The sequence below is a fragment of the Eulemur rufifrons genome, chromosome 27, assembly GCF_041146395.1.
Source record: "Eulemur rufifrons isolate Redbay chromosome 27, OSU_ERuf_1, whole genome shotgun sequence".
NCBI classification, from domain to species: Eukaryota; Metazoa; Chordata; class Mammalia; order Primates; family Lemuridae; genus Eulemur; species Eulemur rufifrons.
The window spans coordinates 31,875,293-32,019,471 of record NC_091009.1 but is presented as its reverse complement, the minus strand read 5'-3'; the positions used below and the strand labels follow the sequence as shown (position 1 = coordinate 32,019,471).

Sequence of the window (144,179 nt, the reverse complement as noted above, 5' to 3'; positions counted from 1 at the left end):
AAATAATTTTAATGGAAAAGTGATGTAATGAGGGTTTTTTTGTTTGTTTTTTAAGTAACTCGAGTAGCAATGAGGGAGGTGGGTTGAAGTGGCGCAGGTTAGAAGCAGGGTAACCAGTTAGGAAGCTACGGTCAGGGTAAGAGAAACAGGACTGAGGACGTGGCTGTGAGGATTCAGGGGTGTTTAGAAGGCACATGTGATTGGACATGGACGCTGACTGGGCGTGGAGAGAACCGAGTTACAGATGATTCTCAGGTTTCCAGAGTTGGTGATGGGGTGAGTGGTGGTACCATTTCCTAAGGTGGAGAATTAAATGGGGGAAAAAAATGCATGTTTATTGGGGAAAATAAGAAATTTATTTTATATATGTTGAGTAAGAGTGTGGTCCAGTGAGCAGTTGGACACAGAAGTTTGAGCCTTGCAAAGGATATGTGGGATAGGGATATGGATTTGGGAATCATCAAAGTACAGGTGGAAATCAAAGCCATCAAGTAGCAAATGTGGAAAGCAAATAAAGGCAATGGCCTTGGATGGAGTTCTGGAAAATGTCAACATTTCAGGAAAGAACTAGTAAAGGGGGAGTCAGAAGTAAAAAGAGGGTGTTTTCATGGAAGCCAGTGGAAGAGTATTTCAAGGTGGGAGCAATGATTAGCAGCAAACATAGGTTAAAGGCATAGACCCTGGAACCAGACTGCCTAGGTTCCAGTCCTCACTCTCCCATTTACTAGCTGTGTGAGCTTGGGGAAATTACTAAACTTCTCTATTCCTCAGTTCCATTTTCTATAAAATGCATACAGTAATTGTACCTGTCTCGTAGGATTGTTATGGGAATTAAATGAGTTAATATGGCACGAGGTAATTGCTGTATGAGTGCTGATCAATTGTCACAGTAAGATCAAGTAAGAAAGGATCTGAAAATGCCATTAGATTAGGGAGTTACTAATTCATTAGCTTTATATTTGAATATCTACTGTATGTCAGGTACGAATGACACAGTCCTGAACAAAACATTGACCTTGCCCTTGATGGAGATTACATTCCGGTGAATAGCGTTTATCAACTGTGTACTCTATGCACTGCTCTAATCACCTGATAAGCATTACCTGACTCCACCTCACAATTGCCCTAGCAGACAGGTACCATCATTATCTCCATTTTACAGACAGGAAGAATGAGTAGCACAAAGAGGGTAAGCAAAGTCCCCAAACCAGAAGGTACAAAGGCGGGGTTTGAACTCAACTGGACCGGCTCTGGAAAATACCGCCCTAAACTTGAAACCCCATCGTCTGCAGGTGGCCGCTGGTGACCTTGGTAACAGCAGTGTTAGAAGTATGGGGGGGCAATATCCAGACTGCAGTAAACCCAGCATTGAATAGGAGCCAGTTAGTTAAGACAGAGATTGACAGCATTTCCACAGAGAACCAAACCAACACAGTCCAAGCATGTGGATGTGTGGTGATCTTAGTTTAAGTGTTAGAATAAGAAACATTAAAGGATTAAACAGTAAGCATGTTCTTTGGTCAAGTCTTTCTCAAATACTTCTTTCCACTTATTTTTGCAATTGCAATATTCCCTTGCAATGACCTGGGTGGCGGTCAGTTCAAGATTAAGATCTCTAGCAAATGTCTAAGGCGTATATATTTGGTATTATTTTTTGAAGCAAGGTAAGTATAATGTAAATATAAGTTGTACTTGTGGCAGAATCTCTTCCTAATATCAAAATCAAAGGAGAATAAATTGTATTCTCAACCAAATTTATGATCATTAAAGACTGTAGATGAGAGATCAGAATTTTTGTGAATGGAAAAAAAATCTAAAGAGTACTCAATCTTTTCTTCGCCTGGTTCTGAATTAGTTGGTGCCAGGAGTCTGCATTTTTAACAAACACTCCAGTTGTTCTGATGCATACCAAAGTTTAAGCATTAGTTCCAGCTCCATTATGTACTAACTGTGGCCTTGGGTAAATTATTTAATCTCTTTGTGCTTCAGTTTCCTTGTTGTAAATGGAGATAATAATAGCACCTTCCTCAGTGATTGGTTGAGAGTATCAAATGAGCTAGTTTGAGTAAAATGTTCAAAATACATGGCCAAGCGCAGTGGCTCATGCCTGTAATTTCAGTGCTTTGAGAGGCTGAGACAGAAGGATCACTTGAGGTTAGGAGTTTGAGGTTACAGTGAGCTATGCCACTCCGCTCCACTCCAAAAAAAAAAAAAAAGAAAGAAAGAAAAGAAAAGAAGAAGAAGAAATTGAGTAAATTAGCACAGTACCTGACTCAAAAAAAAGCATTCTTTAATGTATTTGTTATGTAAAATAAATCATTGTTTTAAGGGATAATCAACAAATAAAAGTCTGTAATTTTAGGGAGGTTGGAGTTTTCCTTCTCTGAAGAGGAAATAAATTATATTTCGAATCAATTTTTAGGTATTGTAACCAAAAGGATATAGAGAATAAAGAAATTAGAAAAAAAATCAGAACAGAATTTAAAGAGTTTTGGCAACAAAAATTTTCTTCTACAGCTTTTTTTTTTTTTTTAAGTTAAGGTGATTGGCCAGATATGATATGGGGCATACTAGATAGATATAGGGGTTACCATTTTACAGATTTATGCTATTAAATACAAGGATTTCAAAATATAGTTTAAATGTTACATGAATCAGGACCCTCTTGTTTGCAAATGCCAGAACCTGAGTCAAACCAGCTGAAACAAATAAAAAGGGAGGCGACTTACTGAAAGGATACTGGGGTAGCCATCAGAATTGAATAAATAATTGAACAATTAAATCTCAGAATGGCAAGAAGAGGACAGAGCAAGGGATTTTCTGTCTGCTTCTCTGCCATTCTCTCCGATTACTTTTCTTTGGAGGGAGACGTTGTGCCCAAAAGTTCAAAGCTCCCAGTCTTACAACTCCCAGTGGCTTTTCTTTCTCAACTGCGGAATAGATTTCTGGCCCAAATTAGGTCACATGTCCACCAGTGGACCAATCGTAAATGTGGTCTAGGGAGTGGGCTACTGTGATTGGCTCAGACTAATTTACAGGCCTGCCCCTTAACCAATCCAGTGGTTAGAAAGCAAGATGGCCACTTCCATTCGGCTCGCTTAGCTGGAGCCAGAGGAGGGGGAGGGGGAGGGCAGAAATCGCTACCTGGGATAATAGCTGCCCCAGGTGCTGTTTACCACAGACACGGTCTTTATCCTCAGGACTTGCAACTTCGCAGGAGTGCAACGCATATCAATTTGTGTATAAGAAATGAAAGGCACACTAATGTAGACTGTGGTATTTAGAAAATACAAAATTAAATATTAAAGAATCGTTGGAGAACTGGGATTCTGCGTCTCAAAGGAGGAGAGACCCGACCAATGAGAGCAGGTCTCGTGCCTGAGACACAAAGATAAAAACGTGAAATGAGAGTATGAGACATAAAACCTGTTTGGGTGGAAAATCCTGATTAGGATCTTTGTAGTGTTCCGTTAAGATCAAATTAGTCATTCACTCTGGAAAATGACAGCATTATTCAAGGAATTGTAAGGATTAAATCACCTTAGAAGCTATTGCTGTGAAGATACACAGGAATAATTAGGAGGAGGTTTGGAAAATAAAAAACAAAGAACCATGCGAGGAAGATTTTGGAGGATCCCAAATGACAGTTTACCAGAATGCAGGTAAGTCATTGTCAGTGAGAACAGAATACAGGTGAATGAAAAATCTGAATTTGCTTTTCAGAAAAAAATTTGCAGAGTTTAATTGGCTGGATGCAAGAAGCCAAAGAAAAATTAGAGCCAAAGAAATGTGAATATTTTAAATTCAGGAGTGACACTGTGAAGTGAGTATTTGCAATAATAATGTGGAAGATAGATAGGGCTTTTAGTAGAGATTCTGGAAGGAGAGCTTAGCTACACTATTTTGAGGAAGAAGAACACCACAAGCAGATGTAGGGAAACAAAGAAATCAAGACAGTTGGTTTTCAGACAAAACATACGACTAAAAGGACAACTCTTTGATGGAACAAATTTTGCAGAATACCTCACATTTTAGATATAAAAGTGAGTGCGAATACAAGAGATATTTCTATCATGTGCATATCCAGTCTTCTATGTAACACAATTACCGTTCCCATTGATGGTTGCTTCTCTGATACTTTGGCCAATTCAGTCCTATTAAAATTTTAACATTTCTTGATTCAAGATACTGCTTTTGACAAACATAATGCAATTTTACAGAGGGTGATGTTTGGTGTCTGCATTAACCTAAAAGTCACAAGATATCAAATGGGACAAGCTCAGTCACATCCCTTTTCATACCTCCATAGCTCTTCCACCATGTATTAAAACAAGCAGCTTACATGCTTGTCTTCCTACCAGGACCTGTGCTCCTTGAGGACTCAAGCTTCTCAGTAGCTTTTGTCACCCTAGTGCTTGGGTTTTTAAAAATGGCCATTAAATGACAGAAATAAAGGCCATAAGAGTAATTAGGTAACTTACCCAGTTTGTACCGCTGGTTAGTGGCAAATCCTAAACTGAAATCCAGTAACTCCTGTTTCCTAAGCTCGTACATAATGTACAACACCATGCCCTCATCTTGCATCCTTTCATGAGGATTTCTCTTAGGTCTCACTATCAGGTAAAGCTGCACTTCTGAGCTGAATTTGATTTTCATCATAAAGAACATGTGAATCATGCAATGAATTTGCTTTGGCTCCTGGATGCTTAGAATCAAATTTATGGCCTGTCATTAGTAGCTTTTTACTTTGTCCTGATTTCTGAGTATTTCTATGAACTATCTCAAATTGTCTTTGGAAAAGGTAAGAAGTAAATATACATGTAGCATATAATATTTACAGTCTAGCACAGTACCTATGGTCATGAATGACTATAACTTGACTTCATATTTGTAATGAACTATTTTTCTTTCATAGCTTATTGATGTGAATTTCTCAAGCTATCTTATTACTTATTGAAAATTAATCTAAAAGTTAAGTCTCCTGAATCATTCAAGGAAAGAATTAAACTGTTAGAAAAAGCCCTGACTGAGTAGAGAAAAAGTTAAGCAAGTTATGATATATCAATGTGATAACATTATGCAGACGTTAAAAATAATTTTCATGGAAAGTTTTAATCATATGAGAAATTGCTTAGGTAGATACATAAGTGAAGAAAACAGGATACAAAAAAGTATTATCTCAGCTACGTAAAAGAAAATGAATTTAAAGAGAATGGAAGGAAATGTGCCAAAGTGTTAATGATGCTTACCTTTGAGATGTAGGATTATGTATAATTTTTACTTTTCTTATACTACTCTATATATTTTCAAATTTTCTATTGCTTTTATAATCAGAAAAATATTTTATAAAAATAGATTTTAAAAGATGTTTTAAAACATAGGCAACAAATATTCTTAGCTGTTAAACGACAAAAAAGTAACATATAAATTTCTATCACAATATAATCACAAATACATAAAAATATACATATAAAAAATGGGCAGGCCAGGTGTGGTGACTCACTCCTGTAACCCTACCACTTTGGGAGGCCGAAGTGGGAGGATCACTTGAGACCAGGAGTTCAAGACCATCCTGAGCAACAGTGAGACCCTGTCTCTACAAATAATATTAATAGAAAAATATCCAGGAGTGGTAGCACATGCCTGTAGTCCCAGCTACTTGGAAGGCTTGAGCCTAGGAACTTGAGGTTACAGTGAGCTATGATGATGCCACTGTGCTCTAGCCCTGGCAACAGAGTGATCCTGATTAAAAAAAAGAAAAAAAGTACAAAAATATAACAATATTTACATGTTGCTACTACATGATAAAATTTCAGAAAATGTCTTTTTCCTATATTTTTATTCTCTTTCATTTCTCTAATGAGTTTGTATTTCTTTTATAATCAGAGCCGCCCCTTCAAATAATATAAAAAAAGACTCCATAAACATAAAAACCGAATAAATCTGGAACATCCAGAATAGCTGCTCTAATTATTTATGAACTACGCCTGTTATAAATCTAGACTTCCACTTTCATGTAAAAAGATGTCGCTACATATTTCCAGAAAAGAGTTTCAGAAAAGTATCTTAACATTTTAGCAGAAACTCACAATCTGTTGAGCTTCCTAGAATTTCCCAGAAGATCAGAACTAACAACTTCCACACTTACTGTTGCAGCTAGAAGGTAATTAGGTGGAGCAGACTGCCCAAGGAAAATAGATATGTTGTGCTGTTTTGTCATCTGGTGACAGAACATAGGGGGACAAGTTGATACAAACCAAAGAGGCTGCAGTAGCCTGCAAACTGCTGTGGAATTTGAGTAAATTGTTCTAGGCAAACAAATTCACTGGATAATTGCCATGGTCTGTTGAAAAATTCAAAAAACAACGAAAGCATAAAAACCTTGGCATGTTGAACCGAGTTCTCCCTTTTGCCACAGCCAACTATAATTCCTGGAACACATAAAATTTTGACATCAGAGTGTAGTTCCATGGAGTTCTCCTGTTAGGGTATTAAGCTGGCCTGACACCCGTTTCAGGTTGAACTTCATTAGGACCTACGTTCATTGAGCACATATCGTTGAGTCTTTACTATGAGCATATATTTTTGAGTATTTAAATGGCCTGGATATTCAACTTTCAGAATTCTAGTCTCCAGACTTTGCGTCAGCAAACCCAGAGCCTCCTCTATTAGGCATATGCCAATTAGTGTAAAATTTGGTGTACTGTAACTACACCCCCCAAAATATATTTTTGAAATAAAAAAATGTATGAAAATTTAAAAATCAGCATAAGGTCAAATATTTGGGAATCCCCCCTTAAGTCCAAACTTCATCATAGCGTTTATACAAGCCAGAACCTCTAAGGATAGCTTCCTGCAAGTTTCCTCTTCCAGTTTCTGACATTTAATTTGTTCATTTGTAAACATTTACGTGGGACTTTATACGTTGTAAGTTGCTTTTCTGGAGCATGATCTCATTTTAGCCCCACTACATCCCATTTTAAAAAGAAGAAAGATAAATGACTTGTCCGGGCCGGGTGCGATTACGCCTGTAATCCTAGCACTCTGGGAGGCCGAGGTAGGAGGATTGCTTGAGGTCAGGAGTTCGAGACCAGCCTGAGCAAGAGTGAGACCCCCGTCTCTAAAATAGAAAGAAATTATCTGGCCAACTAAAATATATATAGAAAATATTAGCCGGGCATGGTGGTGCATGCCTGTAGTCCCAGCTCCTCAGGAGGCTGAGGCAGAAGGATCGCTTGCGCCCAGGAGTTTGAGGTTGCTGTGAGCTAGGCTGATGCCACGGCACTCACTCTAGCCAGGGCAACAAAGCGACACTCTGTCTACAAAAAAAACAAAACAAAAAATAAATAAATGACTTGCCCGAGATTATAAAGTAAAGTAGGAGAGTGAAGATAGAACCTAGATTTTTGTGGCTCCTGGTTTGGCATTTATTCTACCATGTCACACTTCTGCTCAACAAATAAAATGGCTTATTTATGTTGGCTTCTCTTTCTTTTATACTTTATAGTTCTTATCTTTGCTCATTTCAGATAATAGACTAAAGATTAACTGGTGAATTTCTTACAGAAGATAGTATATAAACACAAATTCCTTGGATGGATTTAAAATGTTATCTAACCCATCTTTAAAATGTGAAACTGATTAAATATACTGTTTCCGACAAATACCTTGAATTTTCACTCAACAGATTTTTGAACTCAACCTAAAATCTCCGTGAAGATTAAGCAGCTTTCCAGAGCATGTGGGTCCCTCTCCGGCCCAGATTCTGTTTTATTTCACCGCGAGCCGTTGAGGATAACGTAGATCTTTGTAACATAACCAGACTTTCAGCTCTTAAGTCTGTAAACACTAACTAAATTGTCCCTAAATTCCAGGCTATTAGTCATTCTTTTTCAAAAATTGTGGTAGAGGAATTAAAGGTTACAGTAAGCTATGATCGCACCACTGCACTCCAGCCTGGGCGACAGAGCAAGACCCTGTCTTAAAAAAGAAAAAGAAAGAAAAAGGCCGGGTGTGGTGGCTCATGCCTGTAGTCCCCGCACTTTCAGTGGCCGAGGTGGAGGGAGCACTTGCGGCCAGGAGTTCACAGATCAGCCTGGGCAACATACCAAGACCCCTGTCTCTACAAAACGTTAAAAAAATCAAAAATTGTGGTATGGGCCGGGCGCGGTGGCTCACGCCTATAATCTTAGCACTCTGGGAGGCCAAGGCGGGAGGATCGCTTGAGGTCAGGAGTTTGAGACCAGCCTGAGCAAAAGCGAGACCCATCTTTACTAAAAATAGAAAAACTAGCCGGGCATGGTGGCGCGGGCCTGTAGTCCCAGCTACTTGGGAGGCTGGGGCAGGAGGATCACTTGAGCCCAGGAGTTTGAGGTTGCTGTGAGCTAGGCTGACGCCATGGCACTTTAGCCCGGGCAACAGAGTGAGACTCTGTCTCCAAAAAAAAAAACAAATTGTGGTATGGTATTACTGCTTAAATCAGGGAAAAGAACTTTCAATCCTAGAGTACAAAATAAGGCTTTTTTGTATGCTCTTCCTTATTTTAATTTATGGTTAAATTTATTTATTTTTTAGAGATAGGATCTTGCTCTGTCACCCAGGCTGGAGTGCAGTGGTGCAATCATAGCTCACTGCAGCCTGATATTCGTGGGCTCAAGGAATCTTCCCACGTCAGCCTCCTGAATAGCTAAAACTACAGGTACACACCACTATGCCTGGCTAATTTTCTTATTTTTTGTAGAGACGAGGGTCTCGCTATGTTGCCCAGGCTGGTCTCGAACTCCTGGCCTTAAGTGATCGTCTTGCCTCAGCCTCCCAAAGTGCTGGGATTACAGGCATGAGCCACCACGCCTGGCTATAGTTAAGTTAAATAACGGTTATTCTATGAACTGAATAAACATCAGCCTCTTAGCTGATCATATGGAGTTTTTCTCTTACCTGAGTGTTGACTTCTAAAGCACCTGATCTTATTTGCTAAGCAGAGTGAGAAGCTTCAAACATACTGACAGCAAGAGTGTTGTATTCAGTAGAACTTCTTGATCATTTAAATAGACACAAAGTAACTGTGCAACCAACATTCAGATACTTGGGTTTGTCTTTGCGGCTAACATAAAGAGTGCCCTATTAGAATGCATTACTGGGGTTTTTCTGTTGTTTATTTTTGTTGTTGTTTTTCTTTGTTTGTTTGAGACAAAGTCACTCTGTTGCCAGCCATAGCTCACAGCAACCTCAGACTCCTGGGCTCAAACAATCCTCCGGTATCAGCCTCCTGAGTAGCTGGGACTACAGGCATGCGCCACCATGCCTGGCTGATTTTTTATTTTTTGTAGAGACGGGGTCTCACTCTCACTCAGGCTCGTCTTGAACTCCTGGCCTCAAACTATCCTCCCAGCTCGGCCTCTCAGAGTGCTGGGATTACAGGCATGAGCCACCATGCCCGGCCCAAAATGATCTCTTCTGTGTTACTGCTCTGAGATTCCGGGGTTTTAGATAGTTCTAAAAATGTTCAAAACCATACTTACAAATCTCCCCACCTCCCACATGCATGCACAAGGGTGCTGACTCACAGTCTTTAAGAGTGCACAGTGGATTTTCTTATGGCACAAGAGGAAGATAGTTCTGCTTTATGTATCTGGCTTCCAAGGCTCACTGGAAACCCATCCATGGACAACACAGAATATGGGCTCTTGACAGGGTTTCAAGCATACATCGACCGCAACCCCATGCTTGCGAAAGGCTTGTTTGAAACTCCTGATATTTATGAGGGATGGTATCTACGCTATATGTCAACTAATCCTAGATTCTCTGCGTGCTATTTCTGTATAAAGTTAGGACACCAGAAAGCAATATATTTGGACCAGGCATGGTGGCTCACGCTTGTAATCCCAACACTTTGGGAGGCCAAGGCAGGAGAATTGCTTGAAGCCAGGAGTTCAAGACCAGCAACATAGCGAGACCCTGTCTCTACAAAGAGTAAAAAAAATTAGCGGGGCGTGGTGGCACATGCCTGTAGTCCCAGCCACTCAGGAGGCTGAGGTAGGAGGGTTGCTTGATCCCAGGAGCTCAAGGCTGCATGCAGTGAGGCATGATCACGCCACTGCGCTCCACCTGGGCAACAGAGCAAGCCCTCATCTCAAAAAAAAGCAAGACAGAAAAGAAAGAAAAGCAAGCAAGCAGGCAAGCAAGCAATCACATTAGCACGACTCCATTATAGAAATGGCTTCAGTGAGTGATGACATTATCTATGTTAACGTTTCAATTTAATTTTTATTCTTATCAAAGTTATACACACACATAGTTTAAAGAGTCCAGTAGTTCTGCAAGACCTGTGATAAAACAACTGACGATGTCCACCTCCAATTTCCCCTTCCTCGGAGGTAACTTTTTCACTCTTTTATTTGATTATTTTCATACTTACCTTAGTATCTCTAAATAATCATATTCCTGCTTTCTGATTTGCAGTTTTCGTTCCATCTTTCTACAGTGGGAGATATGAATTGGTTTCACTCTAACCCCAATCTATCTCACTGACCCCGTGCTTTTTCATGTCTCTGGGTTTACTGCTTTTTGGTGGAGCACAGCCTTCAGTAGCTTCCTGAGAGATGTAACCCAGGTCATTCTGTATGTGACCACAATTTCTGGTGTGAAGTATTCAGGAATTTGGAAAGCAGAATTTTAAACTTGTCTTTTTTTTTTTTTTTTAATCTTGTGTTGGTTTGGTTCGGTTTGGTTTTACATAATGCTCATTTCAGTGTCTCACCTGACACTGGAGAAGATGGGGGAGGAGATGGGGAAGACGGAAGAGGATCTAGAACGTATCAAGTGTCTGGATGTCTACTAGACAGGTTACATACTTCAGTACATTATTCCCCAAACAACCCTTTGCAGATAAGAAAAGAAGCTCAGAGAAGTCAACTGAACTGCTCAAGGTCACAAGTTAGTAAGTAAGAGAGCAAGCAATTCAAAACCAGGTCCCAGTGCATTTTCTTTTTCTGAGACCACACAGCTTCTCATGGAATTAGATGCAAGAACATTGTAGTATTGCCCATCTACTGACAGCCGCGGTGCAATTTTTTGAGTAGAGGATGTGCTTGACATTCAAGAAAATTATAGTTGGGGAGGAGATAGCAAGGCCCAGTGGCACTATGTCCCAGTTATTTGTGACAGTCCCAATTTCTGCCTCACCTTGCAAGTATTCCCCTAGGTAACTGAGCAGGAGCTCTAATTTTTGGTTTATATAATACAATCTTGCCCACATCAGTAGAGGTTATCACAATAACAGACTTAATGATAAATGATTGCTTTTTATAGCTCAGGACGTTAAATTAGGTTCAGAGGAGAGAATCCCTATGTGTGAAAACATGAAGATTCCATTCTGTGGTCGCCGGATGAAGGACAGACAGACGTATCTGGAAGTGACCAAGCTGCAGTTAGCTGTTCCCACAAAGAGCTCGTATTTGTAAACCAAAACTGAGAGCAGAAACAATGCTGAAATAAAAGAGAATGAAAATAACTTCCTTAAAGTAGAAAGGTTTCCTCTAAAGCTGTCTCCTATTGCAACTCTGCAAGTCTAAGAACCTTGATATCTACATAGTTTTGGAAAAGATAGCATCTGAAATGAGAAGTGTCCGGAAGTAGATTGCTATGCCAACAGCAGGCCACTAGACATGTTTCCTGGGCACCAACTCTGTGTCAGGCACCGTGCCAGGTACTGGGATACAGTCATGCTAAAAGGCAGTCCCTCCTTTCAAGAACTGAACTGTCTGGAAGAGGAGAGGTCAAGGTGAACAAAGTTACGGAGGTTGCCTAGGGGATGATTCCCCCATCTGCAGTACCAGGCAAGTCAGGGAAGGCTTACCGAGTAAGATGCCAGCCGTTATCCTACGTGTTTTTCATAAGTTTCAAAAGATGAGTAAGAGTTTTCCATACAGCTACTTTCTTTCTTTCTTTCTTTCTTTCCTTTTTTTTTTTTTTTTTTTTGAGACAGGGTATCGCTCTGTCACCCAGGCTGGAGTGCAGTGGCTTCATCATAGCTCACCACAACCTCCTGGGTTCCTGTGATCCTCCTGCCTTAGTCTCCCAAGTAGCTGGAACTACAGGTGCACACCACCAAGCCAGGCTAATTTTTCTATTTTTTGTAAAGACGGGTCTTGATCTTGCTCAGGCTGGTCTTGAACTCCTGGCCTCGAGTGATTTTCCCACCTCAGCTTCCCAGAGTGCTAGGATTACAGGCGTGAGCCACCGCGCCCAGGCAAGGGCCTCTTCTTAAAGACAGTAGTGACAGTGGCAAACCTGGGCTTTTTGAATGGGTAAAAGTCTTGCTCATCTCTTGGACACTATTCTGTCCTTGCGCTCCTTCTAACCAAAGGGATGATGCACGGAGAAGAGTTACGCACTGGTTGTGGTTCCTAGAGCGAGGCGATCTTTGGCCTTTTCCCCGTTTATGTCGTAGTTATTTCTGATGGAGGGAAGAGAAGTGTGCACAAACTCCACAAGCATCGCACAACACAATAACCTGAACTTCTGGAAATGCCGGTGAGCACCTGCTTACCAAATGATTGAACACTTGCCTTAAAAAAATTTATTTTTAGTTACTATGACTTGTTTACTTAACAGCGTTAAGATAACTAAGAAGAGATATGACACTTTTTCAAAAAAATTATTTCAGTTCACTGTGGTACTTGGGACCGCTGCTATTTTAACTGTTAAAGTCGACTCTAAGTTTTGAGCTGTTATTCTGTTGACTGAAATCAGTGTGACCATTTTATCTCTATCTTCAATACTGAGCAGTGCTTTAATCAAAAAATCTCAAAGCGCTCTGAACAGAATATATTTAAATCTTCAGGCCCTGTGAAAGAGTTCTGTTTTGAATCGCCAAAGTATGTGAATTCGTTCTTAATCATCAGATAATTACATTTTAGGGTCTTGCCAGAAAATGTATCCTTGAACTCTCTGCTACCTTGTTCTTACCAAAGCCCAGTTATGAGAAATGATACTGATGGGTGATTTCCAGAAAGATATCCAGCCTGTGTATTCCTAGTTATTCTCGATTTTGTCTGGGACCAAGCCAGACCGTTAGAGGACCATACATTTGATTGCAATATTTTTTCTTCTCCTAGAATTTTTTTAATAACACCTTTATTGAGATACAAACACTTCACTCATTTAAACTGTACAATTCAATGGTATTTAGAATATTCATAGAATTGTGCAACCATCACCATGATCAACTTTAGAAAATTTTTATCATGTCAAAAAAAAATCTGTACCCTTTAATTCCTCCCACCCCCCACCCCAACGCTTAGCAACCCTCATCTACATTCTGTCTCTCCACGTTTGCCTATTCTGGACATTGTATATAAAGGGAATCACATAATATGCGGTCTTTTGTGATTGACTTCTTCATTACTTAACATAGTATTTCCAAGGTTCATGCATGTTGTAGCATGTATCAGCACGTCATTCCTCCTTATGGCCAATTAATGCTCCGTTGTGTGGATAAACCACTTATTGTTTATTCATTCCCCAGTTGATAGGCATCCGAGTTGTTGCTATCCTTTGGATGTCATGAGCAATGTGGCTGTGAGCATTCATGTGCAGGTTTTGTGTGGATGGACATCTTCGCTTCTCTTGGGTATATACCCAAGAGTGGAATCTCTGGGTTAAATGGCATTTTTATGTTTAAATTTTTGAGGAATTGCCAGATTGTTTTCCACAGTAGCTGTACCTTCTCACTAGTGGTGTGTGAAGATTATGATTTCTCCACATCCTCTTTAGCACTTGTTATTATCTGACTTTTTGATGATACCCATCTTACTCAGAGCATTATGGTCATTGTGGTTTTGATTTGCATTTCCCTAATAACTAACGATATCGAGCATCTTTTTATGTACTTATTGGTCATTTGTGTATCTTGTTAGGAGAAATGTCTATTCAGATCACTTGTCCATTATTTAAATGGAGTTACTTGTTTTTTATTTATTATTGAGTTGTAAGAGTTCTCTATGTATTTTAGAAAGAGGTCCCTTATCAAATCTATGATTTGCAAATATTTTCTCCCGTTCTGTGGGTTATCTTTTACTTTCTGGATAGCGTCCTTTGAAGCACAAACGTTTTGTTGTTTTTTTTTTTGTAGAGACATGGTCTCACTCACTATGTTGCCCAGGTTGGTCTCCAAATCCTGGCCTCAAGTGATCCTCCTGCCTTGGCCTCCCTACTGGGGTTACAGGCATGAGCCACTGCACCTGGCAAAACAAAAGTTTTTAATGTTGATGAAGCTTAATTTATCTTTGTTGTTGTTAACACTTTTGGTGTCATATGTAAGAATCCATTGCCAAATCCAAGGTCACAAAGATCTATCCAAGTGTTTTCTTCTAAAAGTTTTCTAATGTTATTGCTTACATGTAAGTCTGATTTTTTAGTTAATTTCTGTATATGGTATGAGATAAGGTTTTAATTTCACTCTTTTGCATGTGGCTATCCTAGGATTGTTTTTCTCACAGACCATTTAGGCATGACAAGAAGCAGCTTGGTGGAACACAACTTTGTATTTTTTTAAGGGATGTGGTTGATAACAGTGCCCACTACATCACAGAAGTATCTTTATGAAGATCCGCAAAAGAAATTTTTATCAGGCCTTGGTTCCGGGAAACTTTATCTTACAGATAGAGTGAGTTTGTCACAGAGTGGACAATATTTTCTTTGGCAGCTAAGAAGCTCAGACCGAAACGTGCTGTGCATCTCTGCGAATACCTTCTGCTTCAGATGGTATACTACTTTGTGTATAGTACTGATTCTTATTTCACTTTATTTTCCTATCTTTATAATCCTCTGATTTTCTCATGTTTTATTTTTATTCTGTTGTATCATTTGCACCCCTGGAGCTGCCCCAAATCACTTTTTGGAACAAAAGGAGGTAGAAATCAGTAAACAAAAACCTCCAAGCCACTTTGGTATTTTTTGGTATTTCTTGAATTTTGTCTGGTACTGTGGTTCCTAATTAGTATGTCCAAATTCCATACTAGAATTTGTGGAAAAATAAAAGTCTTATTCACCTTTGGCTGTCTGGCCCGGCAGGTAACTCTCCTAAAGGGTGTTTAAGATGTATCTATTCAATGACTGAGGGAGGGAGGGAGGGAGAGAGGAAGGGAATGAATGAGTAATTTAGGGAATGAGCGAATCGCTGAGCGAATAGTTAGAAGAATAAATTTGGCCTAGCTGAGGGCAAATTAAGTGCTTCCTCCCTGATTCTATTTCAGGAGCCACAGGAAAAGGCCCAATATTCAATACAACAATCAACCACCCACCAGGTAGTGTTTATAATCCCACCCATCCGAGCTTCCTCCCATTATATGAGAGCATTTCTCTGTGTGGTTTTCTACCATCTGCGTCAGAATTACCTGAGGTACTTATTAATAATGTAGAATCCGGGGCCTCACCCAGGAGAAATTGTATTTTAACAAGGACCTCGGCAGACTCTTTTGTACCCTAAAGTTTGAGAAATATTACCTGGAAATGATAATATTTGAGAGGGGTAACATTTTAAGTGGTTATTGGTGCTTTATGATCTGGTGTGAATGATTTGCATGTAGAGAAAAGGAAAATTGTGTTAGGACCCCCCAAAACATCAATACAAGAATATCCAAAGACACATTTTGTCCTTGCCAAAAATGTGCCTAGGGCTAATTTTGTGCGGAAATGAACCCAATCTAGTTAAAATTCTATAAGCTTTAAGATTCAGGTGAGATGGCTTATGTTATGAATTTTGTTGGTTTATGATAAGGGATAGTTATATGGCAAGAAATATGACACAAAAACAATAACATTCATAAGCAAAGGGTAAGTTTAGCGATCCCTCTATATATAGATTTGAGATAGCCGGTTTGCTCTGAAAAGTGGGTGAAAGAGTTATTTTGGCAGCTTTGTGCTTTGGTACCGATTCTGAACGTATCTGCCTGGAGGCCCTTCCAAAGTGTGAAATTGAAGAGAAATACCAGGCAGATGGCCAAAGTTTTAGAGATTGGATGGAAAGTAATTCTTTTTTTCTTTTGACTTGGGACAGTGAAACCAAATTATCTCTTCTGCATTTGAAGATGTATTTTTAGCCCCCTTTTACGGTACTCATAAATAACACTTTTTAACTGGAAAACCCCCAAAACTCTCATATAGAAACCAAACCTGGTAATCTTTATTCTTTCCTTATGTCAGCATGGGTCATTCATGTTTTGAAAGCAGCTTCAGCAAAATCCCCTGGTTTCAGTTTTATTAAGATAACTGTTTCATTCATTCTTTCTGATAATATGCTCCTAAGGCAAACTTGTTACCCCAATCCCCCTCGTGTATCCAAAGAAAGCCATTGCTTTGGGTCCCAGCTGAACAGACATGCATGTCAGAATGCAAAATACTAAAAAGTACCTGAAATACTTATCTTTCAGAACTTCTGTGATGAAATTGCTTGACCTTTCTAAGAGCATAATAAAAAGATTGACTGACTTAGTAAAGTTTAGTTTTGAATAATAATAAAACAAAAGCACTGGGGTGTGGTGGCATGCACCCAGGGGACTCCGGAGGTGGAGGCAGTAAGCTACTATTATGCACCACTGGACTTCATCCTGAGTGGCAGAGCGAGACCTGGTCTCTAAAACAAAAAAACCCCAAAAGCTATATATGATATATTGAATATAATAGGAAAAAATGGAAACAACTTAAATGTCCAATGATGAAAACATGGTTACATAAATTAAGCTTCATCCAAATGATAAAGTATTACGCAGCCCTTAATTTTTCCAAGAATTTCTAGGGACTTGACAAATTATTTATGATAGATACAAGTCTAAGAGAAAAGAGTATAGTGTGACCCCAATTACATAAATATATTGAGATTTGCATACTGAAAAAGATCAAAAGGAAATAGCCAAAATGGTACTGGGGGTTTTCTGTGATTCTCATTGTCTTCTGTATATTTTACTAAATTTCCTAATTTTCTTTACTAAAAATAATCCCATTAAATTATAAGCAATTTTATTTCTGGTTTTGTTTATTATTTTTAGTATATATGTTAGCAGAGCAAGCAGCGTAAGTAAATTTTTGAAGTCTGAGCTAGGAACATGAAATTGCAGAATGTTTCCATTATGATTTCCTGCCACAGCACCCATCCCCACTCTCTGGGCTTGCACCCTAAATGAGAAGTCTTCCCACCACAGTGTGCACAGCGTCACCGGCGCGCCCCACCGCCACTCCTGGTCCAGGATTCGCAGAAGTCGGTCGGGGGCAGGCCTGGGAACCTGCATTCTAACAAGCTGCCTGATGATCTGACGCAGGTAGTAGGCGAACCACCCGACATGCACTGTCTAAATCTCCTAATCCCATCTCCTCGCTCAGTCTGCTCTCTACTTATTGTGCCAATCATACATTTTTTTTCTGGAGTGGGATATGGTTTATACCAGCCTCTCATCTCCGTCTGGCAATGGTTTCAGAAAACCGGGATGAGATTCTGGATCCTGGCAGCCACGTGAGAAAGTCATGTCAGGGGACCAATTTCCTGTCTATCTTCTCTGTCCAACCATATTTCTACCCCTTCCCATCACTCTCCACCCCATTTACTGAGGAGATCCCTCTTTGGAAATTATGTGTAAGGATTTCTTTTTAATAATTAAGCCACAGCCGGGCACAGTGGCTCACGCCTGTAATCCTAGCATTCTGGGAGGCCGTGGCGGGAGGATTGCTTGAGCTCAGGAGTTCGAGACCAGCCTGAGCAAGAGCGAGACCCCATCTGTACTAAAAAATAGAAAGAAATTAACCGGACAACTAAAAAATATAGAAAAAAATAGCCGGGCATGGTGGCACATGCCTGTAGTCCCAGCTACTTGGGAGGCTGAGGCAGAAGGATTGCTTGAACCCAGGAGTTTGAGGTTGCTGTGAGCTAGGCTGATGCCACGGCACTCTAGCCTGGGCAACAGAGTGAGACTCTGTCTCAAAAAAAAAAAAAAAAGCCACTAGTTCAAAGGCCAGGAGCAAGTTATCTAAATTTGCTAAGCCTCAATTTCCTCATCTGAAAAGCAGAAGACAGTAATCACCTTTCATAGATGCATGAGGATTAGAAATAAGTAAAATACTGCCATGAAATGAGCACTCGGTCAAAGACGATGATTATTATTATTCACAGGGATACAATTTATTGAGATGCAAAACAAATAAACCCAATCATAGCTTAATATTATTTTCTTGAGCCCACCAAAAAAAAAATACAATGTCTAAATGCGCAAATAAGAATAACTGTAGGTATTGGACTCCCCATATCAAAAAAAAACCATAATGATCACTTTACTTTTCTAAAATAAATGAACTCCATTGAGCTAAATCAAAATATATTTAAGAAATAACATTCATGGCAATGGAGTATAAAACATAATGAGCTGCTATTGCGGGTGATTAAACATCCAAGTGAAGACGAGACACATTGGATAACCACAAATGTAATGACCGTGAGTACCTGTCAATGCCAAAAGCATTATTATTAATGCATGACCAGGAAGAGTCAACAAACCACAACAGGAGATGGGGAAAATAGTGTTTTTTATCTCTATTACTGTAGGGATAGGACTGTGAATTTAACACACACACACACACACACACACACACGTAGACACACACACACACACACACACACACACGCTCTCTGAAGTTACCTCAGCTGACAGATTCTGAAGGACACTCAAGTGTTTCATTGTCATGTTGGGTCATCATTGTGCTGACTGTATTTTATTAATCATATTATTGGTACTGTGGGTCTTTACAACAGAAAGGCTACCTTACCTAATCTGTCCAGTACAGCAGAATATAAAGCACTAATACCAATTTATATTTGAAAAGGCAAATATAAAGGGACTAATACCAAAAAAAAACCGTGAAAAGGCAAGGGAAGAAAATTGGATCAACCTAAAGGGAGAAAAAAGCAGAAGACAAAAGAACCAAAATTAAGGAAAGAGGCTGGGCATGGTGGCTCACGCCTGTAGGCCCAGCATTTTGGGAGGCCAAGGCATGAGGATCACTTAAGGCCAGGAGTTCAAGACCAGCCTGAGCAACATGGCGAGACCTCATCTCTATTTAAAAAAAAAAAAATTTTTTTAATGAAGGAAAGAAAATGAATGAAAAGAGATACTACTAATAAAAGACAAACTTAGTACTAATTACAACTATGATATTATGCATTCATTCAACAAATATCTATGGTGTATTGACTGCATGCCTGGCAAAGGAATAGATTGAACGATTAGGTAGATGCAGCCCTCGCCCTACGTTGATCATTGAATGAGGGAGGGAAGGTCTATGACACTGAGATGTGTTACGGAGAAGCATTAGTTTGTTCAGTCAACAATCAGTGAGCACCTCTTACAACCCAGGCTTTGTGCCAAGCGTGGATGCGTGTGCATGACAACATGAGAATACAAAATTATCTGAGTTCAGAAGACACAGAGCACTTACGGGATTAGATGTTGGATAACAAATTAATATCAAGATAAATAAATGAGTGAATACTCTAATGATGTCATTCAATGCAGACTCAAACAAATACTGTATCTCTAATGCAAATGTATCATGTTAGATGCTTAACAGTATTAGGTTACTTTAAGCCTGAGTTAGATAAATTTTATTTAAAAAATAGAAAGGGAAACATACTTTCAACCTTCAGAAATCTGGTTTAATAAAGAAATTAGAAAATTTGCCAACTGATACTTGACCTTTTAACGATGCTTCAATGGTTTATGATAATGATTTACTTTTAAACCGAAAGTCACAATTCAGTGCTCTTTCCTCACGTGATGCAGTGGTGGCCTTTGTGGCCACTAGGCTTTTATTTGTTTTATATTACAAGTGTTCTAATGTGTAATTCTTCTTAATTTATGGATCTACCTTGAATACCATGATATACCTTGAATACCATGAAATAAGGTAAGTTTAGTGAGCAGCGCACATCTTCAGAGGATAGACAGTCTCCGGAGTCTGTAAAATGCAAACACCAATCTGGGGTTTTCTTAGAGCACTAACTTGAGCATTGAATCAGGCAAAGAGACAACTAAAATTAAATTTCACACTCAGGCAAGACACACATTTTTTAGTTCTACTTGATTAAAATAAAGATTTATAAATGACAATGTTGTTTATAAACATATCAACATCCATACATTTTAAAATATATCCACTCACTAGGCTAAGAAAGTTCAGTATATTTTATATGTTACATCATAATCGATAGCCCATTGGGTTGTACTTAGATGTTAATACTCATTAGAGATTTAAGAAATAGCAGGACTTTTATCAATTCAATTCAACATGCATTACTGACTGGTTTGGAGCAAGAATAATTAAGACAGAGTCCTTAACCCCAAGAGCTCACAATCCAGTGGAAGAGATTTTTCACCCAGGGTTTAGACCACTTTGATCCCTCCTTTTCCAGAATAAAGGATACGGTCCTTATTTCAAGAGCACCTGTGCAGACTTCAGGAACTCCTTTGTGCCTGCCCTCCTTCCTCCTACCCAAGGCCGGCTCCCTCTCCTCCCCACACCTTGGGTCTCATTCTCACCTCCTTTCTCAGGAATGTCACACTCTGTCCATGGTCTTCATGATCCCTTTTCTCTCTAGGAATATTCACCTCATTCAACTAGATCTTTCCCAAAAAGATTTAAACATGCTCAGGAGTCTCTCATCTCAATAAGAACAGAAGGCAAAAACCTTCCTTAGCCCTTATATCCTTCTTCATCCTTCCGTCTCTCTCCCTCTTTACGATCCAGTTTCTAAAGAGTTACCTGCTTTTCCTATTTCTCCGCCTCCCACTTGCTCCCCAGCTCACTTCAATACAGCTTCCACCCCTCCACCCCCGAGCAGCTCCCACTAAAAATGATCTCCCAACGTCATGGACACATTTGAGGCCGTATCTTTCTTGACCTCCTCCCTGATGCACCTCCTTTGGCTTCAGTGCCACCAAGTTCTGCTCCCGTTCTTTCCACCTACAGGTTGCGAGGCTGGAGCAAACCAACAGCCGTGGTCCTTCAGCGTCACCGCACAGCCTCGGAAGAAGCCAGCGGCAGCCACCACCCCCCTACCCTTCCTCCTCAGGTGCTCTTCCATCCTAGAGCCCAGAGCCCAGGCTTTCCTTGCGGTTCAGTCTCTCTCCAGGTGAGGTGATTGTTTCAATTTAGAGAATTATTGTATGGAAACCAGGGTCAGGCCCCAGAGGATGGGACAATATTAAAGAGATGGGAGCAGAGGGAAGAGAGGTTTTGAGGCTGGGAATTGGGCCTGGCATGTTTCCTCCTCTCTGTTCCTACCCCTAAATCCTAAGGTGGCTCCCACCTACCTATTTATGTAAGAAAAGGAAAAGGTGCTCAGCCTCTCTGTAACTCTGGGAGATGGGAATTAAAGGAGAAGTAAGGTAGATGGGAAGAGTTTTGGTTATTTATTTATTTATTTATAGACAGAGTCTCGCTCTGGTGCCCGGGCTAGAGTGCCGTGCCGTCAGCCTCACTCACAGCAACCTCAAGCTCCTGGGCTCAAGCATCCTCCTGCCTCAGCCTCCTGAGTAAGTGGGACTACAGGCACACACCACCACAGCCAGCTAATTTTTTCTATTTTTAGTCACCTGGCTAATTTTTTTTTTTTTTTTCTATTTTTAGTAGAGACGAGGTCTCACTCTTGCTCAGGCTGATCTCAAACTCCTGACCTCAAGCAATCCTCTGCCTCACTCTCCCAGAGTGTCAGGATTACAGGCGTGAGCCACCGCGCTCAGCCGATTGGAAGGTTTTTGAACAGAAGAGGGATTATGTGGTCTAAATGTTTTGTAAATCAACACATCCTTGGTCAGCTAAAAATTTTCGAGAGTGTATAACCATCTAGATTTTGTCTCAAGACATAAATGACTCAGATTTCAGAATTTTGCAATACGAGATAATGCTGAAGGTTGTTCCCCGCCCCCCATAAAGGGAAGTAGTGTGATATACCAGGATTCAGAAAGCTGGAGTTCTAACTCAGCCTCATTCTCCTCTTCCCAAACTAAAGGCTAGAATGTCCCAAGAGTAGTCCCAAACACGATACTTTTTTTCTCACATTAAACCTCCCTTAGCTGTGCCCATGGTCCAGTGATGCTCACATTTGTATCCCTAGCCCTGGTCACTCACTTGAGCTGCAGACATGAATGCCCACCTGCCTGCTCCACGTGTCCTCTTGCTTGTCTCAGAGGGACACCGGGTCTGCTGTCAGGGTTCCCTCTGTCAGGACATGACACCGTCCACACGGACCGGTGAACCAGAACCTTTCTGCCAGTCCTGACGACTTTACCTCCTGAACATATGCCAGGTCTGTCTGCTTCTCCCGTCTCCGCCACTGCCTAGCTCGAACCTCCGTGCTCGCGCCACCAGGCTGTGCAGTAGCCTCCCAATGGGCTTCCTGCGTCCATGCAACCCTCCAGAGCGTTCTCTGCAAGCAACAGTAATGATCCTTGCAAAACTCACGTCAGATTACACTGTATCACTCCTTACTTAAAGATCTTTAACAGAGTCCCATTGTTCTTAGGGCAAATATTCAAATGCTGAGCACAGTAATCGAAGCCCCGTCCAGCCTGATCCCTCTGAACCCTCCAGTCTGATCCAGCACACGCCTTCCTGCTGTTAGCTCCAGCCACACCAAGTGTCTTTTAGTTTCTGCACTACATCACACATTCAGCCACAGGGCCACTGCACAGAGCGTTCCCTGTCCCCGGAGCCCAGCCCCCGCTAGTGACCCCCCAGCCAGGCAGGAGAGGTGGGACCAGACAGGTTCTCCTTCTGCTCTCATCTCCTGCCTGCTTCTCAGGCTTAAGCAAATTACTGTACATATGTTAATCACCTCCTCAGTTTTCCCTCTTTGATATCCCACCAGATAGAAATCATATGGCGTCCACACCTAGCAGGGATCCTCGCAATGTCTTGTCTCCGTAGGGGGCTGTTCCCCCAGATCTGTGCTAATTCTGAGACAAGCGAGGCTCCAGGAAGCTATTTCGTCTTCCCCTTCCCTGGAGTCCTCTTCCCGACCCAGCACAGCACTGCCAACGTAGGAGACCGTTCAGACCAGAACTGACTACGTGGTGAAGTGCACAGAACAAAGAGTAGGTAGAATACTTAACATTTACTGCAAAGGAGAAAAACAAAATAAGGTTAGATTGCACTTGAAGTATAAAATTTGGTTATTTTTAACATTAATTTCATAAGAGAAAAATAAAACAAATACACCACTATTTTATAGTGCCTAAAATATTAATATGTTTATTAGCTCTTATTTTTAAGGTGGCCAACACAAAAAATCCTAATAGTTATATACCCCTATCACATAGTTTTTTTAAAAAGTGGTGGTAATTAAATTCAATGATCATTTGAGAGGCTTCTTGTGTAAGACATGGTACCATGTCTTTGACCATGAGTCAAAAGGAGCTCAAAGATGAAGATGATTTGTTATTGCCTTGAAAAACTTAAAGTATAATAAATAATGACATGGAAAGGATTGTAATATACAGCAAAATTTTAGACTTATAAAGGGAAAACTGTGTGATGGAATACCAGGGATAGTTGGGAAGATTTCATGGAGGTGGTAACCTTTCAACTAGACTCTAAAGAATTAGCAAGACTTTGAAAGACAAAGGGAGGTTGGTCCAGGAACTAGAAACTAAATAACATCCATGAGAAAGTCAATAAGGTCCATGCGTGTGTTGACATTTCTTTTCTCAACAGAATGGTCACTTCAGTTACCTGAAGACGGTCTCTCTTTCTCTGAGTTGGTAATCTAAGGTTGTGCTTCTGAGCACAGCTATTTTTATTTCCAGAAGTATCACCTCCCGAACTAGAGATCAGCCACTGTCAGCTACTTTAGAGGGACTAGCCTTAGGTGAGTTGAAGGTCTAGGAAGAATTTAAGGGTGTATAAATGCCCAGGAATTAAAAAATTTATAAAATCTAATCAATCACCCTGAAAGGCAGAGTGGGTGGCCTACAGCAGTGAGCGCAAAGGCTCTGGAAGAGACAATTGGGACTTGGCTATCTATTAACATTGAACCTATTAAACAGTTTCAATTCATTATCCTTTTAGAAACATTCATCAACTATTCTTAACGCAATAGGCTCTGTCATTGCCTGAAACACAGTAGGTGCTCAATAAATATTAATATTAGGTAAGTGACAGAACTTTTTTTCACATGGCTTTTCTACCTTCTTTGTAATAAAAGCTATTCAAGTATTATATAAAAAGTACCTGCTTTGAGCATTCAATTCTACATTTATTTAATGTCTTTTATGTCCAAAGAATTGATACTTTGTGTACCTCATCAGTTTGTAGGATGTTTTTTTCATATAATATCTTATTTGATCCTTATAACAATTAAGGGAGATTAGTAAGACAAATATCCTTACTCCTGTTTTACAGATGGAACTACTGAGATTCATGGAGGTCAGGACACTTGTCCAAGGTCAGAGAACTAAACCTAAACCTAGACTTAGACTCAGTCTACTTTTCACAGTGCCGCTGCTTCTGGAAATTAGCACCATTCTTTTACTAATCTTGCTTAATATTCCTTGCATCTGCTAGGCACGGTGCCTCACGCCTGTAATCCCAGCACTTTGGGAGGGTGAGGTGAGAGGATTACTTGAGGCCAGGAGTAACAGCCTGAGCAACACAGTGAGACCCTATCTCTACAAAAAAATTAAAAGTTAGCCAGGAGTGGTGGTGTATACCTGTAATCCCAGCTACTTGGGAGGCTGAGGCGGGAAGATGGCTTGAGCCTAAGAGTTCAAGGTTGCAGTGAGCTATGATTGCAACAGTGCATTTCTGCCCAGGCAACAGAGTGAGACTCTATCTCTAAAAAAATAAAATAAAAATAAATTCCTTGCATCAACCGTATTAACGTGACTGGTTTATATAACAACTAATTATATCTATCTATCCATCTTTATCTATTATCTATTTATCTACCTATTAAGAGAGAAATATATTTAAACAGAAAGTACAAAAGCAGTTACATTTATTCTTCAAGTGTAAAAACAAAAACTTTTTATAGAAAATTCTAATGCGGAAGCATTGGTTTAAGCTTACTATGGTAATGTTCATGACTATGTTACAAAACAGAAAAAATACCCAGCTAAATACCTTAACATTTTTCAGAAATCACTTCCAGTCATTGCTAGAATTGGATCAATGACTTAACTTCTGTGCATAAACGAGATGCAGTGTTAATTGCATTCATGACATAAAATGTTCTCAAGTTTTCTTTGGCCAATGGACTGAGAAAAAGGAGCCTGACGTGCATTTCACAGATCTAAATAATAATTTGATGGTTAGCTCATTACAGGGAATGTGGTAGTGTAAAACAGCCATAGTACATCTATCCTGGAATTTTAGGGTTCCTAGAGAATCCCTCCATGATTTGTTTATGATGTAGAGATGATTGACTCTGTCAGTTACTAATAAATGGTAAATAAAAAAGTAACCTATGGTATTAAAGTACTACATTAGCTACATTGTGATTAAATTACAGTAACACCACCAGCTATAAACCTTTATAGAATCTTCTCAACCATGCAGTAATTCTCCTAACTATACTATTATGTAGAGCACAAATATTTCTCTGTAAGTCCAAAGCAATACATCAGGGAAACGTTTACTGCTGAAGCTAGATTGAGAGTAAATGCATCTTGGGTTGCTATGAATAAAAGCTCTAGCTTCTCATTACTTTATGACAAGACACAGAAATTCACTTTACTTTTCATTTAAGCTTTTCGGCTCCCGTTTATAGATGTATGCCTTCACGCTTTTATTCTCTTCTTGCTTCAGCCGTACGTAATAAATGATTATAAATTTTCACATTTGACCACCTCTCTGCTAGTCTCATGCTTAATGCACAAAGTTAGGAAGCTGCAGGTAAAATTTCACAAACACTTTTATTTATGATGTTGTCCTTGGTAACGGAAATTTCAATGTACTGAAATGAAAAGTATGATTAAAGGGATACGACGTCCTGACAAGGATAGTAGAGGGCAGCCTTCTATTTCCTACTGAAAATATATAATACTTTTTTGACATCAATTTCATAGAGAATAGACATGGGTTAGTCATGGAAAAAAGACACAAACATGTTTCTAACTTCAGTACTCTTGAATTTTCACGCTTATAACTTATATTAGAAATATCTTGTCTGAACTGATGAGCTTCTGAATTGAAAACTATTTTATCTCAATTAAAATATAATACCAAAGGCTGCACAGACATTGAGGAAAAATATAATTTGGAACAAAAGAGTTCTTTCTCTGGAAAACAACATAAGTGGAAAAGAACTGATTTTCCCTGTTTTAATTATTTCGATAACTGGGCTTATTATTTTAAATCTCTATGTCGTGAGAGAGACAGGAAAATTAGAAAAGTTAGAAACAGTCGTAAAGAAATATATTTAGCTTCTTGTATATTTCCCCAAGATTGCCATTAAGCAAACAAAGTGCAATTCAGGTATGTTAACTGTTTATAAAGTAAAATGTCTTTGAATGTTTGAGGCTGTATGATTTCCCCTTTTAGCTACAATTTAGGGGGAAAAAATGAACAATTGGTTGAACTTCCCCTAGTAAAGTCACTCCTCAGATGAAATTCTGCGGCTACAAAGTACAGTTTCTGTGCCTGGAAATTAGAACTGCCTGAGACATACTAGTTTCACCCACAAGTCTTATTCTGGTTTCCAACCAGTTAATAAAATGTGTTATCAGGAGATTTGAGTTCAAGGATCATTATAACTCCTTCAGCCTTGTCCTGCCACAGCAGGGCATGAAAGCTATTTCCTCCTCAGTGGAAGGAGATATAACATCTTGATTTCAAATCTCTGGAAATAAGATATTGTGGACATTTAAAATTATATCTCCCCTTGATTTCATACCTGTGGAAATGAGAAACCGGAAACTGACTTTGAATACTTGCAGATTTAGCCAACACGTGGCCCATCCCTGGGCGTTAATAACTGGATTAGCTTTGGGATATTCTGTGTCTTTGGCTTCACTGTCACTAACTCACTCACGGTGTCTCTACCGAATGTCCAGTTTACCCAGAGCACCCCGCCGGGCCAGGAGGGAGGGAAGACAGGCAAAAAGCCTCAAGCACAGTGCCTGTCGTCGGGAGCTTACAGTCTGGCGAAGGAGATAAGACTCACACAAATAACATAAAACTGCGAGTCCGCAAATAATCAGAGCCAGATGAGGAAAGAGGCAAATTCTGCGAAATTACGCCGCTTGGGAAGGGCTGCGAGTAACTGCCGTCTGGTAGTTGCAGGGAGTTTGGGTGGTCTGCCCGTCGGTCTCAGTTCATGGCTCGGGCAGAGGTCAGTAAATTCAGATTCGAGCGCTGCCATTTAAGGACCAAGAGCTAAAGCCCCTGCAGTGTCCTTGGTGCCTCAGAGAGACCCAAAGCATAGACAGGACAGGAGGGGGAGCGAGGGAAAGGGCTGGGTCTAGAGAACAGGACGTAGGGCACAGCATCAAATGCTCAGTAACATTTCTGCAATGACACACAAGGCGTGTTGAAAAGATCCTCAAAAGACACCTTGCTGGTTTCGCATTAATGAAAATAAGAGAGTTTTAAAAGCCTAGACAGAGGGCTTGCTCTACACCACAAATCCGTAGTCATTACATTTTTAGCAAAGTATTCTACTCATATATAGGCCAGAAAAATTTAGTCTGTGGAGCATTTCAACAACCTCACAACTTTCTTCAATAACTGTTCCTGCAAATACTTTCTGACAGCTTCCATTTGTTACTCAGCTATTGCAGAACCCTGAAAAATATATTATGTCTCATGTCAGTTATAAAAATAACACCACAAATTATAACCAAAACAAAATTACCCAGTAATTATCATTTAGATGTCCATTTTAATCCTTTTCAGAGTTACTGTTACTTTAGTCTGCCTTTATGAGCCAGACAATTTAATACAAGGCACACCGGAGGGGTTTATTTAAATATTTCTCTTTTACCATGTGCTATGATAATATCTGAAATCTACCTTTCCGCGCACTCTGTGAGTGCCTTAATCTCCAGAGCACTTCTAAATACACTGAATACTAACAGCCTTAAATTTGATAAAAATAGGCAGAGTAAACATGTGGTGTCAATTATGGGAAAAACCGAACAAAGGTTAGAGGAATAAGAACAGAGCTCACACTTTCTTTTAACTTGTTAATGTCTCTGACCCTTTTGTGCAAAAATCACTTTAATCAACATTATATACATTTCATTGTGGCCTCACCATTTAACAGCCTGTAGCAAATGTTTGCCTATCAATTATACACATCAAGTTGATATGCTGCAGGACCGGGGGTCACTCCCGGTCGCAATTAAATTGGAGAGGGCTGGAGGAGACCCACATGGTTAACAAGCCTTCGCCTCTCCTCCCCACTCAGCCTTTTTGAAGCTTCGAGAGATGAGGAAGCTTCATTAAACTCAGCAGAGATCTCTTTTTTTCATCCTAGAAATCGAAGAGCCATGATTGTAGGTATAGAGAGGTTCAAACCTAGGGCCTTCTTTCCCCATCTTGTATTGTCACCTCTCCCATGTACTCACACAGCCATAGTGTGTGTGTGTCTCTCTCTCACACCCACCCACCCACACACACACACACACACACACACAGATTTTAGTCAAAACAGATTTGTTAAAAAATAGATTTTTGACTTGCTTTGGGTCTCATCAGAGGCCAAAACAGTCATCCAAGTCCAAGACTGTCATCCAAACCCAAGTCATCCAAGTTTGAGAATGGCCACCGGCGTCTACAGTGCTGGTGTCAGATATGGGTCAGTGCACATACGTGCTCCATTGACAATCACAACCCAGAGAATGATGCACCAGGGGCCACGGCACTGCTCACATCCTTTTAATCTCATATGAAAGTTGATGGGAGGCGCAATGTAAAATGACGAGAAGAGATTCTCAATTAAGTGGTCTTGAAACAGCGTGGCTTCAGACCCAACTCAACAACCCAAAGTCTTTAAAACTCCACACAGAGGAGGAAAACTATCTGATGTGCTGACAGGCATTTTAAGTGGTGTTCTGTGTACATCTGAAGACTATGAAGGTTAGGGCTTACAGGCAGGTAAATAGTTGGCTTCTTTTATTTTACTTCATGGATTCTTCCCTCTCCTTCTTTCCCTCCAGCCTCATACTTTCTGATAAGAGGACTCAGCCACTGGATTTCAAAGCAGATTTTAAAAGACCACTTCCCTCAACATTCACTCATTCAACAAATTTTTTAATGAGTGTCTACCATGTCTAAGACATTATGCTGGGTGCTGGCTTCAATTTACTACTAGCATTTTTTTGAGATATATATATATATATGTATATATATTAATATATGTTAGAGTCAAATTCATCTTTAAATGAAATAGTACTGAATCCCAAAAGAACCTCCCTTTTAGATTGGGCAGTCTTAAGAATTAGGAAAAAATAGCTCCAAATGCCAGTTAAGGGCAGCCATTCAATCTCCAACTTACAGGAGGTGGGGAGGCTGGGATTTTGATGTTCACAATCATATTAAGATACAACTTTCAGTCCTGGCTTGATTGATACACAGAATACTAAGAGTATTTTGAGACAGTCTGCTGTGTGCAAGAAGCAACTACTTTAATTGGTGCATTTTGACGGTAACAATGTTGTACTAGATGGCCTCTTCCTCATGTTTTTGTGTGTTATAATAAATAGTGGTGTTTATAGCAAGGGAAGGAGACCAAACATAGTCATACCTTTCTTAATACTGTACTATTTTATGATTTTAGCACCTTTTGGTTTTGCTCCTGAAAACATATTTTCTTCTTGTGCTTGTTTTTGAGGCAAGTGTTCAATATACTAAACTAATGAAGTAACCCTTTTTATTGGAAGACTTTGTATAGGTGAATTGGAAATATTATTTTCCATCTAAAAGTCTAATTATGTATATCCTGTGAAGGTAAATGCCCATATAGATCAATGGATCAATTTTCTATTAAACATGGATCTTTGGTTTGTTTTAAGGAAGCTTTCTTAAAAATAATTTCTTGTTGTAGACTCAACTGTTTTAAGCATTTCTAAAATGTCAACACAGAGGAATCTAACAGTCTCTAACAGTTATAGTCTCCTAATCGTACCTTCACGGGCTTAAAATAGGTCTACACCTCCCAAAAAGTATTGCAGCAAATGGGAGACACTAGCTGGCAGATAAATTATCACATCTGTACTCCAGTTTAATACTGATTATTTTTTGATATTTAGTAAAGTTCACACTCCATAAAAATTTGACTTTCAAACAAAGTGTAGTAATCCCATATTCATTGTTTAGATATTATTACAAAGAATACTCCATGGTTTCATGCAAATTGCCTACAAATAAACTTGGAATATTTTCCAAAAGGAAGAAAATCTAGATTAGCTTTAAAAATCTGAAAATATGCAGCCATAGAAACAAGGAGAAAAGGGAAGTTGCTTGGTTCTTTTCCCCACTTCAGGAGAGAGGAGGCATCGGCCTGAGTTATTACAGTGCATTGATCTGGCTCCAGTCTGAAAGTTACCAAGGTTTTATAAGGCTGCAATAAAGCTTTCTTTGCATTAACCAGCCAAGCACATAAACATTTTAATGAACTGTTTTTACATGGTTCATTGGGCAGCTACCAGGCTACTCTAATACAAATCACCGTCCTGCCACCACCAGCTTTCTCGTGATGGCTGTACTTTTTCAGTTTACCAAATGCAAATTGAATATCACAGCTATGAAGCTTAATCAAATACCTGACTATTCAAGCATGGGGAATTCTTAGCCTGGAATTTACTGTATTCTGGGATCGTCTGTTCAAAGGACTGAATCTCGGAGAATTTTGACTCTCAAGCTTCCAAACCCAAAGGGAAGCTTATCATGACAGTCATGGAGACCGCTAAAAAATAAGCCCCTCGAAGTCACCACTCTGTGTTGAAATGGTTTTAGGCAACGAATGGCAGTGTCACCAGGAGGAGCAAGTGGCTGAATCACCATTAATCTTGCAAGAGTTGGTGTCCCCACACTGATATTTCTCTTTCTGACCTGAAGGCTTGAATGAATTATTGAACTGGATACCAATGCAGATCAAATCTCCTTGGAATAATTAAGTGTCATTACTGACAAACATTTGTGTACGTTTCAGTCAACACTGAAAGTAACACTAAATTATAAAATACGTATTATGTATTCTGAGAGCTTTATGACACTGTATGTATGTTTAAGATTAAAGATTAGCCCAAGACATAATTTAATAATGAATGCAAATTATAAATGAATATTTAACAAACCATACCACATTTTATGTCTTAACATCCCTTCTGCCAGTGCTATGACTAAATGAAAAACGACTACGTGATGTGTTCTCGGGCTGCCTGACACTCCGGAGAAAACAAGGTGTTTTCACCTTGATGCGGCCTTTAAAATAAATTAATTTGTTAACATTTAAAAATGCAGTGTAACAGACAACATAAAACATTTATAATACAGTTTATGACCCAACCAACCATGTTCTAATCCAATAATATTTATTAAAAACATTTTATTTGGCTGACCATTTTGTGACCAACAGTTGGAAATGTTTGTTTCTGAAGTTGAGTCAAGGATTTAAATGGTACTAATGGTACCATAAAGATGTTATATGGTGTCAATATAACCTGAGTATTAAAAATATAATGAATTTACTGTTTATGAACCATTAAGTTTTACCTCACCCCCAGAATAAATTTTATATCATTACAGACCTATTAATACACCTGCTCTGCTTTCCCATCCTCCTCATTCCATCCACCTGCCCTAAGATATACAGTCAAAAGCCAAATTTATAAATATATGAAGATATATGAGAAGTTTTTTCTATTCTGGAAATTTTATTTGTGTTGAACACAAGATAGGAAATAGTGCTTTGTTCATTTTAAGCTTTCTTTATGGTCATCACCTTAGTGTTCCTGAATAAGCCAGGAACCACTTCGTGTATTAGTAAGATGTGGGTCAGATAAGTAAATTCCGTCCAGTGGATGTTTTAGCTCCTCTGCCAAACTAGAACCTTATAAGAAAGCTTTCTATTATTGAAAATTAAAGAACTTTCAATGTCTCCAACTCTGCACACCATTTAAACTCAGTTATTTTTGGACTATAACATAGAGGAAATTCTAGCTACTAACACATTTATTTATGCAAACATAGTTGCCAGTAAAATGTTGGAAAATAGTCTCAACTTCGAGCTATGGGGTAACTCTGGACCACCTGCTGGATGGAATATTATGTAGCCATTAAAAATCTTGTCTTTGAAAGTGAAATAAGCCAGGAACAGAAAGTAAAGCACTGCATGTTCTCACTCATATGTGGAAGCCAAAGAAAACTGGTCTCATAGAAGTGAAAAGTAGAACAGATACTAAAGGTTGGGAAGAAGGCTAGGGAGAAGGAGAGGATAGGGAAAGATTCTTTAAAGGATACAAAATTACGCTACATAGGAGGCATAAGTTCTAGTGTTCTATAGCATTGTAGGATGACTCTCCTCTACTTAACAATATAGTATATGATTTCAAACAGCTAGGAGGAGGATATTGAATGTTACCCACACAAAAAAATGATAAATGTTTGAAATGATGGATATGCTAATTACCCTGATCTGATCACTATATTACATATATTGCAACATCACTATGTGTACCATAAGCATGTGTCAATTAAAAAAATTTTTTTAAAGTCTTGTCTTTCAATCATATTTAAGACCATAGCAAATGCCATGCTTAAGATATAACACTAAGGAGAAAAAAAGAAGTAGGAAAGGAAACTGAATCTGGTCCTTGAGGAGAACTATGTCAAAATAAAACAAAGACCTAAAATAAGAAGATGACAATAAAAACAAAGTATGAGAAGTTACTGTCATTATCAATGAGATAATGTATGTTGTATATAAAATCATTTAAAACAAAATATTATTAAAGATAGGCTGGGCACAGTGGCTCACGCCTGTAATCCCAACACTTTAGAAAGCCAAGGCTGAAGGATCACTTTAGGCTAGGAGTTCGAGACCAGTATGGGCAACACAGCCAGACCCTGTCTCTGCAAAAAATGAGATAAAGAAATTAACCAGGTGTAGTGGTGCACATCTGTAGTCCCAGCTACTTGGGAGGCTGAGGCAGGAGGATTGCTTGAGCCCAGTAGTTTGATGCTGCAGTGAGCTATGATCACGCCACTGCACTCTAGCCTGGGCAACAAAGAGAGACCCTGTCTCAAAAAAAAAAAAAAAGTAAGATAAAGAATTTGAATTAGGCCGGGCGTGGTGGCTCACGCCTGTAATCCTAGCATTCTGGGAGGCCGAGGCGGGTGGATCGCTCAAGGTCAGGAGTTCGAGACCAGCCTGAGCAAGAGCGAGACCCCGTCTCTACTAAAAATAGAAAGAAATTATATGGACAACTAAAAATATATATAGAAAAATTAGCCGGGCATAGTGGCGCATGCCTGTAGTCCCAGCTACTCGGGAGGCTGAGGCAGTAGGATCGCTTAAGCCTAGGAGTCTGAGGTTGCTGTGAGCTAAGCTGACGCCACGGCACTCACTCTAGCCTGGGCAACAAAGTGAGACTCTGTCTCAAAAAAAAAAAAAAAAAAAAAGAATTTGAATTAATACTGCTAATTTAGAATATGCATTTTCTCTACCCTTCTGTCTTCCCCACAGTATTTGGAAATAGTCTGGCTTTATTCATGGTGTTTATACGTTATTGTTCTTAGAAGAACCCTTTCATTGTTATTATATGTAATTGTATCTGTCCCAAAATGAAAGTGGAAAAGTCTCTTAGTAATAAAGAGAATGATAGATTAGTTAGGGTGACATCACCAGACATCGTAGAAAGGATAATGTTAATTGTTTTGAAATTGTTCAAGACCACATTTTTCGCCCATTAGGTTTTTCCTTTTCTATGGTCTCTCTCTGCTGCCATTTCCCCTGCTCCAGGTATTTTTATGTCTTCTGCAAAGTTGTGGACTGAAACTGCAGTTTTAGGTGATGTTCAATCTGCATCATCTTTCTTCAAGGTTTCTATCAGGTCCATCCTTTATTTACACACAACAAAGTTTTCCTCAGTTTGTAAGAGGATGGACCACGTGGGGGCTGAAGGGAGGAAAGGGTCTGGGTATTTCTCAGATAGTCCTCAAACGGGAGAAGTAGACCCTGCTGTGCTGATGAACTTTTAGAACAACTGCACCCTTTCAGCTTGGAAAACAGGCCACAGAGACCTGTGGGATTCTTGTAAGAATCCAGGGAAGTCAGCACAGGTAAAGCACTTCCCACCAGGCTGGGCACCTAGCCAGTGCTCAGGAATATTAGCCAGCATCTTCTGCACAGCCACCACCATCAGCCATCGCTACTTTTTTTTCTTGCCTGCAAGGTCAAAAGGGAAATCATAGCCTGACCCCATAACGCTAGAATTTTTCACTTTTCTTTCTGTTATCAACTTCTTTTCTCTTTAAAGCTCAGACCACTTTAACAATGGAATTTGTGCTTTAAAAATTCAAGCTAATGACCAGGTTTTAACAATTCCTAAAAGTTGGATCCTTTTTCAGAAGTGGTTATAAAACGGGTAAGCAAAGGAGATAGATAAAATCAGAAGGAAAGACCCGTTCTTACGGCAGTTAGTAAGTTAGTAAGTGCTGGCTTTACTCATGACTTCAGTAGTCAAAAGTCTGGATACTATCCATCTCCCTTCCACCAGACTCTCACTGCATCCTGATCTTATTTCCTGTGCTTCAGTAACCATACCTGATCACTCGGAGGTCGTTACTGCTTGTGGTTACTCATTCAATACCTGTTTTTCACCTTGCCATAGATCCATACTAGGGACCAGGGCAAGGTTTGACAGGAGAGAATATTCTCTGTAAATGCCTGCCTTAGGGGAAGGGATACTTTTCAAGTACAAAGTCAGGGCAGAGTTTGGCAGAGGGAACCCATTTCTATCAAAGCTTATCAGCTACGGGCGTCTCAGCAGGATGGTGTCAACCCCAGGATATGAGGGCCTGGACTGAACCCAACTTTCTTTGCTGTCTCAGAAACCACCTAAACAGTATAAATGGGAAGTGAATTCACCATGTTCCCCTCGCCAGTTAGCAAACTTTCTAAATACTTTTTGTCTGCCCTTGAATTTGGACATCCCCTTTTATATAGTCAGCCTAGCACACTTACAAAGTGGAAGCCACTGCATTGGATAAAGGCCTTATGAGCATCTTTATAACTGCCTAGTTCCGTCCAACCGCCCCCCGACCCATCACCTTGGATGTGGGCCACACACTACTGTGAGGCAAAGGCCACACATTGTCCATTTGTGATTTTATGCCAAATCATAACCACAATCTAAAACACTGATGTATTCTGTTTCGTTCTAAAAGCCACCTAGTTCCCTTTAAACTATCCTCAACTATAGTTCCTTATTTATTTTGCAGAGTGGAGGAAGACAGGAATCAGCAGTCCCTCTGCACAGGAAACACACCGCACAGCTGCTCCGTGGAAGCAACAACGAGCCCTGTCTTTTCACGTGTAACTCCAGGAACGAGAGGAAACAAAACCAATTTCGCCCAGAGGAACAGACAAAGAAGAGCACCCTCCCAAAGGAGCCCGCATGATAAGTGGCCGCGGAGAACATCACTGTGATCAGTCAGAAAGGCAGGCGAGTTATTAGCTTAGCCCTGAACCTCCTACTTAATGTAGAACCAGTGGTGATGGTTAACAGACCCTGGCTGCGGTGACAAGCCTGGGACCTGCTCGAGGAAATCCAATTGAAAAGCAGCCAAGAGGAACAACAAGCTAGAAACAGATGTTCCGGCTACCAGGATGTGCACACATTTAACCTGAATATGTAGTTGGGGTGGGATGGGAGCATTCGTTTCCAAACAGCGATTTCACCTCTTACCCCACGTAGATATTGTCAAGTTCAATTACAGCCATCCACATTAGTTTTGTCAAATTTTCAGCAATTTCTTTAAAATAAGAAGATGTCAAAATGATAACAGCTATTAAGGGGATTCAGGGCATTTGATTTATCAACCCACTTTTACTAGAACATTTCAGTTAAACCATCCACTCCAACTCCAGTCTCATAGCAATTAAAAATTATCTTTAAAAACTTGCCCAAATAAAATCCAAATAGATTATGTAATTATTTGATGTGCTATTACCATGCTGGTAAAATATCTTTAAGCTAGTTATATTTTCATCAGTCCTTCCTTGGTCATGTCTATTTAGTAAATAGAAGCGTTTACGTTGATAGACGTGTTATGGCCATGCAAACAAGGACTAGAATACAAGCTTGACAAAATCAGTTAATTAGATTTGAAAGAGAGTTGAATCTTCTGACCCACAGCAATATGTCACGTACATTAGGAAACATTCTCCTTTACGTCAACACAATTCTGGTTCTCTCTAATGGGCTTTATAAGAGGAGAGAGACCATCTCACTGTGTTGATTTTCCTCAAGAAAAAAATCAATACTCCCAATGGATTTTAAGTAGATCTAATGTAGTACAACAATATGCTCAGAAGAAGATGAATATATGTAAAAGATTTCAAAATGTGAATGAACGCATGCCGCACTGAGATCAGAGCATGCCCCAAACTCACGTTGTTGTTATGTTTACCTAAAGCAAAGAACAGCTGCAGAGTGTTTTCTCTGGTACACTTCATTTTTTATTGGTGGGTTTTAATCCGATACATTTTTGGGGTCACTGAATTCTTATTTGCTTTAGAATGCCCGATTATATCATTCTGCAAAGGATAAAAGAGGTTGAGCCATCATGTTGCGTTGAAATTTATTGAAGGTATTTATGAAGAGAGTGATCTTGAGGAATGCAAGCTTTTAAAATCCAAGAACAGCAGCAAAAATAAATTAATCAGGAATCCATCACTAATTTATACATGAATCACTTACAAAGAAGGTAAAACGGTTCAGTAAATTATGGATTTACAAATAAACTTGATTCTAGGGCCTTGGAAAATGCTTTGATTAGGATATAGATCCATTTTTCCTCAAAACAATTTTCACTCCAGGTTCAGATAGAAGGGATATAAAACCAACCCCCTGTAGGAAAATTCAAGGGGGACTCTTTTCTGGTAACGTGAGGAATCAGCAGGGATGGTTCACGGGATTCATCTGCTCTGCACAAACTCAGAGGTGGGACCCGTCTATCGTTTTTCTAACTCATTCCCATGAATTCTAAATTGTCAACACCTAAGGTTAATGATACCTGTCTTTCTGCTGTCAGAAACAGTTAGGGCGGTTTAGCAAGAGATAAATCATCCTCACACAGAGGGTTGTGCTATTGTTCTCAGCAAACAAAGGACAAAGCTTATTTCTATATTCATTTTAAATATTATCATAAGGGAACAGGCTTATTTCTGCTAATGCACCGATGAAATTATTAATCTACAACATGTTTCTTTCTTGATTTGGAGCATCAATTCTTTAAAAGTTTGAAAAGAAATAACAGAGAGTTTCTATGCATGATGAATTGCTTTAATCTCAAAATATGCACTGATTTTTAAGAAATGCACAGTAGGAAAAGTTAACCATCCTTCTGATTATTGTATAACCAGATCATCCTTGATCTGAAACATACTGTACCTAATTGAGGATACTTTTAGGTACTAAGTAGGTACACAGTGACAAAGTAGGGCAGGGGTTTGGGATAACAACATTGCCAGGAATAACCAACACGTTCATCTTAAAACAACCACACATGAGCAAAAAGTTTTTCATAAAAAAAATTTTAGTAAAGAAAATAAAACTACATATTTTCACCCATCTAAACCTTAAATAACTTTTTCCTTTCCTCAAAATATTCTATATATCATTCAATAAGCATAATATTAATTTTAGAATGGAGGGTCATTAATGCTATAACATAAAGTTGGAAATTTTTGATATATGCTTTTGATACATACTAGGTACATAGTAAATAAAATATATGTATAATAGTTACACATATTAGATACTTCATTAGATTTACTTAAAATGAAATAAGGCCAAAGAACTTAGCAACAACATCGCGTAATGTGCTTAGGGATAATTTTATAATTTTAATAGAGAATGTGCTTGAGCTAGGAGCTATTGTGGGACAGTAGGAGATGGTGGCAATAGTCAGTCAATCATACTACAAATATGTTGCAATGGAAATTATATGGTACCCGAAGAAAATTACCAAAAGTAGCAAATGAAAATCTACCAATGATTCAATAAAAGGCTTTCCCCCGACCAGCCCTCCACTCTGCCCCCTGCCACACACACTTTCTGTTTATCATAATGGTGACACAAGTGCTTAACCAGCTCCCTGCACTTCCATGAGGCTCTTCGCCTCGGCGTAGCCCTGTGCCCACGCACAGACCACGCAGGCTTAGCCATGCACACAGCACAAATTATGCCATTCCACATTTTTACTTTCATATATTCAGACTGGCCAGACATTGTGACCAGAAGGTTATTTGCTGCCTACTCTTCGCCATCTCTTAGGGTGGCTGCCTAAGCCTGCATTGCTGGCTTCACACATGTCTGTATTTCAGGTCAGTGTAAATCAACAGCCCCAACTGCTATGGGAGCTCATGGCGTGTGGCACCAGCCCAGGCGAGGGTGCAGGGAGGCCCCCTGGAGGGCGGGCTCGACTGGCAGAGATCTGCAGGTGCATGGGAACAGCCACAGAGCAGTCGTGTAAATAACAGTGATGGTCTTTCATGTTTACCACCTCATTTTATTCTCATGATAATTCTGACTGGTAGGGAAGGCAGGCATTGATTTCACTTTTTAAATTTTTCTTTAAAAAAAAAAAAATCAGGGCCGGGCGCGGTGGCTCACGCCTGTAATCCTAGCACTCTGGGAGGCCAAGGTGGGTGGATCGCTCGAGGTCAGGAGTTTGAGACCAGCCTGAGCAAGAGCAAGACCCTGTCTCTACTAAAAATAGAAAGACATTATATGGACAACTAAAAATCTATATATAGAAAAAATTAGCCGGGCATAGTGGTGCATGCCTGTAGTCCCAGCTACTCGGGAGGCTGAGGCAGTAGGATCGCTTAAGCCGAGGAGTCTGAGGTTGCTGTGAGCTAAGCTGACGCCACGGCACTCACTCTAGCCTGGGCAACAAAGTGAGACTCTGTCTCAACAAAAAAAAAAAAAATCAGAGTTAACAGAATAATAGGCTCAAGGCTGGCCAGTATTAGAGCTGGGGTAGAACCCTGACGTTCTCTGGGCTCCCAGTGGAGTGGTCTTTGCATAAGACCATGTTCTCCCGAAATCCCGGAGAGCAGGAGCCACTCCTCACTGAGTGCCGCAGTGGCAGCTCCCACCCTCACCCCTCCCCCACCACTACCCCCACCCCCGGCCTCCTGGAGCCCCTTTGCCTTCCTCTCAGTCTGCTTGGATAACTATGGCCCTAGTTGGTGCCAACAATCTGTGATTCATGGCCGAGGTAGTCCTGCCAGGCCACCGAGAAGCCTACTCTGCCCCCAAGGATCCCCAGGCCGTATCTAGGCCCTCACTCCCTCCAAGGCACCCCGAGATGGCAGTCTCTCCCCAGCCCAGCACCCTGCATGGGGCCACTTCTGTCGCCTCCGTCTGCCTGCTCACCTCCTGTTCTTTTCCCCGTGGCCTGTGCCCTGAACGCTATGCAAGCCCCCCCCCCCCAACTCCTCAAGCACAGACACACTCTCGGCCTTCTCCTCCTCCCCTCCTTGTGAATTCTGAGCCACTCCAGGTCGTCCTCCCTGTCCAGAGTTAGCCCAGCATGTCTGGACACAAGACGGTACAGCCAGCACTGAGAGGCTGCGGATGTCACGCACTTCAGGCCTCAGGATATGTTTTTGTTTTCTTTGATTCTTTTACTTGGGATTTTCCATCCAGTCACCCTCATGTTTTTGATTTCTATGTTTGTTGTAGTGAAATACTGATTATCAAAAAGTCATTCTGGCCGGGTGTGGTGGCTCACGCCTGTAATCCTAGCACTCTGGGAGGCCGAGGCGGGAGAATAGCTCGAGGTCAGGAGTTCGAGACCAGCTTGAGCAAGAGTGAGACCCCGTCTCTACTAAAAATAGAAAGAAATTAGCTGGATAACTAAAAATAGAAAGAAATTAGCTGGATAACTAAAAATAGAAAATATTAGTGGGGCATCATGGCGCACACCTGCAGTCCCAGCTACTTGGGAGGCTGAGGCAGGAGGATCGCTTGAGCCCGGGAGGTGGAGGTTGCTGTGAGCTAGGCTGATGCCACGGCACTCTAGTCCGGATAACAGAGCCAGACTCTGTCTCAAAAAAAAAAAAAAAAAGTCATTCTGCATTAGGAGCTATTTCTCCTTCTGCTTTACAGTTTTCTGCATTTCTCAGAATTTCTACAATGAAGATGTATTGCTTTTATAACCATAAAAAAAAACCTTCAAAATTTTAAAGTCTTCCCATATAGGAATATAGAAATTATTAAAACTTTTCTCTAGGTGGTAGAATATGGGTGACCCTTTTTTCCTTGTTCTATGTATTTCCAAATTATCTAGAATTAACATATATTGCTTTTAGATTCATGTGAGAGGATCTTTTTAAAAAGAGAAAATACACCAAGGACAATCACAAACAAGTTTTGAGTGATGAGGAGCAACTCCGAAACAGTAAGGGGAATGAATGCTCATCGGGTGAGAGCATTTCAGAGAACCCTTTAAAAGCAAAGATGGAAGAAAATAGATTGAAACTGTGCCTACCTCTCCCACCAGCGTCCACCTTGCTGTGGGGTTTGTGACCCATGGACTCAAGCCACCGTGGGCCATGTCTTCGTGGTCCCACGCTATGGCCACTATATCTATGGACGCAAAGCTTACTATTACTTAAACGGTAGAAGAAATTTAGGAAACAAACACTATGCTATGTCAAAATGTATCTGTCTCTACTACCACTGTTCTGCTTCATGCTGTGTAGACCTGCCACAAAGCATTTTCCATAGTTGAGAGAGGCAGAGACAGAGAAAGAGAGAAATTACGGTCAAATTATGGCGCCATACGATTAACACGCGAGAGATGGGTGCTGCTAGTGTGTGATTACTACTTTTCATATGATTTTCACTTTTCATCTTCTTATAAAACACTGTGAATTTACTGCTGAGCCTGTGTACTGCTCCTCTCCTAAAGAGAAAATTACTTCTTTTAGAGGATCTGCTTGCACAAGCGTAAAATCTTTGCAGCCCTCTGAGCAACAAGAGAACCACATCAGACTTGATATGCTGATTTGGCTCTTTGGAGTTACCTGTTCAGAGAACTCTGGGCAGGGATTTTTCCAGCATGCGATTTTCTTTACGTTTTTATGCATTCACATCATCAGGTGCCTGAATTCCTCCTAAATGCAAGTGATCCTAGCAGATGCCGTGACAGATGCAGATTACTAGCACAGGGACCTTGCTCTAGAGAGGTTTGTAATCTCACAGGGGATATAGCAGAAAAAAGCACCCACTGACTATCTGGGGGGAAAACATTCCAAACAGGGGGAGCAGCAAGTGCCAAGGCCCTAAGGGAAAAACGAGCAAGAAGGCCTAGAGGGCTGGAAAGATGAGAGCAGAGAGCTGAGCTTGGAGAGGTGGGCAGGGTGAGGTCTCACGAGGTCTGAGGAGCTTGAACTGTATTCTGAATGTGATGAGAAGCCACTGGAGAGCTTTGAGCAAGGGAATGATGGCATCTGTCTCTGTTTTGTTTTGTGTTTTACGATCCCTCCAGCAGTGAGGTGAATAGGCCACAGGAGGCCAAGCGCAGAAGCGTGGAGGCCAGTCAGGAGGCAACTGCAGACATCCAGGCTGGAGATGTGACTCGGACTAGGGTGGCAGCATCAAGGTCACCGAGGCACATGGAGACTGGAAGTCACAGAGCCCAGAGGACTCGTCTCCTAACTCTGCAATTCTGCTCCAGGTGATAGCCAGCACCTAGACGGTGAATGTGTGGCTGAAGGAAGAGGACCTCCCCTAGAATCACTCCCAAACATGACATCAGAAAACTCATTCTAGGCTCACGGTCTCTGAGTGGACATGCTGATTTCAGGCTCCGCTGCTTCAGCTCCACCTGATACTCTTCCCTTCCAGAGCTGTCCACAGGTCCCCACAGATGTGCGCCATGATCTCAAATTAGAATGGCTTCTGGCCAAGAGAGAACACTAAGGCGGCCAACGAAGCCCTCAAGCAAAATCTCTCACGCACTAGCACTTTTGAGGAGCAGCAATAACTGGGACTCTCAGGCACTTCTGAAAAAGTTCTGTGATGCATCCAAAGATCATCCCAATAGTTTGTTCAAGAATGTTTGTTAAAACATAAAACCTGTATTTCCATGTAAGTTGTTTTCAACCCTGGCTGCATGTTGACAGTCCCTGGGGAGCCTTTAAACTAGACCAGCGCTCAAGCCCCCACCCCAGACAATTCCATCAGACTCTCTGGCATGCGGCCCTGGCGTTGGTAGTTTTTAAAAGCTCCCAGGTGATTCTCAGGTGCGTCAGGATGGAGAAGCCCTGCTTTACGTGAAGTGAGTCATTTTCCTATCTGCCCTTCACACCAGGACATGAGTAATCCCAAGAATAGGCTACAGCTGATGCCACAGTGTTCCACCCTCTACATGGAGTTCAGGCCCCTCAACACCAGCCCCTGCCTTTCACGCACCTGGGAGAATTACTGAGACTTATACTACAGACATATTCATACATTTCAGACTTAGGAGCTGGCAGCCCCTAAAAAGCAGATTAACCCACTAACACTCCTTCCCCCGTCTCCCACGTCTCCCAGTTCTTTTCTTTCTCTCTCCCCTGCTCTGTCTCTTCTCCTTGTCCTGCTGTCCTCCCTGACACCTGCCCTTGGCACCGTGGGCCACCTGTCCACCCTGGAGGTTCCAGGCTGCAGAGATCAGCTCTTAGGAGAAGGTCTGGATAAAAAGTAGAACTTGTTGAAAATCTGTAATATTTATAAAATTTCTTGCTTTGCTGCAAAAATGTATGCTTCACTGCTTTGGAAAAGTCTGGTAGTTCTTCAAAAGGTGAACCATGGAGTTATCATATGGCCTAGCAATTCTGCTCCTAGATATATACCCAAGAGGAATAAAAATACATATCCGCACAGAAAAGCGTATACACTAATGTGCACAGCAGCATTAGTCACAAAAGCCAAAAAAGTGGAAACAACCCAGAGTCCACTGGATGAACAAAATGCAGTGTATCCACACAATGGAATAGTATTCACCCATAAAAAGGAAGTCCTGATACACGCTACAAATTGGATGAACCTTATAAACATTATGCCTCGTGAAAGGAGTCAGTCATAAAACTTGACATGTCGCATAATTCCAACACGTCCAGACTAGGCGAACCTACAGGGACAGAAAGGAGATTAGGGATGGCCACGGGGCTGGGGACAGGGAGGAATGGGGGGTGACTGCTAATGCTACAGTTCATCTGAGGGGACGAAAACGTTCTCAAATTGACGGTGGTGACCCTCGCACAACTAAAATACACCAAATACCATTGACTCGTACACTTTAAACGGGCAAATTATATGGTAGGTGCATTGTATCTCCATAAAGCTGTTAAAATGCATGCTTTGACGGCAGCAAACTGTAAATGCTGAAATGATCATATTTTTAAAAAACTACGTAGATGCCAAGAGAGTGTGATGACTGGAATATTATAATCACAGCAGTCAGCATATAATACAAAGAGGCATGACCAATCACCTATAAAAAATATTTTTCTTAATTATGGAAAGTACAATCACTTTCTCGTGCATCCTTTGGGGTAAGTTCTTTCCCATCTTTCCCTTTTAATTGAATAACAACTTTTCCTTCTCAGTGATGGATAGTTTTCTGTACTCGTCTCACTGATTTTTCACAGCCTCCACTTCTAGGCACTCGTGGAACTTCTAGCCCTTCTTGGGAAGGAGATTCGTGTTTTGTGGTTTTTCCAATTTTTTATTTTTTATTTTTGAGATAGAGCGAGACTCTGTCGCCTCGGTCGAGTGCCGTGGCGTCAGCCTCGCTCACAGCAACCTCAACCTCCTGGCCTCGAGCGATCCTCCCGCCTCGGCCTCCCAAAGTGCTAGGATTACAGGCGTGAGCCACCGCGCCCAGCCTGTTTTGTGCTTGAAAGTCCCTGCTCTGCGGTACAAGGCCAGCTCCAGTCCCAAGTGACATCCCACCCAATGTCCACCCATCCCCGTTCACTTAGCCCCACACCAGGGCCACAGGGGGCTTCGTGGGTTTTAAATTAGACTTCACAGCTTTGCAAGATGTCCCCCTAAATGTGCCCACACGCAACCCCTCCGCGGCCTCTTTTCCAGGTCAGTCTTCTCAAAGCGGTTCCATGATCTGTGTCAGCCTCTCCTCCTCAGAGCCCTCCCGGAACCGAGCGCTTCTGGAACAGCCCTCAGTTTCCTCACAGGCGTGTCCCCCGCCGGCCCGGCCCGCCTTCCCCGCAGCCGGGCGGTGAGGGCGGCGGCGCCGGTGACCTCCGCGAAGCCTCGCCGCAGCCCTGGAACCGCTTCGTACCATCGTCGCCTCCATTTTATGAAGTGAAAGCTGAGGCACCTGGAAATGAAGTGACGTCCCCAGGTCCCAGCTCCCGGAAACACGGAGCAAGGACTCGGCCCCGAGCCGTGGGGCGCCGCACACACTTCAGCCGCGCGGAGAGTTTGTTTACCAGGACGCGCGTTTGCTCCTAACATTCGCCTCAGATGTTTCCGTCAGATACGGCGAGGCTGAAATGACGGACATTCTCGTAAAACCAACTCCATTGTGCTTGCCCAGGGGGACCTGGAAACACTCATTTCTTCAAAGAAATATTTACTAGGCCGGGCGCGGTGGCTCCCGCCTGTAATCCCGGCACGCTGGGAGGCCGAGGCGGGAGGATCGTTTGAGCTCAGGAGTTCGAGACCAGCCTGAGCAGGAGCGAGACCCCGTCTCTACTAAAAATAGAAAGAAACTAGCTGGACAACTAAAAATATATAGAAAAAATTAGCCCGGTGCGGTGGCTCCCGCCTGTAATCCTAGCACTCTCGGAGGTTGAGGTGGGTGGATCGTTTGAGCTCAGGAGTTCGAGACCAGCCTGAGCAGGAGTGAGACCCCATCTCTACTAAAAATAGAAAGAGATTAGCTGGACAACTAAAAATAGAAAAAAATTCGCCGGGCATGGTGGTGCATGCCTGTAGTCCCAGCTACTCGGGAGGCTGAGGCAGGAGGATCGCTCAAGCTCAGGAGTTGGAGGTTGCTGTGAGCTAGGCTGACGCCAGGGCACTCACTCTAGCCTGGGCAACAGAGTGAGACTCTGTCTCAAAAAAAAAAAAAAAAAAAAAACCTAACAGACACTGTTCCCTGCACCCCTCTGGGAACTGGGACTACATCAGCCAACACAACAAAGAAACATCCTTGCCCTCACAGAACTCGCCTCCTCGCGGGGCGAGACGGACGATCAGCACAGTAAGGACGTTATATACTAACAGCGCGTCAGAGCGAGGGTCCGGGGCTATTTGAAGGGGGAGGGGCGGCTCCGGCCAGTGCCCGGGCGGGGGCGGGGGGCGGGGCGGCAATCTGGGGGGTCTCGCGGGGAAGCGGGTGTTCGCGAGACCGGAAGCAGCAGAGCTGGGAGGGGCGTGGGGCACAGGCGCCGGGGGAGGGAACCGCCGGGCAAAGGCCGGCAGCGGGGCCGCCGGGGAGCAGGAGAGGAGGTGAGGCGGGAGGAGGCCGCGGGACGGGGGGTCCACTTTCACTTCCGGAGCCGGGAGCCGCTGGGGGGGCTGAGGCTGAAGAAAGCCAGTCCGCAAAGATCCCCCCGGCCCCTCTACTCCGCACAGGCTGCGTAACGGGGACCACAGATCCCCTGAGAACCTCGCTTTCAGTCATGCCAGCCTGCGGAGGGGCAGCAGCTGGGGAGCCGCGCCGCCGCCGCCGGCGCCCCCGTCTCCTCCGTCTGTCCGCGGGCGCCCCCTGGTGGAGGTCAGCGGCCGCGCCTGGGACGCAGGGAAGGGATTTGCGTGATGCCCGGACTGGGAAGGCCACGCCGGGACGCTGGAACGAGACTCATTCCTGAGCTTTTCTCCTCTTTCCTTGTCCAGATCCTCTTTTGAGCATCTAATTCATTTTTTAATCTCCCATGGTGCTGCGGACACCGCCGTTACGCCATAAATGTGGACGAGCGAATGAAAGGATGAAATGTTGGAGCAAATAGACGCACGAGGCACCGTGACGCCAGGGAGAGCAGGGCGTCCTTGTGTCAGGGAGCGCTGGGATGAGCAGCCCGTTAACCGGCCTGTTGAAGCTCAGGATGCTTTCCTGAAATGCTCGCTCCTGACCCAGGCGAAGTCTGATCGAATCGAGAATATTGTAACCCCATGGCCGATGGACAATATGTAGTAAAGCAAAAGAGTAAATGTGTTTTCAAATTTATATTCTTAGTAAGGAGTGGCAGTTAAAATTCATGTGAATGTATACTTTTATTACAGAAATTTAGGAAGGAGTGTGTTCTTTATTTTAAAAGTATGTGTTCAGGCCCGGCACAGTGGCTCACACCTATAATCCCAGCACTTTTGGAGGCTGAGGTGGGAGGACCACTTAAGGCCAGGAGTTCAAAATCAGCCTGGGCAATATAGCAAGACCCCATCTCTACAAGGAAATTTTAAAATTAGTTGGATGTGGTGGTACAGGCCTGTGGTCCCAGCTACTTGGGAGGCTGAGGCAGGAGGATCGCTTGAGGCCAGGTGCTGGAGGTTGCAGTGAGCTATCATGATGCCACTGCACTCCAGCCTGGGTGACAGAGCGAGACCTTGTGTCCAAAAAAGGTATCTGTTCACACTAGTACATATATTAGTCATTTATTAAACTTAATTCTATCATTTTCTAGACTTGTGCACTTTATATTTGAAGTTGCCACACGCAAACCAGGGGCAAATCACATATCCAGAAAATTACAGAAACATGTTTCTAATACAACACATGTACCTACCCACATACATACTCATCTTCAAGCACACATGTGCCCATAGGAAATCAGAATGCATTTTTCTTGCAAATTACAGGTATGTTTAAAGTTCAGAGTTGATTGACACATGCTTTCACTTAATGAAGCTAATTACAAAGAATAACAATTCCAAACAGATCTGTTCAGTGTAACAATCTTGTCCTGCCACGTAGATTACATCGAGCGCTGTCAGGGATGCAGTTTTGCCACCAATCATGCGTAAGCGCGTTTGTAAGACAAGAAACAGATTAATAAGCATCAACACTTTCCTCTAAACACTTGTTGAAAAGAATAAAAGCTGCAGGCACTGAAGGAAATGATACAACAGTGGAAGATTTCTCTCTCTAGCCTCCAAAAAATAACCCTGCAAGACTCACAGGAAGGACAGAAGTGCATGCTTAGCGCTCTTGTGGGGGCTCCTCTCTGTGCCGAAGACAAAATCACACAGAGCCGCCTTCACTAGTGTTGTTTTGCCCGACACATTGGACACGTGCAGCTGCTTTTGCTAACAATCTCTACTGAACCCTTCGGGCAAGTAACAGGCTGCAAAGGTTAGTTTCTCCTCCAGATACTTAGCACTTGTTGAGCAACTACTAGCTGGTAAAGACTAGTCTAGTTAAAAAGCCAGGTGGTATTGGGGCGATTGATTATATATTTAGATGCAGATTATTACCTGGGCCTCACTTGGGAAACCTGGATACATATGGAAAAGGTCTGTGATTACAATTACATTGCAAGGTGGGTTTAGTCCTAACTTCAAACACCAGGATTATAAAAAAGGTTTCCGCTATATTTAGTTTTATCCTGCCGAACATGTTGGGTAAACGAACGTTGTTCCTAAAATACCAAAGAGTGGATTTTCCACTTGACTTTTGACTAACACACATAAATAGCAGGCAAAATGAAAATGGATGGGCAAAGAGCATTGAAACAATCAAATTGTATACAACGTGAACTTTGTTACTATATCATAATTGTGGGGCCTTTTATTCAAAAGCTGGTTGGGATTTAAGGTCATGTTTTTTATAGCAAGGGGGCATAGAATTATAGCCAGTCAGTTACATGATCCCAGCCTAGTCATTAATGTAACGTGACTGTGTTTGCTTTTGTGTGACACAAGAAATTAGGAGACACTGCTGACATATCAGATAATGGCAAAATAAATAAACAGTAGAAGTTTAAGACAAACGCTTTCAGTCATGCTGCTTTCAGAAATATGCATTTTACATTTAAAAATAAAGGGTAATTTTTTCCCATGTTTAGAAGTAGAAAAAAATGTATATTTAAACATTAGCTTTCTCCCATAAAAATACATTTCTGTAATCTTATTTTCCTAAGGGAGTAGGCTTGTGGGTCTACCAACACCACTCAGAAAAATTACTTGCTAGTTTTGCGTAGAAGCCCCTCAGGAGCCCCTCAGGTGTGGAGGTTTGAGGGACCTTCAGGACCGTCCCGTTTTAACAGCATGAAACTGAAAGGACAAGAGTTTCTTCAAAAATGTTTTGATTTCTTAGTCTTGCTCGTAGCTCTGGCCCTGCTATAAAAAGGGTCATAAACCTAAACTTCTTTAAATACTCGTTTCATTATGCCTATTATTTACTTGGAGATTACTTATTAAGGCCTAATTGGATGCAATAAAAACAACTAATGCTAAATAATCTCATTCTGTTTCTGACTTCAAAGGCACGACTCACCTTCTCAGAAAATAAAGTCTGCATTTCAGGATACAGCCTTTGCAACAACGCTGACCAACGCGGTCGCCCAGGTCTGAAAAGCCAGTTTTCGTATTTCAGAATCAGAGACTTTCAAGGGCACAAGATGTAGTGGAAACAAAACAGCACGAGGACTCAAAAGATCTGCCTCTGGGTCTTGCTTCTAGCTCCGTCCTCTATCAACCTCTTTTAGCCTCAGTTTCTTCACATATAAAATGGGAATAGCAATACCTCTTCAGCCAACGGAATAAACAACTCATGTACTGCTGATGTCGATGTCTTTTTTTTTTTTTTTTTTTGCAACAGGGTCTTGCCATGTTGCCCAGGCTGGTCTCAAACTCCTGGCCTCCAGTGATCCTCCCGCCTCAGCTCCCCAGGTAGCTGGGACTACGGGCCAGCGCCGCTGTGCCCAGCCTGCTAATGTCTTTAGTGACCTTGAAACCCCATCCACACATTGCACGATGGGCTGAATTTGGAGCTGTGTTCATGTGGCTTGCCTTTGGCTCCCACCTCAGCCAGCATAAATCATCATTCAGGCGGGAATGGGTGACCCTTCTGAGACAGTTGGAAAAGCAAGTACGCCACTGAACCTGTGTCGAAGGTGATCTCAGTGCCTGTTACCATGTAACAGATCACTGTATATGTGGAAATGATGCTTTGCTGTGATGGGCAAGTTAACTCAGACGCCAAGTCGCACTTGGCAATCTATTCTATATGTAGACATCTACAAAACCACATGATGGCTCACCTGTCAGTCCCCTTTATAGAACATTTTAGGAAAAGAAACAGTGTACTACCTTCCCCTATTAACCATGCACTTGGCTTTGCAGCTTGGCTAGCTTGCTCTCTCTTTCCAAAGTTAGAGTGCATGTGTTCCCCTTCACTCCTGGGGAAGGCGGGGAGGGGGGATTGCTAAGGTAATGTTCTAAACCACAACAAATACGTGCATCTGACCGGATTCTCAGAGCCAGCTGCTTCTATGGCATCTTGGCGTCTGAGCAAATAATTTACAGAAATTCCACAGGAAAGGAGGTGCTTTAAAAGGCTGCAAGGGAGAAGAGGCACAGCTGTGACAGCTGGGAGCAGGAGCTGCCACTGCTCTGTTTCCCTGCTTATCACAACACCATTAATCAATCCCAATCTCCGCAGGGCCAACCAACCTCACTCCACTTCTCAGAACCTGCTTGTCAGCCTGGAATCTCCTTGAAATCATGCCCCGAGAAGGACATCTCATAGGTGCCTCACAAAATTCGCTGTATTAAAAATACTTAAATTGTGGGTGGGAAAATTTAAGGAGAGAAGAATAGGATGTTAGCAGACCTTCCCTAAATTCCCATGACACATCAGTTCTCTGCTGCTTTATGAGACATTGGAATGGGGTCTTTGCATGGGAAGCTCACTGTTGCCCGGTGAGACCTCCTGCTACTTGCTCCTTACTTTGGGTAAGCTGAACTGTACCACAATGGAGAGATGCAAACCTTCTTGAAATGTAAGAAAAAATTACCCACCAGAAACATATTATAAAATCTGTAGTTACTGAAGCTCATTGCCCACATCAGACCACATTTATCTTATGTAACAGGAGAACGATGTGCTGTCTCCGCTGCCGTTGCAGAGACAACAGCTTCTGATACTACACAGGGATTTGCTAAGCAATCACCCAACAGCAACAGAGTCACCATGTATTGTGTACTGTGTGCCAGACACTTTTTAGAAAGTCAGCTCATTTGGCCCGTACAATCACCCCATGAAGTATCACTGTTACTATTATTGTTTCTCTGTATAGATGACATTCTGTAGTGTGTATTTTTAAATGTAAGTTCAGGGTCCTGAAATTTCATGATTTGACTAAAGGCTTGAGCTCACAATTATAAATGCAAAAGCCATTGGAGGAGTAAGGACGTAAGTTATTTTATCTGACTGTACATGTGAGTTAATCAGATTCTTTTCCTATAGGGAAATGGAAAAGGGAGGCAGGGCTTACTCTAGAAAAAACAAGAAACAAGTGGGGGTCCAGAAATGGGGACAGCTGGGAAACAGTGGAGGGAGGGGAAGCCCCATGCATTTCATCCTGCAGCCCCCGCCAGCCCAGAGCTCCTGTCCACTCTCAGACCGAGGCAAGAATGGCGGGGGCAGCTCATGCTTCATGGAATCACCGCCCCCCAATGCAAGGACACCTTCCGGTGGTTTAGAATATTGCAAGCTATTTAATACTTCAGAAAATTTTTCAGAAGACTTTTGGAGCTAACATTGATCATAAAATAATCACCATAAATAAGTGGGGACATTGTCTAAAGAAAAATATTCACATATTTTAATAAAATCTTCATCTTCTAAAAGGTGAAAGAAGAGTGTTGCTTGATTTATTTACATTTGGTATACAGCATAGCCTCTGCTGGGTGAAAAATCAAGTGATCTCACAAACCTGCCATCTGAATCGTTTTGAGCAGTTATGGGAGCAAAAGGAAAATTCTGGAAAAGATCGTAGTCTGTGCTGCCTTGACACATTGATGGGACAATGAGAGCCATGTTTTTTTTAAGCATAGGATCAAAAATCTGCCATGATGGATTCAAAAAGCCATCTTGCAAGTTGGAGTAGCTTTTAGCATCAGATTGATGGGCCTGAAGAGAGAGATTATTAGCAAGTAGTTTGTAATTAAAACCTTACCAATACCATATTTCAACGAATCTAAGATGCCATGGTTAGACACCTCATGATTTTGTGATCCACTAAGAAGGAGTAAACCTGCAATGAAGCTGGGTGGTACAGCAACTGTTTGATGCATTCTGACTCCAGATATGCGAAAATGTTAAGACATATGCATCTAGAACCAACAAAATATGGTATCTCTAAACGTAAGCACAAATAATGATCACTCGTCTTAATTTGAAGTTTGACGTTATTTTGTGTGTCTATTTTACTTGCCCAACGGTTTTACGTCAACCCCGGGCATCCTTGCCTCTGAGTGTGTTTGTCTTCTGCCTTTTCAGCCCCCCTACCACAGACCCTCAGGACTTCCCAGCTGTCTATGATAAACAGCTAATTGTCTCCAGGCCCCGCAATTTGAGTCCCTGTGCGCATAACCCAGCCATCTGAGTGCATTATATTGACCTTCAGAAAGGGCTCCGTTCTCTAGCCCAGCCCTTCTCAGGATTCTCCTTACCCACAACCATCCTTCCCAAACTAAGGTAAGAAGACTTCCAGGAGTGTGTGGCGAGGTCCTCAAAAGCACTGATGAATATAGCACCTTTTCCTAAAACATTCATTTTGTGCAATGGCAAGCAATTTATGACATTTATTGTTTTTGCTAAAACAAACATTATGGAATAGAATGACAAATTAGTTTCTATGATAAAACTCTTTATAGAAATAGCATTGTTTGGGGGTATCATTTACCTCTGCTGTTTAAGTGGAACAGTTCCAAGGCTCTGGCCCACCGGATCAGCCTGTTATCCCAACGATCCCACTGTCTTTTCACTCTTCTCTCTCTCCTCCTATTGCTCAGTGCAAATTCTTTTCCCGCCAAATATCTTCTCACCATTTCTCCCATTACCCAGCTTTGCTTTGCTGCTTGGGCTGGTCATCAGACTTCAACATCTGCTTTTCCTCCTTCTGCTTTCCAAACCCGATCGCGCCCTCCACACCAGGGCAACTCCCACCTCCTACTGCAGCGCTGCCTGCCTGGCCACAGGAGCCCAGCTTTCTTCTTATCTAAAGAGACTTACTGAGATACCATGGACAGACGCTGGCAAACTATAGCCTGGGGCCGAATGCTGCCTGCTGTCTGCTGGGGACCAACAGAGTGGAATAGTTACAACAAAGACCACATGCTGCAAAGCCTGATACAGTTACTGTCTGGTCCTCTACAGAAGAAGTTTGCCGATATCTAGGCTAGATCCTTATTATATTTTCTAGCACTAAAATTCCCATCTTTTTATACAATGCCCTGTTAATTAACTTTTTATATATGGCATTTCCTAAGTGAGATCAGAAGCTCCTTACAGGGAGGAGCTGTCTTACTTATCCAGCCTCTTCCAGAACACCTAGGACAGTTCTGTCCCTGACGGACATGCTCCCCGGCTTCATCTGGTACATTACTAAATGACATTATCAAGCCACAGCTTTAATGAAATGCTAAACAAGCATGCTTTTCTAGTGATGATGTCACTGATTGGTACATGGTATGCTGTCGATCAATCAATCGTCAAATGCTTATTTAGCATTTTTGCTGTGCTGGGTCCCAAACAGTGAGAGAAGAGTCACAGCGTCACATAACAAAAACATAAGCTCTCCCTGACTCCACCGTCTCATTGAGACAAGACCAACACATGCAAGAGCAGCCAACAGAGGTGAACACACTTAGAGGTGAACCAGCTGTGTGATGCTAATGTCCAGAGAAAGCAGAAATCGGTGCAGGTCGAAGGTGAGCAGGAGCATTGAACGCATGTTCAGGGAACATATTCTACGGATCCATGAAATAAAAGGAACACAATTTGGTAGTGGGCGTGTAAGCAGTATAGAAAGCGGTTTCTACATTGGCAGAGACCTACTAATCGCAGTGCTTAGTTGCAATAGGCTAAATTCTTGGGTGTGTTCGCTACAGGTGAATAGGAGGAAAATGCTCACTAGTTTATGATTATGTTTGATATTTATACTGATTGATCTATAACTTACCTTACCTGTAGAACCAAAAAAAAAAAAATTGAAACAGCCTAAAACAAATGTATTCATTAATCATTCAACACATATTTGTTGAATGCCTATGCTATGATCTGAATGTTCGTGTCGCCTCGAAATCTATCTGTGGAAACCCTCACCCCCCACCCCACCCAGGTGATGGTATTAGGGAGTGGGGCCTCCAGAATGTGATTAGGTCCTGCGAGCAGAGCTCTCGTGAATGAGATTAGTACCCCTACAAAAAAGACCCCAGGGACCTGGCTGGGTCCTTCCAGCCTCTAGAACTGTGAGAAACAAATGTTTGCTGTTCAAGCCACCCAGTCTATGATATTCCGGCATCGCAACCCAAATGGATTAAGTCAGCCTACGACACGCCTCTTCTAAGCACGGAAGGAACACAGAGGTGAGGAAGACTGACCAGGTCCTGAACTCTTTCAGTGACGAGAGACACAATCTGTAAGTAAACGTGATCAATACAGACAGCGCTAAGTGCTCCGAAGGAAATGAACGTGGTGACCCGGGACAGAGTAACTGGTACTCAGTGGACAGAGGTCAAGGAAGGGCTCTCCAGGGCCTTCCCCCGAGACTCGAAGGAAGAGAGGGCACCAGCCAAGCAGAGAGCCGGAGGAGAGGCCCAGGAGCAGGCAGAGTGACCGCAAAGCTTGCAGCAGCTCTGTGCTTGCTGTGCGTCTGTGGAAAGCTGGTCACGAATGGCGTGGATGGCGGGACGTGAGGCTGGGGAGTTGGTCAGGAGCCCGGCAGGGCATTGTTAGGACTCCAGCTCGATTCTGCGGGCAAAAGACATGGCAGAATAATAGAAGCAAAATTTAAAAATTAGGAAAAAGATTATCCAGAGTCCACAGATCTGCCACCTCTAAGGGCTAACAGATGTAAAAATTGAGATTTGCTCGTGGGCTTTCTGACAACCCCACCCAAAAGGCTCACACAGGTTACAAGGTTCTGGCCATCTGAATGGAGAAAGTGCAGCAGCTTCTTGGGTGACCAGTTTTGTTCTGGCACTCGATTCTAGTAGGAATGTTTCCTTAGAATCTTAGACACAATACCTTGAGGAACATAACAGCCAGTTTTCTAGCAAACAGTTTTACAGAAAGTCAGAATTGGTTCTCCCGCGGCTGTCCCGGTTACCGCAGCTCAGCAGGGGGGTCTGGGCTCATTCACTGGGCCCTGTCTCTGGCCTGCTGGTGTTCAAATACGATGCAAAAATTTCTAGGGCAGTATCTTCATTTTTAATTGCACATAGATCCACCCTAGGCAAAACGTGAGAAAGGTATGTTTATCCCTTATGTCTCTGCCTCCAGTGTTGCTCCCGGGGGACTGAGAGTGCCCTGATATGACCCCAGATCCTCGCTTCTGCCTGGTGGGCTGTGTCCTCTGGATCCGACCGCCTGCGTGGCCACCGGTCAGCAACCAGAGGACTCGTGGTCTTGGAAACCAGACGAGTCTTACAACACGCAGCTGTGTGACTCAGTAGCAAGTTACTCAACTTCTGAAAGCTTCCCTTTCCCCAGCCAGTGAGATTCAATGAAAGAGCTCATGGAAAGCGAAGCGTACGTGAGGTGAAACGGCCTTCCACCTACCGTCAGTTCCAGCAGCCAGGAAATGAGTGCTCGTGAGGACTGGGATGCGTCTGCCCGGCTAACCTGCATATATTGCTAAAAGACGTTTAAAAAAATATTAAATGACTTTCGTTTTTAAAACTCACCTAAGTAGTATGTGATGATTGAAAACATTTCTACCAATATTAAAATGTATACAATAAAAAGTGAAAGTCTTCCCTCACGACCTCTTTGAGCTCCCATTCAACAGCTATAACTCAATGCTCTTCGCTGTTGTTATCACACTGGATTTCTGGGGTCTGATGAGTAGCTTTCCAGGCCTTTTGATAAGATGGCATGTCTGTATGTATTTTATGCCCTGTGTATTAATATTGTTCTCCAAGGCACTTTTCCATTTGCTAGTACAGTCATCCTTTTCTGTTCGTGCATACATATCTATCTCATTTATAATTGCCTTATAATAATCCATTTATCCAGGTGTTCATTTATTCATTTAACAAATATTTATCAAGAGCCTGCAATACACACTTAGATTATCTATACTTTTTACTGTTATAATAAATAAATACCTTTATACATATATTCTTATATACTACTGTGTGATTATTTATAGAGAATAGATTCCTAAAAAGGGAACTCTTGAGTCTAAATGTGCATGCATTTTACATTTTGACAGGCACTGACAAACTGCCCTCCAAAAAGGAGGCATCAGTTCCTGCTGGCACCAGCAGTTGATGACAGTGCCAGCGTCCCAGTCCTATAGGTAAAAATGTTCCCTCGTTCTGATTTGCCTTTCCCTGGTGAGCTTTGCTATATGTTTTGTAGCCAATTCTGTGAATTCCATGAATTTTCGCGTCCTTGACCCATTTTCTATAAGGAGTTTTAAGAGACCCCTGATCTTATCAATTTTAAGTTGGTTCAGAGGCGTATTGGTAGTCATGTGATCAGGGCCGGGCGCGGTGGCTCACGCCTGTAATCCCAGCACTCTAGGAGGCCGAGGAGGGAGGATCGTTTGAGCTCAGGAGTTCGAGACCAGCCTGAGCAAGAGCGAGACCCCGTCTCTACTAAAAATAGAAAGAAATTTTATGGACAGCTAAAAATATATACAGAAAAAATTAGCCGGGCGTGGTGGCGCATGCCTGTAGTCCCAGCTACTCGGGAGGCTGAGGCAGGAGGATCGCTTGAGCCCAGGAGTTTGAGGTTGGTGTGAGCTGGGCTGACACCACGGCACTCACTCTAGCCTGGGCAACAGAGTGAGACTCTGTCTCAAAAAAATAATAATAATAATGTGATCAGAACTCACAGTTATTGTGTCTCCTCAGTGATTCTCCTCTGATCACTCTATTTGGAAAATCACCCTCAGCCCCCCTCTCCCAGCCCCGCTCCCCCCAACCTGCTTTTTCTCTATGGCTCTTGCCCCCACGGGCATCTGTTCCTATTTTACTTGTTTCCTTGTTTATTTCTGCTTTTCCTGCTGCAGCGTGAGACGCAATGAAAATGTGCCAACTCAGCGAGCACAGCTCTACAGTCATGAAAGGGCTGCTGTGCACGTTTTCTCACCCAGCGTTCCCAGCAACCCAGCGGTGCAGGGACTGTGTTATGTTGGCCTCATTGTGCAGAAGTGGGGAACGAATTTAGAAGAAATGGAGGGACGTGCTCAGGGTTGTTTAGCTGATGCGGGGAGAGGCTGAGAGCTTTATGCTGTGATGCCGCTTCTTCCAAGGATAACATTGCAGGCTCCCCCACACCAAGTTTTAGTTCATGTAAATATAGCCATTTCCAAAATAGTCCTGAGGTGGCCCTAAATCTAGTACTGCATTTATTAATACTTTTCGGTTTCCAAATATCCATATACTGAACTCTGCATATTTAACTGCCTCCCAGAAATGGTGACTTAGGTAATAGTCTATATGGGAAAGAGAGGGCCACTCGACCCACTGTTGATGACCTGCCTTGCTAAATTACAGAGGGTAGAGAGACGTTTCATTCCTTTCTGAGATGTAGCTTCTAGAGCAATTAGCATTTTGTGGGCATTCAACAAATATTTATGGAAAGAAATTGAATTTCCAATGGAATTGGCTACCACAATTAAAACGTTAATTTCTAAATAGCAGAGGGCTCTACTGTGGTAAGTTGAACTTCCACAGTGGTGGCCACCCTTGTGGCACGCTGGAATCACCCAGGGAACTTTAAGAAGTACTAATGCCTGGGCCTAGATATTCTAATTTAGTGAGCCCAGAGTACAATCTGGCTATTGGGATTTTTAAAAGCTCCCTTGGTGATTCAAAAATACAGCCAGGGATGCGAAACACCAATTTATAGTTTCCTCAAATAAAGAGCTTTGTGTCCCTGTTGCAAAGTAACACTTAGGAAAAAAAATACTCACTGAACCACATTCTTCAAGGGGGCGCCCATCTACTCTGAAGAATCACTTGGAAAAAAGTTAGATGGGACCCACCTCAGAGCAGCCGTTGTGCAATGACACTCCCTGAAGATGAAAAAATTGCAAAGCCTTTCGGGGACTCACATGCTGAGAATTTATTTGTGAACAAAGAGGCATCATGTTGTTTTTCTAGAACAGGAGTCTACAAACTTTTTCTGTAAAGGGCCAGATGGTAAATATTTTAGGCTCTGCAAGCCACACATTCCCCGTGGCAACTACTCAACTCTGTGTAGCATAAAAGCAGCCACAGACAAGACAGAAACGAACAAGCATGGCTGTGTTCCAATCCAACTTAATTTTTTGACATTAAAATTTGATTTCACGTAATTTTCACATCAGGAAATATTATTCTTTTGGGTTTTCTTTTTCCAACCATTTAAAAATGTAAAAAACATTCTTAGCCTTGGAGCCATGCAAAAACAAGTAATGGGCCAGATCTGGCCCGCAGGCCATTGTTGGCTAAACCCTGTTCTAGAAGAATATATTAAGAAACAAATATAGGATCAAATAAGAACCGTTCACTAAAACATTGATACAGTAAAAGACACGCTGGGGTAGAGCTGATTTCACTCATCCCACACTTAATACCTCTCGTTCTTGCCCTCCCTGGAAACTCAGCCTAGAATTATTTCTCAAACTGCCGGTGCAGTGGAGAGTGCAGGGTGTTTCAGGATGGAGCCTGCTGGTCTTTTAGCCCTTTTCCTACGTGAGAAATTACAGGCTACAAGAGATGTGCAGTATGTCAGGACCGGGACAGGTCTAACAAGAACTTAATAACTCAATCACAAAACTTGCGGCTGCCCTGTGCAGAGGCTGCTTTTACTGTCCTTTGAGTCATAAAAAATACCAGCTCCCCTTTCCCAAGTGAGCGGTTTATAGGCCTTGATTTACACAAACACAGGTCTATTAAATAGGAGCCCAAAAGATTTGGGGAATTCAGAGACGTGAAAACTGGAGGTGGGAGGGAAATGAGTCTCCCACCAACAGGCAAGAGGGTGATTTCCCTCGAGGTGGCGCTGGGTGGGTCTGTGGCCACTGATGGCACGTCACCGCACAGCGGGGATGTGGACCAGAGGGCAGATGCTGTCACGTATGGAGCCGCACCCCTGCTTCCTAAGCAGGCCTGCCTCAGTTACCAACCAGCGCGCGAGGCCACGCTCACACATCACACAACCCTCAATAATGGGGACATTAAATGCATCATGAGAGTCTTTGGGTGAATTTTCCAGAAAAAAATGACTAGGGATCACAGAGAAGAGAGACTTGCGTTTGGTGGACCAAAAAAAAGAATTCATTTGGAGGTGGTTTCTTCTGGTCTTTGGTGAAGAGAAGACAAACGAGACAGAAGGAGGTGACGAGATGGGGCAGGAGAAAGACTCGCAGGCTGGCATTTGGGCGGCGGGACGTCCCTTTGGCGACACCAAGGCCCTCTGGGAGCTGCGAGGGTGGCTCAGGCGAGCACAGAACTGCCCCCGTTCCCGGATGTTGGGAGCAGACACAAGCTCTGCCACCCTGCGTGTCGTAAATGTGTTTTATGTGCCACACTCCGCGTCCTCATGGTCCCCAGGCTGCTGCCATTTCCTAATAGCACAGAACAAAGACCAATGTCCCAGCCGAGCCACGAGCGAAATTGCCCACCTGACCCTCACCTCTCTGATGGGCTTCACTTCCAGACGCCGGCCCAGGCCCACGGGCTGGATTGAGAGCCCACTTTTGCAGCGACATTGATGCTTTTTCCCAGTCTCACCGGGGAATTTTCCAATTACACACACAAAAATAAAACCCACAAACATGACAGCAGGAGGAGGCGGCTCCAGAACTATTGCCGAAACCCCGAAAGCTGCTTCTCGTTAAAGCTGAGATTTACTGCAAAAGTTGGAACGGGGAACTTGCGAGAGAAGGTCGGTGCTGCGAGCCCTGTCGTGCTCATTTCCACCGGAGACAAAGCAGAGGACCCGCCGCCCCACCGGGTGGGAGGAATGGACACGCCATCCCTGCTGACCTAGGAAACAGCACCCATCCTGGGCCCCCGCGTCCACCTGTCCTTCTGCCACCACCGAGACCTCCACTGACACTCTCTGTCCCCCACCCCCCAAGGCCCACCCTCTTCTCGGAACCCAGAGGTTTTTGGTTTCACTGTCCAGACCCACGGCCAGGCTGGCCATCTCCACGCCGCTGTGTGCCCACCTCCCGGCCAACAGCATCTCTTTCGGGGCAGCAGCCCTGTCTTCCCCACAGTTCTCATTTCCGCAATTTAAATTTTCTTGATTATGTTAATTTCTTAAGGGTAATAAAAAAATATGATAAAACATTTTACCGTTACATGACTTCATATAAATAAATCAACACATCAGGAAAAAAACTCCTTTTCTAGACCATGTGACCTTATTTTTGTTCTGAAAACATGATCACTATAAAGTCTGTTTGTTTGACAAATCATTCTCGAGCGCTTGCTGGGTACCAGGCAGGTCTGGAAGTGGTGAAAATAGACACATCATCACCGCCCTGATGTCCAGGCAGGGAGACAATCAGATGACAATACAAGTACGACACATTAAAAAAACAAGGGCTCGAGTTTTTAAATCGGCTTTGGAGTCAGATAAAGCTTTGTTCAAATCCTGAATCCACTATTAACTAGGTCTGAGACCTCCGACAAGTTACTTAACCTCTCTTTGCCTCTGTTTCCTCACTTGTTCATTAACAATGATAACAGTATCTTTCATACCTGGCTGGAGTGAGGATTAGATGAAATAATACATGTAAATCCCTTAGAACAGTGTCTCACATAGCAATATATCAGCAAATGACAGATTCTGTGATGACTATTAGTATCAAAGTTTTCTTTTAAAGCATCATCTTCCTCCATGTTTACTGAATTATCATTCAATATTTAGTTCCCTGAAAAAACCATCCAGATACGAATTAAAACTAAACAACAAACACAATATTACCTGACTTCCGTCCTAGGCTGGACGGTCTTATGATCACCTCAAAGATAGAAGCTGCCAGAAACGCCCCCATCAGCTTTCAATGTGTCTCGATGTTTCTGAATGAATGTCTCACTCAATTTTTTTTTAACCAGGAAAAAATAAGAATTTATATCAGCAGCCTCAATCAAGACCGGCTCCCAAAGATGCATGGAAAACCAAGACTAGAAATCAGCTCAAAGGGCACTCAGAAAATGATTCAGAAAACCCTACAAGTCTCGGGTAGACACAGTGTTTGTAAAATATAGTAACTGTATTATTTCTATTGGCCTCTAGGTATTATTAATAAAAAATGGATATAAACATCACAACAGAACATCTTGAGAGTGTTTAGAGATTTTTTTTCACAATATTAAGAACAAAAAAATGATATTTTTGTACTATTCCTTTCATCTCCCTTTAGTTGGTTTTGAAGTTAGGACTTGAGTCCAAGAGCAAATAGACCCATTAGTCGCCCCAGAGCGGGTCGTAGTCCTGTGAGACGCTGCCATCTAGTGGCCAATGTGAGCACAACAGTGGGTGACTGGACTTCTCTTTGTCCCTCAAATTCTATTTTTTATTCAGCAAACCTGGGAGGTTCATCTCACCAATACTCCCACTGATTAGGCTACCCATAGCTTCCAGGCCGTCAAATGGATATTTTCCTTTTCTCAATATTAAGAGTACAAATGGGCCATAATAAAAACCATAAACTACTTGGGTTGAAGAATTAAGTATTTTTTATATTCGGAAAAATAATATTTGAGTAGAAAGAAAATCCAGCTATTTAATTTGTAGGCAGTGACAGTAGGAGCAAAAATCCACTATTTTGGGATTTGAGGGGAAAACACTATTGTGAGAATTCTGTGTCTTAATAGTATAATAGAAAGCAAATAATATTTGAAGACATACTATGTGATGAATACATAATAAATAGGTCATTTACTACCTATGTGTAAAGCCTGCCGAGGGCTTCAGATATGTTGCCTCACGCAGTCCTCTCAACGCACTGCAAGCTCTGTTCATCCACACCTAGCGGCTCAAACAGCCGAAACGCCCACAGCTAGCAAGCGAGGATGCAAAACCAAGACCATGTTCTCCGGAGGGTAGACACCCTGCAATCCTGCGGGCTGTTGTCTTTTAAGCTACAGCTCGTATCTGGCACATAATAGCTGTTCAATAAGTACTCACGAATACATGAGGGCATGAATAAATGAATGAGCCCTGTGGCAGACGCTGCCAGCGTTCGCTAGTGTGTCTGCGCTTCTCTCTTCTTCCTGGACACACGGCTGGGCTGCAGTTTCCAGTCCCCTTTGCAGTTAGGTGTGACCATGGGACTGAGTCCTGGCCATCAGGAGCATTATGTCTGGCCCTGGCCTACTAAAACGTCCTATATGGGATCCTCCTTTTCTTTTCCCATTTGCTAGCTGAAGGGAGAGGATTCCAAGAATCTAAACGAGGGTAGAGCCGCAAGGTGCAAGGAGTTTGGATCCTGCATGACTGCGTGGAGCCGAGTCCCCCCACCCCCGCTGAGCTACGTTAGACCGAGACATGAGTGACAAGAAAAGTTTCATTGTATTAAAGCCACTCGGTGTGGGGGTTGTTTGTCACAGCAGTCAGCTCACCCAAACTACGACTACAAAACTCCAAAGCAGTCTCTTTGAAATTATAAATATACCCTTCTCTGTATCAGAAGGATGGCCAACATTGCTACCACTTTAACTTAAAACCCTGAACAAGTGAGTAAGGATCTTTAGATTTACTTTTATAATTAGTTCACACCATCATTGGATAGTCTTTATAAAATCAGGAGAAACTTAAAGGAAATTTACTCTCTCCCTCTTTCTTTCTTTCTCTCTTTCTTTTTTTTTTTTTTTTTTTTTTTTTTTTAGGTTTCCACTGAAGCTGACTTAGACTAAGGGAGAGAAAATTTTCACCCAATTTGTTTAAAATGCTTAGGTTTCCATCAGTGTTTGGTATGCAGCCTGTGAGACCATGTGCTTCAGGAAACAAAGCTAAATCTTCCCTCCAACACATCTATTTTTAAAATCCCCGGCGTCTGATCCTGACTCAGCTAAGTGAGTAACGCTCGCCTCCCCTGGTGACACACCAACCCACAGAAGGGGCGGGCTGGGGCACAAAACACAATGGCGCCCAGGTTTATTCTGATGCGAATTCTCCACCACCTGAAACAGAACGTTCCAGATTGCAGAAACACAGCTTGTGGCGGTTCTCTGGAGTATGTGCAACATATTTACAACATTTGACTCTTAACATACATGTGCATGTAACTTCTATTTCTGAAATCACCCACGTAACTCTCCAGTAGGTTTTAAGGCATCTACTGATTTTTTTTCTTTCTAATTGTTCTGACAAGGAAATATGTAATATTCATTACTAGTCACCCAAGAGAGCTATTATCTGCTTCTAATTTTCCTCTTTGTCATCTGCCAGGGACTTTTGGAGGCCTTCTCATGTTGGATTAGAATTAGCAACACATCTGAGAAAATTCATGGAAGAATACTTTATTTCAATTAATGCATAGGCTTATGAAATTCAAATATAATACTATTTTTTTAAATTTGACAAAATTATTTTAACATATGTCTGAAATAATAGACAGTTGAGAAGACTAATAGTTAGAAAATTTTGACAGAGAAGAATAGTGAAGGAGAATTTGCCCTATCAGATATTAAAACCAATTTAGGCTGGGCAAGGTGGCTCATGCCTGTAATCCTAGCACTTTGGGAGGCTGAGACAGGAGGATCACTTGAGGCCAGGAATTGGAGACCAGCCTGTGCAAGAGTAAGACCTCATCTCTATATAAAAAAATAGAAAAATTAGCTGGGTGTGGTGGCATGCACCTGTAGTCCCAGCTACTTGGGAGGCTGAGGCAGCAGGATTGCTTGAGCCCAGGAATTCAAGGTCGCAGTGAGTTGTGATTAGGCCACTACACTCCAGCCTGGGTCACAGAGCAAGATCCTGTCTCAAAAGAAAAAAAGTCCAAAATATCCACTTAAGTACACATTAATTTAAATAACATGGTAATGACATGAGAATAAATAAATAGATCAATGGAGTATAAAAGATGATTCCAGGCCGGGCGCGGTGGCTCACGCCTGTAATCCTAGCACTCTGGGAGGCCGAGGCGGGTGGATCGCTCAAGGTCAGGAGTTCGAGACCAGCCTGAGCGAGACCCCGTCTCTACTAAAAATAGAAAGACATTATATGGACAACTAAAAATCTATATAGAAAAAATTAGCCGGGCATGGTGGCTCATGCCTGTAGTCCCAGCTACTCGGGAGGCTGAGGCAGTAGGATCGCTTGAGCCCAGGAGTTTGAGGTTGCTGTGAGCTAGGCTGATGCCACGGCACTTACTCTAGCCTGGGCAACAAAGTGAGACTCTGTCTCAACAAAAAAAAAAAAAAAAAAAAAGATGATTCCAAAACAGACCCTAGAATGTATAAGGTATTAGGATATTTATTTGTCATTTATTTTTTAGTAGAGACGATGGCGGGGTCTCACTCTTGCTCAGGCTGGTCTCAAACTCCCGACCTCAAGCAAACCTCCTGCCTCGGCCTCCCAGAGTGCTAGGATTACAGGCGTGAGCCACCACATCTGACCAGGATATTATATTTATTTTTTAAAAATCACAAATCAATAAGGAAAGGATGGAGTCTGAGATGCATACTGGTTTTAAAAATTGTTACCTATTTGGGGAAAAATCCTCCTTACTTCTCATCATACATCAAAATAAGCTTCACATGCTTTAAAGAATTTAAAGTGAAAGCATTAAAAAGAGTAGAAGAATATAATGGTGAACACTGTATTCATACACTCTGAGGAAGGGGAAAGATTTTCTAGGCATAAAATTTATGGAAAGAAACAGTGGAATATGCCAATCAACTTTGACCCAATAAAATTTAAAATTATTGAATTTCAAAAATATAATAAAATTAAAAGGCAAACTTGAAGTGCAAATACATATGACAAAAATTTAATATCCTTAATATAAACAAAGCCATAAAAACAAACCAAAAATCCAAACTAAAATAAAAACCCACCGATGTCTTAATGGAAAAATGAGCAAAAGGCATAAACAATGTCTCCATAAAAGAAAAACCATAAGTGGTTAATAACACATGGAAAAAATGTTTGACTTCATTAATAACTGAAGCACTAAAGTAAACCAAAAGTAAGATGTCATTTTTTCACCTATTAAATGGCCTAAAAAAATTTTTTTTTAAATAGTAGTATTTATTGTTGATAAGGCTATGCTGAGACTGGTGTTTTCATATACTGGTGGTGGAAGTGTAAATTTGTTAATACATATCAAACTCCTTTACTAATTCCATACCCTTGGATATTATAATCCCACTTCTATGAATACATCCTAAAGAAATAATCAGAGGTGCAAGTATTTACGTACCAAAATGCTTGCCGATGCTTTTATCTGTAATAGTGAGAAATTGGAAACAACACAAATCTCCCAAGCTAGAAGAATGATAAATTATGGTGCATTCGTGAAATGGATTTATGCCATCATTAAAAATAATGGTTTAAAGAATATTGAATGCGATGAGAAAACGCTGATGGTAAGTAAAGCAGGGTGCTCATTACATGGATATGTACAAGTGTTTGCATGTATACATTACAGTCAACACCTAAACAAATATACAAAGATTCCCAAATGTTAACATAATTTCCCTGGGAAGTAGAATTGTGGATGAGTATCCTGTTCTTTTTACTTTTCTACATTTCCAAAATTTTCTACAGCAGTATTTAATTATTAAAACTAGAAAAAAATACATTAAAAAATTGGTATCTGTGTGGCTATTGTTCTTTCAATGTTAATTTGAAATGATCTTTAATATATTTGGGACGTTGACTTCAAACGTCTTGGGATTCTTTTTCAGATGATTCTTATTCAAAAATATTCAAATGGCATTTTCAGAAAAATCCTTTCCATTGTTTATGACGTGATATCTGTAGCACACATGGGAAAGTTTTTAAAGAGATTTCTTTTAGCTGACAAAGTGTATTAAGTCAACTTTTCAGAAAACGAAGATACTTAGCAATTTCAAAAATAATATTCGTCCTGTTTGGAAGAATCTGGCATTACGGGTAGAAGTCTGCCAGGCTGGTGGGACTTGAGAGGCTGCTAGAATGAAAGCCCGTGAGAAGTCTGGCTTCTCTCCCTTCCTCTCTCGTGGGTCCCCAACACCAACCCCTAAGGCCTTTGTGAGGATGAAACTGCACAGGAACGAAGAGTTGTGTGTTGCAATCAATATCTCTTTCCGGGAGAAGATAAACTTTAAATGCCATGATTTCTTCAATAGTAAAACAAAATACTAGAAGCCTAAGAGAGCAAGTAATTATTTTCTGGGGGCATTTCGTGGCACGCGAGGCTGTCCGCAACTGCAAGAGCGCGCGCCGGTTCCACGTGCGCCCCCGGCCGCGAGCCCCGTGGACAGGGCCCTGCTCTGGGCACCGCCTGTTCTAGCCACAGCAGGCGAGCTGGCCTGAGTGGACCAGACGGCACGTTAGAAGGGGTAAGTGCTGTGAAAAAGACGAAGCAGGACAGGGAGAGGGGATCGGGGTGCTGGGGGGGCGCGAGGGAGAGTTATTTTAATTTCGAATAGGGTGGTCCGGGAAAGCCTGAGAAAGCGATTCCGGGCGGAGGGACCGGCCAGGGGGCAGCGGGTGAGGGGCAGTGCGCCTGGTGTCCTTAGACACATGGGGGGCAGGGAAGGGGGCAGAGGGAGCCGCAGGAAGAGGGGAAGAGTGGTGGGGGGGGAGGGGCGGTGCGAGCCAGAGCAGGGCCCAGGAGGGAGAGCGCGGAGGCCCTGCCTGCCGCTGCAGGGATGTGGTGTCCTCTGCGTGGAGGGGGCCGCTGCGGGGATGCGAGCGGAGCACTGATGTCACCTGGCTTAGTAAGTTTCAAGAGGGTCCCCCTGCCCACGTGGCAGGGCAGGGCGCTAAGAAGAGAAGCAGGAAGCCGGGTTAGGAGGCCACTGCAGAGACCCAGGTGAGAGATGGCGGTGGTTGGGACCCAGGTGGGGGCGGGGGAGGTGGGAGGAAGTGACAGGACTCTGGATGTGTACTGAGTGAAGGCAGGACCCCAGGATTTGCTGGGGGATCAGACTGGGAGTTGGGGGAGGGGGGGAGTCGAGGGTGACTCCAAGGCTTTTGGCCTGAGACACAGCAAGGAAGGAACGGCCTTCACCTGGAAGGGCTATTTACTGAGCACCTACTATGTGCCAGACGCCCTTAGACACCATTGGATCTACACCGATACTCCCAACTTCGGGAGATGAGTATTATTTTCTCCCCATTTATACATGAGGCGGCTGAGTCATCACTAGTATTTTAACGTTAATATCAGCTCATTTAATCCTCACAACAACCTCCTCCCCTCCTGGTACAGAGAAGGAAGCTGGGGCACAGCGAGGCCAAGGCGCTGGCCAAAGGTCGTGCACACAGTGACCGGCGCTGGACCCGAACTCGAGCAGCCGGTCCGGAGCCCACACTCCCGCCCGTCCTCCTCCTCCTCCCCGGCCAGGTGTCCAGCTGCATCGCTGCCGCCCCCACCAGGACGTCCTCCGGCAAGTCCCGTTTAACCTGGGAAAATTCCATGCTTTACTTTTCTATCAGAAGTAACTTTTCTTGGTGACGTCCCTATTTCTATAAACAGCATCATCAGCTTCTCGGCCACCCTGGCTCAAAGCTTCCGCATGGTCATCACCAGGTCCCTCCGCCTGCTGCCCTCAAACCCTCTGCCAGCCGTCAGTGTGGGGGTTGCCCTGATCCCCGCCCTTCAGGCCCTTCTGGGTCCCCAGTCGGACCTCTGCGACGGCCCCCTAAGAGGCCAGCCTCCCTCCCCCCAGGCCCCACCAGCGGTGGATCTGCACAGCACCTCAGGGACTCAGGCCAGCTCTGACCTCTCCACTCCCCTGCTCACACAGGCCCTGACGCCCAGTTCCGGAAAACCCACAATCCGACACCAGCCACCCTCTCCCAGCACTGTGCCATGCTCTCTGTGGCTGGGGGCACCGTCCCACTCTGGGCCTCACTTGTTCTGGTCCTTCCACCCCCAGGGGACACTGCCTGCACCCCCTGACCTCAAGTCTGCCCTGAGTCTTCCTCTGGGCCCACGTCCCTCCGGGAAGTCTCTCCAAACTCCCCAACCACGATGACGGCCCTGGCTTCCTCTCCTGAGATTTGGGAGCAGGCCGTGCAGGCACTCAGGGAAGTCTGGCTGGTGGTGATCGATGGAAGAGAAAAAGGAAGAGCGGGAAGGAAGCAGGTGAGTGGGAAGAAGGAAGGAAAAGGAGGTAGAACTAACAGACAGTCGCAGGCTCGGTTTTCTGTTGGAGCTAAAGACAGAGGACGGGTCGCCTCAAATTCCAGTGTTTAGCGTGTTTGACACTTAGTCGTGATTCTTTAAATATACAAGAAAATGGGATCAAGTGAGGAGAGAGGATAAAAGAGAGTCTTGGAGAACGCAAGAACATAGAGTCGGCAGCATTTTAGCTCCCTAAGACGATCAGAGAGCAGACAGAGCTAAGCCTTGAAAATCAGTGATTTCCACAGTATACTACTGATATTTACCTTAGTAGATACTTACTTGGGCAGGTTAATTTTGAGTAGAAAAAGAGCTAGACATACTGACTTCCTACTCACGTCAACATGAAATTACATCTGCCTCAAACCATCCTGTCCCTTTCAAGTTGTCAGACCCACCTAGCGAGATGCCAGAGCATGTATCATTCCCTCCTGGGCATAACATGACGTGTCGTGCTGTTACTCACTGAAGTGCCGTTTGTGATGGTAAAACATTGAAAGACTTAAATATCAACTAATAACGAGGGGTTAACTATACCATAGCATAAACAAGAGAATACCATGCAGCTTTTGAATCGATTTCCAAGACATTAAGTGAAGCAAGCAAGGTAGAGAAGGGTGTATATAGAAGGCAAGATTTAATTTAAAAGGTGAAAAAGAAAAGTATCTATGTGTTTGCTTCTCAATGCATAAATGCCTATGGAAGGACCCTGAGAAACTGATAATACTGGGCAACTGCAGAGAGAGGAAGGCTTTTCTTGGCAACTCTTTTGTGCCTTTGGAATTTTGAAGCAGATGAATGCGTTACATCTCCCGCACACGAGTAAAGAGAATGAAAACCTCTTGTCAGGTAACGCCTGTGAGCGGGTTTTGGCTGGGGCTGCACAAAGTGCTTTGCACAGGGACGGCCCTGCCTGCTGGAGCTCAGGACAGAATCAGACCTCAGCGAGAGGCGAGAACGAAGCCAGAGCCCTGTTCCGAGCAGCCGGTGACAGAGCAGCCGCATGGGGTCAGCGTGGGGCCCCCAAACATTTGGCCTTCGCTCCCCAGAACCGACCTCTGCCCTGCCTAGCTTCTCCCTCTGGGCTCTCGCGTGTTCATGCCCTGTGAGATATTTCAGGTTTATTTTCTTTTCATTACAATGTGACCTGTTCTAATTTGTATTTCTAAAAAGAATGTAGTATGCGGGTTTGTAACCATGAACTTGATTAGTCTCGACAGGAGTAAGAATGAAGTCGTGAAGGAAACATGAATCTCTGGTCTGAGCCTTCATTGCTGATGTCTCCAGAATGCAGAGAGTACAGAATCAAGGGACCAAAGCTGGACGGTCGTGTGGGTCTATCACGGCCACTGACGGGCAGTGCCACGGTCTCAGTGAGTGCCACTGCCTGCTTCCTGCCCGGTGTGCTCTCCAACAACGGCTCCATCCTCAGCCCTCAAGAAACATGAACCAGGCTTTTCATGCTCCTCTAGTAACGGGGAAACCCCATGATGAGAAACGGTCTTTTAATCGGTGTATTAAATACACTCAGCCCTCAGTGTGCATCACGCTCACACTCCACTCCCAGCCCGGTCACCGAGCCTCTCACGTCCCCAAAGAAAATTAACATTCTGGATGAGGACTCTGAGACACTGCAGGCCTAAACTGCCAGAGGAAGTCCTGCTTGCGTACCTCCCTAGGAAGGCATTTCAATCATGTTCTGATTCAACACACGAAAGTGTCTAAGAAACATAAAATAGTAAATGAGAAAAGCGAAATGCAGCAAGATGGCAAATAATCCTTATGTGCATACGTAAGCAAGATAGGAAAGAAATAAAACTCTAAAGCAGTTATTTCTGTGCAAGAACTATTGGGGATACTTAATTGCTTCTTTAATTTTTCCTTTTTACATTTCTTACAAATGAGCTTTTTAAGATTTTCATCATCAGACACAAAATCCAATCTTTAGAAAGACATTTGCATTTAGCATACTCTACCAAGGTATGAGGTAGGAATGATAGATTTTAGCGAGATTTTCAGCCACTGTGAAGGGTTGAAACAAAAATAGGCAATTTGCTGGACCACTGCTCTCCCTCACTCACCATGGATTGGGGATCCCTGTGCTTTGAACGACATTTTTGTGCCTCTCAAGGTCTGGGGTATTTTCTTCATTCACCTTTAATAAGGGGCTTCACAAGCACCTGAGGTCAGCTGAGCACTTGGGGTGGGTCAAGCCTCTCACCACGAAAGGGGCCTAGTGGCATTTCTTGCAACCTGACACCTTCCAAGGGATGCAGGCTTGCTGGGGGAGACCATTAAGAGGATGCAGTTGATGAATAATAAATAGCGTGTTTACACGCTCCTACTATCCCCAGAGACTTGAAAGTGCTTCATAAACTAGCAGATAAATTCCATGTTGGGGACACATCCTCCACCACTGAAATGCAGCCTCTTCTGGGGTGAACAGTGACAGTTGTTTAACGCACAATCCAAAAGGACAGGAAGCTCAGAGCTTAATCTCGCCAGAGGAATGCAGGTGGAAAACAGGGAATCACTGGACAGTTAAGGGAAAAGGCAGAGGCGTGCAGCCCTGAGCCCACGGAAGGACTAGAAGGCACAAACGCACGTTCTTCCAGAAGGAACCAGAATCCCACCCCACGCAGCTCTACGGTCTACTCAGAGCCTTGGTCATGGAATGCACCTTCTCGGCCCGTTGGCATTACCACTGTTGGGAAGCCGCCTGAGCCCGAGCCTCAGTTTGTCCACCTGTAAGACGAGGATGGCACTGCAGTGACTAGGGCTGCAGGTGTGCACTAAGGACTAAATGAGCTAAAATGGGAAGGATCTCTCCCTAGGGGAGGGGGCAGCAAGGGACAGAGTCCTTCCTCCTGCACCCACAGCAGATTCTTCCCTGCCTCTTGGGTTCAGGGTAAATATGGAACTTTCTTTAAAAAAAAAATGTATGAAAAGAGAATGAAGAAAATACCTCATACCTCGAGAGACCTCAAGAGACAGGATTCTGCACGTATTTATTATTCTACGTCAGACTACAAGAAGCCACATCTCCGAGAGCAATGTTGACCAGACTATGGAAATCTAGAGAAGCTCTTGTAGAACATTAGCATTTTCTCCTCTCTCAGATCTCCCAGTGCATAACTGGTATAACTTGGTAAACTCTGGAGTGCCCTCTGGAGGTGGTGTAGGATTTAGTCCGAGCTTTTTGGGCCTCCCAGGAAACTAGATAGGGCACATCTTAACCCATTCAGAGAACAGAGATAATGGAAAAGTGATAAATAAAAACCTTCAAGAAACATAATCATGAAAGTACTCACTGGCACGCGGCTGTGAAGAGGAGGTTCTTCAGGAAAAGTGGCTCATGCTATATGGTTTTCTTCAGGGCTGCAAACTATTTAATAATCCAGATTAGCGCTGGAGGTGGGAGGTTAGTACGAAAGCAATTCTCTAGACCGAAATAAGAGCAAAGCTAATCTGAATATTGCTGCTAATAATAGCTGCCACCTCGAGAGCACTTACTCTGTGCCTGGCCTGTGATGAGCCCCTGACATACGGTCCTGGCGTCTCATGGCCTGATCTGTAGGCCAACGTTGCCATCACCTGGGAGCTTGTTAGAAATGCAGGCTCAGGCCCTGCCCAGACCGGCTGAGTTTACCAAGCGCCCCCGCGGATGCGCGCACGCGCCGCAGCGTGAGAGGCACCGAACTGCGGATGCACGGAGCCCCTCGTCTCAGGTGGTCCTTACGACGTCGCTGCGACGTGAAGTTTGGGGTAACCAAGGGGTGCTATTTGCTCAAGATGGCCCAGAAAGATACAGAGCTGGAACCAACGCTCAGGTCCCTGCCTCCCTGTCTGATGCCGTTTTTAGACTAAAGTTGTTCTAACCTGTTGTCCTCATTGCCCAGCAAACACGGCGTGGAGGGCGGAAAGGGCACGAGGGAGACCTCAGGGGACCCAGCGTCCCCAGCAGGGCGTTTCACTGTCTCCCGGGCAGGCCTCGAACGATCTGCTTCCCTGACTGATGCCAGCGACTTTAGCCCGGACTCGCCGTTCCCGGAGCTGCGGTTTCTGCTCAGCCCGTGTCCCTCTGCCCCTCCAGGTTGCAACTGTAGCTGAGCAACACCTGCTGGTTCACAGACTCCCCGCCCCCGCTCGCCCCTCTGCGCCCTGCCGCGCTGCTAACAGCAGGGGGCGCTGCAGGTCCCCGGGGAAGCGCCGCGAACGCACCGCACTGGCTACCAGGGGAGTGGGAAGAGGACACGACTGCAAAAGCTTTGACTTTTCTCCAGACCTTGCCGTCTGCTTATTTACCCTTTAATTTTGTACAAAACTCCAGAATTCGGAAAGGTCTTTGATCCTGAAAAACTAAGCTAAAATAAAAACAAAATAAAACCCCCGCCTGCACGCAGGAGTCTTTCCCCTTGAGTCCACCTGGCCGCGGCCTCTGCGGCGGACCTAAGTGTTGACCCAAAGTCATAACTAACGGTGCAAATGCCAGCGGCAGGGAGACCCCGGCGACCACACCGCATGGGAAACAGCCTCTCTTTACACGCCAGCACCCAGCTGCGATAGGACAAGTCAGCCGAGAACCCGTCACCTTTGAACCTGGGGAGCGGAGGTGAGGAGTTTTGAAGAGCACCTTCAGGGGCAGGGAGGTGAGTCCAGGAGGGACAAAGGACCTTTGACACGCAGGAGAGTGAGCACGCCAGGTCTCCCCAAGAACAGCACTGGCTGTCTATAAATCAGGCCTCGTTCACTAGGGCCCTGCCTTTTCTCTGCACAGATCTGTTCTGAAGTTAGCTGTGTAGACGGAAAAAGAAAGGCAAAGCGTTGGAGTTCTCTGGTTCCCATTGTGTGCTCTTTTGAGGAGAGGCTTCTCTGCGTTGCCAACAATCCCTGCAGAGATGACTTCCCCAGACTCCTTCCCCAAATGCCTTTTTAATGCTGTGTGATTACTGCTCGGGGGACAGCCAGGAGCCAAGTCGCTTTGCATAAATCACGAAGAACTTTAAAGGAGACCCAGGCTTGCTCTGAGGATTTAGAAAATACCTAGGGAGCAAAAAATCTATTACGTCACAATGTGTACATTTTCCAACAATTACTGCCAGGATTATATTTTGGAGCTGGTAGATTAAAAAGTGTCACCCTCAATACTTCAATTTCTTCTCAAGAATAAGGCAAGGAAACCAGGCACTGAGAAGTCAGCGTTCTAACTGCTGAGTCAACCTCGTTAATGTTATCGTGCTTGCTCTAAATCCTTCTGCGACTCGATGCAAAGCCAACAGAGAAAGGAAGCGAAAAAGAACCACAGAAACATGAACTATTAGCGTTCTAGAAACCAATGAACTTTCTGATAATTGCATGTCTACTTCAGAGGCAAAGAGGATAAACTAGAAAATTCTAGGCGTATGTAAAATAGGGCATGAACCTTCGGGAAGCACTCGTGTATCTGTGACTATCACAGTCAACTGATCACATGACCAGCAAGGTCCAAATTTGTCTAGGTGTCCCCAGAAACATGGTAGCTCACTCACTGACAGTGCTTTTTGAAAATATCAATGGGAACTTTGATTCAATTTGACTTTTTGCATGTATTTCCCAGCATTGTTTTCTGAGTATTGGGCCATGGCTATAAAACATGAAATTTTGATACCGCTTCAACCCCAAAGTAGCAATTTTCAAAGTAGCATTTTCAAGAGTCATCTGATCAATGTTTTAGACCTGCAAAGAGGTAATTCCTATAAATATCAAAAGATCCTGATGGGAGTGGGGGTTTGGTTTCGGGATGATTGAAGCACGTTACATTTATTGTGCAGTCAAACCTCTCTACTAGGCCGGGCGTGGTGGCTCACGCCTGTAATCCTAGCACTCTGGGAGGCCGAGGTGGGCGGATTATTTGAGCTCAGGAGTTCGAGACCAGCCTGAGCAAGAGCGAGACCCCGTCTCTACTAAAAATAGAAAGAAATTATATGGACAGCTAAAAATATATATAGAAAAAATTAGCTGGGCATGGTGGCGCATGCCTGGAGTCCCAGCTACTTGGGAGGCTGAGGCAGGAGGATCGCTTGAGCCCAGGAGTCTGAGGTTGCTGTGAGCTAGGCTGATGCCACGGCACTCTAGCCCAGGCAACAGAGTGAGACTCTGTCTCAAAAAAAATAAAATAAAATAAAAAATAAAAGTTAAGTATGAAAATCTTCCTTTTTTATATTATCTGCATCAGATCATTTCTAAGGTTACGAAAGCTCCCAATAAGAGGACAGGATTTATTTTGAAAGTGGTTACCGTCTTAACCAGTGACAAAAACTGGCAGAAACTAAAAAATGACTAATAAGAATTAAACATAATTCGAAGCACTTGTGTTTTACTGAAGTGTAGTTATTTCCTGCAAATCTTGCCAAGCGGCCGTCTCCGGCAGTGAGGTGGGACCGTGGGTGGCGGAGAGGGAGCCTTCCCACCAGAGGGCACTGCGTTCAAACCCCAGCCCCGGCACCTGTTCACTGTGTGACTTTCAATCCTCCTCCGTGGATGTCATGGTGAAACGAAGGGGCTCTTGTGAAGACTAACGAACAGTGACCAGCCGTTCGTATGTGGTCGTCTCCGTAAACACGCTTAGCAATGTCGTGGGAGGTTAAACAACATACCGTCATTTGCGAAGCTGCGTTGCTGGCCCTGTGCTTTCTGCCACCTCCTGGACAGGGGCCTTTGGCATTTGCAACAGGAATTTCAGTTCAGGCTTCTTGACTTGATAGCGGGAAAAAGCAGAGGCTGCAGGGCCGCCCTGTAAGCCCAGCACCATTAGGTGACTGCAAACCTTGCAGAAACAAATTAACATGTCAGCGCTGGTTTGTGTGAGACGAGGTGTGTTCCCTGACCTGTCAGCACGCCGTATTTTACTGGGATAAAGACCCTGAAACCCAGCACCTCTGCAGGCGGTCGCCGCCGCGCCCACCCTGCCCCACCGGGCAGCTGCATCGCCCTCGCCCTATGTGCCGCGGTAGCCCCGGCCGAGCTCACGTCCAGGCAGCTCAGAGCACCCAGGCCCGTCCCCACCGCATCCTCCTCGGTCCTTAGAGGCGAAGTGGAACTGAGTCTGCATTGAGCCAAAACCCCCAAAGAAGAGAAAGTTTGCATTTTGCCATAGCTAGGAGGATGGGCTTTCCTGCTGCCGTACCACGCCCCATCCCAGGGAGAGCCCAGAGAGGGCACTGAAGTCCCCCACACCTGGACTCAGGTGAGAGTAGTCTTGTAGCCGAAGACAGGCAACTGCAGTAGAACCTGCTCGTGTGTGTGCATGGGGTGTGTGCATGGGGGGTGTGTGCATGGGGTGTGTGCATGGGGGGTGTGTGCATGGGGGGTGTGTGCATGGGGTGTGTGCATGGGGGATGTGTGCATGGGGTGTGTGCATGGGGTGTGCGCATGGGGGGTGTGTGCATGGGGGGTGTGTGCATGGGGGGTGTGTGCATGGGGTGTGTGCATGGGGGGTGTGTGCATGGGGTGTGCGCATGGGGGGTGTGTGCATGGGGTGTGTGCATGGGGTGTGCGCATGGGGTGTGCGCATGGGGGGTGTGTGCATGGGGTGTGTGCATGGGGGGTGTGTGCATGGGGGGTGTGTGCATGGGGGGTGTGTGCATGGGGGGTGTGTGCATGGGGTGTGTGCATGGGGGGTGTGTGCATGGGGGGTGTGCATGGGGGGTGTGTGCATGGGGGGTGTGTGCATGGGGGGTGTGTGCATGGGGTGTGTGCATGGGGGGTGTGTGCATGGGGTGTGTGCATGGGGGGTGTGTGCATGGGGTGTGTGCATGGGGGGTGTGTGCATGGGGTGTGTGCATGGGGGTGTGTGCATGGGGGGTGTGTGCATGGGGTGTGTGCATGGGGGTGTGTGCATGGGGGGTGTGTGCATGGGGTGTGTGCATGGGGGGTGTGTGCATGGGGTGTGCGCATGGGGGGTGTGTGCATGGGGTGTGTGCATGGGGTGTGCGCATGGGGTGTGCGCATGGGGGGTGTGTGCATGGGGTGTGTGCATGGGGTGTGTGCATGGGGGGTGTGTGCATGGGGTGTGTGCATGGGGGTGTGTGCATGGGGGGTGTGTGCATGGGGTGTGTGCATGGGGGGTGTGTGCATGGGGTGTGTGCATGGGGGTGTGTGCATGGGGTGTGCGCATGGGGTGTGCGCATGGGGTGTGCGCATGGGGTGTGCGCATGGGGGGTGTGTGCATGGGGTGTGTGCATGGGGGGTGTGTGCATGGGGGGTGTGCATGGGGTGTGTGCATGGGGTGTGTGCATGGGGTGTGTGCATGGGGTGTGCGCATGGGGTGTGCGCATGGGGGGTGTGCGCATGGGGGGTGTGCATGGGGTGTGTGCATGGGGGGTGTGTGCATGGGGTGTGTGCATGGGGTGTGTGCATGGGGGGTGTGTGCATGGGGTGTGTGCATGGGGGGTGTGCGCATGGGGGGGTGCGCATGGGGGGGGTGCGCATGGGGGGTGTGTGCATGGGGGGTGTGTGCATGGGGGGTGTGTGCATGGGGGGTGTGTGCATGGGGGGTGTGTGCATGGGGGGTGTGTGCATGGGGGGTGTGTGCATGGGGGGTGTGTGCATGGGGTGTGTGCATGGGGGGTGTGTGCATGGGGTGTGTGCATGGGGGGTGTGTGCATGGGGTGTGTGCATGGGGGGTGTGTGCATGGGGTGTGTGCATGGGGGGTGTGTGCATGGGGTGTGTGCATGGGGGTGTGTGCATGGGGGGTGTGTGCATGGGGTGTGTGCATGGGGGTGTGTGCATGGGGGGTGTGTGCATGGGGTGTGTGCATGGGGGGTGTGTGCATGGGGTGTGCGCATGGGGGGTGTGTGCATGGGGTGTGTGCATGGGGTGTGCGCATGGGGTGTGCGCATGGGGGGTGTGCATGGGGTGTGCGCATGGGGGGTGTGTGTGAGAGAGGGAGGGAGAGGGAGAGGGAGGGAGAGGGAGAGAGTCAGTAGGAAGCAAGCCGAAGTAGCCACAGTGACCACTTACTTGGTGCTAACCTTGTGTCTGGGCACAGCGCCCAGTCGCTTTCACGCATCGTCTCCGCCGGCAACCAGACTAAAGGCCTTGGCCTCCACGCCCTCTCTTTCCCCAGGCCCGTCTCCTCCCACTCTCTGCAGACCCTGCTCCCCCTGGAAGCCGACAGGTTTCAAGCATCTTCATCCCTGAGGATTTTCACAGCCTGCGGGAGGAGGGACCCGGCTTCCAGGACCCAGAGGCGGAGAGGGAGGGACAGGAAGGGTGTGGGGTGACTCCTTTTCTCTTCGCTGCCGGTTTGGTAGATTTTTCCCCACCCGTTTGTTTTCCTTTGATTATCCCTTGAAACTACAAAAGTCAAGCCTATTAATAGCCCTCAATTCCACATTCACGATCCGTCCCTCCATTAACATGACTTTGACTTTATTATGTTAATAGAACATTTGTCTCCTTTTCCACCTACAGTTCCTTACAAAGCACTTTGCCACTAATTTGACGCTGGAAGGCCCCCTGCCCCGTCCCTCTGTCCTAACTCTTGAATCCTCCTTCTGATGGGGAAGGAGATTCACAGAGGGAGGAGGAGGGAGGAGGAGGGACGGGCATTTCCTCCACACTCCCGACAACCCCAGGAGGTCGGCTGCCTTTCTGGGTCTAAGTCCCCTTTCACTGTGCTCCACGCTGGCGAAGCTGACCCCATGTGAACGACACCAAGGGCCTCCCCTGCCCTCTGCCTCCTTGTGGGCTTGGCCCGTGGGGAGCCTCAGCCAGAGACCGCAGGGAGGCAGAAGAGAGAGGATGTGGCCGGCGTCTCCCCAGCTCCCTCACTGTGGCGTCACATCAGGCCAGCGGGGTCCTTGACCAAACGGACTCCTATCAGGTCGTCCCCTTCACGCAGTCTTATTACAAAAAAAAAAAAGTCTAAGTACAAGATATAATCAATTCTTTCTATACCTAAACCTTTTTTTTGAAGTGATGAAAATTTCATAATAATCTTAAGGCTTTAGAATCTGCCCAGTTTCCAAGGTGTGACTGGGATGGTCACGTTGACCCCAACGTAGATTACTTGTCCCTGTTTTACAAGGCAAAGCTCCTTGTCCCAGACTTTGTGGATCCCAAGCTGCTCCCCAGCTGGGTCCTGGTGCCGCACGGTTGTTGAATAAGCTTAGCCCGAACAGAGCCTCCGGGGAAGAGTTCCTGACCCCCAAAGATGTATGCGGACCACTTCGAGTGCTGGGGTAGCATCCCTGCCCGAGTTTTCATTTGTATTCACTCTTTGAGCTCGGTCCTGTCTGACTGGAGAAGAGTCCATTCAGCTTTGTGGAAGGACAGCTCCTGAGGACGACCCCCGTCTCTGCCCTTGGCTGTCCCCATGGCCCCATCCCCCAACAGGCTATTCCCCACACAGCAGAAAGAGTGAACTTTCCAAAACGTAAATCAGATCACAGAATTCCTCTACGTAAAACCCTGCAGTGGTTCTCTACCCAGATTTAAATCCCGAGTCCTAAGGCCAAGGCCCTCCATGCTCTGCCCTCTCACCTCACTGACGGACTCTGACCTGCCACCGCTCCCTGCTGCCCGGCCCGAGGCCCGCAGGACTCCGGCTGCCCCAGGGCTTGCCATTTGCTGTCTGCTCGGCCCCCAGTTCTCTGCCCCAGGCATCTGCAGAGCTGACGTCATCATTTCTTGAAGGTCTCTGCTCTTACATCACCGAGTCCGTGAGGTCTTCCTTGACCACCCTACACAAAATAGCGACACCTACTCTGACCACCCTAGCACCTTCTATCCCCCCGGAATCCCGATTTTCTCCGTAGCACGGATCATTATCAGATACAGTATAGCTGTTATATATAATACGTAACAGAGCTGTTATGAAATTAAGATTTCATGAACATTCAACTGAATGTAAGACATTCAATTATATTTTTAAAAGCTTATACATTTCAGTTTCCGAAATTAAACATGTGTATTTTATAGCCCCAGTCAGCGTTTCGATGTTAATAGGGTCAAAAGCTTTGTGCTAAAATCGATTGTTGCTCAGAAAGATAGGCACTGTGTATTAGAGTTGAAATTTAACAGTTTCAAGTTATTTCACAGGCTTATGCTGCATTAGAAACATTAATACATTGTTGAAAAGCTTTGCAATGTTAGGATGTTAATTTTTATCTACCTTCTGCCCTCATTAAATAGAAAACCCTTGGAAGAATGACCATGTTTCCTGATCTTTGTTGCAAATGCCAAATGGATGTGTGAATGAGTTGATTTTGTGCCATTTTTCATTTGGCCTGTGCTGTCGCCTGGAGCTCTTAGCCAGCGAGAACTAGAACAAAGGCAGCATTCAGCTTCCCTGCCCGGGCGGGTGGCACAGCAGAGGGCAGGGAACCCTCCCACAAACAGCACCCGGCTCTGTCTCAGCTGCCTGAAGTGACAGAACACAAGCTCTGTTTGTCACGACTGGTGTGAACTACGAAAGGAATCTCAGTTGGAACAAAACACTCATTGCCTTTGAGATAAGGAGAAATTTTTTAAATCCTTCTAAAAATTGGTGTTAGGTTTAAGAGTAATCACCTTCTACTTTAAAAGGGACCCATGACTTGTATTAGGGCCGGGTGGCAGTTGGCACGCTGAGGTCTTAAACTAGGCAGCGTGTGACAATGTTAGGCGGTTCTGCAAGAACCTCGGCGGTTGTCAGTTGCCTTCCTTGCCTGTAGGTGTCGCAATTGAGCCAATGAGTGACCCACTACCCAGGGGGCGCTCTGCTCTGTTGCTACCCGAAAAGTGACTTCTGCATTTGCATTAAAATATTATAATAGGCCGGGCGCGGTGGCTCACGCCTGTAATCCTAGCACTCTGGGAGGCCGAGGTGGGCGGATCCTTTGAGCTCAGGAGTTCGAGACCAGCCTGAGCAAGAGCGAGACCCCATCTCTACTAAAAATAGAAAGAAATTATATGGACAGCTAAAAATATATATAGAAAAAATTAGCCGGGCATGGTGGTGCATGCCTGTAGTCCCAGCTACTCGGGAGGCTGAGACAGGAGGATCGCTTGAGCTCAGGAGTTTGAGGTTGCTGTGAGCTAGGCTGACGCCACGGCACTCACTCTAGCCTGGGCAACAGAGTGAGACTCTGTCTCAAAAAAAAAAAAAAAATATTATAATAAAAGTAAGTACCATTTATCAACACGTACTGAGTTAATTCTCATCTTTGCACAACAGAAAATATTTAGGAATCTGAAAAAACATTTATGGGCCATCCTCACCCCAGACCAAATGAATCAAACATTTCTGGGAGTCAGGGATCAGGTGTTGGTATTTTCAAAAAGCTACTTGGGTGATAACCGCTGTGCAGCCAGGTTTAGGACCCTGCTCTTAGTGACCAAGGGCAGAATGTCTGGATCCAGATCATCTGGGTTCATCTCATCTTCATTATTTACTTTTCCCAGCTGTGTGACAATGGGCAAGTCACTCAACCTTTCTGTGCTTCACTTTTCCCAACTTTGAGACACCGATAATAATAGCAACTAACTCAGAAGGCTGTTGTGAAGATTAAGTGAATTAATGCATCATTATTTAATAAATGTTGGCTATCACTGTTTTTATATTTAAAGAAATTGTGGACAACCCTTGAGAGTCTTCAGAAAATTCTTTCCACGTCTACTCAGAAGCTGTCGGGAACGTGCGTGCTACAGAACAGACCCTCTTCTCTGCTCAGCAGCAGAGGTAACTATATGTCCCCTGATTTGGGTCCTGATTTATCTGAACCAGCTCTCGGGGCCTGGTCCTTAAACTTTGTGCTCCTCTTGTTCCTCTGCCAAGACACCGTGGCTCTCCCGATCTCCACCGTCTCTCGGAAAGTGTCAGCAGTTTATGCCCTGCAACTGCTGCTTCGTTACATAAACACCAGGTCAAGAGCAAGACCCTGAGAGTTCGGCTCCAACCAGCTGAAACAAATGGCCAGCGAGCCTTCCGGGGGCCACGCTCCCCTCATATTTATTTACCTGGCAGGCGGCAGAATGAGCCCGTTTTGCTTTATGTGCAAAACTTTCCTCCCAGGCCAATTTTCTGGTGCCCCCGATGACATATTGCAAAACGAAATAAAAGTATCAAGAACAGTAATTTATTCCTGAAATGCGTCTTCTGAGAGCTACAGGTATCTACCACGTCGACCTCTCGTAGCCTGAACCTGAGCTGTCACCCACATTAAATTACTTTCTAAATCAGAGGTAAACTTTATAGCATAAAATACCATTCATAGCCACATCAATCCAACCAGAAATCTGCATTACTCTCTTGACCCGAACTCCTAGGTATCCACAATTCACAGATCGACCAGCTTTGCTCTATCAATATGCCTCGCCCTGGTGGTGTATTACACTAATAGATTACTGGAGCCGCAGCTCGCTCCCTTGACGTGTAAGAGCAATACGTTAGGAGAGCCCCGGCTCACCTGGATGATGTATGGCGGAAACGGTCGTCGGGGCAGGCACGCTGGTGATGTACGGCCCGAGCAAGGGCACCAGGTGGGAGAGAGCAAGTTCAAAGTGGGCCCTGTTTAGCTCGTGGAGGCAAAGAGGAACACAGCGGGGACCCCACCGGGCCACGTTCCCACTTTTCCTGCCCCCGTTTGCAGGAAAGCGAGCAGTGGCACGCACAGGTAAAAAGCTAGGTCTTAACCACCTTTGCTTTAGAAATGATTTTTTGCAATTACTATAAATCTCTCCAGAGGCTGGGATGAAAACAAAGACACAGAGATGCTATTTTTATTTTTCAGATGTATATTTGATAATAAAATTAATAAAGGAAATTGCATAATTCCACTATGTAAAACCCTGCAGTGGTTCTCTGTCCAGAGTTAAATCCCGAGTCTCTAAGGCCTCGGCCTCAAGGCCCTCCATGCTCTGCCCTCTCACCTTACTGACTCTGACCTGCTACCGCTCCCTGCTGCCCGGCCTGAGGCCCGCAGGACTCCGAGCTGCCCCAGGGCTTGGCATTTGCTGTTTGCTCGGCCCCTAGTTCTGTCCCCCAGGCATCTGCATAGTGATTAAAAATCACTAATTTTTAAATTATTGGGCAATGGGGAAAACTGTAGATGCGTGTATGCCTCAAAAGATAGATCTACAAGAACGTTCATATCAGCATCACTGTAATAACCAAACCAAAGAATGACACACGGCCCATCAGCTGTAGAGTGGAGCGCCAATTAACTGTGTCCACGATAATCCCCACAGCAAACAGCAACGGCATTCTTTTTAGCTGATGACTCTGTGACCAGCTGTTCCAGGCCGGGCTCTGGAAGGTTGGAGGGGAAGTGCTGCGTCACGTGTCCCTCATCCTGCTCCTGGGACAAGCCCGCACCTGCCTGTTTCACGGCAATGACAGAGAAACAAGCGCTAGCAAGCCCAATCTTGGTTTTTATTTTTTTTTTAGAGACAGGATGTCACTGTTGCCCAAGCTGGAGTACAGTGGCTCAATCATAGTTTATTGTGACCTCCAACTCTTGGGTTCAAGCGATCCTCTCACCTCAGCCTCCCAAGTAGAGTGGGACTCCAGGAGCATGTGACCACGCCTGGCTATTTCTTTTATTTTTGTAGAGGCCGGGTTTCGCTATGTTGCCCAGGCTGGTCTCTAACTCCCGGCCTCAAGCAATCCTCCCACCTCGGATCCAACAAGTTGGGCTTTCAAAAGTCTATGATGAGGCAATCTAGTCTTTTTCAGATTTCTTTGACTTAACAACAAAAGCATATCTGGCATTAAGTAACTAATTGTTGGGATGAGTGGGTGAACCTAGCTATCAGAAGATACTCAAACAAAGTCAATGCCCATACTCCATGCCTCAAAGTTCCATAAACTAATACTGGTTAAAGGAAAGACTCAGTCTTGACGACAGCATGCAACGACTGTAACTTGCAAAATCTAGAACACGACCTACCTGATGAATCATACACAGGAAACTGGGCACAGCAACCTTCTTCTAACGGAACCAAACTATCAGTACCTTTTCCCCTCATCTGCAGTACATGAATTCTTACTTACCGTATTTAGGCAAAACCTCAAAATGGTTCCTGGCACATGGTTAGGCTCCGCAAACTATGCTAGCTAGCAAACTAGACATGACAATGCTTTGCTAAAAAATTTCAGATGGACCCCATCTGATGGACACACGCACATCATACCTTACTTAAGGGCAGTAAGATGTCATTTAGTTATTTTTATTGTCAGTTTACTATCATGGAACAAAATGGTGGCAGGTATATTTTCAAATATGCCACGTTTGAAGGAGTGCAACTTTGGTCCGGTGGGAGATGTTGTAAATGGCATGTGCTTGTACCAAGTGTGATCCTGTAGACACAACAAGGGTTTTGGAGCTGGTCATGGAAAGAAGGAAAGAAACTAACATTTACTAACAGACTTGCCAGGCGTTATTCTAACATTTTTCTCATTAAATGCTTACATAGACAGTCCACAAGGTGGTATTACTTTTCGTTCTGCAGGTGAGGAGATGGGCGTGAAGACAGCAAGTAACTCATCCAAGTCGTGTAGCTACTGAGCAGCCTTGCTGGAATTCACGCTCCAAATGTGTGAAAAATAGGTCAAACTCCAAAGCTTACGCTCGTTCCACGTAGCACATGGGGCTAAATCTATTCCAGGCATAACCAACTAAAGAAAGGCAGAAAAATGTTTAAAAAAAAAAACTAAGTAGCTGTCATAACAAATATTAGTATTTGTTTAGTGTTTCCTAACTATTTATTTCATTTGCAGTACGAGGATAGCTATTATCAAGGCAGAGCTAATACTGCAATTTTGAGTCAGGAGTAAAGTAAATGAAGAAAATCAATAAAATAAAAAGCCTTAGAGCAAGAGATTATTCTAATGCTGACAAAATTTATTAAAAGTATTCTCTTTGTAATATTTCTTATCAGTTCACATGATTCCAATAGAAAATTTTTTTTCACCATTCAAATACAGTATAACAATTTATTTGTATAAATATATATATATACACAAAATGTTACAAGGACATTAAAAAGTTTTTGACCAATGAAGTCATGAGTTTAGAAGGCAGAAACTAAAGATTAAATACTGAACACTAAAATGAAACGGCCACATGGATAGTCCAGGAAGTTCTTCAAAGAAGTGCAACCTTCAGGAAGAACCTTGCATGCACATCTACGCTCCATCAAACTTGACGGCAAAGGTGCTACTTGCCAGAGCACTGACTGACAAAAATACGTGTGGAACTTCAGAAAGAATTCAAGCTCAAATGCCAAAAATAAAAGAAAAAAAAAAAAAAAGAAAATGAAAGCACCATTTTAAAGCACCGAAAAACACAACACATGGTTCACTAATATTGTTCTGACTGTAATGACCAGTATGTATTTACAATCTCTCCCTAACAAGGACACTATCAGATTTACTCATGGTACTACAGCCAATTTCAGCGAGCATGCCAAATGCGCAGGTGTCTGCCAGTGACAAGGGCAAACAAAAGGATCAGGTTATTTGCAAGAATTATTCCCAGGAACTGTTTGCCCAAGCAGAGTTACTAAGTATCTTTTCAAATTATACATATTCTTCAGGTCAAAAATGTCAACTATTTCCTTAATATAAGATCCCACAAGTAGAATACTGTCTTTATTACTTGCTATAGATCATAGATTTTTTAAAGCTGTGAAATATAAGGATCATTGATCTCCATCAAATTCCACACAAACTCTTTCATTATGCCTTTAACAAAACAAGCACTAGCAAGAGAAGTTCCAGCCTGTGATCGCCCAACCCCATGCAACAGGTTAGTGTGATTCTGGCAACATTTAATTAGTTTTAAATTATATTCATACAGCCCCCATCATGGAACATAGATAACATAGTAAACTATTATGGCAGTAAGCCACATTATTAATATAAAAGTATACTATAGGTAGCTACTTATAATTTGGAAAGAAACAAGAAACTACCCCCTTGAACATACTATTCAAAATGGCAACCAGTGAACCCTTTGAGAAAAGTTTTAGCTTTAACAATACAAGGAAGCTGTCCTAGTTAAATCTGTACAGCAATTCACCATAAACCTCATCCTGGCTGTTTGCAGGGGAGAGAAGGCACAGGCACAAAGCTAATTGTCCAGGTTTCCATTCAGGAGAAAATAACCATTCACAAACAGACTAATGAACCAATCAGAGACAGCACATGAGTGTTAAAGATAAACATTTTAAATTTAAGGCAACATGAAACTAGAAACATGACCATTCACTTGGTCCTGAATTCCTAATTTGATTCTGTGGCCTCAATGTTCTGATATGGCAAATATCCTATTTAAAATTTCTGAGAAACTTCTGCACACACATTCACGCATTTTGAAATCCGGGATTCCATGATGCTTATATTGTCCATACCCAATGCAAGGCCACCAAAACCAAAGGCATGGACTTCTTGGAAATATTTCCACAGATTTCTTGCTACATTCTCCTGCACAAGGAAAACTGCCCACCACGTGTTCTTCCTCTCTCCTGGGTGGTCGTGAAGTGCCTGTGCGTCGTGTTCACACCCACTGAACCCGGCTGGCTGTGCTTCCCCGTGAGCTCCCTGCCAGCGACGAGCCATGGAGCTCGTGGACGCGCCCTGGCACTCCCTTCGTCCCACTGCAGTCGGTCCTGCTTGATTTTAGCTGCCGTTGTGCTGCTTCTGTGGGATTTTGATTACAAGTTTCCCAGGGTTTCAACAAATCGGGTCTTTCTTCAGATTCGAAGTGTAAGAGGAGTGACTTAGCTAGAGATTCTAGTTCCCTGAGGCCGACCTGAGGTGCGCTGTCCTCCCAGAGGCCAGCAGGCGCAGAGGGCACACTGCAGTCACCGTGCAAGTCACTGGCCAAGGCGCAAATGCTTTCAACACAGTTCTTGAGAAGATTTACATCATTGCTGCAGCCTATGTAAGGGGGAGAGGGAAAAATTAATTAACCTTTTTAGTTTTTATCTAGTGTTTATGACTTTTAGATGACTCTAGATATCTTTTAAGTCAAAGTGACCCTATCAAGACAATTCCAAACTATTTAAGATTAGTCAGCTAAAGTGCTTATCTGCTAGATAAGTATCTGGTTTTTTAGGATCTAATTATTTAGGCAGAAATACTTATATTAAGTGGGAATTCAGTTATATAAGTTCCTTTATTGGTAACTAATATCAGTGAAGTAGCATTAGGTAAGCTTTAGTTAATGACTAAAAAATGAAAAGGCTAGAAATGTAAAGGAAAAATATCTAAGATTCCTCAAATTATAACATTCTGATTACTAATTCCATTTGTAGTATATACCTCTCAGTGAAGAAATAATAATTTGAACAGTTTGCTCTAAGCAATGTCTTAACTTCAAGAATTCTGGAGCAAGATTAATCATCTTCTTGAAATCTTGGTATTCAGAATTTTCTTCTTGTACTTGAGTTCTGAAACTTTTCTGTGTAAATAAAGTTAATATTTTTAACAATACATAACAGGTTATATGGTAGTAAGACTTAAGTCAATATGATTTCAATTGCCAAAATCTTATCTTTAAGAAAGAAAGTTTAATTTCCTTACCAGTACTTAACTCTATTTCTATAAGCAACACTAAAATACAATATAATAATTACTGTTTTTCAAAAGAAATAAGAATTTTCAATTAATTTTAAATCAAAATCCTATCATCCTATTACATGAGAATGGAATAAAGCAACAGTATCATTTATTACCTAATATTATAAAAGATAAATTTATTTAACTTTTAAAAGTTCAACTTAATCACATCTTCCATTTACTTTGTTTAAATAAAAAAATCTCAAGCCATAGTAATTACTCTCCTTTTTAATACATTGATTATATACTTAGTCTGTATTTTTCTATTTGCCTGTGACAAGGGAATAAAATAATTTGTCTAATTCATTATATTTTAAAATCTTTGAGCAGATAGATTATTAAACACAATTTTTTAGCCTATAATGACTAAGTAAAAGCTCAGTTAAAACCAGTAGCAGTAAGAAACACACTAATATTAATTTCTATACAATTCCTTACCTATTACCAAAACTAGTAAGTTATGATGCCCAAGAGGAAGCAGCTAGAGAGCTACCGTACACGCTGCAATTAAACATGCACTATGCTTGAACCAAGTGAAATCATAAAATATACTAAACAAAGTTAACCAAAAACAGTGTAAAGTTTCTCTTACTATTTTCCATTCAGTGAAGATGTTTTCAAGAGATGTGATCAATCCCGTGGCATTAGCCTTCATCTGTTCGGTAACCTACAGAGAATGTTAAATATTTTATTATATGGGACTAGATTAAAAAAAAAAAGTTCTAGTCTAGAAGCCAGAAGACTGGAGTTCTATTTCTGGGATTGCAATTAAATAGTTCAAGAGTACCTAAATCATGTAAGTGGAATTTCTTTCAAATTAAATTGACACTGATTTCTACATTAAATATAGACTCTCTGATATTTATTTATAATGGCAGAATTTGTCTTATATTTAAATATTCATAGGTATAATATTTCCAAAATTTCCCTTGGAAGGGGGTAAGCAACATATCAAGCAACTATTACACACTAAGAACTTTACAAATGTTTTATCATTCGATTCTCAGTTACAGCCTTATGCTGCATTTGGTATTGTCCTCACTTTGCTAATAACAAAACAGATTCTAGGTCCTAAGATCCAGACCCAGGGTAGAAGCCTCAGTCTAAATCCTCAGCCTTTGCTGTTATACTGTTCAATGCTGCCCCCTAAGGTCCTTTCTGGCTTAATTTTTGCCAGGAGATTCTGTTGTTAAGTATTTAATTGGCTTTACCCATGAAGCTCTTGCCCTAGGTCTAACTCAAATTTGCTGTGTGGTAAAAAAGGAACATTCAAATTCTCTTTTTCCCTTTGACTCCAGCTTTAAAATTGGACTCCTCCAATGCCTTTATATTTTCTCTTTCTTTGGATATTTTATTTTTCTTCTGTAGGTTCTTATAGGAGTTTGAATTTACAAGAATATGATAAGCTAAAACTTGAATAACCATGACTAGCATGGCTTTGGCATGCCGCAGAAAGAAAATGCAAGGAAGGAGGGAGGGTGGAGGGCTGCAACAGGATACAGACAGAATTGTGTACAAGAGGGGCCTGACCCTTTTGCTGTTTATTTCCTCAGAACAGTACCAAAGCTAACATCTGCACCTTGACAGCTTACTAAGCAAACTCACATACATTATTTCATCTCCACTTTTCATTAATTTACACTATACCCCTTCGCATTTATTGCCAGCAGAAATTCTTTGCAACAGTGACAGACGCAAAAACTTCGCCACAGTGATCAAGTGTTCAGCGGTACACGGTGCTGCTGCCGGGCGAAGCCAGCCTGCAGACGGCGGCGGTGGTCTGAGCGAGCGCTAAGAGTCCAACACGAACCTTCCTTCAGAGTTGCATTACAGAACCAAAATCAGCCTCATGCCTACTGGAACATGATTAGACCCCAAAACCTTGATTTAGTGACATTATGAGCTCCTTTTGAATATGTTTTTATCTTTTAAAACACACACACACAAAGTGAGAGAAGCAGACATACACAGAAGAAACGAGAACATGCGCAGACAAGATGAGTGACTCTGGCCAGGCACTATTTTTAGCATTTTCATAGATGTTGTTTCTTAACTGCATATCATCCTCAGAACAACTTTATGAAATAAATATGATCATCCCCATTTTTAAAATGGAACAACTGAGGCTCAGGCAAATTGTTCAAGGTCACGTGGGAAGTAGGAGAGCAGCTTCATGGTCAGTGTCTTCCCGAGTTCCGAGGCAGAGTCTGGGCAGAGATCAACCTACACAGAGCCCCAGGACGAGGAAAGGGGTGGAGAACCCCTGTGGCTGGCATAGTTTCTCCTCAGCTAAGATGAGCTACAAGTACATTCCTCCTAAGGTTTTTCTAAAAAGGAAAAAAAAATCTAGCTTACTGCACGCCTCCCTGGAAACAACCACCCAGAGGTATAGACGCTAAGAGTCCTCCACATGATCTACTTTTCTAGAGCAACCAGTAGGTATGTCAGTGAGCTGACACCCTAGTAGGTAAGGTCTCAGGAAACCAAACGTCTCCAGGTGGCTCTGCCCCAGCCACCTGACTCCAGCAAGAGCAACGGAACGGACAGGGACGCTGTTAGTGACAAGTTGTTACAACACGATTCTGGAACAGGCAAGTCTTGGAAGTTCAGCATAAGATTTTAGCTTTTATCTTCCTAATCCCTACTTCACTAACAGTAACTCTCAGTGAAGAAAATTAATGCATGAACTTTAGAATCAGACAGAATACAAAATCCTGGCTAAGGCTGTGTAGTTGAGTGACAGGACAAGGTGCTCCAACTCACTGAGTTTCTGGGTAATTCCTATGTTGAAAAGTTGGAGGTTCACCACTGTTATACGTAAAGCGCCTGGCCCAGTAACTGTCACAGAAAATGTCAATAAATAGTTTACAACCTGTGATAAAGGTACTATTACATGTGACAGGTAAAGAAACAGGGTCAGAGCATTAAGTGGCTTGCTAAATAAGTGGGAAGTGATGGAGCCAGGGTTCAAACACAGGTCTCCTAACACCAAAAAACCCAGACCTTTCCTAACCTGCGGCACCTAAGACCGCCCTGATCCAGGCTTTAGTGTTAGTTAGCCAGGAGGGGAGGAAGCATATTTTAGGAAGTCACTGAAATCTTCACTGATTGAAATTCTTGATGTGAATCTCCCTAGAAAAATATTTAGTTTAAGTTATTGGATCAATAAATGTTAGTTTCCATTCTCAGGAAGAAGAGAGACCTAAACAAAGCTAAGTTAGAAAAAGACAAGGAGAAAGTGACCACTAGGTGTCACTACCACACTCCGCTCTCTGCTTAGCGGTTCACCTGCAGACTGAGGGCTCCTTGAAAACAGCTGTGATGGCATCTAGCAAAATATTAACAGAGGCTGTAAAAACTCAAGAATAACTTGGGAAAATATCACCATGACATCATGGTATCATCAGCTTCTTCAGTGAAAAATAATTCAAAACAAATTAAAATATATAAATTTATAAAAATCTGAGTTAAAATATTTTTAAAAATCAACTTTATATGCTATCTGGTACTATATAGAATATCCTTTTCTTCATCTTACCTCATTTTGTGTACATTGTCTTAAGAGTTCATGCTGAAGTTCTTTTGCTTTTTCCAGTCCAGAATCTAATAGGATCTTCATTCCTAAGCCTACACCATCACAAATAGCATTCACGAATTCCTCCTAGAAAAAGTATGTAAGCATTAATTGATAAATTTAGGTTTTAGACATTCTTTTAAATTATCAAGTAATTAAGTTATATTTTCTGCTCATTTTAGGACTATAATATAGTCTAAGTTTATTAAGTTCAACTAAAGCTGGAATAAGAAGTCTGAAGTCTACAAGGAAATAAAATTAGCAAATCCACAGTTTAATATTCCAAATAGAACAAAGAATGTTTATCAGCTTAGGCAGGATGCTATATTGCTAGAGCACAGTAACATTCCAATACAATACTGCATTTTCAATAGCATAAATACAGGAGGCAAATACAAATTTTCTAAGATTACAGTGTTTTTCATGTGTTGATTGGCTGAGAAAAATCTCCATCATAGATGGCTATCATCAAATCAAGGATCCAAGAGGTAAAGTAAGTTTTGCAAAATCAGTACATTTAATCAACTTAGACTGAAAAAGTTTTAAATCTTACTGCCAAACTATTAAAAATACAAGCTCTTTTGAAAAATAAAAAGCAAGTGTCATGTTTAGTGATACTGTACTATTATCAGAAGTCTAATGTTCCCTCAGATGAAGTCTTTCAAAACTAACATTTTGAAACATAAGTTTCAAATTACCTGGACACTGGCAGCTTTATTGTCACTGTTTTCCAGAAAATGCAGCTTGCTCCCTTTCAGAACAGCTAACTGTCCCACATACTTGACAGCTTGTTGTACAATTTGGATCACTTTCTTGTGAGCTTCTTTTACCATTGATGAAATATCTGAACAGCATCCCTATAAAATAAAAATGGACCAGTGTATCAGATACATGAGATTACACAGGGTGGTAAAGATAAGAAAAGAAAAACGAAGAAAATAAAATCTGCACTCATTGATACAGTGACCTCACTTCCTCAAAGTCTCAGTCAGAACCAGGAAACATGCAGCCCTATCGCTAGTAAAGGTGATAACATGAATAAGATATAGTCTCTGCCCTCAAAGATCTTCCACACAAATAGGAGACATAGGGCAAGTATGAAATTAACTAGACACAAGACAGAATCGGTAAGTGAATGGCAAACGAAAGGAACAAAATGGTGGCTCTTTTGCCTTTCAGCTTTTCCTGTCCCAGTAACCGTCTGACAGATGGTTAATAAAGATATTCTCTTTTCTCAGGGGAGAAGGAAAAGGACAGGGAGAGGAAGGGGAAGGGAAAGGAGAAAGGAAAAAACAACAACAAAAAACCAAATAAACGCCTTCAAACAGAAGGCTTCCCACGTGCACTGGGAGCACACAGCCCGAAAGGCATGGGGAAGCCTCTCCTGAGGTTTTCTTCTTGGTTCCCTGCCCACTGTGGTGACTCTTCACAATACCTGCACTGATTTCTAGAATCTGCTCTTTGTATTGTTGCAAGGTGAGAAGTCTCAGGCTGCACTTAGCAGAAAGCGCAGGTTTGCCAGCGTGACGTTATCAAGTCTCTCCTGCGCTGAACCTGACCTCCCTCCAAGTCCCCTGTCTCTCCGCCCTCGATTCCTTATAGAAACCATTTCCCACAGGGCGATGGGGTGAAAACTCTAAGTTCAAAGTGTTCTTCTCAAAAAATTAAAGGCAGGAAACACAGTTACTCTAATAGGTATTTTCTTATGACATTAATTCATCTGACCCTCACAGCAACCCTGCCAGGTAAACACTGTTATTTTTATTTTCTAGGTGAGAAAACAGGAGACTCAAAGAGTTAAGCAGTTGTCCAAGGACACGCAACTAATTTAGCACAGGTTCAAACACCAGATCTTCAAACGCCAATAGTGGGTTTTGATTTTTTGTGTGTGGTTTTTTCCCCACTATTCTTGTGCTGCCGCTAAACTCCGAGAGCCAGCTAAGCACATCGCACTCTCCCGTCTACCACAGGCCACCCTCCAGCCGGCTTCCTTCTCCAGGCTCGCGCCTAAGTCAGCTTCCGGCTCTGCAGCTCTGCCCGCTGGCCAATCCTACCTCCCATTCTCCCGGTTCCCCCCGCCATAGCTTCTCCTCCACTGTGACTCCACCCACACCTGTTTGCAGCCCGCCCCTTCGTCACTCTGTTTCCCCAATACCTATGGCCAGAGCCATCCCTCATCCCACGTGAATTTATAATTAATTCAGTAACAAGTATCCAACTGAGCATCTATCATATGATGAGGCCTTGTGAGAAAAAGACACCCACAGTCCCTCTACCTTCGCAGACCTTACCACCTTTGTGGAGTACAAGCTTGTAAATAATATGATTTATTTAAAGGCACAACGGTAAAGTCCAGAGTTAACAGAGAAGCAAATAAGGGAGGTGCTTAACCAAGTTTCAGAGAGACCCAAAAAGACCTACTAAGGAAGAACAATGGACATTAAAAATAAACATCTGATTTCAATTTTACTCGGTAGATCAACTAAATAAAGATTTCCAAATCCCAGCTAGTAAATAGCCCATTTAGGAAGTATTTGACACAACAAAAATTCTATTACAATGCTGGAATGTGGAAAGTCTCTTGGTGGGCACAAAAACATAAGATTTGTCCAGATATTCTAGAATATTTTGCTATGAGTCTAATTATCCATTGTTAAAAGTGAACCCTAACCCTCTTGCTATTTTCTCATCTGCTCCCTTGTACATCCAAGGAATTCTTACGGAGGCGTTTGCTGATACGGCAGACAACCAGGTATTCTCCGACACCAATTCCCTACTTCTTCCACAGCAACGGATCCCTTGATTTTTAGCTTGCCACACAGGTGTCCAGAATTTTAAAAATCTATTTCCCCACGACACTTGCAGCTAGATGTGGTCAGATGATGAAGTTCTGGCCAAAGATATGTAAGTAAAAGTGTCACATGGTGATTTCCAGAAACTTCCCTTAAAAGAAGGCACACGTGGCCCTTTCCTTTTTACTTCTTCCACCCAGCTGCACTGACTCAGGGGGGCTCCACTATGGTGACCATGAAATCAAGGGCCACACTTTGGGCACTGCAGAGGGGAGGCCTGGAAGGGACCTGGATGCCGAGGACTCTGTGGAGCAGAACCACCACGTCCACCTCCAGATCTGAGGTGAGAGAAAATAAGCTTCTATCTTACTTCTTCCTCACAGCCAGACCTACTCTAACCTGATACAAGGTAAGCAGGTAAACAAATCGCTTTCCTTGTCTCCGTGTCAGCAGGCTTGTGACTAACTCAACATCGGCCGAAATCCAATCTCTAACCAGAGCAAGACTCTGCCTCTCTTCCCAGTACCCTTATTGAGGACCAGCACCATACAATGACAGCATGAACTCTGGGTCCGAGACTGCCTGAGTTCAAATCCAACGCTATCGCTTACTAGTTATGTAACACCGGATGGGGTACGTATCTCCCCTGCGCCTCCACTTCCTCACCTATAACATGGTGATCACAACGGCACCCACTTCTGGGGTTGTTATGAGGATTAAATGAGTTAATATTTGTAAATCACTTGGAACCACTGGTACATAGAAAGCTTTATGTCTTGGTTCAATAAATCAATTATAGACATCCACACGACTTTAAGACAGAAAGTACTTTTGAAAACTCTACAAACCTAATTTTGGGGAAGATGCAGACAGTACAAAGTCAATAGATACTGAACAAATGAGTTCTTCAAATGATAGTAAGCAAATCAATTTACCTGCAAAAATAACTGTAAGTAGCCTCCCAGTTTTTTAACTTCCTCTCTCAATTCATCCTCCAGTTTCGCTACGCTAGCACAAGGCAGGGGATCATTCAGCCAGTGTCTGATTAGCACCACGAGCTGCTCGAAAGCACATGCGAGCTGGATAGTGAGAGACTGGGTTGCTCGATCAGAAGAAAACACTTTGAAAGAAGAAGGAAAATTACTAGAAGAAATAATATCCAAATAAAAGAACTCATATATGATCAACACGAAACATTTTAACACGGTGAAAAGGTGTATGCCAGCTGTGCCAAATCATCATTCCAAACAAAGTGCAATGCGCAGAAAATAATCGTTCATGCCAGTTGAAAGCAGTGGGATTGCTTACGGTTCTCTTGACTTTCTTCATCTTGTTCTTCATGAGCTTTGGAAATGGCAAATAGTGCATCGTAAATTTTGAGAAAATTATTCATCAGGCTATCTGCGATAGTTTCTTCTTCATCATAACTCTGTCCAAGAAAATCTAATGATGAACCAATCAGTTCTTTGCAAATTCCAGGAAGAAATGATTCTGCTGAATTTGAGTAAATGGTGCTTGATTTCTCTACTCCACCTATATGAACAGAAAATTGCCATCTGAAGCCTCATTTTCAGGCATTTACTTTCAAACAAATGCATTAATGCAAGCGTATCACAGAATCATTAGTAAGTTCAAAGTAGGCTATCCTTATTTTCAATTCACCCTTACTTCTCTATGCCAAAGTGAAAACACAATTCCATGCAGGGATCAATTAACCTTCAACAGCACCAGTCCACAGACAGTAGCTTCCTAACTGCAATACAGAGAATCCAAATATCCCACATAACCTTTGGCTTAATCTAATTTATTTACTTTTTGGTAGGGATTCATTTTTTCTAACACCTACGGAACTGTAAATTGGTGAAAACAATGATAGTTACATAAAATAAAATTAGGAATTTGATTAATTCATAAACTGGAAAAGTGGGCAACAATAAACTATATTAAAAGGAATGTCTCAGTACCTCTACTTTATAATAGTTCCTTCTCAAGGTATACTACAATCAAGAAAGGCCAAAGCCAATTGATTATCTACAGTTAATACAGCAGATCTGTGGGAGATAGACTTTCAGAAAGCATAATTTTCTAAGCACTGTTCAAACAGAAGTAAATGGAAAAGCTTGAAACAGCGCTCAGATCCTCTGGAAATAAGCACTCTGTTGCCTGGGCTAGAGTGCCGTGGCGTCAGCCTAGCTCACAGCAACCTCAAACTCCTGAGCTCAAGTGATCCTCCTGCCTCGGCCTCCCCGGTAGCTGGGACTACAGGCATGTACCACCATGCCTGGTTAATTTTTTCTATTTTTTAGTTGTTTGGCTAATTTCTTTCTATTTTTAGTAGAGATGGGGTCTCGCTCTTGCTCAGGCTGGTCTCGAACTCCTGAGCTCAAGCGATCCTCCCGCCTCGGCCTCCCAGAGTGCTAGGATTACAGGCGGGAGCCACCGCGCCTGGCCTGCACCTGACTTCTTTCACTCAACATTATGTTTTGGGGATTCATCCAAGTTGATGTGTGAATCAGTCATTCCTTCCTTATTGCTGTGTCTATTTTGAGCAAGTAGTAACTTTCAAATTTTAATTATTATAGATAGTTACACATACAAATTTACAGTGTATCCTCCCCTTCTAGAGGGAAATTAACAGTATGATAAATATTTGTACAAAATGATTACTCAAAGGAATAATTCCTATAACTTTTTCTTTGAAACATTTTTAATTAAAATTAACTGTGGAGTAGATGGTAGATACGTAGATTGTTATATAAAATTCAGAAGGAACCCAAGAGTGTGCAGTGAAAAGGAAGGCTTCGTTCCTGTCCTGTCCCTGTGCCTAATGCCCACGTACAACCACCACTTTGAGGTTATGGAGTAAGTTTCCAGAGATAGCACATTCATTTGTAAGTATCTATGTACAAATCATCTTTTTTCTCCTCCCCACACAACTGATAGTATATAATAATCTCCTGCACTTTGCTCTTTTTCACTTATAAGAAAATAATATTTTCATATATTTCTGAACATATGCATCTTCCACATCTGAATTAGCCACTTTACTAAAAGGCTTTGAAATAAATCACAGAACACAGAATTTCAGATGTGGAAGGGGCCATCCAGTCCATCTTCTTCATCTTACAGAGGAAATGGGAGCTCTCAGGAATTGAAACAGTTTGCACAAGGACATGAAACGAGGTAATGACAGAGCCAGGACTGGACACTTTTCTCACAGTACGAAAAATTTGATGAGAAAAATACCTGACGAATGTGAAGAATGCAAATTCTGAATTGGGTAGACTTGTATGTCATGTAAACAACCAGAAATTCTTCTATTCTTCATCAAACTCCTGCTCCTGAAAAAAGACAAACCATAGATTAGTAGTTATACACCATATGGAATAACATTATTAAGAATATTTATTTTTAAATACTCTAAAGAAAATGGAAATTTATGTTTGTATTTTCGATGAAAACTTTTTATCAAGGGCTAAATTAATTTGGTTAATTGAGAAAGAATTTTACTATTTACAAGCATTGTTCTAAGCCTATGGTTAATTAAATAGAGTAAATATTTACTGAGTACTACTTACAGGCTCTGGATACTGTGGCGAAACGTGGCAAACATGTTTGCTGGGCTCACTGTGTTTAAAGTCCAGAGCAAAAGAGGGAAATCAGGCAAATAATGACAACAGAGTGATGAATGTTGTGGCAGAACCTGACCTGGCCCAAGCAGTCAGCAGAGCCTCCTGCAGCATTGAAGGGTGAGCAAAGCCAGCCGGCCAGGGGCAGGCTTGGGAAGCAGAGGAGTGTCTCAGACACAGGAGGGGGTGAGGCTGGGAGGTGTGGAGGGGCCTCCTGTGCCAAGTGAGGAAGCTTGGATTTCATGCTGAGGGCATTATCCACAAAAAGGTTTTAAACAGGGACGTGATCTAGGTAAACAAACACCTAAGTAAATATTTGCTACACAGTATGCAAAGCATAACACCTGTGAAGTTTAGCAATAACACAAATGGAGGAAATGACTCTATCTCCAATTGCTCTTTTTGCTGCCACTTTTTCCTCCGCCTATAAAAAACGCTCCTGCCGTGAGTGGCTGTCTGGCTGTAACTCTTTCTAACTGCTTCTCGAAACAGGAGCCTACTGGAAAAAGCAACCTACTTCCACACTGCCATTCATCTGTCAACTTTCTAAACTCCAGCTCCAGTTCTGTGTGTCAATGAAACTACTCAAGCAGTGACCTAGACCTACATTTAGTGGATCCTTTGAAGTCTTTTTCCCAACAAAACTCTCTACTACTGGTGGCCACTCAAAGAAAAACACTACTTGTTGAAGATTGTTAAGCAAAAGCATTCTATCAGTAATAGCCGCAATGTTCCAGATATAAAATTTCCCCCATGAATTCCTACAAGAAATACATAGAAATATGACTGATAACAGGGAGAGAAAATATCAGTTCTCAAATATTACAGTTCTTCTACTTACGGGTGAGAAAAAAGGGGTACATTATTATAGTAAGTCTAAACTAGCAAAACTGTTATTCTTTCAACACTATCGTAGTTAATCCCAAATAAAGAAAATGCTTGTCACATTCCTTCTCAAAGCGTTCTTACTTCACCTTAGGGGAAAATTTACTTTCCACTGTCGGCAGCTCAAACCCACATTTACAGGCAGCCAAGCCAGGCTGCATTATTGCAGAACAACTGTGGGTATCATCGCCCAGTACGAGTTCCATAATTAAGGATCTGTCAGTGTTTCCATTTCCTGCAGGCATTCTCAGAGTTTGCAATTCTGTCATAAACATTCTTACAAGGCTGAAACTTCATATACAAGGTCTCAGACTAAGAGCAATTCATTTTTTAAAAAATATGATACTTTTAAATTACAGAATTTCCCAAAAATATCTCTACCAAATGAAAACACCCAATTTCAAAATCTTACAAAATATTGAGATGTTTTGATTTTTGATAACATTTTCAAGTTCTGTTGATTCCTTAATTAGTAACCTAAAAGTCAGTAGGAAATAAGATGCAAATTAACAACATTCAATAGGCTAAAATCCTAATGCTCGTTATTAATGTTCATATTGTGATCCATAATTCTAAGTACACAAAGTTTACAGCTGTTTAATAAAAATAATAAGAAATCAGTAATTCTAAACTCCAAAGGAATTCATAAATCACTCTCTGATGAATTTGTTGACCTGGTTTAAATTTTGGGGAGGTTTATGTTACTCTGCATTGGCTTAAGTATCCCAAACTCTATCCACCCAATTCCACCAAAGACCATCTTCAGCTCACTTTAGTACCAGAGCCAAACTCTATCCTGAGTCCTCAAGACAAATCACCTGAAGATATCACTATCTGTTTATTGGTACTGGACCAGAAACCGTATCTTCTCTGTGTTCTAAGATTTAATCTTCTTCAGTCTACATTAAGCATGCAATAATCATCAGAGCTGCCACCCACTGCGGCAGGAGCTTTATTTACACTCACTCTCTCTAATCCTTGCAACAACTCCGTGACGTCATCGTCAGTCCCATGTCGTAGGTTATCTGATCATAGAAGAAGTAGCAGGAGCAGTAGCTGCACTATACGTATGACCTCACTTAATTTTAATGATAAATCCCTGTAGAGTAGGTATTATATATATGACTGTCTTCATTTTACAGATGAGAAAACTGAAGCCTAAAGATGTAAGGTCACTTGCCTATGACCACACTAGGCATAGATTAGAACCCAGGACTCAGATAACAGAGGCTGTGACCTTTTCACTGTACTACATTGTAGGGAATACAGGTATGTTCCCTATACTCAAGGAGCTCAGTTTTGTTTCAGTGATATGCTTTGTATTTGCTTGTTGCGTCTTAGTAATTTCTTACTGTAGCTTACCAGTTAGCACACAGCAAATAAAGCAGAAATTGCAGGGAAACGGTCACTGTAAATTATTCCATCAATCTCTTTGAGGAAAATTATAAATTAGTTTAAAATAAGCCAGGTCAAAAACAACAAGAGAGGCTTAAAAACGTATGGAAACCCAAATTGATTCTGACCTGCAGCCAAAGACAATGAAGTTTAAAAAAACAAAAATGATTAAACAGAAAGATATTGCTCTTTTGCATGCAATGGAGAGGCAATATGGCTTGGCAGTTACAAAAATCATGAGCTTTGCAGTCACCCAAACTTAGATTTGAGTCCCAGCTCTTCATCTTATCAGCTCTGTGACTCTGGACAAGCTACTTAACCTAACTTCTCAGTTTCTTCCTCTGTAAAATGGGAACCATGAGCATACCTACTTCACAGGTCTGTGATGAGTACTAAATGAGATGATGCCTAGCCAGCATTCAGTAAGGGTTCTCGAAAATGATAATGCTTCTGTTGATGGATGAATAGTGACCCTTAACATCCTGAAAATTCCCACCTCCCTCCTTCAAAGTTCTAGATCTAAATATGCACCTGGATGTCCCCTGGGAACCTCAAACTCCCATGTTCAAAAGTAAACAACTCTCCATCTCAAGGAGCACCACTTTCCTCTCATCAGTCACCTAACTTACAACCAGGAGTCGTCCTTCTGCCCTTTCACACCTTCAGCCCCACGACTAGCAACCAAATCCACTGGATTCTGCATCTCGAGTATGCATAAAACCGGACTCTCCTCTCCAGCCCTTCTGCCCGGCCTTAGTTCAAGTTTTCATCACCTGCTCCTGCCTCTACTTTCCTCAATTCCTGGTCCTTGATGACAGGGAGTATTTTTTATTTATCTTTGTTTCCTCAGGGCATGGCAGACAGTAGTCATCACAGAAATATTTGTTTAAAAACCAAACTAAGGAGCTAAATTCCTTTCAAGACCAAAGCCTTTCCATGATACCATTTTGCCTCTCTAAATACCTGAGGTCTAAGGAGAACGAGTTTTTCCTTAAAAAGCATCTGTTATTCACTGTGGAAGTCTTATGTTTTGAGTTAATAAGCAACATTTGTCATACATAGAAGTTCTCTATCACCATGATTTATTCTTTTGTGGTGCTCATACCAACCTGACTGCATTTAAAATTCTGTAACTTTTTTTTTTTTTTTTTTTTTTTTTTTTTGAGACAGAGTCTCACTCTGTTGCCCAGGCTAGAGTGAGTGCCGTGGCGTCAGTCTAGCTCACAGCAACCTCAGACTCCTGGACTTAAGCGATCCTACTGCCTCAGCCTCCCGAGTAGCTGGGACTACAGGCATGCGCCACCATGCCCGGCTAATTTTTTGTATATATATATTTTAGTTGTCCATATAATTTCTTTCTATTTTTAGTAGAGACGGGGTCTCACTCTTGCTCAGGCTGGTCTCGAACTCCTGACCTCGAGCGATCCACCCGCCTCGGCCTCCCAGAGTGCTAGGATTACAGGCGTGAGCCACCGCGCCCGGCCTAAAATTCTGTAACTTACAATAAAATATCATAGAATATGCCAAGTTCTTGAGAAAGGGTAACTTCAAAGTAATAAATATTGTTCCTTTTTATAGGAAATTAGATTTATGCTACTCCAAGTTGCACTTAAGACTTAAGGATGAAATACTGAACATTTTAATTTTAGTTCCTCTAACTGACTGATGAACAATTTAATGCCCTAAATGCTGTAATTTGATCATTAACATACTATTCCTGGCCAGGCACAGTGGCTCATGCCTGTAATCCTAGCACTCTTGAGAGGCCAAGGCAGGAGGACAGCTTGAGCTCAGGAGTTTGAGACTAGCCTAAGCAAGAGCAAGACCCCGTCTGTACTGAACATAGAAAAACTAGCCGGGAGAGGCGGCATGTACCTATAGTCCCAGCCACCGGGGAGGCTGAGGCAGGAGGATCACTTGAGCCCAGGAGTTTGAGGCTGCAGTGAGCTATGATGAGGCCACTTACACTCTACCCGGTGCAATGGAGCCAGACTCTGTCTCAGAACAAAAACAGAAACAAAAACAATAAAGCCCCGTAATATTCCTTTTATATTTCTGGGTTCCCTTCATAGACATAGCCATCTTTTAAAATAAGGAAATTATATATCATATATATAATTCTCTCCAGAACAAGAAAACCAATAACAAAAACGTCTTTACCTCCTTCTAGAATATGAAGAAACCGGTGCATTTGTGATGTCAGGTTCCCATTCATCTTCAGGATCACAAAAGACATCTTCACTCCTGTTATTACCATTACTCTAAGAAAAATACCATACACAGTTTCATTAATTATGGGTGAAAAAATGTTTAGCAACTAAGAAAAAAATGTTTAAACATGTTCTTACGTTTACAACATAAAATTTTTAAAATTACAGGTCATCTAACAAAAGTCTAAAAAAATCACATTCCTGATAAAATTAAAAATCAATCATATGATGTTAGGGATTATATTAAAAGAGTGCTACTTTTAATAAAAGCAACAGAAATCATTTAAAAAATTCAGAAATAGGCCGGGCGCGGTGGCTCACGCCTGTAATCCTAGCACTCTGGGAGGCCGAGGTGGGCGGATCGTTTGAGCTCAGGAGTTCGAGACCAGCCTGAGCAAGAGCGAGACCCCATCTCTACTAAAAATAGAAAGAAATTATATGGACAGCTAAAAATATATATAGAAAAAATTAGCCGGGCATGGTGGTGCATGCCTGTAGTCCCAGCTACTCGGGAGGCTGAGACAGGAGGATCGCTTGAGCTCAGGAGTTTGAGGTTGCTGTGAGCTAGGCTGACGCCACGGCACTCACTCTAGCCTGGGCAACAGAGTGAGACTCTGTCTCAAAAAAAAAAAAAAAAAAAAAAAAATTCAGAAATAATAAACTTGGGATTTGGAAGTCATAGTAAAAACAATAAAATCTTCAGGAAAGAAATGAAAGAATAATCTTAATGATGTAAAGATGCAGTCACTTCCTGGTTGAATATATTGATCATGATGATAATCTATATTTTATATATTTAAAATAATACCAATTAAAATTCTAGCAAAATATTATATAGAGCTTGATTCAGAGACATTATAATTCTATGGAAAAACAAGTAAAGAACTGTAATGAATAGCTGAAAGTGGGAAGTAAGTTAACAGTGAGGGTAATTCAACCACTAGGTTTTAAAGTATATGGCAAGGCTGGCCGGGCGCGGTGGCTCACGCCTGTAATCCTAGCACTCTGGGAGGCCGAGGCGGGAGGATCGCTCGAGGTCAGGAGTTTGAGACCAGCCTAAGCTAGATCGAGACCCTGTCTCTACTAAAAATAGAAAGAAATTAGCTGGACAACTTAAAATATATATAGAAAAAATTAGCCAGGCATGGTGGCACGTGCCTGTAGTCCCAGCTAATCGGGAGGCTGAGGCAGGAGGATCGCTTAAGCCCGGGAGTTTGAAGTTGCTGTGAGCTAGGCTGACACCACGGCACTCTAGTCTGGGCAACACAGCCAGACTCTGTCTCAAAAAAATAAATAAATAAAGTATATGGCAAGGCAAGAATGGTCAAATGACCTCAATACTATTTTTTGTTATTCTAAATACATAGGCATCCTGGTGTGGTGGTTCATGCCTGTAATCCCAGCAACTTCACAGGCCGAGGCAGGAAGATCGCTTGAGGGTAGGAGTTCAAGAGTAGCCTAGGCCACACAGCAAGACCGCATGTCTAAAAAAATGAAAAAAATTAGCCAGGCATGGTGGCATACACCTGTAGTCTCAGCTATTTGAGAGGCTGAGGCAGGAGGATCCCTTGAGCCCAGGAGTTTGAGACTGCAGTGAGCTATGATGATGCCACTGCACTCCAGCTTGGGCAACAGAGTGAGACCCTGTCTGTAAAAAAAGTAAAATAAAAAAATTTAAAAGTATATAAGCAATTCAAATTCATTGTAGAAAATCTGGAAATTATGAATACATATAAACACAAAGAAAAATTTAAAACCACTCAAAAACCCACCCTTTAGACATAAACACTGCCAGTGTTTTGGTAAGATTCCTTTCAGTCTTTGTGGATTTTCTATTATGAATATACTTTCCATTGCTGGAATAAACCCTACCTGATCATGGTATAAGTATTCTTTATATATAGTTTGGGGTTTGACTTACTAACATTTCATTCAGGATTTTTATAGCTGTGTTCATATTAACATTGGTTGGTAATTTTCTTCTGAGTCATCTTTTCAGTTTTTGTGGGTTTTGTTTGTTTTGTTTTTAATCACTGTCATTCTAGCATCCTAAGATGAACTGTGACACTTTCTATTTTTTGTTATGTTCTAGAATAGTTTAAACAGAATACGATTTATCAGCTCTTTGGAAGTTTAAAAGAGCTTACCCATAAAACTGACTGGGATCAGCACCTTTTATTCCTCCACTGTTTTTTCTTGAGGCCAGTTTGTCGACAAACTTTTTGAATTATTACAAGGCTATTCATCTATTAAGTCAGACTTCATAATTTATTTTTTTCTACAAAGTCTTTGTTAGAAAATTGTCAATTTATTAAAATAAAATTTTACAATAAAATTTTTAAACATTTTCCTTATCTTTAAATACCATTTCTCATTCCTAAAATCACATTTATTTTTTCAAAGAACCAGAACTTTGATTTATTAATTTCTAATTCATTATTATTTTTATCTTATAATGATTCCTTCAATTGCTTTCCTTTGTTTTATTTTACTATTTTCTAGATGAGTTATTTATTTTCATTTTTCTATTAAACAATTCAAGCATTAGGCTATAATATGTCAGCATCCTGTAAGTTTTTACATATATCTTCATCACTGTAATTACCGAAATAGTGTAGAATATAATTCCATATAGAGTCACATTACTTAAAGTAGTATATTTGACAAATAGTACCAATGCAACAATTTAATACATGTTGCAACTATTTTAGTGATAATTAAATAATAAGAAAAATTAACTTTAAATTCATACCTCTCACAATACACCATAATAAATCCTATGTGATTCAAAGATGTAAACATTTTTAAAAAACTAAAAGAAAATGCAGAGGTTGGACAATATCTGGGTTAACAGATAGATTCAAATATACCAAATTAAAAATGCCCACGTAACAAAATGAAACCAAGAAAAAGATTATATAATCAGGAAAAAATGTATATGATAAATATAAAATAAAGGCTTATGATCAAAATGTAAAGAACTTGTATAGATGTATTACTTAACAGTTCATTACCCACATTTCACTTAAAAAATTCAAAGGACAGGAACATATACTTTACCCATAAAGAAACAGAGTCAAACCCTCAGATTCACTCATTATTAAAATACAAATTAAAGCAAACTAGTAACATTGGTAAATGACAATATTTCTGGCAAGCAATTTGTCAGTGAGCATCAAAGTGTAATAAAAAGTTCGTATTTTGAGTTCCACTTTAAAAAACAGAAGACAAGCAAATAAGATATTAAAAACTAATATGTACAGAGATATTTTTAGCTGTGACTATAAAAAGCAAAAAACAACTGGAAATACCCAAAGCACAGCAATGGGAAAATGTAAATGTAAATATGTAAAAATACACATTATTAGGCATAGGAAGATAAATTCAAATGGTGCAATTTGCTTTATGTCTATCAAATTTCTTCTTCCCTGAAGATTAAATGTAAAATTTTTGAAATATACAATTATAACTGAACAGATGCAGCACTAAATTTCTCTATAATGCTTATAACTACATTAAAATAAACCAATAAAACCCCATTTAAAGGCAAAAGTAAACTAAATATACATCATTCTTAACATTGGTTGGCTTGGGTGATTGACAGATTGCCTTTTATTTTCCAAATTTTCTTTACTGAGAATATGTCACTTTTATATTTTATTTTAAAAAGTTTATAGAGATTTAATAACATTCCAAACCTCATAAAGTTCTTTCATTGCTGCAAGTTTAGATTCAAACTTTTCCAGACTCCAGAAAGTTGAGATCCCTAGTTTCAGGTTCTGAATCCGAACAGAAGTGTCAGAACTACCTTTATCTGATACGGCATGTCTGAAAGAAAAACCAAAAAAAAAAAAGTTTATCTTAAAACATACACACCCATTTATATTAAGAGTTTTCTGGAGCAGAATAATTCCCATAAAAATTCAGTCCACTGATTTAATTTTTCCATAGTTAAGTGTTAAATAATTCTAATAAGGTATATCTCTTTTTAAAAAGTGGAATACTGATAAATTTTCAACTCAAAAGAAAATTAGCAAATTTCTAAAATATCTAAAATTATTCTGCTTATAAATATACTAGTGTGTTAACTGCTGAAACCCCTTTCACTCCAGGGTGAGCTTTTAAAAGGGAGTCAGTCCGCAAGTGTCACAGGGATTCTGATACCACCTTCTTCCAAGACACGCACTGTAGAACAGACTTTAGACAAACTACAGGAAGGTCAACTAGTTTAAAACAAAGAATGTTTTATAATCAGGATAATTACTCACCTGCCAAAAACATAGTATGTTTTTAATTTGCTGCTGATAGCATTGGCTTCCTGAATCATCATTGAGAGTTTCATGGAGCTCCAATTTGTCTGAACTAATAGAAAGTACACAAAGAAGATTCAAAATACTTTATGAGCACTAACATGTTTCACTAGGCAGAACAATTCCTGAAAAAAAATTATTCATTTTATTTAATTTTTTTTTTTTTTTTTTTTGAGACAGAGTCTCACTCAAACTCCTGGGCTCAAGTGATCCTCCTGCCTCAGCCGCCCAAGTAGGTGGGACTACAGGTATGTGCCACCATGCCCGGCTAATTTTTCCTATATATTTTAAGTTGTCCAGCTAATCTCTTTCTATTGTTTTAGTAGAGATGGGGTCTTGCTCTTGCTCAGGCTGGTTTTGAACTCCTGAGCTCAAACGATCTGCCCGCCTGGGCCTTTCAGAGTGCAAGGATTGCAGGCATGAGCCACTGCGCCCAGCCAAATTATTCATTTTAAATGAATGATTTTAACTCTATATTGGAAAAAGATAATGGTATTTGAGTAATTTTTCTTCAGTCCTCATTTTAAAAATAAAATATGAGTTCTTTCGCCTGTGGAGGGATGGAAGAAAACTGAAGTTGACACAAAAAGGATGAGGAATCGTAAAAGAAGAAACACCAAAGAAAGACAATGCTTTTCTTTCTGATATTTGCACAGATTTTTTTTCTAATTTCTTTTTTTCCTAATTTCTAATTTCTTTAAAGTATCAGGTAAAGTATATTACAGCCGTACTTAACATAGAACCATATCCCTTTCGTATTTTCCCTAAAAAACTACAAAATATATATAAATATAAAAACAAGGTTTACTTTTATGTTTTGATATATTAAATATGTGTGTGTATATACATATATCAAGACACTAAAATAAAAGAGGAAAACAATTTAGTTTACAATTTCATTTTCCCAATTTAAGATTTTATCATAAATATTTTCTAAACTGTTCAAACTTATAACCAGTCGTCCACTAAAAATAGTTTTCTAGAAGGATAAATCTCATTATTCATATTAATAAAAAAATCAAGTAATCATTGTAAGGCACTGTTCTAGGCCCTATGAGAATAAAAAGATGTATTAATATATTTATCTCTTGCAACAAATATAAAGAGTATTAATATTTTTTAAAATATCTTAAGGTAGAAGTTATAGAAAATATACCATATGCCTACCAAATATTCTTGCTAAAAAATTGAACCTGAATCTGATAGGCCTATAGGTTTAACTACCACTTTCTAGGGAATACAGAAATAGAGAGACCTGTTAAGCAACACCATGGAGACACAATCAGCAAAATCCAGAATCCCAGAAACTCTACAGGACAACTGATCTGATTTCTTCAACAAATGAATTGTAGAGGGAGAGAGAGAAAGAAGAGAATAGCGAATTTACAGATTAAAAGAGACTTAAAAGGCACACCTACCAAACACAATGGTGGATCATGTTTTATCCGGAGTCAAACAAATCAAGTGTTTAAAAAAAAAGTATGAAACAATCCAGAAAATTTGCATATGGAGTAGATATTTGATGAGTGTAAGAAATTAATTTTTAGATGTGATAATAATATCATGGTAATGCTTTAAAGAGTGACAGAAAAAGAGAAAACAGCGTCTTCATCTATTAATAATTTAGAGATATACAGTGAAGCATGTACATCTCAAATTATATGATGTCTTGGATTTGCTTCAAAATAGAGTAGGGAAGCAAGGGGATATAGCAGCAACAAATTGAACATGTGTTGATAATTGTTCAATAAGTACATAAGGGTTTACTGTAACAATCTCTCTACTTTCACAGTTTGTGTAAAATTTTCCATAATGAAAACAAAGTTTACATTTAAAAAGCACTGTATTCCACATAGAAAGGTACCAAAACAAGACAAAGAGGTGCAATCAAAGGAATTAATACTGGACGGGCACAGTGGCTCATGCCTGTAATCCTAGCACTCTGGGAGTCCAAGGAGGGAGGATTGCTTGACCTCAGGAGTTGGAGACCGCCCTGAGCAAGAGCGAGAACCTGTCTACTAAAAATAGAAAAAATTAGCAGCATAGTGGCATGTGCCTATAGTCCCAGGTACTCGGAAGGCTGAGGTAGGAGGACTGCCTGAGCCCAGAAGTTTGCTGTGAGCTGGGCTGACGCCATGGCACTCTAACCTGAGCAATAGAGCAAGACTCTGTTTCAAAAAAAAAAAAAAGAATCAATGCTAATCCTTCTCAAACTCTTACAAAAAGCTGAAGAGGAGGGAACACTTTCAATTCATTTTGCAAAGCCAGCATTACCCTGATACTAAAGCCAGACAAGGACACCATAAGAAAAGAAAATGACAGGCCAGTACCCCTGATGAATGTAGATGCAAAAGCTTCTGCACGGCAAAGGGAAACAATTAACAGAGTGAAGAGACAACCTATGAAATGGGAGAAAATATGTGCAAGCCATACATACATCTGCCAAGGGATTAATATGCAAAATATAAAAGAAACACAAACAACTCAATAGCAAAAAAATAAACTAGTTAAAAAATGGGCGAAGGACCTGAACAGACATTTTTCAAAAGAAGACATACAAATGGCCAACAGGTATGTGAAAAGGTGTTCAACGTAACTAACCATCAGGGAAATGCAAATCACAACCACAATCAGATATTACTTCATACAATTAGGACAGCTATTATCAAAAATACAAGAGATAACAAGTGTTGGCAAGGATGTAGAGAAAAGAGGACCCTTGTACACTGTTGTTGTAAATGTCCATTGGTAAAGCCATTATGGAAAACAGTAGAGAGGTTGCTCAAACAATTAAAAATACAACTATCATATAATCCAGCAGTCCCACTGTGGCTATATATGCAAAGAAAATGAAAAAGTATTTCACAGAAGTATCTGCACTTCCTCTTTGTTGCAGCATTATTCACGACAGCCAAGATACGAAAACAGCCCAAGTGTCTGCTGACATGACTGAATAAAGAATGGTATCTCTATATAATGAAATACTATTCAGCCATAAAAAAGAAGGACATCTCATCATTTGCAACAACATAGATAAACCTGGAGGACATTATGGTAAATTACACAAGCTAGACACGGAAAGATAAACACTGCATGATCTCACTTACATATAGAACCTAAGGAAGTTGAACTCAGAAGCTGCCGCAGGATGGGGGAAATGGGAAGACACCGGTCAAAAGATACAAAGATATGAAGTTACGCAGGATGAATAAATTGTGGAGATAAAATGTACAGCAAGTTGACTATAGTTAATAACACTGTAGTGTATACTTGAAATTTGCTAAGAGAGTAGATCCTAAGTGTTCTCACCACAAGAAAAAAAAGCAGCTACGTGAGGTGATGGATATTAGCTTGATTGTGATAATCATTTCACAATGTATATAAAAACATTGTGTTGTACACCTTAAATATATACAATTTTTATTTGTCAATTATACCTCAATAAAGCTAGGAAAAAAAATCTCTTAAGACAAAAAAATGTCGGAGCCGCTGTCCCCTCCTTCCCCCGGAAAGCGGGAGCAGAAGTGACGTTAGGGGAAGGTGGGGGTAATAAAAAAAAAAGAAAAAAGAAAAAAAAATGTCCACATGAAGAAGAAAACAAAATACCCCATGATGAAGCACAACTGGATATAAATGATGGATTAAGGATTAGAATAAGATACAATTTTTTAAAACATGTTGTACCTGAAAATACTACTTAAAACTTTGTTTACTCTTTGCTGAGCTGGAGTGCTATAACGAATTATCATAGCCTGGGTGGCTTATAAACAACAGAGATTTATTTCTCACAGTTCTGAGGGCTGAAGCCTGAGACGAGGGTGCCAGCACTGTCGGGTTCTAGCGAGGGGCCTGTCCTGCCATCTTCTTGCTGTGTCTTTGCTTGGTGGAAGGGTGAGGGTGCTCGCAAGAATGTCTTTTATAAGGACACTAATTCCACTTATGAGGGCTGTGTCCTCGTGACCTAATCACCTACCAAAGGCCCTACCTCCTAACACCACTGCACTGGGGGTTAGTATTTTCAACATACGAATTTTGGGGAGACACAAACATTCAGTCTGTAGCACTAGTATAACTAAATATTCTAAAAACTGAATATTCTAAAGACAATCATTCCTAAAAATGTATTTAGATCCACAAAATTCAACATCTAGAAAAAACATTTTGAAAATATAAAGGCAACTAACATTTTAGTAATTACATATAATGACATACATAACTTTAGAAAACGTTTGCTAAAGTCAGCATATACTCACTTGTAAAAGTTTTATCCCTATTACTCCGATTCTGCTGTAGAATTTCTACTTCTTTAGCAATTTTTTGTTTTTCAGTTTCTAACGCTTCCAGAATTCTTGCATGGCGGATGCTATGGTCTTCTAAAGCCTAATTGACGTTCATTCACAGAGACCCACAAGTGAGAATATGCAAAGAGAGAATTTATAAAACCAGACTGAGATGATGGATATATTAATTTGCTTCACTATAGCAACCATTTTACTACTTATATGTGTCCCATAACCTCACATTGTATACTTTAAATATACAATAAGTCTGTTTTTTTAAAAAAAAAACAGATTGATAACAAACTATAATTAAACCTCATTTTATAGTTATAAAAGCATATATAGTTAACATGTTTTATGTGTTTTATTCAACATAAAAGGTTTTTATAAAATAGTTTATAAAATTTCCTTTAAAATGATTTTTTCCCCACAACAAAATCATTGGGAATTTTTTATGACATTATCTATTTCTTCCAATTGATAGGAAGTAAGAAAATTTAGGGAAAAAAAAAAAAAAGGAAAAACTGCTCAAAAAAGGCCACACTCAAGAACATTTGTTGACTAAATAAAGATCAATTTAAAAGACACAAGAAACTCAGTTTCGCCTCAATAAGCCTTATAATAGCCCACTAACAATAACTGTTTTCAAGATTTAAACAGTTCTGTGTTTTTCTCCTAAAACTCTCTGCGGTGGTTCACTAGCCACTTTGTGCCGCTCACTATGTTATAGCACCAGTACTTTGGGATCACTAGGAGTACGTGCTTCTACCTCCACCCCCCACCGCCCCCCCACACCCCCCCATCGTCTCGTGTCTCTAATCCCATAAACTTGGAAAAAAAGAGAAATAAAAGTGATATTTGAGAGTAAAACGTTCAGATTAAGACACAAAGAACCACAACAGCAGCTTTGCAACTTTGGTATTCATCAGAATCTCCCACACGGCTTGTTCAGATAGACTGCAGGCCCCACTCCCGGAGTTTCTGACTCAGCAGGTCTAAAACGGGGCCTGAGAATCTGCATTTCCAACAGGTTCCCATCTGATGCTCATGCTGCTGGTCTGGAGACCACACTCTGAGAACCACTAACATAAAGAGAAACAATGGCCAAAAATGCTGACAGTAAGGTGACTGAAGGTATTAATAGGTTAACATTCTGGTCTTATCCTTCAGTATTGTGAAATTGGTTAATGTGAGTCAGCCCCTGAAAGATGCCTGTGTCCTCAACAGGATGACAAAAGTAGGTGCCATGCTCATAAGACTGGGGCAAAGAATGCCCTACTGTGTGTTTTCTTAGGAGACAGCCTGTTGCTGCTCTTCCCATGGGCAGATAATATTTCATTCTGCCATCAGGATATGACTTACTGTAAGAGCTGTAACTGTCTTCCTTCTACATAGCATGCCATCGTACTAGTTCACTTATTTACATTATTTGGCATAACTGATGACCAGACAGTTGTAGAGGCATAAAAAGAGAAAACAGGAGTGCAATTAGCTGGAAATAAGAGCTCTGTCTCTCTCAAAATCTCTGTGTGATGATCTATGAGCAGATCTGTGAGCACTACCAGGACATAAGCTTTCAGGCAAGAAGAATCATCCTCACCTACAGACCTGCATTTGGCTTTCTTCTGTCAAGATACCATAACCTCTTTAAAAAAAAAAAAAAAAAATCCAGCTTTTCCTCAGAATAGAGCAAACTAGCAATAAAATGAAATTACCTGCTTTGTCGCCAAAGTCTCCATTTCTAATCGCTTTTTGTTGACATATATTTCCTGTTCAAGATGCTTCTTTGCCTTTTCTAATTCCTCAATTTTGTGATTAGCCTTTTGGTTATTTATTTCCTGCATTTCCTTCCTCTGAGACTCTTCTTTCTTTAAAGAGTAATAAAAAATAACTCAGGGAAAAAAAAACAGAGCATTTTTATAAAAAAAAAAAAAAAAAAAAAAACCAAAAAAGTTAAAAAGTCCCTTTCTTTAATCAATGTACAAGAAATTACTCAATAATAGATAAGCTGCCCTATAGCTTCTCCACTTCATTCAGGTTAACTAATCTAACTAAAAATAGTTAGATTTTTAACTAGTCAAACTTTTTAGAGTATTCTTCTCTAAAATGGGTTTCTGGTAATACAAGATTGCCAGTAAACCATGGAGAAAGCCACGACCCAAGTGGCAGAAGGAAGAAGTCTTATTTTTCTTCTTCCTCCAGTGGCCATTATCTGCTACCAACTTGCTTCCTAAAGTATTACAGAATTAAAGAGGGCCAAGAGTCACTGTGGCTTTGACTTTCTAATCTCTGATAGTCCCCCAGTTCCCTCACAAGGACATAATCAATTTTTCAATCAACTCATCACTTGGGGTATAAGGAAGAAAAAAACCAACTCAATTCTCCCTTTTACCAGTTCTGCTTCCAGTGCTTTTATTTTGCTTTCATATGCAGCTTTTTGAGAGGAAAGCTCTTGCTGAGCCATTTCTTTTGCAATTTGGATTCCTTGCATCATTTCTTCCTTTGCTTTCAACTGTGCCTGATTTATTTCCGCTTCAAGTCTACAAAGTAGCAAGATATTGACAGGGTACGTGTTAAGAATTCTTTATATACCATAATAGTTCTTAATCATATTAAAGTGTTTTCTATTTAACAAAAATTTAAAACTTAATTTCTGACATTCTATCAACCATGTTATTAAAATTTTCATTGGCTCTAGAATTGTTGATATACACAAAAAAAAACCAGGATGAAAATTTGCTTATTTCTAACTTAGTTACTATTGCAGATGCCTAATATTTAAATATATTTTTCAAATGCTTAAGGAAAATAAATTATATAAAAACATATCATATTAAACACTGTAGTAAATATTAAACACAAAGTAAAGGTATTTTATGTTAAACTAACAGTGGTTAGAGCAAAAATTATATTTCATATATCAATAACTTTTAGTTTATGTTTACATCATAGATTAGGAAAATACTGAAATGACTTGAAAAACATATAATATAAAAAGCTGATACAACAGAGATTGTATCATATATTCAACCATTTATAATAATGTGAAGTTTTAATATTTAAAACATTAAGTTAGCTAGTTCTCCTTCTCAATATACAGGAGAAAAAGCATCAATGATTATGGAGAACTAAAAAGTTTCTTTCTTCTCAAAAAAATGAGTGCTTCAGCAACTGTGCTATACAGAAATTTCCATTCTGTATATTCTATATGAAAAAAGAAAAAGAATGTCAAAAGAAAGAGGGCCAGTGGTTCCCAGGGCTAGGGAAGAAGCAGAATGGGGAGTTACTGTTTAATGGATACAGAGTTTCGGTTTGAGATGATGAAAAATTTCCGGAGATGGACAGTGGTGATAGTTGCACAACACTGGCAAGGTACTTAATGCCATTGAACCATGCACTTAAAAATGGCTTAAATGGTAAATTTTATGCTAAGTATATTCTACTACAACAAAAAAATTTTGAAAAAGAGGACAAAAACAGTTTTGGGCTTTTTAAAAGGTGACAACGCAAGGTTAGTCCAGCCCATACTAGTCGTTCTTGATTCCTCTTCCCTTCATCCTCTTTAGTCATCAACGCTTGCTGATTTTATTTCCTTTATATTTCTGTCCTACCTAACCACACTACTCTCAGCTCCCTTCACTAGTTTCTTAACTGCATTTGCAGCCTGTAACCTTGCTCTACCTCTAATCCATTCTCTCGACATGGGTCATGGTGATCTCTCTAAAACTGTGATTCTGATCATGAGTGTCTCATATCTGCTTAAAATTTTTATAATGGTTCCCTTATCCCTTAAGATAAAGTCCAAATTCTTTAGCATTTTATTTATATATACTTTAGCATTTAGCTTACAAGGATACTGTTCGAGCCAGAAATCCTACAATATTGCATGAACTGGGGCAAAAGAAGAAAAGAAAAACAAAGGTACACTTCCCCAGTCTTCCTCTGGCTAACCTCTAATAGTCTCTCGGGACTTTGCTCTAGGGCACGTCTTCTCATCCTCTAGAAACCTTTGCTAATCACCAGCTGTGGCCAGGTGTCATCCCATAACCTCCTACACCACACAGCGCAGGACTCTGCCAGAGCACTCTGTCATAGTGCCATCATAAATGTCTATCAGCCCCATAAGACAATGAAGTTCCTTTAGCACGGGAGCTAAATTTCCATTATTATTCCTTTTACCCCCAGCACTTGGTACAGTGACAGACACATAATAGGTGCTCAATAAATGTTTGCTGAATGAATGTACCAAGAAAAAATTACATCACTAGAAACCAGCAGCCAAAGAGTTAATTTCTAGAGACTGGCACAAAGTGACTAACTCTCTGTTGCAGACCTCTCTCACACACTTACTATTTCCATATCAACAATAATACTTACTGTGATCTCTGTGCCATGAGCAACTCATTTTTTGCAAATTCAAAGTCTTTTGGACCCTCGGTTATAAGAGTATCTCTACCAGATGGTCTTTTTCCTTTCTGGACTTCCACTGGATGATTAAATCTAAAATAATGATCTCCACCAAGAATCACCCGATCACCCTAAAACACACAAAAAATTTACTACTTGAGGTAAGTGGGAACCAAAAAATTACATGGAAAAATAATTGTGCTCAAAATAGTCTAATATTACTAATGACAAACATAAAAATCATAGCAACTAACATTTATTACTTTCTATATGCCAAACACCGTGTTAAGCACTTTATATACAGTGATACGTGTGAACATCAGAGCGCACTTACACAAACCGAGACTGTATAGCCCACTCAACACCCAGGCTATACTACAGCCTATTGCTCTGGGGCTACAAACCTGTACAGCATGTTGCTGTACTGAATACTATAGGCAACTGTAACACAAAGGTAAATATTTATGTATCTAAACATATCTAAATATAGAAAAGGTACAATAAAAGTATGGTATTATAATCTTATGGGACCACTGTTATATATGTGGTCCATCATTGACCAAAACATCATTATATGGTACATGACTGTATATTATTTCATTTGTGTCATAACTCAATGAGATACATACTATCATCCCAATTTTAGGAATGAGGAAACTAAAGAGCACAGAGCTTAATAATAAAAGACATTCACTGACAGCTTACTATTTGTAGATACTTATCTAAGAACTATACACAAATTACTATTTCATTTAATCCTCCGCTATCCCTGAAAGCTAAGATAAAGTGAGTGACGATATGTCTGAGTTTGCTTGCAACATACTGGTTAATGTCTGTTCTCCTGTTGTAATTGTTAATAATGCTCTCAAAAGTATCCTGATTTGGGTGATAGTATTCAATCACCTAGTTAAATAACTTGCCAAAGGTCACATGGTAAATGGCAGAGCCAGGGTTTCAACCCTGTCTGGCCTAATTCCAAAGCCCAGCTCTTTATAGCTGCCATCTTCAACTCCCCATGCTGCAGACCAGTACCAACCCAGGGCCTGCTAGGAACTGGGCCGCACAGCCAGAGGTGAGCAGCAGGTGAGGGAGCGCATCACTGCCTGAGCTCCGCCTGCTGTCAGACTAGCAGCGGCACTAGATTCTCATAGCAGGGTGAACCCTGCTGTAAACTGCATGGGAGGGATCCAGGTTGTGCTCCTTATGAGAATCTAAAGCCTGATGATCTGAGGTGGAGCTGAGGCGGTGGTGCTCGTGCTGGGGAGCAGCTGCAAATACAGATTATCACTAGCAGAGAGGTTGGACTGCACAACAAATGTAACGCACTGCATTGATCCTGAAACCATCACCCCCCACCCGTGGAAAAATTGTCTTCCATGAACCCGGTCCATGGTGTCAAAGAGGTTGGGGACCACTGCTTTATAGGACACATAATGATGCTGTCTGTGGTCAGTTCTTCAAGTACTGGTTCATAATAATATAAATTTTGTCTTCGTACGAAGGAAGGCAATTAATAGGAAAAAGAACTTTTGAAATGGAAAAGTCCTTAATCTAGCTCAACTCCCTTATTTTACAGAGGAGAAAACTGAGACTCAGAGAAGTTAGATAACTTGCCCAAAGTCAAAGAGTTTCTTATATTGTAGCATCCATCAACTTACGTGATGTAACACTGTGGGTTCCAAAATACATTTTCCATTTATATATGTCTTTGCTTCCCCAACTGGTATGATACTCACTATTCCACCAAAATTTTTGATAGAACTGTTAAAATAAGAAGCATATTGTTACAATTACAGGACATACTAAAAAGTAAGAAAAAAGTAAAATGGGATAATCCTGCCTGGGTTATTTATTTGGTGTTAAGGTTCATATCAATATGTAACAATAACTTGAAATTATTTTATTTTCCTTCAACTAAATTTTGAAGTATGATGAAAAAGCCCTGGCCTCTCTAGCAATTCTATCCACCAGAGGTGGATACATTTTCAATTATATGTATTTTGATTATAACTTAAAAAAAAAAAAAAAAAAAAAAAAGCCCTTCCCCCAAAATGGAAAAAATTTCAAGGAAAAAAACATTCAAATATTGATAATAATTTCCTATGAATGGAACAGTTTTAAGTGCTTTTATTTTTCTAAGTTTCTGGTTTTATATATGAGATTTAATAATGGAAAAAAGAACAAACATTTTTACCCTCACGAAAAGTGGGGTACCACAAAAGAAGGAAAAGCATGGAGATAAAAGCATACCCCTTAGTCGTCTAATTAACCAGACCCTGACTATAAGATGATACTGCAGAAAATCAGCTATAAATGCTACATATTCCTTTGAGTCTTTTTATTCAGAGAATAGGAAAGAAATTCCAAAGTCCAATTGATCTTTGATTTAACTGGATAGGAGAAAAAAAGAAAACTGCAGCAAAAGCTGAGCCCTAACCAAAGACATCTAGCTATTGATGAAGCTTCAAGATCTGTAATTAGGCCGGGCGCGGTGGCTCACGCCTGTAATCCTAGCACTCTGGGAGGCCGAGGTGGGCGGATCGTTTGAGCTCAGGAGTTCGAGACCAGCCTGAGCAAGAGCGAGACCCCATCTCTACCAAAAATAGAAAGAAATTATATGGACAGCTAAAAATATATATAGAAAAAATTAGCTGGGCATGGTGGCGCATGCCTGTAGTCCCAGCTACTCGGGAGGCTGAGACAGGAGGATCGCTTGAGCTCAGGAGTTTGAGGTTGCTGTGAGCTAGGCTGACGCCACGGCACTCACTCTAGCCTGGGCAACAGAGTGAGACTCTGTCTCAAAAAAAAAAAAAAAAAAAAAAGATCTGTAATTAGAGAATAATAGTTCCATTAAAGCATCTAGAGAAAAGTATCTGGGGAAAAAATAGTTCACCCTTAGGCAATACATCCTCCCACCAGTCTAGTGCCTTAACCAGGTGAAGGTTTACAGTGTCTACTTGTTCTGATCCCTTCACTCTCCTATTTCTATCTATTCTCCTGTCAAAATTCCCTGGCCCACCATTCTGGACCCTCCACAATCTCGCTCAACCACCAACCTCCCTTACCTGCCATTATTTCCCCCTAAGAACCACACCTCACCACCGACTGTATCAGTACCCTGAATTTGCGTAACATCGGCTTGCCTCTTTTCTGAGTCTTTCCCTGACATAGGGCATCCTCTCCCTTACCTCCACCATCCTTCAAGGTCCAACTTAAGTGCTAGAGTCCTGAAGAAGCTTTTCTTCAGGGCTCAAGTGAGAAGTGAACTCTTCCTCCTCTTTACATTTAAGCACTAAGTATGCAGTACTCACCTAACGCCTAATATATTAAAACACTAATGAGCATTAAAGTTCCTTTATATTGAGCTCCCAAGAGCCAGGTATGTGTCAGCAGTGAAGACAGACATGAAACAAGTTCTCATGAAGTTCATGGTCTAGTACATAAGACAAACACTGACAAAAGTACTAAAGGGGAAGTCCAGAGTTCGAGGAAAACAGGGAGCTTCCTAGTCCCTCACCAGACTCTTAGCTATTTGGGAGCATGTTCTGTATCTCTGCCACTGATGTAAATAATACCATATTTATTTGTTAAAGAAAACAATTAATTAATAGAAAAGCAAAAGGACCTGAAGAACAAGAGGATTTGCCTTACCAGATATAAAGACTCATTACAAAGCTCAAGTAATTAAGACTATGGGGGTATTAATGAGAAGAAACAGATTCCCGTATTTTTAGAAATTTTTTGTAGAAACACTCCAGATCACAAAAGAAGCAATTAACTATGTAATATATGGTACTGGGAGAAGTGGTTATTCATATGGAAGTAAATGAATTTATCAGAGGATTCACACAAAATAAAAATTCCAGACTACTTTAAGGACTTAAATGTGAAAGCAAAATTTCAAAACATCCAGAAGAAAATTACGAGAACATCTCTATGACTTCTATGTAGAACAGTCTTTCTTAAACAAGACACAAAAACTAACAACCATAAAGGAAAAGATTGATGCCAGTTACTACAATAAAATTAAGAACTTCAATCAATCAAAAGGCACCATAGAGAGTGAAAAGATGAGCCACACATTAGGAAAGAGATATTTGCAACATATAAAACTCACAAAGGATTGGCAACCAGAATATATAAAGAACACCTGCATGTGCTCGCTTTGGCAGCACATATACTAAAATTGTGAACGATACAGAGAAGATTAGCATGGCCCCTGCGCAAGGATGACACGCAAATTCGTGAAGCGTTCCATATTAAAAAGAAAAAATATTGTAAAAATAAAAAAAAAAAAGAACACCTGCAAATTATTAAGAAAAAAACAAACAATCCAATTAAAAAATGGACAAAAGACATGAACAGGCAAGTCATATAAGAGTAAACAAAAATGACCAATAAATGAATGAAAAGTCATTCAACTTCATTATTTAAGAAATACAAAATGAATCCATAATGAGATACTATTTTATGTTCACCAGATTGGCATAAATTAAAATCTGACAGAACTAAGTGTTGGCAAGGATGTGCAGTAATAGGTACCCTCAATGCTAGTTGGGAGTAGAAACCAATAATCATTTTGGAAAACAATTTGAAATTACCTACTAAAGTTAAATATGCACATATCCTTCAACCTAATATCTCTACTCTTAGACATACAATTTAGGAGTGCTTCCTAAACTTTAAAAATTATTATAGCAAAATTAAAAAATTATGATCTGGCAGCTCAGGCCTTCTCAGGTGCTACCAGCTGCCCTGAGGGATCTTAGGGTCAGTATCTCAGCTTACCAGGTGGGAAACTTGCTCTAGAGAAATTCTTCACATTTGTACCAGGAGATATGTACAACTCATAGCAATATTATGGAAACAAAAAATTACCAAGAACCCAAATGTCTGTCAATAAGATAGATTTTAATAGATAACAATGTAAGAGATAAACTCATACAATGGAATACTTCATAGCAGTGAAAATGAAACCACATCAACATGGATAAGCCTTGAAAACACAAGGCACAGCCAAAAAAGTTTACGTACGCTATCATCCCAAGAATACACACAGATTTCATTCCATTCATGTGAACAAAATTCACATAAACAAAATTTTAAAATTTGTCAGTCTAACCAAAAATTCTGCCATATAAGATAGAAATTTACTTTTATGCCCATCATTATAATTCCAAGAAAAGAAATTATCCCACAATCAAAAGAGCAAGAACACCAAAACAATATTGAAAGCATTATATTGTACCTAATATTGAGAGTAACTGACCTATGGTTTTTATACTCAGAATTTGTGTTTCTCCTGACTAAAAGATGGGTTTGAAGAATTACATCAAAGAATCAGTATAAATGAATGTCTCATATGAAGGAAACCACATATTATCAAGATATGGAAGCCTACTGAAAAATGAACAGGTGCCTTTAAGAAGATTAACATACCAATGATCATCAGCAATCAGCACCCCAGATAACTGAATATCATGGCTTGAGTTTGGTTTATACTTTCCAACTGTAGTTGTTCCTTCTTTTATCATATATAGCAGCATCTCCGATAGTTGTGGATCTTCATTGAGATTAACAAGGTTTGGCAAATGGTTGTCCATTTGAAAGGTAATTCCTGCTTTCTGGTAGAAGTAAAAAAAAAAAAAATTAATCTTAACTACAGCATGAAATTGTTAAATTCACCTAAAACAAATGATCTGCGTTAAACATTAGAATCATTCTATGTACAGTCTCAATAAATTAAAAGTTTCTTAGAATCTGTCCTTATTACAGAATCTCTCCTTCATGACTTCCCTATAACTGTCACCATCATACTTTCAGACTTTTAGAGTTACGTTGATCTTTCTCTGCCCTTCAACATCCTCAGTCCACTCACGTATCACCATCATCAGCAAATTACATCTATTCTTATTGACCGATTATCTTTAGAATGGATCGATTCCTTTTGCTGTATCTTCAGTGCCATCATCTTAGTTCAGGCCCCTTCATCACCTCACACAGGAACTACTGCAGCAGCCTCCTGGTTGCCCTGTCGACAACTTCTGTTTTCAATCCATCTTGTTTCCTATAACAGATTAATTCTCTTGAAAGGGCACTCCCAAAATGTTAATTTCGTGGTCAAACTTTTTCAATGGCTTCTCAATTCCTACAGGACAGGACTAAACTTCCTTGGCCTAGAAATCAGCCCTTCATAAACTAATCACAACATTTATCTTTACAATTTCATTTCCTACGACCTCATATAAACTGCTTATTCCAGTAAAATTGATCCACACACCCTTTTCTGAGGACCCTTAACGTTTCCCATCTTTACTCTCATACAATTTTCGCTTCCTACAAGGCTCTCCTCCTTCTCTCTACCTAACAAAACCTTATCCAAGCTTCAAAATCCAATGTAAATCCCACCTCCTTTGTGAGGCTGGACTGGCCATGCCCAAGGAATTTCCCCCCTGAATTCTTACAGTATGCCCCCCACCGCTCATTTACAGTATTTCTTCTGAGGGCACTTCCTTTGCTCTTGACTCGCCTTCTCCAATTTCCTTTCGATTTCACTCCATTAAGGAATTTTGAGTCATACAAAAAATGTTCAATCCTTTAAAGAAACAACAACAAAACAGAAAACCAAAACGTCCGTCCCCTCACACTTACAGCCCCCTTCCCTGACTCTCTCAACTCTCACTTTCAAAAAGTCCCCTGGTGTGGCTCTATTTCCTTATCGCTGAGTCATTCCTCAACCCACTGTCACCTGGCTTCTTCCTTCACCTCAATGACCTTATAACTAAACAATGAAATGCACACAATTCTGAAACCTGGGAGTCATTCTTGATTTTTCCATTTCTCTGAAAAACCACATCTAAAATAAAAACTCCCAATCCTACCAATTTTACCTCCTTTCTGTTTCTTGAATCCAACTCTTCCACTATTCATTGCTGTTGTCACTGCCACACTCCGAGCTCTCACCAACTCCTGCCTTAACCACAGCAGCAGCTTCCTAGTGAGTAACTTTCCCTGCCACCGTCAGTCCTGCCTCTCTCAAACCCACCTTTCAAACTGTTATTGCCAGAAGAATCTATTTAAAACAGAAGTCTGTTGATGTCCCTCCCCTTCCATTTAAAACCTTCAGTGGCTCCCAACCATCTCAGTCCGAGTTGCTCAGTACGACATGATCTGAATTTTGCGTTTCTCTCCAGTCTAATGTCTGTCACCAGCTTTAATTTTCAACCATATAAAGCTTAATTCTTTAGACATGCAGACTGTGTTGTGGCTCCATGCCTTTGCACATGGTATTTCTCTGCTTAGAAAATTCTGACTTTGTTAGCCTAGCAAATTCCTACTCATCGCACAAAACTCTGCTTAGGTGTCTCCTTCTCTTTGAAGCTCTCCTTGATAATGACTCCCCTCAAAGTTAATTGTTCCCCCCTCTCTCCTGCTTCTCTACTTTTTACGTACTTTTCTTTTTTTTTTTTTTTTTTTTTTTTGAGACAGAGTCTCACTCTGTTGCCCAGGCTAGAGTGAGTGCCGTGGCGTCAGCCTAGCTCACAGCAACCTCAAACTCCTGAGCTCAAGCGATCCTCCTGTCTCAGCCTCCCGAGTAGCTGGGACTACAGGCATGCGCCACCATGCCCGGCTAATTTTTTCTATATATATTTTTAGCTGTCCATATAATTTCTTTCTATTTTTAGTAGAGGTGGGGTCTCGCTCTTGCTCAGGCTGGTCTCGAACTCCTGAGCTCAAACGATCCGCCCATCTCGGCCTCCCAGAGTGCTAGGATTACAGGCGTGAGCCACCGCGCCCGGCCCTTTTTACGTACTTTTCATTGCATTATGTTGAACCACATGAAACTGCCAGTGTTCAACCATTTTTTAACTGCAAAAATTGTAGTTTCCTATGGTTCAAACTAATCAAATCACATTGCATTTTAGTCTTCTATTTACATTTTATAAAACTCCTTCTGGATCACAAGTTCTCTGAGGGATGGAATTGTATTTAATTACCTTGGCCTCACCTGTTTCCTGGCATAGATATTTAATAACTATTTGTGGAACCAAAGTGAATATAACAAGATAGTTTATTTATGTTTTTAAATTTTCAACTAGTTTATGGTCTCTAAGCAATCATAATCTTTTTTTTTTTTTTTTTTTTGAGACAGAGTCTCACTCTGTTGCCCAGGCTAGAGTGAGTGCCGTGGCGTCAGCCTAGCTCACAGCAACCTCAAACTCCTGGGCTCAAGCGATCCTCCTGTCTCAGCCTCCCGAGTAGCTGGGACTACAGGCATGCACCACCATGCCCGGCTAATTTTTTCTATATATATTTTTAGCTGTCCATATAATTTCTTTCTATTTTTAGAGGTGGGGTCTCGCTCTTGCTCAGGCTGGTCTCGAACTCCTGAGCTCAAACGATCCGCCCACCTCGGCCTCCCAGAGAGCTAGGATTACAGGCGTGAGCCACCGCGCCCGGCCAGCAATCATAATCTTGATCTTAACATTCCTTTATATTAATTCTCCTTATGGTATTGCTCTCTACAGAGTCAAACAATAAGTATTTGAGAAATTAAATTTATATTAACTGGCATATTGGCAATATTTATTTAGTGGCATATTTCTGTTATTTTCAAATCAGTTTAGAAAGTTGAAATGATACCTGTAATTCTTTTGTTTCTTGAAGTTTTCTTTTTTCAGCTTGTTCAAACTTTTCTTTCCATACTCTTTCCAAAGACAAACAAATAGAATTAAAAACATCTGGATATGTAAGATTGGGAATCAAGAGACAATCAATGAAAATTAGGGAACTACATAATAATATTTAAAACATGAGAATCTGGGATTGGGCTGCTCTATTCATATGGAAGTTGGGGGAAAAGATACTCAGTATCCTCTTAAGGCCCCCACCAGTTCTATTATCCCACAGCAACACATTTAACATTTAAAGTATTAACCACACATTCCACCTTTGCATTTCTGCCATGTCTCTCTCCTGCTGATGCAGTTTCATTCTTAAGGATGTTATTTCTTGCTGACAGAGCCTATATCGTTCAGGGTCAATACTCCGACTGTTTCTCTGAGCAGCTTTTAGCTTTTCAATTTCTGCCTTCAATTCTGAAGATGTGTAAAAAAATACATGATTAATAACATTTAACATAAATAATTCCCACAGTAATTAATCTTCTCTTTCATGTGATCTTCTAATCTTCTATTTCATGTGAAGTTTTAAATATAGTATTACTAAATAAAACAGAATATTGGAGATATCAACTTAAATTGACATATATGACCTGTAGATCTCTAATTGCATTACCCTGAAAAAGTACTCCCCCTTCATAAGTAGAAATAGCCACATAATGTATTGTCTGAAGTGGGGGACTTTTGAGAGATAAAAGGGGCACTATTAATTACATGGGGACAACAGACATAAACTGTGATTGTCCCAGGTAAACCTCACTCATAAAGACACCTAGGTTAACGATCAAAGATTTTTCAAGCTGGAATTCAGAATACTTATTTTTAATGAACACAGTCCCATTTGTAACATAGAAGGGATCCACAAGGGAAAGGATGGACCAAGACTGAGGAAACAGATTCTGCTCTCACACCTCTCAAGTGTCTACCACCTTCTGCTGCTAAAAAGGGCCAGAGGACAAAGGGGTATGAAAAGATGATAGCTTCACATCAGTAAAGAAAAAACTGTACAAATCAACATTCCTCACAGATATTAAAGTCTATCCTAAATGGATGACTACTGAGAGGTAAATAGAAAGCAGTATTTAGCATAAATGAAGTTAAGCCTGTACTAAAAACTCAAGCTCTTTAAACAGCCTTTAGATCAATGTACTAAGCAAGCAAAGAACTGATAAATAAAATGACAATGGAGGAAAGGTCGTAAGAGAAAAATAACAAATCGCTTTATTGGTATTTCGCTGCACACATCTAAGACTCAGTCTGTAGAATTTATTTTATGCTTGCTGTTTCCCCTTTACCAACACTGTATTTTGTGCTCTTTTTCTGATTGTTTTCCCCCTTATGACTTGTCCTCTTACTTGCTGTCTTTCTACCTGTCTCCTTCCATCACTGTAGGATGATTACTAGTATCTATTAAAAATAGGTCTGGGGAAAAAAATCTTTGATTCTCTTAAATTGCGTATTTTAAGACTGGAATTAATATTTGAGTATAAACTGTGGCAAAGTAAATTTTAAATCCTGAGAAAAATATTCACCTCTAATTAACTTAGCATTCATATCTTCATTTACTTTGGCGATATTGACTATCAAACGGGCTCGGCTAGCATATCTAAGCGTGCTTAATGTTTCTTCTATGTTGCTGGCAGCAGGACTAATTGTAGCAATCATTGCAGTTTTTGAATTTCCACCCAGACTTTCTTTTAACAGCCTTCAAGGAAAAAGAGTCGTAATTAGACTTTGCTTCTCCAACAACCGAATAACAGTAATTAGTTAGAAAGAACAAAACAAACCAATAGTGTGTATAATACAATATTATATTCTTGACTCAAATACCATTTAAAATTTTTTTGGTATCTGTAGCTATTTTTAGATCTCACGAACACTTTATTTTCTCTTATACTATTTTTTTTAGAAATAGGGTCTCACTCAGTCTCCCAGGCTGGAGCGCAGTAGTGAGATCATAGCTCATTTTTTAGCTCACTCTAACGCTGAATGCCTGGGCTCAAGCCATCCTCCCACCTCACTCTCCTGAGTAGCTGGGACTACAGCCGTGCACCACCACAACTGGCCTATTTTTAAATTTTTTATAGAGATGGGGTCTCACTATGTTGCCCAGGCTGATCTCAAACTCCTGGCCTCAAATAATCCTCCTGCCTTGGCCTCCCAAACTGCTGGGATTACAGGCCACCATATCTGGCTTTCTCTTATACTTTTTATATTGTGTCATGAAGCAATCATCTGTATAGAGGTTTTAAAATAAGGTTAACCATCAAGTATTAAGTAAGATCCCTCTCTCCTTGTGAGACCATTAGCTACTTTAGGGAAGGGACTATGTGTCTTGGTCATCTTTCTATTTCCAGGGCAACCACAATATTTAGGAGCAGGTGCTCAATAAAAGTTGGAAATGATGAATGGGCATGTAAACAAAAATTCTACATTATACTGTATGTAAAATCTTTATTTTAGAGGGAAAAAGATATGAGACTTAAAACATATCTTTTATTAGTACGGAATAAATTTCACTATTCTTAACTTTCAAAGGGCATGAAAGAAACAGATTTTTCTCTTATAGGTTTAAGATGGCAACCACATTATAATAAACCAATTATAAAGACACGTTTACTGATAAGTAGAGATGCAGTCCTTATCATAACTACATATTAATGCTCACCAGAAGTGAATATTAAATCCATACAGATGTTATTTGAATGAACCGTGTTGGAAATAAAATACACATGCACTACTGAAAACACTTACTGAGCACCCTGTACTGGCCACCATGCCCGGCTGCTAACCACTTCTTCTTTATCCCAAGTTACGTGAAGTCAGTCTGCCATTCTTTACCCTACAGTATTCACTGTATTTTACACAATTCTTTATACTTTACAAGATACCTACCATGTAAGAACAGATTCACGATAAGGAATAAAAACCCTCTTCTGGTTTGCTTGTTCAGAGAGTGCAGATATAACTTTTCCCAAAGTTAGCAAGGACTTGTTGATACTCACACCTTCCTAAGATTAAAAAAATTTTTTTTACTTAACTTCTTAGCAACAAATTTATTTTACAAAATAAATTTCTCCCCTCGTATAATTATTAACTCTTTCTTCTACAAACTACCAACTTTCTTATGGCTCAAAGTTTCTTTGAAAATTAATCACAACCAAAAAGAACACACCTCTCTTTAAACCACAGCAATGCAGTCCATAAATGTAAGATAAAGATACAGTTTTTAACTAAGTATATTCAGTTTGCATTCTCCTAAAAATCGTGCCCTCAGGAATAAACGTCATCAGAAGGAGAAAAGCGGCCATTTACCTTCAGTCGGTCTTCACTGGTGCGAGCCGTGGAGCAGCGCTCACTGCCTGCCAGATCTACTAGGTTTATGCGACTTGTTATTCTGTGATCATGTTCTTCCCCTTCCACAAATTCCGTCTATAGCAAAATGATATTGAAATACTTTAAGTTCTTCTATGACTCACCATCAATCTAATTCATTAAAAGTGAAAGTTTACAAGATTATAAATCATTTATTTTTAAAACCATTCCTTCTTGAATTTGGGATAATTTATAAAGCAAAAAATTCAGAGTCTACTGAAAAGAATACATCAAGCAATGGTTAGATCATGCCAAAATAAAAGAAATAACTAAGAAAACTAAAACCCATCACTACTCAGTTATAATAAAGAAACAACAACAAACAGAGGAAAAGCTTAATGTACAAACATGTTGCTTATCCCAGCATTGTAACAGCAAAATGTATAAAAACAATATAAAAGTCCAACAGTAGAGAAAAACTTGAGGAAATAAAATAGTTAATGGAATATTATATAGTCATTAAATTATTTTGCAAAGAATTTTAATAACATAAAATTGTTACAGATGTTGTGAATTTAAGTGCGACTATGAAACAACTGAAAGATTATATACCAAAATGTTTACAGGGGTTTATTTGAGTAGCAGAATCTATAGCTAAATTTTTAAAAATCTTTTACTTTCTGATGTTTTTCTGAATACTCTATAATTACTTTAATTACTTTTTTTTTTTTTAGAGACAAGGTCTTGCTCTGTCACCACGGCTAAAGTACAGTGGTGCAATTATAGCTCACTGCAGCTTCAAACTCCTGCGCTCAAGTACTCCTTCCACCTCAGCCTCCCAAGTAGCTAGGAGTATAGGTTCGTACCACCACACCTGGATACCACATGTCATTGCTAATATATTATCATATATTGATATGATCATATTAATGGTATCATATTAACAATCATCTATTACTGATTTAAAAAATTAATAAATGGCATACTGCCATATATACCAAAAGTCATTCAGAGTCATTGTGTATATTTCCTAAAATCCAACTAAGTTTAAATATTTATAACTATACATTTATCTTTTGCTTTTAAAGAAGAAAATAAGGCCGGGCGCGGTGGCTCACGCCTGTAATCCTAGCTCTCTGGGAGGCCGAGGTGGGCGGATCGTTTGAGCTCAGGAGTTCGAGACCAGCCTGAGCAAGAGCGAGACCCCACCTCTAAAAATAGAAAGAAATTATATGGACAGCTAAAAATATATATAGAAAAAATTAGCCGGGCATGGTGGTGCATGCCTGTAGTCCCAGCTACTCGGGAGGCTGAGACAGGAGGATCGCTTGAGCCCAGGAGTTTGAGGTTGCTGTGAGCTAGGCTGACGCCACGGCACTCACTCTAGCCTGGGCAACAGAGTGAGACTCTGTCTCAAAAAAAAAAAAAAACAAACAAAAAAAAAAAAAAAACAAAAAAACAAAAAACATAAAGAAGAAAATAAGAAAGACATGAAACTTAAATGTATGTACTATCTTGCCTATGAAAATCAACAACAACAAAAAAAATACCTTGGTCTGGGTCATCACCAGGGTAAAAACTGAATGAGATCGGGAGCTTTTATCGTTCATACCAGTAGCAGCTGTTGCTCTTTGTTTATTCCCCAATTCTAGCCAACTCTAATAAGAAAAAAAGAAGGGAGGTCAAAACAGCAGACTATAATTCATTGGAATAAAAATTAAGGTAAAACAAAGTTAAGACAGCACATTTGGTGACATACACACATTTATAATCCACTTATAAAATGAATAACTATTTCTCTTTTAATAATTTATATTCCCATTGCCTATTTTTTTTTCCCATCAGAGAAATCTGAATCAGGAAATAATAACTTTAAAAGGCTATTTCTATAACTCTAAGCTGATCTGATGGTCAATATTGATTGTTATTTAAGAAGAGCAATTCTTTTGATTAAAGCTTAACAAAAATCAGTTTGTGATAAATAAATACAATTAACCTTTTATTTATGCAAATAGCAATTAAGGAAATATTCTTATGAATATTTAAGTTTGGACTCTGTCTATTAATAGTGAAAAGATGACAAAATACAATCTTACCTGGATATCAGAGTAAGAACTGACAACATTCCTATTTTTAAGAAGTAAAAAAACAAAATTGATTTCTTGTTCTCATAAAACAACAACAAACTTTCAATTACATAATTACTATCTGAAGGTCATAATAATATTCACAGATATTATACTGATTCTCCCAGAATCTTTTATTTTTCCTATTCTTAAATCCAGTAAATAATACTTTAATTTTACCAAAAAGTACGATTTTTCTTAATATAATGAAGCACCTTAGCATCTTAGCATTATAATGTTCAAGTCAGAATCATGACACCAAAAGATATACTTAACACATATGTATATGCACAGGTACATGTATGTGTTGGGTACAGGTCCCAACACAATCCTAGATTTATTAAATGGAGCTGAATTCATATCTAATCATTTTCCCTTTCCTTTAAGAAAAGCATTTGGAGTGAAAGAGAAAGTAAATGACTCCTGGCATTTATCAAACTCTTAATTCATTTTAGCACCTTCTTCCCTCTTCAGCTTAAAGTAATAGGTATAAAAAGCAGGTCGAGAGGGGAAATTTAACTTAATGGGGAAAGGAGGGGGTAAAAAGGAGAAAAACCGAATTTATGTATTTATTTCATACTCAGTATAATTAATACTCTATGTCAGACACCTTATAGGTACTGTGAAATATACGAACAAATAAAAACAAGGATCTAACACTATATAGAAAGAGAGGGAAAACTTCATAGGATATTATTAAGGGTAGAAGGCTAAATAGTTATCCAGGGTTTCAAAGTTGGGGAGGCCAATGAGGATATAATAAGAATTATAAGAATTTATGTATTTATTTCATACTCAGTATAATTAATACTCTATGTCAGACACCTTATAGGTACTGTGAAATATACGAACAAATAAAAACAAGGATCTAACACTATATAGAAAGAGAGGGAAAACTTCATAGGATATTATTAAGGGTAGAAGGCTAAATAGTTATCCAGGGTTTCAAAGTTGGGGAGGCCAATGAGGATATAATAAGAATTATAAGAGAACAATATTCACTCTATTCATTTGTTTTCTCTTCCTTGCTCTTGCTGAGCTAAACACTTACATGGACAGTGCTTCAACATATGGTCCAGAAACAGGATGCTCCCTTACTCTCAGCTAGAGAGAAGCAAATATTTGCATCATCAGGAGTATAACAAATATTTCATATAAAATACAATTTTAAATGATCATATTTTCCTATATTTTGAGTTTAAGGTAAAGAGATTTGTATTTACTTTATCCAGAAAAAAATACAAAGACTTTCATAAAAATAAATCTGTAAGGCATTAAGAAACAGCTTCAATGCCAAAAACTATTTATAGTTGCACAATATGCAATAATACATTGTAGCATCAAAGTTCTTGCTAGTTTTTTATACTTTTTTTTTTTTTTTTTTAGAGAGACAGGGTGTGGTCTCTAACTCCTGGGCCCAAGCAATCCTCCCAACCCAGCCTCCCACACTGCTGGGATTACAGGTATGAGCCACTGTGCCTGGCCTAGTTTTTTATTCTTAAATTAAATCTTGCAGTAGATACTATCTATATACTTTTACATCTCTCTATAAAATACATTCATTACAATTTCAGACATTTATATTTTTCTTCATTGTTACATTATCATACATTTCCAACTCTGTGACTAGAAATTTTAAAACATACAGAAGCCACAGAAGAAAATGTCAAATTTTGTTTGTTTCTTGATGTTGCCAATAATAAACTGCATAACTTTGGGAAAGTAAAGAAGGCAACTGACTTCATTAGATTTTTTTGTTTCTTGTGTTCCAAGGTCCTTTGCAAAATTACAAATTTTAAGTTCAAATAGCAACTTTTTAAAAGCTTAAGTAATTTTGAATCATTTTATTTCACAGATTATTTATAAGATATCAATTTGCTAAATAATCCACTGAAATACATATTCTATTGGTTTTTTTTTTTTTGCGCCAACCCCTGAAGTACATATTCTATAATAAAAATGTAATTTTCAAAATTTTTACTGCTTTTTGGTTTACACCCTGTTAGGGACTTGGTGTTTGACTTACATGGTTGAACTATAATAAATCTTGGGACAAATATTTTATCTTTAACTTTTACACAATTCTTGATTAAAATAAGGAGGTTGAATTTTAATAACTAATTTCCACTAATGATAATGTTCAGTTTTTCTACCTAACAATGGAGTTAGACTGCAGATCCTAAGCATTTGCCATCATACAACAGCATTTTATAAAAATTTAAGCTATTATCACCCAGAGAACTCATAATTATATGCATTTATAAGAACAGAAAATAAAAACAAATAATAGATTGTTTTAATCTTACTGGTTGCTTTCTCTGCCCATTTTCACCTTTACAAACCAGAAGGTCATGAATTTTTTCATTATATACTTCAAAGAAGCTCATTTCAAGGTGATAGCTGACCTAGTAGGAATAGAAACAACATGTAATTTATTTTAAAATTCTTCACATGTTTTGCAAATCATATATCTGATATGGGTCTAGAATCTAAAATATATAAAGAATTCTTACAACTCAACAACGAAGACAAATAGCCCGATTAAAAAATGAGCAAAGGACTTGAACAGACATTTCTCCAAAGAAGATACACAAATGGGCAAAAAGCACATGAAAAGATGCTCAGTATCATTTCTCTGCAGGGAAATGCAATCAAAGCCACAATGAGAATCACATTGTAGGATGGCTATAATTTTTTTTAAATGAAAAACAAGTGTTGGTGAGGATGTGCAGAAACTGGGACCCTGCTCCACTGCTGGTGGAAATGTATTTAATAAAATGCTGCAGCCTCTGTAGAACATAGTTGGCAGTTCCTCAAAAGGTTAACTGTACAATTACCGTATGACCCAGCAACCACTCCTACACATCCAAAATAATTGAGAACAGGTATTCAAAGAAAAACGTGTACCAATGTTCACAGCAGCACTACTCACAATAGCCAAAAGGTAGAAACAACCCAAATGGCCATCAACTGACGAATGGATAAACAAAACTGCTATATCCATACAATGGAATATTATTCAGCCATTAAAGGAATGCAGTACTGATATATGCTACAATATGGACGAACCTCCAACACATTATACTAAGTGAAAGGAACCTGACACAAAAGGTCACATATTGCACGATGCCATTTACATGCAATTTCCAGAATAGGTAAATCCGTAGAAACATAAAGCAGATTAGTAGTTTCCAGGAGTTGGGGAGAAGGGAACATGGGCTGTGACTACTTAATGAGTCCAGGGTATCATTTGGGGGTGATGAAAATTACGGGGGACTAGAGAGAGATGACAGCTGCACAACAATAGGAATGTACTAAATGCCACTGAATTGTGTGCTCTAAAGTAGTTAATTTTGTTATATAAATTTTATCTCATTAAAAAAATATTTTAATATAAACAACAACAGAAGTCCTTGCATTTCTTCTTCTTAACTTCTAGGTAATGTTCAATTCAATCCAATAAGCATAGCTTAAGTACCTATATCCTATGGGTATGGCTTTAAGTTATTTTCAGAAGGCTATAAAGAAGTGTCAGACAAGGTTCTTGTCCACGAGGTTATGATCTCAGAGAAATACAACATACCCTTCAATAGACAAGACAGAGCAATAGAAAATTAAGAATGAAAATGAGGCCGGGCGCGGTGGCTCACGCCTGTAATCCTAGCACTCTGGGAGGCCGAGGCGGGTGGATTGCTCAAGGTCAGGAGTTCGAGACCAGCCTGAGCGAGACCCCGTCTCTACTAAAAATAGAAAGACATTATATGGACACCTAAAAATCTATATAGAAAAAATTAGCCGGGCATAGTGGCGCATGCCTGTAGTCCCAGCTACTCGGGAGGCTGAGGCAGTAGGATCGCTTAAGCCCAGGAGTTTGAGGTTGCTGTGAGCTAAGCTGACGCCACGGCACTCACTCTAGCCTGGGCAACAAAGTGAGACTCTGTCTCAACAAAAAAAAAAAAAAAAAAAAAAAAAAAAGAATGAAAATGAGAGCTAGGCCGGGGGCGGTGGCTCACGCCTGTAATCCCAGCACTCTGGGAGGCCGAGGTGGGCAGATCGTTTGAGCTCAGGAGTTCGAGACCAGCCTGAGCAAGAGCGAGACCCCATCTCTACTAAAAATATAAAAGAAATTATATGGACAGCTAAAATATATATATAGAAAAAATTAGCCGGGCATGGTGGTGCATGCCTGTAGTCCCAGCTACTCGGGAGGCTGAGACAGGAGGATCACTTGAGCCCAGGAGTTTGAGGTTGCTGTGAGCTAGGCTGACGCCACGGCACTCACTCTAGCCTGGGCAACAGAGTGAGACTCTGTCTCAAAAAAAAAAAAAAAAAAAGAAAATGAGAGATAATGAATATAAATAAAATGACTAATCAGAAAGGGGCTGTACCACCTTCTATTCCCCCTGCTCGGCATCCATATACTGTTACCCTCTACCATTCTGAGTAATTCCTAAGTTCACAGAACTGCAATCATTTGGTTGCACTCACGATGTGCCAGGCACTATTCAAAACCTCTTACACAGACCAACTCCTTTAATCCTCACAGCAAACCTATGAGAAAGATACCATCATCATCATCATCATCATCTCTATTTTCTGTGCTGAAACTCAGAGAGGTTAAATAAATTGTTCAAGGTCATAATTCTAGTAAAGTGCAAAAGCTTAGATTCCAATTCAATTAATCTATCTCCAAAGTCCATGCTCTTAATCATTACATTATATTCCTCAGTAATATAGTCATTCTACGCAAAATCAGAGCCTCCCAGTTCTGTGAAATCATTCCAAAGACCTCTGCCTCTACTTCACCCGATCTCTCTCTCCCTGGCTTCTATTACCTTCAAATTACTCTGCCTCTAAAATCTTAAACAGAGAACTCTGCCCCACAAGCCCACAGCTTTCTCACTTCCTTATTCCCACTAACCTTGAACTTGAATCACATTATAGTCTCCATACAACCGTGTTTCTACTGATCCCCCTACTCCTATTTTCAATTCAATTCCTGGGAGTGGGGAGTTGAGAGGAGAATAAGAAGATAGAGGAGGGGCAATGTATCCACAGGGAAGACAGAACTCAACATCTACTCAACTCTGCTTTTCCTCTCGTGATCTCAAAGAATGCCATCAATATCTACTCTGGTTCTCCAACCAGAAACACTGATTTCCCTCTCCCTCATCCTCCATTTCCAATAGTCAGCAAGTCTTACCAGTTCCGCTTACTAAGGTCTCCCAGTGTTTGCCCCCTTGGCCACCTCTACTGTCAAACTGCCTTCGTTTAGCCCCTTGACATGTCTTACCCAGCTTACAAGTCCCACAGCTGGTCTCTTTGTATCTAGTCCTATTTCCCTTCAATCCATTCTCCACATCGCAGCCAGGGCTATTTTTTTTTTTTTTAAAGAACAAATATGATCATGTTACTTCCCTGTTTAAAACCCTTCCACAGCCTTTTAGATTCCTGGAAGCTGGTTCACAAAGTGCTTCAAGAGCTGAGTTCTGTCTGCCTCTCTAGTTTCCTCTCTCGTCACCCGCACCCTTAAATTTCACATTCAGAACAAAGTAAACAATTTATAGATTCCTAAAGGCGCCCTACTTTCTTGCTTTCAAATCTTTGCACATGCTGCTCCCTCTGCCTGGAATGTCCTCCCTCCTCTTGGTTGTCACCAAGCTAATAACTGCTATGAATCCTTCAAAAATAAGCTCAGTTGCTCTCTCCTCTACAAGAAACTGTCTCCCACCAATCTTCCATGTTCTCACTCACATGTTCTATCACATCATTTACTTTATTTACATTTAATTGATTGTACTTAGCTGTTTACTGGCCCATTTTTCCCATGACACTTTCCTAACTACAGGGACTAGGTCTTTTAACTCTATGCCCCTGATCTAGCACAATATTTTCCCAATTTCCCTTTTCATAAGAATTACTAGATGAAAAGCATAAAACTTATAAAACCCCAAGCTCTACCCCAGACCAACTGACTCAGAACTCCAGAAGAGATTTTTAGCAAGTGCACACGTATGCGTACACACATGCACACACACATGCACACGCGTGCATGCACACACACACACCCCTGCCACATCTCTGGTGAGTCTTATGATAAAGCAAATCTGAGGGGAAAAAATTGGTCTAATAGAGTGTCCAGCAACAGCAGAAGCTCAGTAAATATGTGCTGAATATATAAACGAATAGGTGAAAAGGGAAGCCAGCACAGCCTCTTCAGGTGGAGTCTAGTGGAAAAAGCACGGCTTTTGAAGTCAAATACGGGTTCAAACTTCAACTTTACTACTCCTTCTGCTTCACATTGTCAAAAAGTTTATGCCTGGCCCTGCTGTCCTCAGTTATGTCTGCGCTCCTGTCTGACTACGGAGACACGTATAATGGCACACAACTGCCACACTGTGAGCCACTATGCAGACACAAAAGAAACAAGGCAGAGGAAGGTAGAAAAGACAGAAGAGATGACGCCCATCACTGTCCCCCAGGTGGAACTGATTCTGAATTTAGGATCCCCATCCTCCCTGTCTCCACACCACTGTTCCAGAGGGGAGTAATCTAGAAATTAGAACTACATCTTCCATGAAACATGTCCTCAGAGGTATGACTCTGATTTGAACTTGATTTGACTATTTTCTAGTCTGATAGGAAGCTTGCAGATATTATGAAAACATACCTCTTGGGATTGTTTTTTAGCTACTTGAGCAAAAAGATCTTCACAAAATCTTGGAATTATTCCTGGTTCTTCACTAAATCCCATCATCCTGGAAAATACATTATGAATAAGGGGTAAATAAAACCAATAAGGTTTTTTAAAAAAATTATTTTGGGGTAAATGGGCTGGGGAAGGAATGAGGAGCAAGTTAATTAAATCTCAAAAGAACCCACACTCTGGAGCCACATCTGTCTTAGTCCAAATCTCGATCCCACCGTTTATTAACTCTGTGACCTTGAACAAAATACTTGACCTTACTGAACATCAATTTCCTCTCCTGTAAAATGGGAATAATAAAAGTATCTAATTTAGAGAGCTGTGAGAGAGTATAAGCTAAGCCTTTAGCACAAGGCCTGGAATATTAAGAACTCAATAAATGTTAGCTACTATTAAAATTCTGAGTATTTCCTTCTAGGACAGGAATTATTATCATAGCTACTATTTATCAAATGCCTTACTTTTAATTCTCTTACTTGTAATTCTCTTAATACTTGCAGGATAACTTCTCTGTGCTTCAGTTTACATAAGAAATATAAACTATAGTAAAACAGGGCCATTGATATTTACAAGGTAAATTGTATCTCATGCGGAAACTGAAGCCCTGAGGCTAAGTACTTGCCCAAGTTTGTAGAACTAGTATATAAAATGGATGAGATTTGAGCCCAGATCTCTGTGGTTTCACAACTACATTTTTTCTATCATATCGTGTTGCTTCTCACAAAAGATGATGTAAACATTTCTGGATAATTGCATTTGCAATACAACTTACGTATATGATTTTCCAGAGCCAGTCTGACCGTAGGCAAAAAGACAGGTGTTATAGCCTTCGAAGGCTCTTTCTAGGAGCGGTGCTGCTAGCATCTCATAGACAGTTGTCTGGCTAGCATAGTGAGGATGACTTTCATCAAAAGACCACAATGAAACATCATAAATAAAATTATAAACTTGTTTCATGTCAGGATGTTCCACAGTTATTTCTTCCCCATTCATGAAGACTACCTGGGATGCTTTTTCAATCTTCTCTCTTTAAAGAAGCACAAAGGTAACAGCTTTAAGTTTAAATTAATAAAAAATAAAGGAAGAAAGAAGCACAAAGAAAAAATCGAGTTATTACAATTATTGCACGTATTATTCGTACAGAATATAGTAAGGACCTGAGAACCAGTTATATAGAACATTCATCCAAGGCAAGATAATTCTTCAGTTTTATGTTGAAAATGCAGACCAGCAAACATAATTCTAGTGGGTTTCTAAAATATATTTCCTGTGACTCCAGTGCCACCAATCAAAAGGAAAATGGAATTCCAGATTTATTCTCCAGAAAAACTACCCTACTCATACAAGATTTTTCCTCTTTACCTTTTTCTCTTAAACTGTACCTTTTCCCATCCCACCTACTCTAATCTGTCTAAACTCTTCAGTTGAAATCTAGAAACATCTTTATTATACAAATTTTGAGGCACCAATCTATATAAAGCTGGCATAAAATATAATTTCAATGAACTCATATGAACGTAAGTTTGAATCATAAGTCTCTTGGCTACTAGTTGTTGTCACTGTTATTCCAACAGTTCCTCCTTCCTCTACATTCTCTCCTTTACAATCATGAATCTTCATGTCCATCCTTCTTCCATCTCAGACTTAGGTGGTCTTAGGTAACATTTCACTTACTCTAGATCTGTAGTAAAACAATGTCACTCCTCATCCGGCCCCAGATGTCCACCCACTTTCCCCTCCACCTCCTCCTCTGAGACTCTGCTGTAAATCAGAATTTATCCTGGAAACCATCTGCCTCATCAATCTGACAAGTGCCAATGCACAGCAGGCCTGCTTTCAAGGCTTGTCTGATGAGTCTGGAATGAGGCACTAGGTCCCTTACTAAGTTCTTTTCAATGTAGTCATCCATCTTGGCTCTTGTCCCTACCAGCTCGGCTCTTTCTATTGCCTTTCCTCCTGCCACGGTGTTTGTGGCTTTTCTCCTAGACTTTCCAACTCCTCAAATTAGCGCCCCCTCTGGTCTATCCCCTTATTACTAACCCATTTTCACTAGAAAGATTTTGTAACTTGCAAACTGGAGGTTCCTTCCCCAGTGCAGTGATCATCAGATCCTCTTCCAACAGCACCAAGTTAAACACTACCGACCCTATGAAATTTTTCCCTGTCCTCCCTTAAAATATTTAAAAATAATTAGATTTCACATTTCACTTGTTCAACCCTATCCCTAATCTGTGTCTCTGTCCCACCCACAATCACTTTTGGAGAGAAATTTTTTGCCATCAAAATCAAATTTATAACAACTATATTTTAATCCGATGATGACGATGATCACCGCTCTGGAAAGGGTTTTGAAAGGACCTCTTTGGGGAACAAGTAAGTAACCGGTTATGGCTCTTTGTAAGGGAAAGGTAGACGATCCCAGCATATACTGCGGCTCTGAAAGCAGACTGCATTAGAGACAATAAATGACTTATTCAGGTTTTTTTTTTTTTTTTTTTGAATAATTCAAAAAAACAAGGAAATAGGCTTTTTAAAAGCAGTATACCTAGAGAAACTTACATATATAAAATGTGGTGATTTTGGGTTTTTTAGTATACAGTCAATCATCAAAAATTGCCAACATACTACAACTAAACCCAAAAGTTCTTTCTACATAAAAATACTGTCAACAAGTTTGAAGATACATAAATATGCTGACTTTCCAAAAGCAGAGGAATTAAAGACACATTACATGTTACTGGCTTGGCTTTAGAATTTAAAAGGTGTGACATACCTGTTGGTGAAAGGCCTGACTCGTACTGCCACTGTCACCTGACTATTCTCTACTTTCAAGGGGTCTGTTTCTTTAGAGGTGTTCTGAACTGCAGTTTCTTCCACAGCAGGGAGTGCATTTTCTTGTGAACTTCCCCTTTTATTTGCAAGAAGAGAACTTTTTGGCCTTTGTTTAACTTGAAGGTTAGGCATCCTATTCTTCAGTATTGAATCAGCTGGGCTCTTCAGCTGAGAAATGCCACACTTTGGTGTTAATTTGTGTTCTGTTACACATTTCATAGGTGTTTTTTCTAAGCTTCCAAATTTATTTGAATGTTTTGCCATGTCCTTCCCAATACTTCTATGATGTAAGTTTCCTATGCCTAACACTTTCACATCCAACTTGCTCTGAATAGGTTTTGCTGCCAAGTGTCCTGATTTAACAACCTCAGTTTGACTCTGGGAGCCAATGGGTGCTCGGTTACTTGAGTACTTCAGTGCAACACTTTCATTTGCCCCGCTGCAGGCAGAAAATGTTTCTTTGTATTTCTCATCAGCCGCCATTTCAATGTCTTTTGGATCTTTAGCTAAAGGTACAGAAGATGCAACAAAAGAGTTTTTAACATTATTTACAACATTTACATTTGTAGTAGTTTCCTTTGAAGCACAATTATTTTCTCCTTTGCCTCCCACATCCTGCATTGTTTTCCATTTCTCGATGTAATCTGTTCTAGCTGTTTTCCACTTTTCCGAAGAATCTGTTTTAGCACGACGTTGTAATGTAAGACATTTTTCTGCTGTTTTTTCAGTTGTGTCTCCCAACTCACTACCAAGCAAAGATGATTCTTTGTTCCTTGTAGTTCTTCTCTGAAGTGCCAATTTACCTACAGGGTTAGGGGTAAGGGATGTATCTTCTTTTGTTTTACTGGCAGAAATAACATAAGTGCTATTTATGTCTCTGGTTTTACTCGCAGATCTCAATAATGGATCATCATTTTCACATTCTGACATATCCGACTTCAAATGCAGCTTAGGTCTGCTACTGCGGGTGAGAGCACTTAGTGAAGAACTCTTTGGGGTAGAAGTAACATCAAGGATATTGCTGTTATTCCTATTATGAGCAGTGTGTACTGACATTTTGGCAGACAGTTATTTTTAAAAGAATGTTGCTGAAGATTCTAATCTCCTCTTTGGACATTCATTTGATTTCCAGCCATTTCTTATGTATCAGTTTCTAAAAATATCCAATAAACTGCAAAAAAATAAAGAAGGATTTAGATTGCACAGACTACAAACCACCTTTAATAATATAGAGAACATCCCATTGTGTAATTCTCAGAAACATACATTAGAATAAATCACAATCTCCAGCTCAGACATCGCTTCCAAGCAACTTCAGACAAATCTCTTCCCTCAAAGAGCTTACAATCCTTCCCAAGATTCATGTGCCTGGAAAAAAAAGAAAAGAAAAAAAGAAAAAAAAGAGCTTACAATCTTTATTCAACAAACATTTAAGTCTCCACACGTGCCAGGCCCTCTGATAGATACTATCGACTTCAAAGACAAGACCTGTTTTCTCATCTCCTTAATCTAGTCTAGAAGAAATACACAGATAACCCACACATCAAGCCACATGTGCCAAGTGACTTAAGAGATGCAAGTGCATGTCAGCATAGATTTTTTTTTTTAAGTACCCTCAGCTTGGGAAGTGGGGTGGATTAAAGGAAACCCTGGTACCTAAATCAGAGTATGGACCAAGTATTTATATAAATAGCTGTTAAATATATGTTGAATACAGGAATGCCTATAGAGGGGATTAAATTGATTGGTGTCACAAGGCAGATTATTCCCAAATAAGTACTATGGAAAATAAGTATAAAATAAGTATAATAAACCTTGTAATTTAATTGCATGTGTTGAAAAACTATGCAATATTACAGAAGTAGACAGCCTACCCTTTAGCGGTTAGAGAAAAAATCATACGGAGTGAAGTATGTAAATGTATGTCAACAATATCTAACACGCATTAACGTTTAAAAGAACGGGAACAGCAGTGACAGGTGAGAGACCTGGCTTCTTGTCAAGTCTGGATGTAAACAAGTCTTCAAATGTGCATGCTTGGTTCTAACTTGTAAAACGACACTGGCTCAAACTATTGCAGAGATTACTGCTATCAAGGAACAAATTAATGAAAGTTAATCTTTAAATGAGTCTTTTATATTTTTACATAAATAAGAAATCATTACCGGGAAAAACAAACAAACAAACAAAAAAACCCCTGTCAGGTTGTATCTCCCGTCAACCTTTCAACTAAACGTACAGAATCTTTCTGTTATGAAATGAACTTAAAGGCAAGAAAAGGGTCTGGAAATTCCGCTGCACCTGAAAACTATTTGCTACTTACACAAATCAATACAGGTTTTGTCTGTTTAGGTAATTTCGCCATCAGATTTTAAAGAGGGCTGGAGGGAATCAAGGAAAATGAGTTACAGCCGGGCGCAGCGGCTCATGCCTGTAATCCTAGCACTGTGTGTGGGAGGCCGAGGAGGGCAGAGAGTTTGAGTTCAGGGGTTCGAGACCAGTCTCTACTAGAAATAGAAAGAAATTAGCTGGACAACTAAAAATATATAGAAAAAACTAGCGGGCATGGTGGCGCATGCCTGTAGTCCCAGCTACCTGGGAGGCTGAGGCAGGAGGATCGCTTGAGCCCAGGAGTCTGAGGTTGCTGTGAGCGAGGCTGACGCCACGACACTCTAGCCTGGGCAGCAGAGTGAGACTTTGTCTCAAATAAAGGAAAATGAGTTACGACCTAAACAAAACATCCGGTGATTCTGTTCTTCCTCAACGAGTCACTGCGAGGGGCGGGCCAGACAATGTACCTCTCAATGCCAACCGACCCGGCGAGGCACGACGGGCGAAGGCTGCGGGCCGAGCGGTCCCCAAGTCAGACTACCGGTCCCCGCAGAGCCGCCACCCCACGCCCTTCCTTCGGGGACCCCCTTCGCCGCCCACCCAGAATTCCGGGGAATTGAAGGGATGACCGGAACTACGACCACCCGCCCGCCCCGCAGCGGTCGCCCGTAGGGGAAGCGCCTGCACGCCCTCCCCAGCACCGATACTTCGCCACTCAGCACGGCACGCCACCTCGGGGACCCGCTAAAAACTATCTCGGCGCCACTCACCAGCTCCTGCGGCGGCTCCCGCGACGGCCGCAATTTGAATGGCCGCCGCGCCCTCTGATTGGCTGTTGGACGCCGCGCCGGGCGCCGCGCCTTCACTTCCTCCCGCCCCCCGGAAGCTCCGGCGGCGGATTCTGGTTGGGGAGTCTAAACGCTAGACCCGCCCCACCCTCATCTCCCAGGCAACGCTCCCGCCCGCTCCCTCGGGCTCAGCTGATGCGCGGAGCTTGGGCACCTCCAAAGCCACCTGAGGAAGGCGTGGCGGTCTGGGGCCCAAACGCCACCGGCTGAAAGGAGTGTTGCACGAGAAGCGTGACAGTGACAGTCCCTTGTCGATCTGTAATATAAAAGAAGCATAGTCTGTCCGCCTTACAGTGAAGACTTCACCTTGTAAAAGGCTATTTGCCCCCAAGTTAATCATGATAATCAACACTTTTATATTATAGTATTTTCTATGCAAGGCATGGAGGTAGGAAATGTGCTGAATGCCTTACACGAATTTTTAAAAATTTAATCCTGAAAATCTTGTAAGTATTATTATATTATCCCCAGTTTACAGATGAGGAACTGAGGTTTAGAGTTAATAAACGTGAGAAAGGTCAGACAACTAGCAGTGGCATAGCTGCAACTCCAAAGTGGTTGCCGTAAGATCTGACTCGGTTTCAATACATGTTCCAATATTTTGAAGCCTGAAAAAAACTAACAAACATCGATTCTGAAAAATGACCAGATCAATAAGGACTCTAGCCAAATAGATATTATAAAGCAACAATATTTTTTAAACAGACAAAAAGTGCAGATAATGGAAATGTATTCAGTGAGATAGAGAGACTGGAAGTGGGTCCAACTATGTAGATAAATTAAATGTATGATAAAGTAGTCACTCTAAAAATCATTCAAAAATTTAATTAAAATTAATTTATAGGGAAACTATCAGAAAATAAAATTTTATATTTATCAGATCTATGGGAAAATAATCATTCAGTTTAGAAGCAAAGCAAGATATGGCCAAGGAAAAGACTAACAAATTCAAATACATAAAAATTTTAAACTTATGTGTAATTCAAAATATCAATAATAAAATAAAATGTAAGATAACCAGAAAAATACATTAAATATGACAGATATGAAAACCTTTTTCAATTTTATAAGGAAAATAAATATATAAGAAAATAAACTATAAAAACAGGCAAAGGTATTTCACACAAAAAAGAATTCACATACATAAAAAATAATTCATACAAAAATAGAATGTAAATAACCCACAATTAAATGCAAATGTTTTAAAAAATTAGGTACAAGTAAAAAAATGTTTTTTTTTAATTTCAGTGTTGGTGATCTTGCACCAAAATTAAAACTATATATTTCTAACGACATAAATTGATATGCTTCTTGAGGACTGGGACCATATCTGTTCATAGTGTATCCCTAGTGTAGAAGCCTTGATTATACAGTAGATGTTCAATAAATATTTGTGGGTTTATTAATTTTTTTTTAGAGATAAGGTCTTACCATATTGCCCAGGCTAGGCTTGAACTCCTGAGCTCAAGGGATTCCCCTCTACCCCACCCCACCTCAGCCTCCTGAGTGGTTGAGACCACAGGCGTGCACCACGGCCCCCAGCTTAAATATTTGTTGAGTAAATAACAAACCCTTCTAACAAGCAAAGTGAAAATATATTGGAAGAATCATAAAGGTATTCATACCCTAGTAACTGCACTACAGAAATTTATTCTAAGGAAATATTTTAGTAGAAACCAAAAAGTGTGCAGGAATATTGTCTATCTGTATTGGCCCCAAACTGGGGAAAAAAATCTAACTACCCAACTGTGACAGGATGCTTTAAATGTTTAAAAATGAGGAAAAAATAATAAATTATGTTAAAACTATGAAGTGTCCATTGAAGTTATGATTATGAATTAAATAGGACCAGACAATGCCTGCCCTATAGACCAAACCAGAATCTGCCCCACCAGACTCTGAGCCTGAGATGGAGCAGGACCTTGTCTGTCTCACCCTTGTTAACCCGGGGTGCCTGGCATGGAACCTTCATAGGACCATTATATAATATTGGCCATGCTTTCTTATTTTTTTCTGTTAGATGCTCCCAGTGTAATTCTAACCACAGGATTAATACTCCATAGAATCAGGGACCACCTGTGAGGCACCTCCTGGTTACACAAGAGGGATTTTGATCTTTTCTTTGTTACACTGAGATAGTGGTTCTGTCTCCAAATCCTGTCTGCAGCTGACTAGCAGAGAAAGTCACTTAACCTCTGGCTGACTCAGGTTCCTCCTATGGAAATTGAACATGATAGTACTACCTACCCTGAAGAGTTGTAATGAGGATTAAATTAGATAGTGTATGCAAAGTGCTCAGCATAGAAGTTGGCACAGGATTAATGCTCGATAAATGTTAGCTAGTAAATTTCATAGCCTACCCTAATATAACTCTGCAAAGCACTGAAAAGCCCTATTCAAGCTAGTGCTGAGGACCCGGGATGGTGCATTTTACAGGCTCTCTGTTGTAATGATAATGGCACATCTTATTTTATGAAGGATAAGGATTACGATTTAATCCCTGGAAATAACCAACAAGATGCCATAGTGAGTCCTTTTGTAATGGACTCACTGTACTCTATTAAAAACCAAGAGAGAACAATGAAACACTGTCTCTGAGGGGGAGCAGTACTAATCTCTATTTTGCTCCAATTTAATTAAATTTTTTTGGAAGTTCAGATCATGTATGCTTTTTGAAAGGCGACAAGTAAAAGGAATCTAGAAAATGAAGATTTAGTGAGCACAAGGTTCCTAGGAGGAGCAACTTGATGCTTCTCCGTTCATTTCAAGGAACTCATCTCAGTTCCTCTGAGTCACTGGCTAGCACCCCACCTGGCTTTGGGGACATGGCGTCTTCCCTGACATCTGAAAGCAGCTCTGCTCTCCTGTTTAGACAGAGGGAGGGCTTTGTTACTGACAACACGGCAACTGTTTTAAATGTCCTATGCCCTATATTTTATTTTATTATTTTTTTTTTCTTTCTTTTCTTTTCTTTTTTTTTTTTTTTGAAACAGAGTCTCACTCTGTTGCCCGGGCTACAGTGCCGTGGCGTCAGCCTAGCTCACAGCAACCTCAAACTCCTGAGCTCAAGCGGTCCTCCTGCCTCAGCCTCCCGAGTAGCTGGGACTACAGGTGCGCACCACCACGCCCGTGTGCCCTGTATATTCACACCTACTTTCAAATTTGACTCATTATAATAATAGTTCCTTTGAAGGATTAAAGTCAAAAGACATGATTGCCACTCAAATTGCTTCCCCTCTCTGACCCTTGGCTTCTTTACCTGTAAAATGGAAAGATAATACATCAGCAATTGCTAGAAAAAGCAAATTAGATAATATATGTGAAACAATTTTAAAAATTTAAGTTGATATGTTTTGATTATGTACAGTTAACTCTCAAATATACGTGAGAATTAAAATAGATAATGTATATGAAAATAGATAATGTATATGATAATGTCCTTATTTTCCATCTAAGCACATTACAAGCCACATAAAGACTCCATAAATCAGAACCAATTGAATCTTCGGTCCCCT

At 41.2% G+C, this 144,179-nt stretch overlaps 1 protein-coding gene and 1 non-coding gene across 2 annotated transcripts; one reads left to right on the top strand and one right to left on the bottom strand.

The window, feature by feature from the left end:
- Nucleotides 1-85,279: 85,279 nt before the first annotated feature.
- Nucleotides 85,280-138,541, bottom strand: KIF14 (kinesin family member 14). The gene is made up of 29 exons (XM_069459558.1): nucleotides 137,427-138,541; nucleotides 135,426-135,680; nucleotides 134,618-134,705; nucleotides 130,254-130,352; nucleotides 128,999-129,051; nucleotides 127,918-127,948; nucleotides 127,372-127,479; nucleotides 125,822-125,938; nucleotides 125,402-125,517; nucleotides 124,039-124,211; nucleotides 122,776-122,923; nucleotides 122,469-122,532; nucleotides 119,265-119,449; nucleotides 115,484-115,586; nucleotides 113,796-113,956; nucleotides 111,811-111,958; nucleotides 111,134-111,286; nucleotides 109,392-109,518; nucleotides 105,097-105,190; nucleotides 104,527-104,656; nucleotides 100,779-100,879; nucleotides 95,956-96,050; nucleotides 94,018-94,242; nucleotides 93,645-93,829; nucleotides 90,616-90,774; nucleotides 89,882-90,004; nucleotides 86,936-87,010; nucleotides 86,047-86,185; nucleotides 85,280-85,662 (listed from the first exon to the last, which is right to left on the bottom strand). Exons 1-29 carry the CDS (start codon nucleotides 138,539-138,541, stop codon nucleotides 85,280-85,282), a joined length of 4,953 nt encoding a protein of 1,650 aa, XP_069315659.1.
- On the top strand, nucleotides 117,982-118,089 carry LOC138375871 (U6 spliceosomal RNA). The gene has a single exon (XR_011231576.1). It is a non-coding gene; the product is annotated as a U6 spliceosomal RNA (small nuclear RNA).
- Nucleotides 138,542-144,179: the final 5,638 nt, after the last annotated feature.

Excerpts from the sequence above, each read along its gene's own strand:
- KIF14 (XM_069459558.1), bottom strand. The coding sequence starts at position 138,541 with ATGTCAGTACACACTGCTCATAATAGGAATAACAGCAATATCCTTGAT. Across the intron at positions 127,949-128,998 it reads TATGTTGAAGCACTGTCCAT|GAATGTTGTCAGTTCTTACT; the intron begins GTAAGTGTTTAG and ends TCTTAAAAATAG. Across the intron at positions 104,657-105,096 it reads ACATACTATGTTTTTGGCAG|ACATGCCGTATCAGATAAAG; the intron begins GTGAGTAATTAT and ends TTTTTCTTTCAG.